The following is a 144,179-nucleotide window of genomic DNA, read 5'->3' as shown; positions in this document are numbered from 1 at the left end:
TCTACAGTGTCTGGTCCAAGAATTCGCAGGCATTCTAAGGGGAAAAAAGCAACACGCGAGTAGTTGGGCTTACTCAGGTGAGTTTCCCTTCTTCCTGGGATCTCACCTCTGGAGTCCTAGCTCTCTGATGCCTTCAAAAAAGAAAATTCTTGTACATATTTTACCTGATTTTTCCAGTTGTTCTCAGAATGGCATTGGTCTGCTACAAGTGACTCTATCTTTTTTTTTTAAATTATCTCTACACCCAACATGGGACTTGAACTTACAACCCCAAGATCAAGAGTCACATGCTCTGCTGACGGATCCCTCCAGTGGCCCCCACATTATCCCAGCTCGAAACAGAAGTCTCTTGGGCACTACAGTATATTTTACAGAAGTATAGGTGACATACAATATATTAGTTTCAGGTGCACAACATAGACACTACTATACATTATGAATTCCCACCACAGTAAGTGTAGTTACCAACTGTCACCCTACACAGTCATTACGGTATTATTGACTATATTCCCTAGGCTGTACTTCTCATACCTGTGATTTATTTATTTTAGAACTGGAAGTTAATCCCCCTTCACCTATTTTGCTCATCCCTCACCCCGCTCCGCTCTGGCAACCACCAATTTGTTCTCCGCATTTCTGAGTCTATTCCTGGTTTGTTTGTTTGTTTGTTCATTTGTTTTGTTTTTTAGATTCCACATATAAGTGAAATCATGGTATTTGTTTTTTTTCTGTCTGACTTATTTCACTTAGCATGATAGCCTCTAGATCTATCCACGTTGTTGTGATGGCAAGATGTCATTCTTTTTGTGGTTCATATTCCATTGCAGACATACAATATTTTAATAAGTATTGGGCCTCCCCAAATTTTCTTGTTTATTTATCTCACTTATGTGGTCCATGACTGGATAGGAAACCAGATGTTTGCAATGTCATATATATATATATATATAATGTTAATAATATTATAGTTTCGAGTTTTTATTTAAATTCCAGTTAGTTAACATACAATATAATACTAGTTTCAGGAGTAGAATTTAGCCATTCATCAATTACACATAATACCCAGTGTTCATCACAAGTGCCCTCTTTTTTTTAAAAAAAAGAATTTATTCATTTATTTGAGAGAGAGAGAGAGCACGAGTGGGAGGGGGCAGAGGCAGAGGGAGAAGGAGAAGTAGACTCCTCGCTGAGCAGGAAGCCTGATCGGGGGCTCGATCCTGGGGCCCCGAGATCATGACTTGATCTGAAGGCAGGCCCCGAGATCATGACTTGAGCTGAAGGCAGACGCTTAACTGACTGAACCACTCAGGCGTCCCAACAAGCGCCCTCCTTAATACCCATCACCCATTTGGTCCATCCCCCTGCCCACCTCCTCTCTGATAACCATCAGTTTGTTCTTTATACTTAAGAGTCTGTTTCTTGGTTTGCCCCTCTCTCTTTCTTCCCCCACGTTCATTTGTTTTGTTTCTTAAATTTCACATATGAGAGAAATCATATGGTATTTGCCTTTCTTTGACTGACTTATTTTGCTTAGCATAATACTCTCTAGCTCCATCCATGTTGTTGCAAGTGGCAAGATTTCATTCTTTTTGATGGCGGAATATTATTCCATTGTGTATATATATTGTATATATGCCATATCTATCTATCATCTATCTATCTATCTATCTATCTATCTATCTATCTATCTATCTATCATCTATCTCTATCTACCTATATCTATATCTAATCTATTTATCTATCTATATATATATACCACATCTTCTTTATCCATTCATCTGTTGATGGACGTTTGGGCTCTTTCTATAATTTGGCTATTGTTCATAATGCTGCTATAAACATTGGGGTGCATGTGTCCCTTCAAATCAGTATTTATGTATCCTTTGGGTAAATACTTAGTAGTGTAATTGCCAGATAGTAGGGGAGTTCTATTTTTAACTTTTTGAGGACACTTCATATTGTCAAAAACAAAATTTAAAATTCTCTTCAAAATTCTAGCAAAAGATATATTTAATATAGGATATGTGTATGTGTTGAAGTATATATGGTAAGGTGTGGGGTGGCGCCTTCAAAAGCAGGAGTGCTCAGGATTTAGCATGGTCTAAAAATATTCTGCATATGTTTCAAGCACCTACTATGTGCCAGACAATATGCACCATCTTCTTTATTTTTCTTTAAGTAATCTCTACACCCAGCTTGGGTCTCAAACTCACAACCCCAAGATTGAGAGTCTCATGCTCCCACCGACGGAGAGAGCCAGGCGCCCCTGCACCATCTTCTTTAATCCCCGCAACAGCTGGGAAAGGTAGAGCTGGAGTTTGAAGACAGGTGACTTTGACTCCAAATCCTGAGCCTTTAATGAGAACTGATATATGTTATATCATCAAACTTTTTTTTAAAAAAAGAGCTTACAAAATTGTTTACATGGTTTAATTATAATTTTAGAAACCATACAGTATTCATTGAAAATAAAATATTAAAATAAAATAAAATACTTTTTCTTACTTACTGTTCTGCATTCTCTAAAATACTTTTACAACAGTCATGTAGCCCATAATTTTTAAAACTTGGAGTTGGAGAATTCTTGTATAATAGTGACATCGCGTGGCTACAGGGGATCATTACAAAAGTACTCGTGAAATTCCTTTAATTTCAGTTCCGAACCTGGCTACAAGAGGGCAGCACTGAGCTTTATTCTGGTCAAGTTTTTCGGGGTTGAGGGTGGCAGAAAGTTGGGTCAAGATTCCACCTCTCCCCTCAAAACTGCCATAAATAAGTCAATAGATCAATAGATCGATAGATAAACTAAATGCCCCCAGTTAGCCTCTTTGCATCCGGTAGCAATATATATAGCAAAGTAATTTAGCTCTGAGACTTGGAACCATGCTGCCTAAATTTGATTCCTGACTCCACCACTTACTGGCTGCATGAACTTGGCCAAATCACATAACCTCTCTGGACTTTATCTTTTTCTCCACCTCTGACGTGAGAATAAGAATTGTTCTTACCTAGGGTGCCTGTCTGGCTCAGTCGATAGAGCATTCGACTCTTGATCTCAGAGTCAGGAGTTTAAACCCCAAGTTGGGTGTAGAGCTTACTTAAAAAAATGAAATAGGGGCGCCTGGGTGGCTCAGTTGGTTAAGCATCTGCCTTGAGCTCAGGTCATGATCTCAGGGTCCTGGGATGGAGCCCACATCGTCAGGCTTTCTGCTCAGCAGGGAGCCTGCTTCTCCCTCTCCCTCTGCCTATTGCTCCACCTGTTTGTGCTCTCTCTTTCTCTGTCAAATGAATAAATAGAATCTTTTTAAATTTTAATTCAATTAGGCAAACATCATTAGTTTTTGGTGTGTGTTCAATGATTCATTAGTTGTGTATAACACCCAGCGCTCATCACATCCCATGCCCTCCTTGATGCCCATCACCCAGTTACCCCATCCCCCCACCCCCTTCCTTTCCGCAACCTTCAGTTTGCTTCCCGGAGTCAAGAGTCTCTTGTGGTTTGTCTCCCTCTCTGATTTCTTCCCATTCAGTTTTCCCTCCCTGTCCCTATGACCCTCTGCACTATTCCTTATATTCCATGTACAACAGACGAATGGATAAAGAAGATGTGGTCCATATACACGATGGAATATTACTCAGCCACCAGAAAGGATGAACACCTACCATTTACACCGACGTGGCTGGAACTGGAGGGGATTATGCTAAGTGAAATAAGTCAAGCAGAGAAAGAAATTATCATGTGGTTTCACTCATGTGGAATAAATAAACTCTTTATCACTCTTGAAAGACATTGAAGAAGACACAAAAAGATGGGAAAACATTCCATGCTCATGGATCGGAAGAATTAACATAGTTAAAATGTCTATGCTACCCAGAGCAATCTACACGTTCAATGCCATCCCGATCAAAATACCAATGACATTTTTCAAAGAGCTGGAACAAACAGCCCTAAAATGCGTGTGGAACCAGAAAAGTCCCCAAATAGCCAAGGAATTGTTGAAAAGGAAAAACAAAGCTGGGGGCATCACGTTGCCTGATTCCAAGCTATACTACAAAGCTGTGATCACCAAGACAGCATGGTACTGGCACAAAAACAGACACATAGACCAATGGAACAGAATAGAGAACCCAGAAATGGACCCTCGGCTCTATGGACAACTAATCTTTGACAAAGTAGGAAAAAACATCCAGTGGATAAAAGACAGTCTCTTCAATAAATGGTGCTGGGAAAATTGGACAGCCTCATGCAAAAGAATGAAACTTGACCACTCTCTCACACCATACACAAAGATAAACTCCAAATGGATGAAAGACCTCAATGCGAGACAAGAATCCATCAAAATCCTAGAGGAGAACATAGGCTGTAACCTCTTTGACATTGGCCACAGCAGCCTTGTTCATAACATGTCTCATAAAGGCAAGGAAACAAAAGCAAAAATGAACTTGTGGGACTTCATCAATATAAAAAGCTTCTGCACAGCCAAGGAAACAGTCAAAAAAACTAAGAGGCAGCCCACGGAATGGGAGAAGATATTTGCAAATAACACTACAGATAAAAGACTGGTATCCAAGATCTACAAAGAACTTCTCAAACTCAATACACGAGAAACAAATAATCAAATAAAAAAATGGGCAGAAGATATAAACAGACACTTTTCCAATGAAGACATACAAATGGCTAACAGACACATGAAAAAATGTTCAACATCATTAGCCATCAGGGAAATTCAAATCAAAACCACTTTGAGATACCACCTTAGGCCAGTTAGAATGGCAAAAATTGACCAGACAAGAGACAACAAATGTTGGAGAGGATGTGGAGAAAGGGGATCTCTCTTACACTGTTGGTGGGAATGCAAGTTGGTACAGCCACTTTGGAAAACAGTGTGGAGGTTCCTTAAAAAGTTAAAAATTGAGCTACCCTATGATCCAGCAATTGCACTACTGGGTATTTACCCCAAAGATACAGATGTAGTGAAGAGAAGGGCCATATGCACCCCAACGTTCATAGCAGCATTGTCCACAATAGCCAAATTGTGGAAGGAACCGAGATGCCCTTCAACAGATGACTGGATTAAGAAGATGTGGTCCATATATACACTGGAATATTACTCAGCCATCAGAAAGAACGATTACCCAACATTTGCAGCAACATGGACGGGACTGGTGGAGATTATGCTAAGTGAAATAAGTCAAGCAGAGAAAGACGATTATCATATGGTTTCACTCATTTATGGAACATAAGACATAGCAGTAAGTTCGGTAGGAGAAGGAAGGGAAGAATGAAGGGGGGATAAACAGAAGGGGGAATGAACCACGAGAGACTATGGACTCTGGGAAACAATCTGAGGATTTCAGAAGGGAGGGGGGAGGGGGATGGGGTAGACCAGTGATGGGTATTAAGGAGAACATGTGTTGTAATGAGCACTGGGTGTTATCCGCAAATAATGAATCATGGAACACTACATCAAAAACTAAGGATGTACTGTATGGTGACTAACATAACATAATAAAAAATTGTATTAAAAAATAAAAAATTAAAAAAATACATTTCTAAACAACAAAACAAAACAAGAATTGCCCCTACCTCTTAGAGTTGTTATGAGAAATAAATGAAAAACTATACCGAGAGTACCGATAAGGCCCATTGAGAAGATATAATTGGTAATTATTATATTGCCTCCTACCCCCAACTGTCCTTCTTTTAAGAACCAATATATATATGTAACTTGTTGAGTGCTGTAGTGGAGAGAAAACTTTGTTATTACTGCTGAATTCACTGAAGAACTTTCAGTGGGGTAGGGTTTATGTGAAACATTTAAGGAGAGGTTGAGAATTCCAGTTCGGAGCCTGCACTGGAATCAGGCAGATCGGGCTTTGAATCTGGCCTGGGCAGGTTACCCGCCCTGCCTCAGCCTCAGCCTCAGCCTCAGCCTCAGCCTCATTTACCTAAAATGGAGCAAATAATACGATATGCGTCCCAGAGCCTTTGTGACCACTGAAATGAGAGTGCCTTTCACACTCCTACACGGTGATCAGCACGTAGAGCTCACAGCTTCTGTTTCCCTCCTCATGCTCCGTGGGCTTAGACGTGACACAGCAGCCCTTGTGGCAAAATGTGGACATTTGTCTAACATCCTTTCTTATAGTTTTCTTCTCCTACTTTCATTCATCTTCCCCCACCTTCCTTGCTCTCCAGGTTCTCATGTGACTTCCTAACTGCAAGGAGCTACTTGTCCAAGCCTCGTTCTGGATGATTAACGAGGAACACATCATTCTGGACCTATTTTTATAGTCCTCGCCCCAGCCCCACAGAGGCAGCTATTCATTCTGTGTCTTGGTCTCAAAAAGGAATACATAGAGCCCAGGCTAATGCCATGGAAAGCCTTTGCCACTTTCCCATGAGGTAGATAATTGGGGGTTCCCTGTAGTGTCCAGCAGTACAAAAAAAAAATCATTAAATGTGAAGGGACTGTATTTTTGTCTCCGCAACGAAAGTTAAGAGGGAAGCTAGAGAGAGGTGTCTTCCCTCTCAATCAGTCTTGTGGGGCGAGAGGGTCATTTTGGATGCTTTCATTCCATGGCTTCTTAGGAACTAATGATCATTCAGAGATAACTGAATTCTGTAAATTGTTAGGCTTTGATATTGGGAATGTAGAACAGGAACTGATATGTTTCAATAAAATCCAGTAGGATCCCACTAACGTTCCGGTGGGACAATATTTAACCAGTTAGTGTGGCTGAGCTTTCTGACCCAGTGGTCCTAAAAAGTCTGTAGGCATGATCCCTGATTATACTCATGGATGTGGAGTTCTTGAATGTTGTTTGACTCACAAGGAATCCAAATAGTTGTTCTAAAATGATCATTAATTATATTGTCACTGAAGTCTGGAAGTCCAATGGGTATTTTTGAGTTTATGGATAAATCCAATGGGCCCACCCTGTGATTTCTTTTAAGGGGCAGTGGTTAAGAGCTTTGACTCTAAATCTAGACCACTTATTTTCTTCACAGTCTGGCTCTACCACCTACTAGCTGCGTGTCCTTGGATAAGTTACTTGAACTCTCTGTGCCTCAGTTTCCTCATCTATAAAATGTGGATGATAATAATACCAACACTGTAGGACTGTTGTAATGATTCAGTTATTTAGTATATGTAAAGCCCATACAACATTGTCTAGCACATAGTGAACCCTTAATAACTGTTAGATATTAATATTTATAGAGACGGGTGCCTGGATGGCTCAGTTGGTTAAGCATCTGACTCTTGGTTTCAGAGCAGGTCATGATCTCAGGGTCCAGGGATCAAGCCCCATATGGGGCTCCACACTCAGTGGGGAGCCTGCCTGAGGATACTCTCCCTCTTCTCCTGCCTCTGCCTCTCTAAAATAAATAAATAAAATCTTTAAAAAATATTTACAGAGACACACAAGAGCTTATGGAAATCTTAATTAAAAAACATCACTTTAGAAATTTTATTTACGTGCATGGAGTTTGTTGGAGCCCAATGGCCTTGGGTTTGAACTCTGACTGCACCAGAAACAGACTGTCTGGGTTTAAATTCTGGCTCCACTGATTAGTGGCTATGTGACTTTCACTAAGTTATTTTAACCTCTCTGCACATCTGGAATTCAAATAGCATCTACCTCACGGGATTGTTGTGCAGATTAAAGGAGACAGGGCTTCTCAGAATGCCTGTCACATCACAGCACTCGGTAAATAACATTGCCTTATTTATCTGTGTCTTGATGTCTTCATTTACAAAATGGGGAAAATAATATCTACCTTCATGGTTGTTGTGGATATAAAATGAGACGATGTACATGTGAAAATGCCTACCATACTAAAAAAAAGACAGATAATAATGAGTGTTGGCAAGGACACAGAGAAACAAAACCCCTCATATATTGCTAGTAGGAGGGTAAAATGGTACAGCGTCTTTGGAAAACAGTTTGGTAGTTCCTCAAAAAGTTCAACATAGAGTTATCCCATAACCCAGCAATTCCAGTTTTAGGCATATACCTAGGAGAACCGAAAACATATATCCACACAAAAATGTACACATAATGTTCATGGAGGCGTTATTCACAATAGCCAAAAAGTGGAAATCACCCAAATGTTTGTCCATTGATAAACGAATGAACAGAAGTGGTAAAGCCAATAAAATGGAATATTATTCAGCCATAAAGAAGGAACAAAGTACTGACACGTGCTACAACACACATGACCCTTGAAAACATGCTAAGTGAAAGAAGCCAGTGACAAATGACCACATACTGTGTTTACACTTATATAAAATGTCCATCATGGGTACAGGATTTCTTGGGGGGGGGGACAAGAATGTTCAGGAACTTGATAGTGGTAATGGTTGTACAACCTTGTGAATATATTTAAAAACACTGAATGGTACACTTTAGACGAGTGAATTTTGTGGTATGTGAATTATGCCTCAATAAAGCTGTTATTTTTTTAAAAATATCTGCCACATAGTAGCCCTAATTTAATACAAGTAATTTTCAGCCACCAACACCTCAGCTCTTACCTTAGGAATCGAGAACAGGGCCCTAAATGAATGGTGCCCATGACAGAAGGACCACTTGGGGAAAAAGGATAGATCTAGAGCCTAGGAGTTTAGCTGAGGTGTGGGTTAAGTTGGAGGGAAAGGCAGTGAAGACATTTAAGGGGACTAGAAAGAGAGACAAACTACACCTATTCTGAATTTTGCAGGGAGCCAGCCTGGACCATCTTTCATATCCTGGACTGAAATCACAGCTGATGAATGTTCTGGCATTTCAAGCTGTCCCGGAGAAGGGGCAATGTGTGGCTACTTGACAGAAAGGAGAAAGGAAGAAAACAGGAGAGGGAGTTAAGATGGCGGAGGAGTAGGGGACCCCTTTTCAGCCGGTCCCCTGAGTCGAGCTGGATAGGTACCAGACCAGCCTAAATAACCACGGAATCAGCCTGAGACGCAGGATGATGCATCTGGATCTCTACAAATGAACATCTCCAGCGCTGAGTATTGAGGTACGAAGAGGGGAGCTGTAAACCGTGCACAGATATCGGAAGATAAACGGAAGGGGGAGGGAGCCGCCGCGTTTGGGCGCCGGGAAGCGGCAGCCACCTGCACGGGGGAGTGGGCGGACTCACAGAGGGCACCTGCGAGAGAGTGGACTGAGACCAGTGAGCCGTGAACGCGCGCCACCAGGCATCTCCCGGAACACTGGAATCCTGGTGTGCTCACGGGATCCAGACTGAGACCGGGAGCTCCTGGAGCGTGCGCGGGGCGGCTGGCGGCTGGCGGGCCACCTGCACGGGGGAGCGGGCGGACTCGCGGTCGGCACCCGCGAAACAGCAGACTGAGACCCTGAACCGGGTGCGCGCGCCACCAGGCTTCTCCCGAAACTCCGGAATCGAGGTGTGCTCACCGGGCATAGACTGAGACTGGGAGACCGGGGAGCGTGCGGGGCGGCCGGTGGCTGGCGGCATTAGAAACACAAAGGACAGAGACGCGCCGGCCCTGGAAGTGAGGGCAGGGACGCCGAGTTGGTGCGCACATCCCGGGACGCTGCAGGGTTGAGCAGCACCAACAGTAATAGAGTTAAAGTGGCCAGAACATCAGTGGAGAACGGGCCGCAATCCCTCTGTTCTGTGACAATGCAGCCTCTGCTGCTCTGACCCTCAGAAGAGGCATAGCCGGCCGCCAGGGAAAGCCGCCAGAGAACAAAAGCCTGGAAATACCGGCTCAGAGAGTGCCCATCCCCATCCTCCCTCGCAGGGGACACGGAGACTCTACCCAAACAGGGTTGCCTGAGTATCGGCGTGGCAGGCCCCTCCCCCAGAAGGCAGGCTGAAAAATCAAGAAGCCCACAACCGGAGGCGCCTGGGTGGCGCAGTCATTGAGCGCCTGTCTCCGGCTTAGGGCGTGATCCCAGCGTTCCGGAAAGGAGTCCCTCATCGGGCTCCTCCACTGGGAGCCTGCTTCTTCCTCTCTCACTCCCCTGCTTCTGTTCCGTTCTTGCTGACTGTCTGTCTCCCTCTCTCAGATAAGTAAATAAATAAAATCTTTAAAGAAGAAGCCCACATCTCTAAGATCCCTATAAAACAAGGGGCACGGCCTGGGACCCAGTCAATAATTTTGGGCTCTGGACAACCCCGCAACCTCCCCTCATTAGAATGACAAGAAGGAGAAGCCCCCCCCCCAGCAAAGAAAAGACAGTGAGTCAGTGGCCTCTGCCACAGAAGTAACGGATATGGATGTAACCAAATTATCAGAAATGGAATTCAGAGTAACAATGGTCAAGATAATGAGTAGACTTGAAAAAAGTATTCAGGAAAATGTTACTGAGAATATAGAATCCCTAAGGGTGGAAATGAGAGCGAATTTGACAGAAATTAAAAATTCTATGAGCCAAATGCAGGCAAAACTAGAGGCTCTGACGGCCAGGGTCACCGAAGTGGAGGAAAGGGTTAGTGAATTGGAGGATGGGTTAATAGAGGAAAAAATAAAAATAGAAGATGGTCTTAAAAAAATCCACGCCCACGAATGTTGGCTACGGGAGATTACTGACTCAACGAAACGATCCAATGTTAGAATCATCGGCATCCCCGAGGGGGTGGAGAAAAACAGAGGTCTAGAAGAGATATTTGAACAAATTGTAGCTGAAAACTTCCCTAATCTAGCAAGGGAAACAAAAATTCGTGTCCAAGAGGCAGAGAGGACCCCTCCCAAGCTCAACCATGACAGACCTACACCACGTCACATCATAGTGCAACTCGCAAATATGAGATCTAAGGATACAGTATTGAAAGCGGCCAGGGCAAAGAAATTTCTCACGTGCCAAGGCAAAGGCATCAGAATTACGTCAGACCTGTCTACACAGACCTGGAATGAGAGAAAGGGTTAGGGGAGCATTTTTAAAGCTCTTTCAGAGAAAAACATGCAGCCAAGGATCCTTTATCCAGCAAGGCTGTCATTCAGAATTGATGGAGAAATAAAGACATTTCAGAATCGCCAGTCACTAGCCAATTTCGTAACCACGAAACCAGCCCTACAGGAGGTATTACGGGGGGTTCTATAAAAGTAAAAAGGCCCCAAGAGTGATACAAAACAGAAAGTCACAGCCAATACAAACAAAGACTTTACTGACAACATGGCAGAATTAAAATCATATCTCTCAGTACTCAGTCTTAACATTAATGGTTTAAATTCTTGCTTTAAACGCCACAGGGTTGCAGATTGGATAAAAAGAAATGACCCATCCATTTGCTGTCTACAAGAGACTCATTTCGAACCCAAAGATGCATTCAGACTGAGAGTAAGGGGATGGAGTACCATCTTTCACGCAAATGGACCTCAAAAGAAAGCTGGGGTAGCAATTCTCATATCAGATAAACTGGATTTTAAACTACAGACTATAGTTAGAGATGCAGAAGGGCACTATATTATTCTTAAAGAAAGTATTCAACAAGTGGATATGACCATTATAAATATATATGCCCCCAACAGGGGAGCAGCAAGATACACAAGCCAACTCTTAACCAGAATAAAGAGACATATAGATAAAAATACATTAATAGTAGGGGACCTCAACACTCCACTCTCAGAAATAGACAGAACACCCTGGCAAAAACTAAGCAAAGAATCAAAGGCTTTGAATGCCATACTCGACGAGTTGGACCTCTTAGATATATATAGAGCACTACACCCCAGAACCAAAGAATACTCATTCTATTCTAATGCCCATGGAACATTTTCAAGAATAGACCATGTTCTGGGACACAAAACAGGTCTCAACCGATACCAAAAGATTGAAATTATCCCCTGCATATTCTCAGACCACAACGCTCTGAAATTGGAACTCAACCACAAGGAAAAATTTGGAAGAAACTCAAACACTTGGAGACTAAGAACCATCCTGCTCAGGAATGACTCGATAAACCAGGAAATCAAAAATCAAATTAAACAATTTATGGAGACCAATGAGAATGAAAATACAACAGTCCAAAACCTATGGGATACTGCAAAGGCAGTCCTAAGGGGGAAATACATAGCCATCCAAGCCTCACTCAAAAGAATAGAAAAATCTAAAATGCAGTTTTTATATTCTCACCTCAAGAAGCTGGAACAGCAACAGAGGGACAGGCCTAATCCACACACAAGGAAGCAGTTGACCAAAATTAAAGCTGAAATCAATCAAGCAGAAACCAGAAGTACAGTAGAGCAGATCAACAGGACTAGAAGCTGGTTCTTGGAGAGAATCAATAAAATTGACAGACCACTGGCAAGACTTATCCAAAAGAAAAGAGAAAGGACCCAGATTATTAAAATTATGAATGAAAAAGGAGAGGTCACGACAAACACCATTGAAATTGGAAGGATTATTAGAAATTTTTATCAACAGCTATATGCCAATAAACTAAGCAATCTGGAAGAGATGGAATCCTTCCTGGAAACCTATAAACTACCAAGATTGAAACAGGAAGAAATTGATTTCCTAAACAGGCCAATTAATTATGAAGAAATTGAGTCAGTAATAAACAACCTTCCAAATAACAAAACTCCAGGCCCGGACGGTTTTCCTGGGGAATTCTACCAAACATTCAAAGAAGAAATAATACCTATTCTCCTAAAGCTATTTCAAAAAATAAAACAGAAGGAAAGCTACCAAACTCATTCTATGAGGCCAATATTACCTTGATCCCCAAATCAGGCAAAGACCCGCTCAAAAAGGAGAATTACAGACCGATTTCCCTAATGAATATGGATGCCAAAATTCTCAACAAGATACTTGCTAATAGAATCCAACAGTTCATTAAAAGGATTATCCACCACGATCAAGTGGGATTCATACCTGGGATGCAAGCGTGGTTCAATATTCACAAATCAATCAGCGTGATACATCATATCAACAAGAAAAGACTCAAGAACCATATGATCCTCTCAATCGATGCCGAAAAAGCATTTGACAAAATACAGCATCCTTTCCTGATTAAAACCCTTCAGAGTGTAGGAATAGAAGGTACATTTCTCAATCTCATAAAAGCCATCTATGAAAAGCCTACTGCAAATATTATTCTCAATGGGGAAAAGCTGGAAGCCTTTCCCTTAAGATCAGGAACACGACAAGGATGCCCACTCTCGCCACTATTATTCAACATAGTACTAGAAGTCCTTGCAACAGCAATCAGACAACAAAAAGGGATCAAAGGTATTCAAATCGGCAAAGAAGAAGTCAAAATGTCTCTCTTCGCAGATGACATGATACTCTATATGGAAAACCCAAAAGAAGCCACTCCCAAACTATTAGAAGTTATAGAGCAATTCAGTAACATGGCGGGATACAAAATCAATGCTCAGAAATCAGTTGCATTTCTGTACACGAATAACGAGAACGAAGAAAGAGAAATTAGGGAATCCATCCCATTTACAATAGCACCAAAAACCATACGTTACCTTGGAATTAACTTAACCAGAGACGTAAAGGACCTTTATTCTAGAAACTATAAATCACTCTTAAAAGACATTGAGGAAGACATAAAAAGATGGAAAGATATTCCATGCTCATGGATCGGAAGAATTAACATAGTTAAAATGTCCATGCTACCCAGAGCAATCTACACTTTCAATGCTATCCCGATCAAAATACCGAGAACGTTTTTCAAAGAACTGGAACAAATAGTCCTTAAATTTGTATGGAACCAGAAAAGACCCCGAATCTCCAAGGAACTGTTGAAAAGGAAAAACAAAGCTGGGGGCATCACAATGCCGGATTTCGAGCTGTACTACAAAGCTGTGATCACAAAGACAGCATGGTACTGGCACAAAAACAGACACATAGACCAATGGAACAGAATAGAGAGCCCAGAAATGGACCCTCAGCTCTTTGGGCAACTAATATTTGATAAAGCAGGAAAAAACATCCGGTGGGAAAAAGACAGTCTCTTCAATAAATGGTGCTGGGAAAATTGGACAGCTACATGCAAAAGAATGAAACTTGACCACTATCTCACACCATACACAAAAATAAACTCCAAATGGATGAAAGACCTCGATGTGAGACAGGAATCCATCAAAATTCTAGAGGAGAACATAGGCAGCAACCTCTACGACATCGGCCAAAGCAACCTTTTTCATGATACATCCCCAAAGGCAAGAGAAACAAAAGATAAAATGAATTTATGGGACTTCATCAAGATTAAAAGTTTCTGCACAGCCAAGGAAACAGTCAGAAAAACTAAGAGGCAGCCCACGGAATGGGAGAAGATATTTGCAAATGACACTACAGATAAAGGACTGGTATCCAAGATCTACAAAGAACTTCTCAAACTCAATACACGAGAAACAAATAAACAAATCAAAAAATGGGCAGAAGATATGAACAGACACTTTTCCAATGAAGACATACAAATGGCTAACAGACACATGAAAAAATGTTCAAAATCATTAGCCATCAAGGAAATTCAAATCAAAACCACACTAAGATACCACCTTACACCAGTTAGAATGGCAAAAATAGACAAGGCAAGAAACAACAATTGTTGGAGAGGATGTGGAGAAAGGGGATCCCTCCTACATTGTTGGTGGGAATGCAAGTTGGTACAGCCACTCTGGAAAACAGTGTGGAGGTCCCTTAAAAAGTTAAAAATTGAGCTACCCTATGATCCAGCCATTGCACTACTGGGTGTTTACCCCTAAGATACAGACGTAGTGAAGAGAAGGGCCATATGCACCCCAATGTTCATAGCAGCAATGTCCACAATAGCTAAATCGTGGAAGGAGCCGAGATGCCCTGCAACAGATGACTGGATTAAGAAGTTGTGGTCCATATATACAATGGAATATTACTCAGCAATCAGAAAGAATGAGTTCTCAACATTTGCTACAACATGGACGGCACTGGAGGAGATAATGCTTAGTGAAATAAGTCAAGCAGAGAAAGACAACTATCATATGATTTCTCTCATCTATGGAACATAAGAACTAGAATGATCAATAGGGGAAGAAAGGGATAAAGAAAGGGGGGGTAATCAGAAGGGGGAATGAAACATGAGAGACTATGGACTATGAGAAACAAACTGAGGGCTACAGAGGGGAGGGGCGTGGGGGAATGGGATAGACCGGTGATGGGTAGTAAGGAGGGCACATATTGCATGGTGCACTGGGTGTTATACACAACTAATGAATCATCAAGCCTTACATCGAAAACCGGGAATGTACTGTATGGTGACTAACATAATATAATTAAAAATCATTATTAAAAAAAAAAAAAGAAAGGAAGAAAACAGAGGGAAATCCTAGGGTGTGTAAGTCTGATTTTGAAAGGCAGAAGAATGCAGTAATCGGTGGAGGACGCGTTTATCCGGAGGACCCTAATTGTTTGTTAATCTCTGGGTCAATGCATTTAGGTCAGCACTAACTCTGCTACAGGTGGGATCAATTGGAAGGATTAGAAGTGTCTGTCTAAATCCTAATCCCGGTCTTGGTTTGGGGATGCTGAAGAGTGATTTACAAGAAGGTTTCCTATCCCTCTCAATTATTTACCCCATTAATGGAATTTATCAGCAGACTGGAGTCCTTGGCAGGATTATGAACGTACAGAGGATGCACTGAAATGAACACACTGGGTAACCATGCCAGAGATTTGCATGCACAGAAGGCAAATTGAAGACCTTTGAACAGTGAATTACATGGTGAGTAGTTGACAGCTCTTGTTTGTTAGAAAGATTGTAATGGGGAAGAAGGACAGCCCATGTGGGAGCTGAGACTTTTAACTGAGATATATCAGTTTTACTGCAATATGTAGTAAAAATAAATGAAGCCAAAGAAAGAACGAAAGAGAAAAAGAAGGGAAGGGGGGCGGAAGAACTTTCAACACATTAAATCAAGATTTGGGCTCACAGGTTCTCACCCCAGCTTTCATTTAGATTCACTCATGACTCTTTTTATTTCTTCCTGATGTTGTCTTACACAAGCTGTTAAGTTGATTCAGGCTGTAACGGCAAAGATCAATTATCCTTAGAAGTCCTCGGCTTGACAAGCTAGGATGAGGAACCATTTTCTTCAGAGCTATTTGTCATAGTCTTTCTTTGTACATGTTTAAAGAACAGTCGTTTTCCTTGTGAAATCAGCCTTCCCACCAGATTGTGAAAGCCACCTGAAATGAAACAGTGCATCCCTATGCTCTAGCTACCTTCCGTGGAAGCCTGATTCCATGCAGGTGTTAGAATCTGAGTTGCCTAGGCAACGGCCCCAGAAGAGCTGTGGGTCAGTAGTATTCTATTTCCAAAATTTCCTACCGTCAAGCTTTTAGTTATGTCCACATTTCCCATTAACCCCAGGGGAGGCTTCAGCCAGCTTGTTTTGAAAACAGTGTCTTTTACAAAGGGCTTTATAATGTTGTCTTTAAGTCCAAATCAGCAAGGGAAGGCGTGGGGCATCTCCCTCCCTCCTCCCTTCCTTCCTCCCACCCTTCTTTCTTTGTCTTCCTTCCTTGTCTTCCTTTCTTCTCTGTTTCCTACTTTATTTTTTTTTAAGAATGAGTTTCCTCCTGCAAAATCTTGGGATTAGGAACAAGACTAAATCCTAGAGTAATACAGAATTTTCTGGTTCTACAGGGAGTCCTAGCAGAGTTAGAAATACCACCCAATGCATGAAATAGAGCCCAGAAAAAAAATAGAGGGACAAACCATCGGCATGAGGGTTGTTTAACAAAGAGCAATAACAACCGAGAACAAATAGCAAGAGCTACTTTCTAACATGTGGGGTGAGGAAAAACCCATGCTGTACATGTGTAAACTTGGAAAATGCTATTTTAAAAAAGTAAAACTTTTTAAACTATTTTTTTGTTGTGATAAGAACACTCAACATGACGTCTATCCTTAACAAATTTTTAAGTGCACTGTAGAGTGTTGTTAACTATATGAACTATGTTGTGTGGCAGATCTCTAGAATCTATTCATCTTGCTTGACCGAAGCCCTATACCCATTAAACAACTTCCCATTTCCTTCTCTTCACAGCCCTCAGCAACCACTATTCTACTCTCTGCTTCTAAGAGTTTGGCTATTTTAGGTATGTCCTTTAAGTGGAATGTGCAGTATTTGTCCTTCTGTGACTGGCTTATTTCACTTAGCATAATATCTTCCAGGTTTATGCACATTATTGCATATGGCAGCATTTCCTTCTTTTTAAGGTTTAATAATATTCTATTTATTTGAGGGGGGGGCAGAGGGAGAGAGAGAATCTTAGGCAGGCTGCACGCCCAGTGCAGAGCAAGACCCTGAGATCATGACCTGAGCCAAAATCAAGAGTCAGATGCTTAACCGACTGAGCCACCCAGGCACCCTTTTTGAATGAATGAATGAATGAATGAATGAATGAATTTTTTGAGAGAGAGAGAGAGAGAGGCTTATTATTCTCTTTGACGTATATACCACATTTTCTTTATCCATTCATCCATTGATGGACATTTAGGTGGTTCCCTATCTTGGCTATTGTGAATAGTGCTGCAATAAACACAAATGTGCACACAAACAAGCAAAGGGAAAAAAATGAGAGAGAGAGATTGAGAGAGAGAGAGTGAGAAATCAAGAAAGAGACTCTTATTTATAGAGAACAAACTGATGGTTACCAGAGGGGAAGGGGATGAAATAGGTGATGGGGATTAAGGAGTGCACTTGTGATGAGCACAGGGTGTTGTATGGAAGTACTGAATCACTATATCGTACACTTGAAACTAATATTACACTGTATGTTAACTAATTGGAATTAAAATAAAACCTTAAAAAACATAAACATGCACATATCTCTTTGAGATCCTGATTCCAGTTCTTTTGGATATATATCCAGAAGCTGGATAACTAGATAAGATGGTAGTTATACTTCTAATACTTTGAGGAAAGTCCACACTATTTTCCACAGCTACTGTACCATTTCACATTCCCACCAGCAGTGTGCAAAAGTTTTCAGTTTCTTGACATCCTTGCCAACACTTGATTTCTTTTTGTTTTTTGGTAATAGCCGTCTTGAGAGGTGTGAGGTGATATCTCATTGTGGCTTTGAGTTGCATTTCCCTGATGATTACTGATGTTGGGCACCTTTTCTTTCCATTTTTTAAAAAGATTTTATTTATATATTTGACAGGCAGAAAGAGAGAGAGGGAGAGAGAGAGGAGAGCACAAGCAGGGTGAGTGGCAGAGGGAGAAGCTGGCTCCCTGCTGAGCAGGGAGCCGATGCCAGGCTCAATCCCAGGGTCCTGGGGTCCTGACCTGACCTGAAGGGGAAGGGAGACCCTTAACCGACTTAGCTGTCCAGGTGCCCCATTGAGCACCTTTTCTTATACTTACTGGCCATTTTTATAAGATTTATTTGAGAGAGACAGAGAGAACATGAGTAGGCAGAGGGGCAGAGGGAGAGGGAGAGAGAGAATTCTCAAGCAGACTGCCTGCTAAGCGCAGATCCTGACGTGGGGCTCAATCCCAGGACCCTGAGATCATGACCTGAACCAAAATCAAGAGTCAAATGCTCAACCGACTGAGCCACCCAGGCGCCCTTCCTACTGACCATTTGTGTCTTCTTCAGAGAAATATCTGTTTGAGTCCTTTGCTCATTTTTTAATTGGGTTATTTGTTTTATTGCTGTTGAGTTGTAGAAGTTCCATATATATTTTAGATATTAACCCCTTATGTCATATAGAGTTTGCAAATATTTTCTCCCATTCCGTAGGTTGCCTTTTCACTCTGTTGATTGTTTCCTTTGCCTCACAGAGCTTTTTGGTTTGATGTAGTCCCCTTTGTCTATTTTGCCTTGTGGATTGCACTTTTGGTGTCATATCCAAGAAATCATTGCCAAGACTAACACCAAGAAGATTTTCCCCTATTGCCTTCTACGAGTTTTATAGTCTTAGCTTTTACACATTTAGATCTTTGATCCATTTTGAATTAATTTTTGTGTGTAGTGTAAGATAAAGGTCCAATTTCATCCTTTTTCATGTTCATATCCAGTTTTCCCAACACGATTTATTGAAGAGACTGTCTTTTCCCCTTTGTGTATTCCTGACTCTGTTTTTGAAGACACTTGACTATAGGTGTGTGTGTTTATGTCTATGTTCTTTATTCTGTTCCATTGATCTATATGTCTGTTCTAATGCCAGTACCATAGTGTTTTTTATTACTGTAGTTTGGTAATATATTTTGATACCAGGAAGTATGATACCTCCAGCTTATTCTTCTTTCTCAGCATTGCTTTGTCTATTCAGGGTCCTTTATGGTTCCATATGAATTTTAGGAATTTTTTTTTTATTTCTGTAAAAAAAATGCCATTGGAATTTTGATGGGGATAATACCAAATATATAGATTGCTTTGAGTAGTATGGACAATTTGAAATATTAAGTCTTCAAATCCATGAGCTGGAAATGTCTTTCCATTTATTTGTGTCTTCTTATTTTCTTTCATCAACATTTTGTGGCTTCCAGTGTATAAGTCTTTCACCTCCTTGGTTGAATTTATTCCTAAGTATTTTATTTTTGATGCTTTTGTAAACAGGATTTTCTTAATTTCATTTTGGATATTCACTGTTAGTATATAGGAATACAACTGATTTTTGTATGCTGATTTTTTTCCTGCAGCTTTATCAAGTTCATTAATCAGTTCTAGTGTGTGTGTGTGTGTGTGTGTGTGTGTGTGTGTGTGTGTGTTGTCTTTGAGGTTTTCTACATATGAGATCAAGCAATCTAGGGCCCAAAATAATTAACTTCTTTTCCAATTTTGATGCCTTTTATTTCTTTTTCTTGCCTAATCACTCTGGTTATGAGTTCCAGTACTATGTTGGATAGGAATGGTGAGGGTGGGCATCACCGTCTTATTTCTGATCTTAGAGGAAAAGCTTTCAGTTTTTCACCATTGAGTCTGCTGTTAGCTGTGGGCTTTCATATATGGCCTTTATTATATTGAGGTACATTCCTTCTATACCTAGTTTGTTGAGAGTTTTTACTCATGAAAGGGTGTTGAATTTTGTCAAATGCTTTTTCTGTATCTATTGAGATAATCATGTGATTTTTATCCTTCATTCTGTTAATGTTGTGTGTCATATTTATTGATTTATGTATTTTTTTTCAGTTTTATACCTTTATTTGACCATCAGCGATTAGTTCTCGTCCACATTAACTGTCTGTAGATTTTTAAAAGTGGTGACAGGTACATAGGTAACCAGTGTGTAGAGCTTGTTTGGTGAATCTTCATCCTTTTTACATTTTCTGGACAACCGCACATGGATACAGTATGGAACATTCCTTATTCCTTTGGCCCAGATGGCTTTGTTGAGCCTGGTGTCAATGCACACATCTGGAGTTCCCATCTCCTTCATGGCAAACTTCCGGATCTCTTTGAGTGCCCGAGGCGCACGCTTCTTGAAACCCACTCAATGGATATGCTTGTGAATATTGATGGTGTATTCTCCGGTCACTACCTGTTGATGGCAGAACGGCCCTTCTTCTCCCCACCCTTCTTCGCGGGAGCCATTCTGCCGGGCCCTGGTTGGAAAGCTGATTTATGTATTTTAAACCATCCTTGCATCCCAGGGATAAATCTCCCTTGATCGTGTGTATGATCCTTTTCATGTGGTGTTGAAAGAAACGTTTCTAGAACTTGAGATGTGTAGGCATTGTGCTTAGAAGTAATGACCTGGATTATAACATAAAAATGCCAGCCTTACATCTGGAATTGACAGCTAATCACTTTGATCTGAGGAGCACCAAAAGTCTCTTCATTTTTCTACTCCAAAAGTTGTCTCTCCCCTTTGCCTACCTGCAACTGATGCTCAAAATTGAAATTATAATATTGGAGATTAATTCCTTTGGCTTAAACTTTTCTTGACCTCCTATTAAAAAAGAAACACCATTGGTTGGGGAGGAATATGGGAAATTTTCAAATATTATTAATCTTATACAAATCAGTGGAAATTGTGTAAAGAGCTTCTTTTTCTAGGGTTGTTTTTCTTTCCATTAGTAGAGAGTGTGGAGAGAGTCAGACTTGAAGTTTGAAGACAAACTTTACGTATTAATGATTTTGCTGAAGGTGGTTCCTGGACAAGGCCTAAAATAGAGCCTATTCAAGAACATAGTAATATAAAACATTTAATTTGTGCTCCATTTCTCTTCTTCACTATTTATTGGGCAAGAATTTGTCAAGTACCTACTATGTGTCAGGCACTGTGCAGGGCACTGGACATACAATGATGCAAAAAGCAAGCAGGGAATGTACAAACTACCTTACATGTGAGCCATGTTGGTGGACATTATTGTCCTCTTACTTCTGGTGTACCCAGTTGCATTTCTTGGTGAAATTTCAGGCCATATATTTCCCCACTTTTGTAGTTTCAGGCCTAGCACAAACCAGGATCTCAAAGTATACTTGTTAACAATGAAGATAAGATAATGAATGGTTTTAGGAACCTAGATTTTTTCATGTAAGTTAACTCCAACATTTGATCTGTGTGTGGGGGGGGATCACACTTCACATTGTAAGTATTTGATAGAGGATTCTAGAACAAAATTATAAAACAACCAGGAACTTGATCTGCCAGATAGAAGTAAGTACAAACCACGTGTGAGAATACAACACTAGTGAAAAACTAATTAGAAGAGCAAAGGCTAGAAAATGTTGAATGACTTCAGAAAGCAGTTTAATAGGTGCAGAGGTTTAATAAAGTCACTGCCTAGAAGAAGTAGAGAATCCCAGGATCAATGTATATCAGAGAAGAAAGGGAGCTGCAGATCCTCTGGTCCAGCTGAGGGGGAAAAAAAGAGAGATCTAGAGAGCAGGAATGGTAACTTCAATGTCACATGGCAAGTCAGTGGCAGAACTGGGTTCAGGATTCAGGTCTTCTGATTCCCAACACAGTCCTCTTTATAAACAGCAAGGAAGAACTAGTATTTATTGAAAGAAACTTGTGTTCTCAGCATTCTATCTTATTTAATCCCTCACTTCAAAAGCATTAAATTAAATTTACCTCCATTTTGCTGGTGAGGAAATTGAGAATCAGAACTAACATTCCAAAGTTGTACTCCCAAAACTTCCATTCTCAAAGACTAGGATTAGCTGTATATAGAATACAGTGTGACTGGTACCCCCCACCCCCAGTTGTGTAACACTGAACCCTGATTCAGAGAGCTGTCCCAAGACTGGGCTTGAAGAGTAGAGGCAAATTCCTTCTGGTTGGATAAAGAATGTGTATGCTCCTCCCAGTTTACTCTGCCCCCCCCTTATTATGTAATTTATTCTTTCGCGGGGGACTAAGGGAATTTTTAAAACCACAAATGAATTTTTCAAACTTGCTATGGGTAGCAAAGAAGGTATAATAATGGTGGTCTCAGTAACTTCACAGGTTTTGGGGCAGTCAACAGTCTGTCTATTTTAGTGCTTAATCAACTGGGGTGCAAATCCCCATTCTACCACAGTGTGCCCTCAGACAAGTTACTTACCCTTTCTGAGCCTCTGTTTCATCATCTGTAAATGTAGGTGATAACAGGACCTGCCTCAAAGGGCTATGGTGAATTTTTTCCTTTTGATTGAGTTTTTACAATATGATAACACATGAGTTTAGCCCAGTGTTTGATACATAGCAAGAACTCAGTAAATCTTAGCCTTTATTACCCAAATGCTAATTCCTGCCTTAAATGTACCACTTCTGGGAGAGAACTCACAAAACTGGATGTGTTTGGAAGAGAAGAGGCAGTTGGTTGGCCTCTTTGCCCTGTTGTTTGTGAACAGGACTCCCTTCCCCATATAGAGTTACCCTCTCTGTTGTCCACTCCTAGTGGTTGAAAGAGTAAGGTCCTCTAAGGACAGAGATATCATCTAGTTCAATAACATTGTCATAATGCAGACCAGAAATAGGAACCTCTCCTATGCTACTCAGAGAGTGCCCTGGCTCCCAAGTTTTGCCATGAGAGATAAAAGATCGGGGCAAGGGGAGAGTAGAAAGAGAAGCATGTGAGCTCTTGAGTAGAGCTTGGCTTGTAGTGCTGGGCTGGGAGCTCTTTGAAGGCTAAGTCTACATCTCATACCTTATCCACTGTGAATCTCACCTTCATGCCTTCAACACAGTCAGCACACAGAATAAATCTATTTGGGGGAATGGAGATTGGACTAGATTACTCTGAAGGTCTAGGAATAGAGTTGAGGTCCTTATGGATATAATCAGCCCAGAACACCTTTCCACTACCCCCAAAGCAAAGTTGGAAGTTTCCCTTCTCCATCATATACACCCTTCAGCCTCTGGCTCATGCTGTTTTGTGAGATATGTCTTCCCTAAGTCTTTCTTGACCCTCATTGTAACCCACTTCCACCTGTTTACAAATGTTGGGGTATACTGTTGTGGTAGGTCTTTAAGATCCTGCAGGTGTGCTCCTGACTCGTCTCTTGAGGAGCCAGACTTTCCCATAAAATTAGGAATGTGACTCAAGATAATAACCAACAGGCCTGGCACAGGCAGAATTGTTGCCGGTAATAAACAGCCAGTTGAGCTTGATTGGTACACACCAGCACTGATTATCAGCCCTGAAGAGAGCCATGCCATTATTTTGATCTTTGGTTGAAATAAAAAAATCGCTAAGGATTTTCCTCATTAACATCTCCCCTCCAAGCAATTTGTTCTTCTTCTTATGTCTGGTGAGCTTATTTCTGAACTTGGATAACCCTTAATGTTTTATTAATTCATTTCACAAACATTTATCTGATCCTACTATCTGATAGGACCTTGGCAAGGCATTAAGACCCTGAAGAAGACCTCTAGGAGCTCCCAATCCAGTGGGCTCTGTTCCCCATAGGGAGCTGCCCTCGTTATTGCTCATCCTTTCTGGTTGAAAGTATGAGGGCCCATAAATATAGAGATATCCACCAGTATCCATGTCACAATATAGACCAGAAATAGGGGCAATTTATAAATCAGAGTGACACCTTCCCTAATGGGTATAAGTATGAGGCATAGATGGAAAAAATAATGAACTCAATCTGAGGGTGTTAACTAAGGCTGCACAGAGGAGGGGACACTTCAGTTGGGTCTTGAAGGTAAAGTTCGTCAGAACCCAGGAGTGTAATGTGAGAGGAGGGAAGAGGGAATTCCAGGCAGAAGAAATGGCATTTTCCAAATCCTATGCCTGACAGGCTATGTGATATATATCTGTAGAACTGCAGGAAATTTACTGTAGCATCAGGTGAAAACAGTGGGAGATGGGAGTATAAAGGCAAGGGCTAGATGGAGAAAGGCTCTGCATGCATCACCTTGAAAGAATTCTCTACGTTTACTGCCTCCACTTCATTAATTCCCATTCATTTTTGACTCACTGTGGTCCCTTAACTCACAGCCTTACTCTGAATCCAAATCCAATGGACAGATCCTTTTCTATCTTTAGCTTACTTGACTTCTCAGTGGAGTGTGAGATGGGAGAAACACTTCTCATCCTCCAAGCTTCATCTCCCTTGGATTATAAGATACCACCCCGTCTTTTGGATTTTGCTGTTTCCCTGGACTTGTCATGTAAGTCTTCATTATGACATCCTTTCTCTCTGCCTGACCTTGAAGTGACATGGATTCTCAGGGTTTTGTCCTATCTTCTCTCTTTACCTCACAACTTTCTTTTGTCAATCTTCTACATGTCTTCAATTATCCTCTATCAATTGATTACACTCATATTTCTATCCCTAGCTCAGCTTTCTATGATGAGATCCAGTGTGTCAAATTGTCCCCTGGGTATTGCCACTCGTATACTCTATAGGCATTACCAGTTCATCATGTCTAACGGAAGGCATTAGATCTCCACCCCCTTCCTCCAGTGTTCCTTATCCCAGAGACTTGTATCATTTTCCATCCAGTTGCCTAGGTCTAAAAAGCTCAAAATCATCCTCAGTCCTTTTCTTCCTTACTTTCTCCATTCTTTCAGTCACGAAGTTGTTGTTGGTTCTACTTTCTTAATCTCCTTGATATTTTCTAATCTTGGTGGAATTCATCTCCATTCTTCTACACCTGCATGACCCCTCTCTTGGTCTGTCAACATTTCCCATATGGAATTACTACAACAGCTTCCAACCTGGAAGCCTCCAGTCTTTTTTTTTTTTTTAAAAGATTTATTTATTTATTTATTCGACAGAGAGAGACAGCCAGCGAGAGAGGGAACACAAGCAGGGGGAGTGGGAGAGGAAGAAGCAGGCTCATAGCGGAAGAGCCCGATGTGGGACTCGATCCCGTAACGCCGGGATCACGCCCTGAGCTGAAGGCAGATGATTAACCGCTGTGCCACCCAGGCGCCCCTGGAAGCCTCCAGTCTTACGCCCTTCCAACCTGTTCATCACACTGCTACTTGAGCAATCTTCTAAAAATGGAAATCTGATTATACCATTTCTCTGCCTAAAACTATTGTCTACAGGATTAAATCTAAAAACCTATGAGTGGCATGTAAGAATCTTGGTGACCTGGCCTTTGCCTTAGCTGACATCATAGATTTGAAAGGAAAAAAATGCCTTGGAATTCTAAGTATCTAACATATCCTCTTCTTTAAAAATATGTTTTAGGGGTGCCTGGGTGGCTTAGTTGGTTAAATGTCTGACTTTGGCTCAAGTCATGATCTCAGGGTCCTGGGATCAAGCCCTGAGTCGGGCTCCACGCTCAGTAGGGAATCTTCTTGTCCCTCTCCCTCTGCCCTTCCCCCCACTCATGCCCTCTCTGTTTCTCTCTCAAATAAATAAATAAAATCTTTTTAAAAATAAAAACATTAAAAAAAAACCCTCTGGGTCTTACTGTACGCTGTTCCTTCTGCCTGGAGGCGCTTAGCACCAACCTGCTCATAACCCCATTAACCTAGCTGACCTTTCTTCAGTACTCAAGTTGGAGAGACAGTCCCTTCTCCTCCCTCCTCACCTCCCATGAAATCAGAGCTTGGGTGATCCTCTATCTTCCTCTGCTGAGCCACTTAAATGATACTATTTTTTTACTCTGCATTGCCATTATTGGTTTATATCTGTGTCTCTCTCCAAGAGGCATTATGGTGGAGAAAAGTGAATGGATTTTAAACTATAATAATGGTAACGATAATAATATCACTAATATAATGCTAACAATACGCCAGACCCTGTCGTAAGCGCTCCCTGTGTGTTTATCTGTGTAATCCTCACAATGCTGTGAAGTGGGTAGTTATTGCTGAAGTTGAATTAGCAGGACTCGGTGATCGATTGAATGTGGGGGCAGAGGAGAAGGAAGAACGTCAGCTGACTACCAGGTTTCTGACTGGAGCAAGGGGGTGAACAGTGGTTTGAGGTGCCATCTATTGAGATGGGGGGTACAGAAAGTACAAGAAGAAGAGGCGTTTTGGTCAGGGTAGTGGAAAGAAACTTTCAGTTTGGGGACTGCCACTCCTTTGCCATTCTTTTATAATGAATCTTTTCAGAAGCTTCAGGAATAATGCAAGTAATGACTTTTTCCTTCTGATTGACAGGCATTTGGAAACACCACGGTCCAGCTCAGGGAAGCAGACTAACCTTCCAATAGTTCTTCACTAGCTTGCTAGAAGCAGGAGGGCTATGTTTTTGGGAGCCTGGCCTTTTTCTCACCTTATGCTCTGGTGTGTGGCTCCCAGAAGACAGCGAAGACACTATGGCCTTGCAGCCTTCAAGTTCCTGTGGTGTTTGTGCCTCCTGGCCCTCACATCGCTCCCTCAGCAGGTGTGGGCACCCCCTTTCAAGATAGGGGTAGTGGGCCCTTGGGCTTGTGATCCGTTGTTCTCAAAGGCTCTGCCTGAGGTTGCTGCTCGATTAGCCATTGAGCGGATCAACAGGGACCCGTCGTTTGAGCCAGGTTACTCTTTGGAGTATGTGATTCTCAATGAAGACTGCCAGACGGCCAGAGCCCTTTCCAGTTTCATTTCTCACCACCAGATGGCCTCAGGATTTATTGGCCCTGCCAATCCTGGCTACTGCGAGGCAGCCTCGCTCCTGGGAAACAGTTGGAACAAAGGAATTTTCTCTTGGGCTTGTGTGAATTACGAATTAGACAATAAAAACAGCTACCCGACCTTTTCTCGGACACTCCCTTCTCCCATCCGTGTGCTGGTAACTGTCATGAAATATTTCCAGTGGGCTCACGTGGGAGTCATTTCATCAGATGAAGACATTTGGGTGCACACCGCCAGTCGAGTCGCAAGTGCCCTTCAGAGCCGTGGCTTACCTGTAGGGGTCGTCCTGGCCACAGGACAAGACAGCCACAGCATTCAGAAAGCTCTCCAGCAGATTCGCCAGGCGGACAGAATTCGCAGTGAGTGCTTTCTCCCTGCTGAGGTTTAAACGTGGCTTGGGGGATGGGGTATTACAATCTCCAAAAGGTTTCCTACCGTTTCACCCTAGGAGAACACATGACTCCCCAGGTTTTCAGGTGTCCGCCTTCTTTCACTCACACTTGGGCTCCAAGACCGTCCAGCGTCAAGGGAGCCTCGTTTATGAACTAAATAAAGGTACAAAGAACTCGGTGGTTAAAATGCCCTTGGGGGTCAGTGCCCACTCTCAGCATCAAGAGCAAAGGGAGCCACCCCCCCCACATGCCTTTAGGACCCCAGTAGTTTCAGATCGGCCAAAGAGGGGTGCTCCTATGCTCCATTTTGGTCTGTTCTTGGCACGTGCTTCAACACATTTCTTGGAACCTGTCTTCTCTGGACTCCACAATATACATCTCCCTTTTGTCCTCGCCCCCCCCCCCTTAGCTCCCCAAACAGGGCTTATCTCTTTGTAGCACACAACTAGCTGATTTGGAGGAACCTAGCTGGTAAATAAAAGCATCTTAAAATGAGGAGACTGCCCAGATTTTAACCTTTCTCTTTCCAAGAGAAGGTTGATGTTCAAAGGTGATTTTTGCAGGACAACAGACAAAGCGTGAAGCAAAGGACTGACCCAGCAAAGGTACCATCACTAGAGCGAGCTGAACAGATTCAGGGGAAGAGGAGCCCTTCCTGGTCCTCTTGAATCCGATGTCTCTTACATATTCTTACTGCAAGCCCTCGTGGCACTTGGTTTCGATATTTTCTATGCAAGTTTTTTAAAGCTCGATTTTTTCCGGAAAGTGGTAGTGATTTGTGGGAACACTGCTCATCTCCCCATTAGAGGCCACTCCACCGCTTGAGAATGGACAGCTCAGAAACTACTTGTCCAATTGATTACTGCTAGGATTAGCCCTGGTCCGAGTCATTTCCTTAACATAACAATAGGTTTGCTAGAGAATGGTCTGGGTTAGCCTGGCCTATAAACAGAAGCCCATTTTAAGTTTCAAGTGTCACCGGTATTGGACCTTAATTATTATCATTATGGGAAGATGAGGGCAAGAAGATTTAGTTCCTGGAACTACAGTAGTCTGCTTCCAGCTCCAGTCTACAAGATTCTATAATGTTAAGCAATCAGTGTGGCTCTCATTACTTCATAATAGAGCTTGATACTTTCAAAGCAGAGCACAGAATTATTTTGAAAGATATAAAACCATTTCCAGGGAGGAGTCATGCCAGAAACAGGCTCACAGATTTCGTATCATAACCGTAGAATATGTTACAAATCTTCATGAAGCCCAGTGTCTCCTGCAAGCTTACATTCCATGAGTGTTTCACATCCCACCCATTCTAAATAGTATACTCTTCAAAATGACATTTTGGCCTCTACCATGAAATGTTAAATAAATCCAGGCCCTGAAACTCTTCGGGCTGTCAGACTGAAAGGAGTTAGGATTGAGTGCTCACCACCCACAAGTCCTTTGAGGCAGAGAGGTCGCAAATGTACATATTATTGTCCTACTCTTCGAGATTCATTCCTTTAGGTCGATGGATCTCACTCTGTGAGCTAGAATTACCTGGACATCTTTTCAAAATGACTGGTTCCAGAATGCCACCTCCAGAGATTCTGGTGGTCTGCAGTGGGGCCCCAGAAGAGGTATTTTAAATAGCCTCGCAGGTGCGTGTAAAATATAGCCAGGGTTAAGAATCCCTGCTTTAGGGGTGCCTGGGTGGCTCAGTCGGTATACCATCCGCCTTCTCCTCAAGTCATGATCTCAGGGTCCTGGGATTGAGTCCTGCATCAGGCTCTCTGCTCAGCCATGAGTCTGCCTCTCCTTCTGTGATCTCACTCGCGTTTGCTCTTTCTTGAATGAATAAATAAAATATTTTTTTAAAAAAAGAACCACTGTTTTAAGTTAATGAAAATGCAAATAAATGTTCCTTACTTTAGGTTGCCAGTCATTTTTGTCTTAATATAACTTTGTTTAATCTGATTGTTTTCCTCGTAACAGTATGCATCAGCCCATTAAAGGAATGGAAGTTTTAAGATGGCGTGGGGGAAGCCTAGAGAGGAAGGTCTGTGCTTATATGGAGCAGAGGCCGACCCTGGGTAGGGAGGACAGCAACGGGAAGTGAAGTAGGGACTCAAAAAGGGAGAGAAAAGGGAGCAAAGACAAAGCTCTGCACTGCAGGATTTTGCCTCTGGTTTCTGACAAAACATAGGCAGACTCAGATGGGGCATGCAGGGACCTCAGTGACAGGAGTCAGAATGTGGGGTGGGCGTGGGGAGCAGGGAAACTGAGCCATCCATCAGGCTGTGGCCTGAGTATGACCTCTGACAGTGTGGAGTGTCCAAAGGTGTGTGGTACTCACATTTGGTACAGCCAGTTGGTGGCATCCGAGGGCACGCCAAAGGGTGGGTGGGGTGTGACGCTAGGAGTTGCGGAAGGGGAGTGAGTCAAAGTAAGATAGGCTTGTTGTCGGGTGAGAGCAGTGTCTCAGCCAGTAGAAGCATGAGAAGCAGAGTCCAGACTATGAACGTAAGTAGACTATCAGGACTTGAGCCAAGCCTCCTGGAGTATAGGGCCCATTTCCGGTCCCATCGGAAAGTGGGAGATCTGGTGAGAAACTGAGCCAGAGGCCAGTGAGTATGGACTGGGACAACAGGGCAGTGAGGAAGGGTACAAGCACATGAAGCAGGGCATATACCAGATCAGATATCTGGCTGATTTTTCTAGCCCCTCTTGTGTGGTCGGACCGAGACTGCTGAAGTATTCTTCACTGTTCTTTATCTAGATTGAAAAGGCACTAAGCTTTTTGTGTGAGCTCGGCTGAGCCTCCTTCCCTATTCTGCCGGATATGAGGCTACTCCTTACACTGTGGGCCCTCCACCCGAACCTTCAGAGAAGGACCTTTTGTGATGTACAAAATATGGTGGAAATGGATCCTTTCCTTTGGAGAGGCCCAGCAATATCTGGCAGTAATAAAAATAGTCGAAAGATGGGTTTTGTCCAATCTGTTCACAATAACAGTGATCCCAGCCGCGTGTGGTGGTGGTAGTGAGGAATAGTGGTGGGGAGGAAGGGGAGAGAAAGCGAGTCTACTGTGGGCGGGTGTGTGGCTTCTCATTTCTGTAAATTTACGTTTCCAAGTAAGAAGTATCACTGGCACCTCACTGGCGTCAGAAGAACAGTCTTTCTCAGAAACGGGTTTAAATTCTGCTTACACAATACCGAGGCAGTGTTAACATTTAATAGTAAAGATGATAATAACAATAATAATGGCCGTGGGCTCTTTGGAGGGGAAACAGCAGGGGTGTTATTAGATGCTGCCCTAGAGACAATGAAAGCAACCATAATACCACTTTACATGTGAACAGCTCTCTACAGTTTACAAGGTATTTGCATATATTTAATCTCGTTTAATCCTCAGGATTACCCAGAAGATAGGTATTTCCTTTCAAGTTTCACAACACCTGTGAGTTTCACATCACAAGTAGGTAGGTGTAGGCCTTATTAACAGCAAACAATGGGGTAAATGAAGTCCCAGAGAAGGGGGGATTCAGCCTCTTCCAGATGCTCAGCTCATTTCCTCGAAGCTTCAGAAGCAATTACTGATAATCTTTGTTTCTGACAAAGTCAAATAGGAAAGATAGTAATCAAAGACAAAGGGCCTCAATTTACAGTCAGGGCTGCTGGATATACTTATGGAGGTTGTGCCTGGCAACAGGGAATCTAGCTAAGTGGGCAGGAGGGACAAAATCCAGTTCATTCTCTACTTCAACCATGATCCCATGGCATAAAAGAGCATCCACTCCCCAGGCCAGGCGGAGCACCTGTTGGACTGCAATTACCCAGAAGAGATTTTTTGTTCTTGTTTTGTTTTATTTTGTTTTGTTTTTGCTAGTTCTCACAAAGGCTAGCAGGAGCCCTCGCTGAAAAGCTCTTTGGAGAACTTTTCAAATGGCTATTTCAAACCTTCCTCTCCTCTCCTCACCTTTTTCCTATCAATGCTTGGCTGATTGTGAAATCCTTTCCATCTGGGTTTACCAGATTGTTGAACCATTGGGGATACCTTTAAATCCTTTCAAATTGGGAATGCTTCATTACAATATGATATCTAGAAAAAAGGACACAGAATGGTCTTCTCTTGTTTGTCTGAAATTGAAAACCTTATTACTATGTTATTGCTAGGGATCTGGCTAGCCTCTTCCCATCTATTGAAGATTATTGTACATTGAAAAAAAAGACAAAGAAATAATAGCAACATTGGTAAGAGCTAATATTTCCTGAGAGTTTATTGTGTCCTAGTCATTTTGCAAAGGTTTTGTACAGACCATCTCATTCAGTTCTTGCAACATCCCTATATAATAAGGTTAATTATTGTTTAACACACTTTATGGATGAGATTTCAGAGGCCAAAAGAGGTTAAATAACTTACCAAATGTCACACAGCTAGTGAATGGAAAAGCCAGGCTATGTACTCAGGTTGGTCTAAAGCAGTGCCTCTCAAAGCTTGCTGTTGACCAGAATCCCCTGGAGGGCTTGTTAAAACACAATTGTGGGGTTCCTTCTCCAGAGTTTCTGGTTCAGGAAGAAAGGCTGGGGAAGGACCCTAGAATTTGCATTTTTAACCAGTTCACAGTGATGCCCATGCTGCTGGTCCAGGGATCACTCTTTGAGAACCACTGGTCTAATGAAAGACTTATATTCTACTGCCCCTGTCTACCTGAGGTATGGCCTTAAAGCATACTCACTTGAGATCGTGTGTGCCATGCAGGGTGTATAATTCAGCTCTTCCATTTTTCTTTCTTAATTGTTGGGCCCACTGATGAAATTCTTTTAAGCGCTCCCAAGGTAGTGGGTGTTGGCCTTATTTTCCTACAACAATAATGACAACGACACTGCTAATACTATGGATAAGAGGCTTTGTGTTGATAGGGCATTTGGTATAGGATTTGGTATGGAAAAGCGTAAATAAATGTAAAGCGTAAATAAATGTAAAGGGTGGAAGACAACCTGCTCTCACGAACGGGTCCGATATCTGTAATGATAAAATTATTGAAGACCTAGCACAAGAGGAAGTCTCTAAAGAGGCATCCAGCATCTAAGCTTTCAGCATTTAAGAGGCCTTATCTGTATAGCAGTTTTTAAAAAGTTGAAGAAAACATATGTTGCAAGGTGTGGAGAAATATTAAAAACTGATCTCAAGCTGGACAGTGATGTGAAGGCAATAAATGCACTTGCAGTACCAATTTTATTGGGTATGAGAAAACACGATCTGGTGTAGGTGGAATGGCCATTAAATGTAATGTGCGTCTGACATCGTGCTGAGCTTGCACCGGTCCAACACTGGTGGCAGGTAAGTAAGGGGTTGTCTCTGGACTTAAAGCCAAAAATGTGTGTGCTGGGGTGGGGGTGGGGGGTGTCCTTAGCTGATAGAAAAAGTCACACATTGCCCAGTGCCGTGTTCTTAAATAGTGCTCTGAAGGCCTTCTGTGCCCAATCACACTGGGGGGGGGGGGGGGGCGGAGCTGGGAAACAGAAAGATTCCAGGGCCTCCCACCTTCTTCTTATGCATCCATTTTATAGACTGCGTAGAAGAAAGCTGACAGGAAGAGGGTCTAGATGTACTTCTTTCACAGTATGGCCAGGTGGCTGAACCCTGGGGACTTGGGATGTGAGACTTGGGATAAATCACAGAACAAGCCCCCACTTTCCTCTGGCCTGTGTACTTTCCCACCCTCAACATTTGTTAAAATGAAATAGCTTAAAATAAATGTCAGTGATAAGAGATGTCACAAAAGTGTTGAAATGAAGATAAAGAACAGTAGAATGGAGGGGTTGTTTCTGTGGATTGGGAGCAATACTGTGGGCTCACAGTATGATACGACTCAACTCCTAAATACTAAGGACTTAGGTGTGAGGCTGGGCCCGTTTTCCTCCACTAAGGCTCTATAGCCAGTAATCTGTGAGAAATAAAAAAGTGAACTTTGCCTTCTGAGGAACACAGTTCCTCTATCTCAAGGAACTATCAGACACAGTATTTCAATATAAGAACAAAAGTAGGAGTTGAGCAACTTAGTAATAGACTTCTCCTGGAGTTTCATGATGTTTCTTACTCCTGGTGTTGAGGGTGAAAGAGAAGGTCCTAGACAGCCTGCCCTAGTGGGAACTACCATATGAAGACATAGCTGCTGGATGTCTCGAGTGGGGCTCAGGAAGCTCAGTGAAAGTGCTAGTATCATATCGTGGTGAGCTGGGATCTCAGCAGGATGTATCTCCTGATCCTTGTTTTGGCTATAGAGTGGCTGACTATTAACAATCAGGATGGAAACTTACAAATTAGTATTATTCAAAGATCACCCATTGACCCTGGCCTTGTCTAGGGTTTAAGGTTTCTGTCTACTAATCCTTTCCTGACAACAACTTACAGGTAAAATCCCATTTTAATGAATGTAATTTTGAGATAATAAAGCTATTTAGGAAAATCATCATGTAGAACAGATGCATCCACAAATCCCTGTTCACAAAGCACTCAATCTATTAAATTAAGATGTTGTTTGAATTCAGTATTTATGCTTTCTACTTTAGTCGTGTTCAATGGCAAGGTCTTGCCATGCAAAAACTGGAGGACACTGTGATCATACCCTCTCAAGGCTTCCATTTTCTCATCTGTAAAATAATGGGGGAATGAAAGGACCTAGTAGGTCTCAAAGAGTCTTTCCAGTTATAAGAATTCTGACTCTTTGTCCAAGATACCCTTAGTGTGGGCCAATGAAAGAAAAATTACAAGGAGAAATTAAGGTTGAGGGTAAGGTCTTGAGCATAATTAATGCCACTAAGCATTAAAGGACAAGTATGGTAGAATTTATCTGCTCAGTAAATATCACTCAACTTGTCCCTCCACACTAACAATCCAAATATGCCCATGCCTCACCTCTCAAGGAACCTACAAGAGATACCCAAGTGTACAACCTCTCTGAATTTTTTGGACATTCATTTAAACAATGTTCATTGGGTCCATAAGATGTACCAGAATACAGAGATAAATAAGACACAGTCCTTGACCAGTCACTGGGTACAGGCTGATGCCGAGAAAGGGGTACAATGTGATAATGACTGTTTAATAGCCGGCTCGTCATCATGGCAAAATAGCCCTGATTTGTAAGATTTGCTGATTTTCATGGAGTGATTTCCACAGTCACTCCCATCATGCCCAATTTCAAACTACCAGTCTGACACTGACTAGCGCACAAAATCCCTGAAAATTTAACCACAGGCTCTTGTGAACTAGCACCAGCCAGCTCTTGAGGGGGTGTGACCCTGTGAGAGGTGGCTCTCCTCAGCTGAGGGCAATTCTCAGAGAGTGTTAGCTATCATCTCCTAATACTGCCCCACCCCCAGCAGCTAGGAGAAGGAGTGCTTCAGTCCTGAGGGGTGCAGCTGGGTGGTACACCACGGCACCCACTACACATACTGTATGTTAAAGTATTTGCTGTGTTTTAACCAACACAAAGCACATAATTCCATTTAAGTTTCCATCTAGTGAAGTAATTTTAATATTCCTTGAAATATAGTAAATAAAATTTTATCTCTATTGGGTAATCTTGATCAAGTCACCTAATCTCTGTTTTTTGTTGAAGAAAGATGCCAATACTGGCTTGCTTGCTAAGGATCCTGGTGGATGAACTGGCCAATTAACTGAAACACCTGACTTAACTCATTTCTCCCCCTCAGTGGACCTGTTACTGGACTAATTTGACCAAACCGATTCACGTTTAATGGTGTAACCACACTTAGGGAGTTAGATGTCTTTGGTTCTAGTTTTTCCTTCTAAATCCAGCTCTTGCCTTGTCAAACGTCTCTGGCACTCCATTTTCCCATTGTGCATTGTGTAATTATGAACGAAGGAGGCTGGATTCCTTGTGTGGCTCATGAACTAGCTCCAAAGATATCCCAGAGTATTTGAAGGAAGATTTAAGGATCAGAATACATGTAAAACCTCTTAGGGCAATTATATTGAAGGAACTAATGGTCATTTGAAAACTCAAAGTTACACTGTGTATGTGTGTGTGTGTGTGTGTGTGTGTGTGTGTGTGTGTGTGTGATTTAAATCATCTTCATAACTTGCTAGTTACACCTTAAAAAACTGAAAGGTATCAATTCTAGGTCAAAGGGGAAAGTTTCTGGGGGTATTTAACCAGTGTAAAAAAGGTTTTGGAAATAGATGAAGAAATATGTAAATGCCAAAGACCAGTCATTGACCATAGTTAAGCGTACTCAGTTCCTGAGATTAAAGATTCCGTGTTAAGCACGTATAATTAATATTTACCAATAGCAATAGGACCTTTGCCTGTTTTCAAGGAGCTGAGAATACTTGTCAGGCATTATCTAATTAAACTACTCAATGTACCTGTGAAATACTTTGGAATCTACATTTTAAAGATGTGGGCACTGAAGCACAAGTGGGCTTAAACTAAACTCATTTGGCATGCCAAGGGCGAAATTGGATAGAAGACTTTCAGTCTCATGATCTTGCTGCCATTCTTCAACCGTGGCCTCCTCTAATCCACTCTATTCTAGCATAGCCTTGCCAAACAACATAGTTTCATAAGTCTAGGAAGAATTAAATAGAGTGCAAAGTAATTCCAATTATAGGGAAGTTAGATTTTTAAAAGTTGAACATATCACCCATAATATTATTAGCGTTTAGAGGTGAGCGTGAGCTAGTGCCATTCATTGTCTATAATGGCCATGGCGAGGGTGGGAACAGTTGTGCAAAATCTATTGGAATGTATGTTTGCAGGAGCTGGGCAATACATAGTGGTGGTCGCTCTAAGAATGTTCCCCATCCTCTCCCTCTAGCCTTCTTATTCTGAGGTATTAATAATAGCTACTAGTTTTTGAGTGCTATGCGTTAAGCCCACTATACGAATTGCTCCTTCAAACACCACTACCACCCCATGAAGTACATATTTATGATCTCCATTTTATAAACGAGGCAGAGAAAGGTAAAGCAATTTACCTAAGGATATACAGCTAACAATAACTAGTGATGTTAAGATATAAACCTGACTATTCCAATCCCAAAGCCTCTTCCTTATGCTACCTTCCGTTTGCTAAATTTGTTCTTGTTCCTTTCTAGTAGTAGGCTCTGCAGGCTGTAGACATACCTGTGTCATCCCTATGCCTAACCCAGTGTCCCTGAACATACCTCAGCCTGAGCTCAGGGCTTCAACATCTTGATCATCTTAGAGGCATAAGATAAAAATCATTTACCAGTTGGTTATAACGCATTTATTTCTTTCTCCTGATCTGTGGTTTTTGGAATTCTATTTTGCTAACATATTACTGCCATAACCTCCCCGCTTTGTTGGTTTCAGTAATCATCATATGTATGCATTCGGCCTTGATTGGGGGAGAGACTCAGACGCATCTCTTGGAATGGGCTCATGATCTGAAAATGACTGATGGAACCTATGTCTTTGTTCCCTATGATGCCCTGCTCTACAGTTTACCTTATAAACATACCCCCCACCAGGTCATGAGGAACAATCCAAAACTCCGGGAAGCCTATGATGCTGTGTTGACTATTACAGTGGAGTCCCAAGAAAAGACCTTCTATCAAGCCTATACTGAAGCAGCAGCTAGACATGAAATTCCTGAGAAGCTGGAGTCAGATCAAGTAAGTGCAGATTTACAAGTTATCATAAGCAGAGACCCTCAAACATCAGGAAGGTCAATATTATTCCTATGAAAACCTCTATTCCATAGGCAAGTAATCAAGAGCAGGCAACCACGCACAAATTAAAAACACCTTTTGTTTCCAGAAAACATTTATTAAACAAAGACGCATTGTTGAACCATTTTTTTAAATTGTCAAGCCACCCACAATGACAGCATGCAGCCGTGAAGAATAAATAAAATATATTTAAGAACAGGGAAACAAAGCTTTTATATACACCAGTGCTGTTCAAGGGGGCTAGAGAAGTCTTATTTCTGACCCAAAGTTCAGCTGGCTTGAATAGTTCTAAAGCTAGTCAAAGTAAGAGAGCTTGTGTATAAGACCATATTAACTTTATTATTGATAAGGCTGGTATTAGAGACTGCGGCTTCTGTTTGAGGGCATTCGAGCTTCCCAATACTGAATCTGAGGATTACCCAGATTTCTCCACCCAGTCAACAGCTTTGCAAGACCACCATATTCTGGCACCAAAAGGGCAATGCCTTTTGTAAAATGTAGAGCCCGGAGGAGCATAGTGGAGTGTGTGCTTCCTATAGGTAGCTGGCTCCCAAGAGAAAGAAGTCAGGAGGGGCTAGGCTACACATCCTTAGTTCTTCCAAATTAACCAGTTAGGTTAAGTCACTGCTCCTTTGTGGGAAGGAATGAGTAAGGGCATGAAGAGAGGTCAGATGTTTTTTTGCTAGTAGAGCTATTTCTGTATGAAAGGAATTATTTGGAATGGGGAAGGATTCCTTCCTTATAATATGCAAGACATGATATTTACATGTGTATAAATGAATATATGTATAAACATATTTCAGACTCAAATCACAGACACTTACGGGCTGGAGGAAGGTAAAGGAGTAGCGAGGGGAAGAAAATAGAGAAAGGAATGGAGAGCAAAGACAAAAACAAAGAGGAAACATCCAAAAAAGACAAGGACTATGGGAAGAAGGTGGGGAGGCCAAAGATATCAGATTCAAAAAAATACAGAGGCAATTTTTATAGGTTGGAAGCTAGATGTAAAAGAGAGCAGTCATTTTTAGAAGTATTTAGAATAACACATAAGAAGAATTAAAAGTTCTAGCATTTGCTAGCATAGTGTATCAGTTATAATACTTCTGGCTGGAAGTAACAGACTGTTCAACACAAAATGACCCAAGTGATTTTTCTTTTCAAAATTTGAAGGTATGGGAGCACGAGGATCAGTTAATTCATCAGCTCGATGATGTTATCAATGAACCAGGTTTGACTCAACTTTCCATTTACAAGCCATAGCATGCTATCTTGCCATCGTGATTTGGTTGGTCTTATGGTCCCATGATGGCTGCCACAGTTCCAGACATCACATGTTATAGGTGGAACTGTCTCCAGATAAAAAAAGGGAATGACATTTTCTTGCGCCTCTTTTTAAGAGTGAGGAAATCTTTCCCAGAAGCTCCTCAAGCAGACTTCTCTCCATACTTTCCTGATCACATTCATGTCTCATATGCATACCCAAATCAATAATTTAGAAAGAGGAACAAGACCACCATGATTGACTCTAGGGCTGCTGGAAAAAAGTGAACAGAATTGAGATTCTGTTAGCAGGGAACAAGGTAGGCAGGTAGGCAGCTGATTGTGTCCAACACTCGCATTCTCCATGATATTCTCCTTTATATCCACCCTTTATTTCTTTATCCTGTGGACTGCTTCTGCCTCTGAACAAATGATTCAGATAAAACTTAGGTTTAGTTTGATACCAAAGATTTTGCTGACTTTTGTTCTAACAAAAAAGTGACGAACAGAGATATTAACAGTGCCGATTTTGAACTTTATTGCTACTGAGATGTTTACAATAAACCTTTCTTTTAGGAGACACACACATGTTTAAAAACAAATGGCCAGTTTGGTCGAGAATTGCAAGAATCCCTCAAATTGCTAAGAATGGTTGCTCAAACCAGTTGTTTGGTGCATTTACAGGGAAGCAAAGAGATGGTGAATTTTTGTACTTTTAGCCAATGATACGGCACCACATAAATACAGACTAAGTCTTTTTACTTTAATCACGAAATTGAGAGAAGGAGAAAGGTTTGTGTGTGTGTGTGTGTATTGTACATACATATATATGAACAGATATTTTGATACAAAAAAACTCAGACCTTCTGCTCTTAATATTTGATCCAATCTCTTTGTGCTTGTGGAAAACATAAGGTAATTAAGGCAAGAAAAAAAAGACACCATTATTTTCGTTGCTAGGCAGCCTGTACTCTGCTTTAGACAAGAAAATAGAGAAAGCTAAAACAAAGAATCTAGATCTTATAAAACAGCTTGTTTGGATGCATTTCCACCCCCACTTTGCAGGTGCCTAGGGTATACCCTCATAACCAAAGATTGAGAGAAGGATAAGACAATTATCTGGAGATTTCTGATAAGCAAAACTTCCCTTTACCTAAATTATTTTGCTAAATTCTTAAAGGCAGCTGGTATAGCAGAAAAAGCATATGATAAAGAGTTAGGCACACTTGGATTTGAGTCCCAGGATCTCACTCTTATTAGCTGTGTGTCCGTGGGCAAATTACTTACACTTTTTTGAGTCTCAGTTTTCCCATCTGTAAAATGGGTTAGTGATCTACATCTTCTAGGATTATTGCAAAGATTAAACAAAGTCACATGTGTAAGGTAACTAGCAGAATGTCTGGCTCACAGCTACCTTCCTTTCCACTTTTTTTTCCCATGGGGCCAGAATGACTTTATACGTACCATCTAAGTTACAATCTGATTTCAGCTCCCTCCTCTTGAAGTTTTCTGATTCCTGGCAGAAAATCTCTCAATAGTTTCAGCTTTCAAGATTATTTTCCTTTCAGAATTCCAAATGGTATTTTCTTAGATCAAATGATGTAGTGCATTGTTTGCTTGTCCCTGGGCTCCTGTTGTTTTTGCCCTGTTCAATCAACAGATCAACAATTATTTGCTGAGCACCTGCCATGCGTCATGCATTATGTTGAACTCCAGATAGAACAGTAAACAAGGCAAGATTTTTGTCAGTGGTGTGTTGGAGACAGTTTACAAAAGCTGATGGTGTGCACCTTTTCCCATTTCTGTGTTTAGTGGCATCATGTTGGTAGCGAGAAACCAGCCATCGGGAGTATTTACACCACAGAGATTGGTAAATGACACAAGTAAAAGCTATTTTCCTTCTCATGCAGTTGAACATTTACTAGCACATCTCTTGTTCCTGGTCTTATGGGGTGTAAATTCCAGTGAGAGAGACAGTTAGTAAATGAATAAACAAATGTATGAAAAACATGGTGGTATTTCTCTCTCGCCCAATAACTTCCAGTGGAGTTGAAATTTCTATGGAGTTGAAATTTCTATAGATAGGCTATATTGCCTATAGCAGAGGTTTGCAATCTCTTAATTTATGCCCTTACTTCTTTAAAAAGTAAAACCAAAGACTGTCAAAACGATATGTGCACATAGTTTTAAAGGATAAGAAACGCTAAAAAGTTTGTGTCAACAGCAAAGCAGTTCTGAGGCCTCCCTCCCACCTTTCATCAGATGCATCCACTTTCTTGTCTTTTAGCTCTTTATTTGGTATTTACCTCTGGGTTTGTAAATACCATACTGCTTCTAGTGTGTGTGTGTCTCTCTCTTTTGGTATCTCTTGATTAATTAATTAATTAATTATTGAAAGAGAGTGAGTGGGGAGGGGCAGAGAGAGAAGGAGAATCTCTCTTTTTTTTTTATTATGCTATGTTAGTCACCATACAGTACATCTTTAGTCTTTGATGTAGTGTTCCATGATTCATTATTTGCATATAACACCCAGTGCTCATTACAACACATGCCCTCCCTAATACCTATCACTGGTCTACCCCTTCCGCTGCCCTCGAAACCCTCAGATTGCTTCCCAGAGTCCATAGTCTCTTATGGTTCATCTCCCCCTCTGATTTCTCCCCCTTCAGTTTTCCCTTCCCTCTCCTAATGTTCTCCGTGCTACTCCTTGCATTCCACATATGAATGAAACCATATGATAATTGTCTTTCTCTGCTTGACTTATTTCACTTAGCATAATCCCCACCAGTTCCATCCATGTCAATGCAAATGGTGGGTATTCACCCTTTCTGTTGGCTGAGTAATATTCCATTGTATATATGAACCACGTAGTCTTTATCCATCCATCTGTTGAAGAGCATCTTGGCTCTTTCCACTGTTTGGCTATTGTGAACACTGCTGCTATGAACATTAGGGTGCATGTGCCCCTTCTTTTCACTACATCTGTATCTTTGAGATAAATACCCAGTAGTGCAATTGCTGGGTCATAAGGTAGCTCTATAACTTTTTGAGGAACCTCCATACTGTTTTCCAAAGTGGCTGTACTAACTTGCATTCCCACCAACAGTGTAAGAGGGTTCGCCTTTCTCCACAGACTCTCCAACATTTGTTGTTTCCTGCCTTGTTAATTTTTGCCATTCTAACTGGTATAAGGTTGTATCTCAATGTGGCTTTGATTTGAATTTCCCTGATGGCTAATGATGTTGAACATTTTTTCATGTGTCTGTTAGCCATTCATATGTCTTCTTTGGAAAAGTGTCTGTTCATGTCTTCTGCTCATTTTTTGACTTATTTGTTTTTTGGGTGTTGAGTTTGAGAAGTTCTTTATAGATCTTGGATAACAGCCCTTTATCTGTAATGTCATTTGCAAATATCTTCTCCCATTCCGTGGGTTGCCTCATAGTTTTGATGACTGTTTCCTTTGCTGTGCAAAGGATTTTTATCCTGATGAAGTCCCAAAGGTTCATTTTTGCTTTTGTTTCCCTTGCCTTTGGAAACGTGTCATGAAAGAAGTTTCTGTGGCTGGTGTTGAAGAGGTTACTGCCTATGTTGTCCTCTAGGATTTTGATGGATTCCTGTCTCACATTGAGGTTTTTCATCGATTTAATCTTTGTGTATGGTGTAAGAGAATGGTCGAGTTTCATTCTTCTGTATATAGCTGTCCAATTTTCCCAGCACCATTTATTGAAGAGACTGTCTTTTTTCCATTGGATATTTTTTCCTGATTTGTCGAAGATTAATTGACTGCAGAGTTGAGGGTCCATTTCTGGAGACTCTATTCTGTTCCACTGATCAATGTGTCTGTTTCTGTGCCAATACCATGCTGTCTTGGTGATCACAGCTTTGTAATATATCATGAAATCAGGCAACGTGATGCCCCCAGCTTTGTTTTTTTTTTCTTTTGAAGATTTGTTTTTTTTAAAGATTATTTATTTGAAAGAGAGAGAGAGAGCAACAGTGTGGGGGGGAGGGACACAGGGAGAGGGAGAGAGTCTTAAGCAGACTCTGTGCTGAGCACCGAGCCTGATGAAGGGCTTAACCTCATGAGTTTGAGATCAGGGCCTGAGCCGAAGCCAGGATTTGGATGGTTAACCAGCTGAGCCACCCAGGTGCCCCATAGAGAGAATCTTCAGCAGACTCTACACTGAGCATGGAGCCTGACACAGGACTTGACCTCACGACCCTGAGATCATGCATGACCTGAGCCAAATTCAACAGTCAGATGCTTAGCAGACTGAGCCACCCAGGCACCTCTTGACTAATCTATTTTAGATGTTTTTTGTTGACTTTCTATTATGGTTGAGGATTTTTAGTTCTTATATACTCCCTTATGCTCCTTCAAACCTTCAATATAGATATGCCACAATTTTTAGTTAAATTCATATTTGGTATTTTTAATATTATACCTATCTAAATATCATTGATTGCTGATCCATGTGGTATATTATGGTAACAATCCATTCTCTGTGTAACTTTTGATTTTTTACTGGGGTTAATAATTGCATTATTTTTGAATTTGTTTACCTTAATTTGAATTTTGAAGTCTTTCTACACTGTCTGATAAAGCTGTAGAATTCTCACAAAACAATTTTATACATGGTAAAAATCCCTTATCAATTTCATTTGTTTTTCCTGAGGCTCTCTGTCCTCTTGTTCCAATCTAAACTTAATGCTCTCTAAATCTTCTGCACGACTGTTATGCTAAGTTCTCCTTTTTCATCACCCTGGAAGGTCCCTTTCTCTTTTTTTTCTGTGCTGAATCCACTATTCCATGAACCTTGTGACTCCCATTCCCCCCCCTAACCCCAGTTTACTCTTGTTTTGGTGGAGCACATTCTCTAGTGAAAAAGGTCCATGGAAGGTAAACTTTTGAAATTCTGCATGTCTGAGAGTCATTCTTCTATCTTCATTATTGGTTGATAGTTTGAGTATAAAAATCTAGGTTAAAAAATCATTTTCCCTAGGGCATCTGGCTGGCTGTTGGAGGAGCATGTGACTCTTGAACTCGGGGTTGTGAGTTCGAGCCCCGAGTTGGGTGTAAAGATTACTTAAAACCAATCAATCAAATAAAATAAAATCATTTTCCCTTAGCACTTTGAGGACATGGCACATTGTCTTCTTATTTCCATTGTTGGTATTGACAACTCTAATGCCATTGTTATTCCTGGAGTCTTTGAGGCACTCTTTTCACTCCTCCCCATTTCCCCCGGAAGCTTTTAAGATTATCTCATTATTCTTGATGTTAGGAAATTTCATGATGTTGTCTGGGTCCTTGACATATATTATGCAGTATCTATTGTGAGGCCTTTTAATCTCATTCCACCTGGGAAATGTTTGTATATTATTTATTTGATAATTTTCTCAACAACATTGTCTTTGTTCTCTCTGGAAATGCTATTAGTTGTTTATAAGGTTGTCTGGGTTGATTTTTTAATTGTCTAATTATTTCTCTTGTATCATCCGTATTTTTGTTATAAATTACTCTTCTTAAAAGAGCTTCTCAATTTTGCATTCTCTCTCACTGATTTAAAAAATTTTTTCCTATCATATTGTTAATTTCCAAGAATTGGTGCTTGTTGTTTGATTATTCTATTTTAATGGCATCTTGCTTTTGTTTTGTAAATATGGTATTTTCTCTTATTTCTCAGAAAATATTCATTGCACTTTCTTTAAAGTTTTTTTTTTCTGCTGTCTGTGTTTTTCTCCATTTCTAATTTTTCATGCTTCTTTGTTTTGGTCTTTCTTTTTCATGTTGGAAGCTTTCCCTAACTCTCTGGTGATCCTGGTTGTCCATATTTAAGAATGAAGCTCTAAGAGATAGATTTGAAGGTATATGTACATCATGTGTTTGTTGACCAGTGGGCTTCAGCATAGAGAAATTGGTTAAAGACTGCTGGAGTTTTTTGTCAATATCTGTAGATCTTCCCTCTTGGGCTACACTTTCTTCAGGGAAGAATACTTCCATCTTCTTGGGAGTCATAATCCTGGTTGTCACTATTCTAGGAGTCATGTCGGAGGAGGGGGGAAGGAGACTGGGACTCTCATTATTAAGTATAAAGATTTTAACTTCATCACTCTTTTTTGTGGCCCATCTAATTTTTACCTTCCTTTGGATTAAGTGTCCCAGCTCCAGAGCTGCTCTGAATCGATTTAACCTATTTCCAGCAGTGTCTGGTTCTCCTCAATGGAGGTGGGGATGGCAAATGTCTGATCACTCCTTACAGGGACATTCAAAGGGCCTCCTTTAAAATTCTGCCTCATTCCCACTTCCATAGTACTTGGTACCTCTAATTCCTCAGCCTTTCTGCGATTCTTAGGGGGAAAATCTGCTTGTTGCTTACCAACATTCCCCTCTTCAGATACTTAAGTTTAATTGCCCCCCACTCTGCTAAATCAGTTACCACTTTCCATCTTCATATTCTGTCAGCCAGAGTTACAGACATCCCCTATTACTAACAAATATGGAGGGTTGGTGTTTCAGTTCCTTGTTCTCCTTGTTTGGGAGTGATATTTGAGAGGAGGAGGAGAGTGAGGAAAAAAATCTTGATCTCACTGTCCTCAATCAGGAAGTCATGAAGGAAAAAAAGAAGTTACAGAAAAGTTATTGGTGGACCTAGTACAGTCAGTTAATTGATTTAGCACGTATTTATTAAGCTTAGGTGTAACATGGTGGTTAAGAGAATGGGCTTTGAAGGCAGAGTGCTGTACATTTACTCAAGCTCTCTGTATCTTCTTTTCATTATTTTAAGTTGGGAGTAATAACAGTGCTTACCTCATGGAGTTGTTGTAAGGATTAAATGGGTTAATACACATAAAGAGCTTGCCTGGCACCTAATAACCCCTCAATAAATGTTTATTATTAGTGGTATTAATGTTGTTGTTCTTTTTATTATTACTATGGGCTAGGTACTCTGCAGGTGATATCATGGAGAACAAAACAGAAATAAGGTCTTTCCCCAATGAAGGGGAACAATTTTACCATTTCAGGGTGCTAAGAACACTGGGTCTAAAGTTGGGACTTTTAGGGGCACCTGGTGGGCTTAGTTGGTGGAGTGTGCAATTCTTGATCTCAGGGTTGTGAGTTCAGGCCTCACGTTGGGTGTAGAGATTACTTACAAATAAAAAATCTTAAAATAAAGTAAAATAAAATTGGGATTTTTTACTAATTGGTCACAAATTCAAGACTGGGATAAAATATTTGACAGCTATGCTTCCAGGATGATATTACTAGAGCTCTGTGTTCCTCTTCTGAAATGCAAATAATAGCAGTTCTCATGTATCAGTGCTTACTCTGTGCCAGGTAATTAACATAAATGGTCTCATCAGATCCGTAGATCAAACCTACAAATTAGGTATTATTATCTCTACTTTACGGATGATGAAACAGGCTCACGGTAACTTTTCCAAGGTCATACAACTGTTGGCAAGTGGCAGAGCTGGGATTCCAATACTAATCTGCTATTAGAACCTGACCATTTAACCACACATTAACCTTAAAAAAATTATACCATGTCCCATGTCCAATGCTTTATTCAAAGTAGTATTACTAAGTGACTAATACTTTGATTTGAACGGGTTTTTCAGATGACTTTCCTCTAACATAGAAGGTGCTAGGGCTTTTTGAGGACCCGTGAAAAGAGAACAATAAATCAAGGGTACCTGAGTGGCTCAGTCAGTTGGGTGTCTGCCTTTGGCTCAGGTCATGGTCTTGGGGTCCTGGGATAGAGCTCTGCATTGGGCTCCCTGCTCTGCAGGGAGTCTGCTCCTCCCTCTCCTTCTGCCTCTCTCCCACCCTCATGCTCTCTCTCTGTCTCAAATAGGTAAATAAAATCTTTTTAAAAAAGAGAGAACAATTAATCAGAATGGAGAGATTGGGGGTGGGGAGCAGGTGACAAACTTCCTAATTTAGTCTCAGGATGATTGGGCAAGGATTATCACTTTGTACCTTTAAATTTTGACTTCTGAAATAATGTTTTAGTGCCTGCATCCTTTACTTTTGCTGTCTTCCCAATGCTTATTTTCAGGAAAATGCTACTGGCTACAAATGCATATTGCTGGAACACACATTTGGGATAATTTTTCCAAATGTGGCCTTATTTGCCTAAGCAAAGGAAATCCTCTGGATTTCTCAGCAAGCCCAGAGGGGACCTGAAGCACCTGGCACCCATTGCTTTCTATTACCTTAAATATAGGTGCCTGGCAGGGGGATAGCAGGCTGCAGGGGATGTGGTTAGGGCTGAAGCATTCTAGGATGGGACCCAACAGACACTTGTCAGGAAAGGTTACCTGCAGCTTACAGTGGCTACAATTGTCTTTGTACATCATTCTATAAAAAATAAAAGGATCAATCTATAAAAAATAAGGGTGTTGTGTTCATGAGTATCATATCAAACAGATTGGGTTATTAGCCATCTCTTGGCTAAGTCCAAGGGTTGAGATCATGCATTGTTGGAGGTACCACCTTGAATAACAGGAATTTGATTACCATCTGGTTTCTTGATCTCTGCACGTGCCTGGCTTTTTGTTCAAAAGTGATATTGCCATTTTGTCCTTCAAATGATGCTTTCTGACCCAGGTATGTTTCAATGTATGCTTCTAAGGACAAAATGCTTTGGAAGCCAGTTTTGTGTCTTGCAAGCACAGTAAATCTGAACTGATGATAGTCAACTTAACAACAGCATGAACCATTAAATTGAACAAATTCGAAAATCACTGCTCCTGACCCAGACCTTGTTTTCTTGGATACCAAGCTCCAAGAAGCCTAGGGTAGAGCTAGCTAAATTTGCTGAATAACAAACAATCAATTGTCATTCATTTATTCATAATTCATTCAATCAGGTTCAGGTCTATGAAGCAGGCAAAACTAATAGACTGAGTCATGAGTCGGTTCACCATTCTGGGCTGTGATGTCAACAAGGTCATCCACCTGACAGAAACTCCTGCCAATCCCATCGTGCTTCTTCGGAGTTGTAGTCAGAAGTGGGGACAGAGGTTGTGGAGAGGGCCTTTTCTTCCCTCGCCCTACCTTCTACCTCTTCTTTCTCTCGTTATTTGCAGCAGCTGCAGCTGGAGACCTTTTGTGACCAATGCTCACACAGTGTGCTTTTGACTTATGGGAAGGGGCAATTTCTACTGCTGAAGGGCACAGTGGGTGAAACAGCAACAAAACCCAGCTGGAACACAAATCCAAGCCCTCACAGCGAGAGAGGGCCACTATGACAGTTCTTTTGCAACCTAATGCTATTGCTACAGCTATGCTCTTTCCTTTAGCTTCGGGTCCCTCTACCATATTTTTGTAGCTCTGTGTGTGTGTGTATGTGTGTGTGTATGTGTGTGTGTGCATGCGTTTGTGCACATGCACACGTGTAGTGTGTGTGTGTGTGTGTGCACGTGCACATGTGTGTGCTATGTGGGGAAGGCTGGAGAATCCTGAAAAACAGGCTTCAGGTTTGGAGAGTGGCTGTCAGTCAGCTCTAACAGGGGTCACTCCAAGAACACAAAGGGCAGCATAGCCTGGCTAGCTGGAAACCCTGCAAGATGGGTCAACTCAGAGTTGAGAGTATTGTTTTTTAATAGTTTCAATCTTTGCTTTTGGCTGTAGGTAGATACAGTCTCTTTCCCAGAAGGCTCTGTGCCTTTCAAAACAGAATACTAGCATTTTCTCTGCTTTCAGGGGCTTGCTGCCCTGTAGTTTTTTTTTTTTTTTACTCATTTGTTTTACTAGTATTGATTTTATATTCCACCTTCCAGCCTTAACTTATTGTCATAACCTACCAAAGCCCCAGAAAACAGGCAGGCTCTCACAGAAATCCTGAAAACAATTAAGTGGAGCATCTGAGACAGTCAAATGGGAGAGTTAGTGAAAGCCTTTTAAGGGACCTCAGTGTGTCCTTGGCAACTAAGAATGGATGCACATGCCATCCGTTCACCATGCCTCTTTCTACAGTGCGTGTTAAGGCAGGGCGGTGGATAGAGATCATTGGACAAATACTCAGGGGACTGAAGTGTTGATTTCTGCCCTGCTCTTAGTTAGTTCTGTTATCTGGGGCAAGGTTTTTGGCCCGAACCATTGCAAAAATGGAGCCGGTCTTAACAAAAATGGGGAAGACTCATTATAGATGAAGCAGGAAGATTTGAGGTGAAAATCAGGAGCTCGATTTTGGGTACATTGAAATCCAACATCCATGTAGAGATATCAGAGTAGGTAGTTGACTTATGAGTCTGGAATTTAGGAAACAGGTCTGAGCTCGAAGTATAAATCTGAGATTTATGGCATAGATGTGATATTTAAAGCCATGAGGCCAGGAGATATCCAACGGAGTGAGTGTTGCTAGAGAAGAGGACTAAGGATTGAGATGTTTAACTGTCTCATGTTAAAAGATCAGAGAGGTGAAGGGGAAAAAAAACATATACAGTCCAAATGGAAATGTCTGTGAGCTAAATTTGGTCCCTGTAGTAGACCAAGTGTTGAGAAATTTCACAGGAGTTCATGCCTAAAGAAAGACCACAGGTAACACCTATCTCAATAAAAAATGCTAAACTAAGAAACAGAAAACCTGGGTTCTAGTCCTGATTTTATGCCCAGGTGAGTGACTTTGACAAGTTGCTGAACTACTCTGCGCCTCCCTTACATGTCTAAAGAGAGAGAGAGCTAGACCAGATGATCTCCAAGGTTTAGACATTCATGGTTCTAGACATTTTAGAGGAGAAGAAACTGAAGCCCAGGGAGAGGGGAAGAGACGATAGGTCAGTGTGTCTTCTTCTTCTTTACTGTTGTTTTAAATCCTGTATGTGTATTAGAATACCTGGGGCGCTTTTAGTGATAGTGATTACTAGGTCACGAACCTAAAAGATCTCATTTTGTTGGTCTGTGTTGGGTTTGGCATTGGTATTTTTGACACTCCTTGGGTAATTGACAACCCACTGCTCTGTATACAGGGCATGGCAGTGTCTTGCTAGCTGCTACTACACCTCTCTGCATCTTGACTCGTTTTTCCAACACAAAAATGATGTACTTAATTTTAAACTCTTTTATTCAGATGAGGGTTGTTACAGGAAGATAGCTTTCTAGACCTGGTAAAACCAAAGTAGCAAGTATCAGCTTTCTCTGAAGCTCAGTAAAATGGCATGACCATAGCTTTCTTGAACTCCATCCTAGAGGTGAAATGTTATGGAAAACCATGAAGCCACGGCCTGGGGGTGGGGGGAGGGGGGAGGAGGGAAGGATTGTTCTCTCTTCCTCCCTACCTTTTTGGAATAGATACAAGTTTGTTCCAAAACCAAATTTACTAGGTTAATAAGCAGTACATCAGGCATAGTACACCAATGTTTTTGCTTTTACTGTATTTATATAGCAGGCAGAGTCATGCTATCCACCGTAGAAGACTTACTGCTTTATGGTGGCTTCTCACCAAAGCTTTGCCGCTTTGGACACCAACAGGATATAGGATTTCTTGATCAAAATCCACATCCTCCATATATTACAACATTTGGCTCTGTCTTTGGGGGTATGTATGTGTCAGTATGCATGTTTGCATGTGTATGTGTGGGGTTGTGTGTTTCAAACTGTATTTTAGTGTTCCACTTTCTCCAGGGAGCACGTGTTTAGGAGAAGAGCCATTTTGGACGAAGACAGGACACAGGCATGGACTGGAGACACATTATTTACAGCCTTACCACACTCACCTGCCATTCTAGTAGTGCCAGCAAAATGATTTTACCATGCATAATGCACCGGTAATTAACCTGGTAAATTTCCTTTGAGTGCCTCTTGTCTATTCCATGCTTGTTTTTTTAATGCCCTTTATAACTCTAAATGACTTTCTTAGTTTAGGAGCATAAAAATATATTGTGTATGACTTGGTTTGCTCATAAAATTGTCATATTTGATATATTTAAAGATGTGAAGGCCTGGGGGAGAAAAACAAAAAAATTCAGGGGACAAACCAAGCAAGTCCTCAGAAACAATTGTTTTTTTCCTCTGGGTCTTCATAGCTCTCCTCCACTCATACGTGCAGCCCATAATAATGAACACGGGCTTGGAATACACTCTGAGATTGCTCTAGGGCGACCAGGGCTCAAGATAATTGTAATTTTTAAAAATAGGTTTCACCGTTGTTTGGAACCATCTACAATTCAATTTACTTTATCGCACAAGCCATGAATAATGCTATGAAAGAAAATGGACGGACTAGTGCTGCCAGCCTGGTTCAGCATTCCAGAAACATGCAATTCTATGGATTCAACCAGTTGATAAGGACAGATTCAAATGGAAATGGAATTGCAGAATATGTAATCCTGGACACCAACTGGAAAGAATGGGAACTCCACAGTACTTATACCGTGGACATGGAAACAGAGCTGCTGCGGTTCGGAGGGACCCCCATTCACTTCCCTGGTGGCAGGCCCCCTCGAGCAGATGCAAAATGCTGGTTTGCAGAAGGGAAGATCTGTCAAGGAGGTAAGGAATGGAAAATCACTGGTAGTCAATTTGGCTTAGCGTGGGTTACAAGGGAACCTCTTTAAGGGAAAGCGTATTTTCACATTGGAACACTCATAGAATCAGGCATTTGCATTCAGGGGAGATAAACATCTTGGCATTCCAGGTAGTTAATTTAAAATAATGAGGACAATGAGAGGTACTTTGCAGCCTTGGATAATCATCCACAATTTAAAAGCCACCCCCACTGATTTTCAAAATGATCCCACTCCCAAAGAGGTTACTCTAAGAAGAGGAAGGCATGAGTCTTCTCCTTGGTCTATTGTCGACTATGACCTGTGATCATTTTCCCTGCTAGAAAGATCACCTGTCTTTCCCTTGATGTATCCAAATCCTGTCAGGTCGACCCACAGAGATACCATTTCTATACACTCTTTTCTCTGAACTCCCGTTGAGCTAAAAGTCTGTACCTCACAGCTTAGCACAAAATTGCTTTTCAATTGTTTCTTGCGTATTGATTGCGCCTCCCCCTCCAAAACACAGTACTCCTTTAGGGCAGGGACCGTAGTTAATAATTCTTATGCACTCCCCCAACCAACACAGTTGGCGTCCAATAAATACGGGGAGTTTGATTGACTGATGGAACTCCTCTAGCTTGAGGAAGAGTGGAAACTCCATCAAATCTCTGAGAGCCAGAGAGGAACTTTGGAAGGATCCATATTATTCCTCTGTGAGTGTACAACACACCCTTCTAAAACCAAATGCATCTCTTTGAAATGGACTTTAATTTCTAGTTTGCTTGAGCGTGACATACCCAACTACCTTGACATTAGCATCATCATATATTTCCTTCTGAAATCTTAGTAATCCGTCAAGATGTTAAGGTTTTCTAGAGGCTAATTTACATCTCGATGAAACCCTAATTATCAAAACCAGACTCACCCTTGAAGGACAAGGTAACTCACAAAGTCTCTGGGCTCCGGTGAATTTAAAAGGTCTTTTATTTTATGAAGGTGACATAACACTCTTCACAGGTGAGATAACATATTTATTCTCAAGAACTCTATTGCCATCCAACTTAAATTAAGGTACTCAAAGTTTTCCATTCGTGGACTTTTTCCTCCAAAGCAACATCCGGGTCAGCCTTAATTCATGTGATTTGTTATTGTCAGAGTGGTGAGTGGTTTTGCTTCAGAACGGTGAAATTGCTTTCTGTGTCCATAAAGTCAACAAGACATACTGTGCTGTAGAAAAATGGAATTAAGTTAGGTAGATGTGGCTTGATTTTAGACTCACCAGAAAGCATGAGGAGCCGCTCCGTGGTGCCCTTTATTTACAGCCTCTCTCTGATAATGCCATTCTTCCTCTTGCTCTCTACAGGCATTGACCCTGCCTTTGCTGTGACGGTCTGCCTTGCTTTGCTTATGGCCCTGCTGTCTATTAATGGATTTGCTTACTTTATAAGGTACATTTTTGTTCTCTTTGGATATAAAAATACAAGCCCATAATAGCCTTGTTAATATTTATTTCCAGGAAGTCATGTTTCAGTACAATTTCCTCATTACATGACCCACTGATTTTCTGTTTTCCATAGCAGTTTACTGTCCCTACTGGCCCCATTTAGAGTGAAGTGTTTTCCTGATGCCAAGAATAACTTCCTCAGCTGTGTTGTCAGTGTTGTTGCCTGTGAGTAGATTTGGCTTGCCACATTATCATGAAATAAGAGAACTAGTACTTTAGAGCCTGTGTACTCCCTATCTGTGCTCCCTTTTTCACTGGCAGAGTCTCTGCTACCCACCTCTTTCCCCAAATGGCATGGACTAGTAGAAAATAGAATTGGGATATTTTAACCAGTTCCAAGAGTTAGTCAGACTTTGGCAAGAATCCAGGACATGAGAATAATGGTACTAGTTCACAGGATTGTAGCACGGATTATTAAATAAACTGAAGTAAGTAAAACACCTAAAATAATACCTGACTCATAGTAAGTGCTCAACAAGTGGTAAAGTCTCACCTCCTTCCCAGGCACATGGGATTCTCTTGCCGATTATTGGGAGCCCAGAATCCTCACTTTGACACTCATACTTTTTGCCTTGGGTATTATACTTCAGATTCACACTGTCCTTCTTCCTTGCACAAAAGCTATCCTAGCTAATCATCAACATCATCATTATCATCATGTCCTTGTCTTTCTCCCTGAGATCCCATAAGAGGTGACCAACTACTCTGATGAACAAATTCAGGATCAGGGATAAATGGCTGAAGATGGCTTTATAAGATGCTTCTTTTTCATAATCTTTGCATTTTAACGGTTGAAACTTCCCCATATTAAGATGATTTGGGGAAAGTAAAAAATGAAATCAACCACGACCCTCCCACTTTACCCTTTCCATCTTGCTAACCACACCTTTATTATTTCTTTGTAAGAGTGGTCCTGACAAAAATATGACATGAACTTGGTGGGGAATGGAGTGGAGCTCCTTTGGCAAGTTCTGAGAAAAAATGTCCAGAGTGTATTAAGCAGCTGTGTAAATTTGGAAAAGACACTAAACCTCTCTCGGCCAGAATTTTCTCATTTGTAAAATGAAGGGATTGGATTAAGTGGTCTTTAAGAGCCCTTCCAGCTCTGATGTTCTAACGAGTCTGTGAAATCTTGGCTTGAAACTCTAACAGGTGGTACTCTTAGCGTTTAGTATGTTGGTATCTCCGGGAAAAACCACTACTATTCAATCTTCTCATATTAGAAACCTGATAAAGCCATACAGAGTGGTGGGTAGCTTGTGAATTGTTAAAATACACTTGACAAAGATGTTAGTTCAAAGGAGGTTTTTCTTTTTAATTTCTGCGACTGTGACATACTCCTGCTCAGAACAGAAATTTAATGTATTGAGTTTAGCTGCTGCTAAAGGCCGAAGTATTGAGTTAACATTAGATGTTTAGTGAAAATAAATATCATCCAATCAGAAAGCTCCCCTCTCTAGGGAGATTTGAAGAGTAATAGGCTCTGGCTGCCTAATGCCAAAACATCCCATGGCAAGGTTAAAAATGGAGTCACTCAGCTGCTTAGGTTACTTGTCAACCTCCCGCTTCGCCCTCCACCCCACCCATGACTGTCCTCAGTGGTCTATCCCATGGAAAGGACTGGTTCTTTTGGCTTAGGCTGAGCTCAATCTGCAATTCCTGGGAAGGCAAGGAAAAAAGTCTGTAAAATGGTGAAGGGGGGTTTGTTTGGACTTTGTGGGCTTAAGGGCCAAGAAGGCTGGAGAGGGACATGATTGGAGAGGGACATGATTGGAGAGGAAAATGAGTTTGAGACAATTGGTACTTCAAGTGGTCACTGAAAACGCAGAGGTGGGAGAGAGGCACATTATTTCCCAGAGTCACTTGGTCCTTGGGTCTTCAGCTAACAAAGCACAAAAGATACCCCCTCTTTGCTGCTTGCCTCCCTCTCTCTGCCCACCACGGCTGCAATCAGAAGAACTGAGTGTCTGATGAGTTTCTGTAATAGATGGTGATTACTTGCAGGAGAGTGACTCTCTGTTCCTTCCTTTTCTCTGTGTTTTGATTGTTTAAGTTTCTTTTTTTCCCAGAAAGAAAGACGTGCAAAGAACCCAACCACCCCAAAACAAAGGATTCTTTGAACTCCTCCTTTCTCTCGACTCTGAACCAGATTGCCTTGCCTTTCTATAAAGCTCTCCAGTGCTTTGTAAAACTAATGATGATAATGATAATAATGAGCTCTTATACTTTCATGGTGCTTCATGCTTTTCAGAGCACTTTCACATATATTATCTCATTTGATTTTCAAAACAACTCTAAAAAGCGGGTAACGCAGGAACCATTATCCTGCTAGACAGATGAGGACACGGGGGCAGGAAGAGGTTAAATTATTTATCTAAGGTCATCTGGCTAATTAATGACAGAATCTGCACTACACCCCAGGTCTCTGGACTGAGAGTCCAGTTCTCTTTCTACTAGAGTGTGTAGCATGGTTATTTTTACAGGTGTGCCTGCTTTAAGACAATTCACCACACATATGAAACGGATAAGTTAGGGAGTGATGCTTTACTTTGCCAAAAGATTCATGTGCTCTACCCAAGAATTCACTACAGGGCTCTTTTAATTTTCTCTGCAGGGCAGCAGCTCCCACAGTGATAAGGGACATATTTGTTGGCAGACAATTAGAAACACATTAATTGTTTGTTTACAAACCAGTGGAATCACTGAGACAAACGGACTGTGTTGCTGGTGCTTAAAGCTACAGTGACATCGCAGACTTGCTTACAGCAACTTGACAAAGCATTTTGATTCAGTGGTTGTTTTCCCCACTCTGGCACGGCTTTAATACATTCCGCAGGGTGACCATTAAGGCGTTGTGGAAAAAGCGAAGCCAAACTGTAGCTGTCAGTGTCCCCAAGACAAAACGGAACAAAACAACCACGCAGACTAAATCCAAGGTATCCTTCAGGTCCTCGAGTTGCCTGGTCGGCTCAGCTGAGATGGCCTACCTGGCTGTGCGGGTAGACATCAAAAACTTCTGTGTGTCTAGTAATTGATTCGTAGGAAATAATTACATTTGCTGCAAATTAATGGGCATGTTTGAAGAGAATCGGGTTTAAACTGTGTCTGTGTAATGCTCAGACAAGAGACCAATTCAGTAAAAGAAAAAAAAAAACTCAGTCAGCCCACTTGTTTGGAATCATGTAGACAAAGCAACCAACTGATTGAATTTTTCCACTTTTCAACCTGTTGCTTTGGCAACGCATAGATGCTACTTCGCAAGACAAGTGGTCTTGTGGGCAGAAATCTGGGCCTGCCGCCAGGGTCCAAGGATTGGAGCCCCAGCTCTGCCTCGGGCTAGGGGAATCTCACAATTTGCTTAATTTTGTTTTGTTTCTTTAATGTGTTTTTGTGTCTATAAAATGGAGATACATGCTTCTTGGCATGGGTATTATTAGAATATATACTGTGGCATATGAGAAAGGGTGGTAAGTTCTTTACAAGTATTACAAGGTGCTGTTTTGAATGTTCTCTTGATAAGGGATCACCATTTTATTAGTCTGCCTTACTGTCCCCGTGCAGCACCCTCACCCTTCCCCTTTGGTGCCTCTTCAATAGTATCTTCATTTTTCTCTTTTGGTCTCTGTAACTCTGCAAGTCGTGAGAACTGGGGTTGCTATTTCTCTTTGCTGTGGGTACTAAGGTAAAGATCTATGTGTGGTTAGTCCCCCCACATTATCTTGTATATTTTAAAACTTCTATCATGGGGCAAATTTATCCTGGGTTTGCAAAATACCCAGCCCCCATGTGACCCTCTGATTTTACACTTGTTTCAGGCATCGTATAAATAAAATCCAGTTGATTAAAGGACCCAACAGAATTCTACTGACTTTGGAGGATGTGACGTTTATCAATCCCCACTTTGGCAGTAAGGTAAGGAGCACCCCCTTCTCTTGCTTCACTGTCTAATATGGTATCCACAAGCCACAAATGACTACTGAGCACTTAACATGTAGCAAGTCTGGGGGCACCTGGGTGGCTCAGTCAGTTAAGCGTCTGACTCTTGATGTCGGCTCAGGTCATGATCTCAGTGTGGTGAGGTTGAGCCCCGTGTTGGGCTCTGCACTCAGTGTGGAGTCTGCTTGAGGTTCTCTCTCTCCCTCCCTCTCTGCCCCTCCCCCTACTCACACTCTCTCGGTCCCTGTCTCTCTCTCTCACATAAATAAATAAGTAAATAAATAAATCTTTTTAAAGAAAAACGTGGTGAGTCTGAATTGAGATGTGCTGTAAGAGTAAAATACACCCTGGATTTAGAATACTTAGTACAAAAACATGTAAAATGTCTCATTAAACTAAAAAAACATATTAATTACATGTCAAAATGATAATGCTTTGGATGTAGTGGGTTAAATAAAGCATATCATTAAAATTAATCTCACCTGCTTTTTACATTTTTGAACGTGACTACTAGAAAGCTTAAAATATATGTGTGGCTCAGGTTACAGTTCTAGTGGATAGTGCTGTCTTAGAACAGTTTTGTGAAAGTGATACAGTGCCCTTTGACCAATAAGGTAGCTTTGACTTCGTATAGCCCTTCTTTAGTATATCTGAACTCCACATTTGATTGCTGATTCCTCAAGGGCAGAGGTACAGTTTCTCTTAATGTTAGCCCATAGCCCCTGACCTCGTGCAGATAGTGTAATAGGTGCTCATAAAAGTTTGGTGAATGAATCAATCTGTGAAAAATCGGTTGAATGTCCCTGGGTGTTCTGTTCTGATGATGATTATGTTACAACTGGTGCTCTTCACTGAATGCCTGTCCTGGCCCTGGGCTAGGCTTTGTGAGAGATGGCACAGAGTCCCTGCCTTCAAAGAGATTATAGGTAAAGTCAGACAGGCTAATTATACCACACAAGAGAGCTGATAGCTGCCATATTGCATAAAAGACACTAGAAATATGGTAAATGTCAGAGGAGACTTATCAGTGGAAGAAACTTTTTTTAGAGACCCAGCACTAAAGCTGGGTCTTAAACAAGGATGGATAGGATTTGTCTAGGTCACAGGTCACAAACTGGTAACCACTTTTGTTTGACATTTATAGTTATAAAAAATAGTAGCCAGAATTTTGAAATCGGGACATTGCACATAAAAACTTGGATATCTAGGCATTTTTAATTTTTTTTATTTCCTTATTTTTTAAAAAAGATTTTATTTATTTATTTGACACACACACGCAGAGAGAGAGAGAGAGAGAGAGAGAGAAAGCACACAAGCAGGGGGAGCAGCAGGAAGAGGAAGAGGGAGAGGGAGAAGCAGGCTCCCCACCGAGCAGGGAGCCTGATGTGGGGCTTGATCCCCAGGACCCTCAGATCATGACCTGAGCCAAAGGCAGACACTTAACCTACTGAGCCACCCAGACGCCCCTCTGGGTGTTTTTTTAAAGGTTGGAATATCTGTCAGCCTTGGGTATCATCGTGGCAACTGGTCGGGACTTAGTAGTAGTTGCCCTTTTCAGAAGAAGCATGCACTCTGCAGTTTGACTCAGTTCCTATTACTCTCTACTGTTTTATATTCAGCCTATGTCACCAATTTATATTTACCTTCCTGACCCCTATAGGCAGAGAAAACAGCATAAACAAAAGCTTGGAAAAAAGAAAGTGTGGGGAAGAGTTTTGTCAACTGTAGCAGTAATGGGAGAGGATGCCCCTTTGTGCCCAGTTTATGTGGCCAACATAAAGACATTCATTTTTGCAAGTTCTAATACAGTGGTAGCAGGATGTAAGGAGAGAATGCAAGCACATCATATTTGTCCTCCATAAGCTACTTGTAGCTACTTTTGCTAAACCAGTGTACCAGATCTGAGAATTAACGATCTTTGTGACCAAACTGATCATTTGCCTAAATGTGGTACTGAAAGGTACACTTGAACTAGTTGGCTGGGTGGCGATGGGTTTACATGGCAATACTCTGTGCAGCTGGAATCAGATGAAATGTTCAGCTGTTTAGTTTAATTCTCAATGACAACCCTGACTCTTATTTGTTTAAATCATCAATTTTTTTTGTAAGGTTGATATCATATTCCTGGAAATGTACTGCTGAATGCCAAAATTATCACTGTGGCTGAAAGCTACATTCCACCCTCATGCCATAAAAACGTATTGATGTTAGTCTCTAGTTGTGAAACCACCAGAGGACCCTGGGACTCACTCTGGGTGGTAGAATTTGTCTGGATTTGCCATACCCCATATGCCTTGTATGAAATTTCCCATCTTAATCAAAAGGGGCAGATACTGATCTGAAGCAACCCCAAGAGATAACCCGATACTAAGAAAACAAGTATTTAATTCTATGGCAACGTATTTTATCCAGAAATGGGTAATCAGTAATAAAAGCAGATGATTAGAAGTCGTTGTTCAAATGTAGTAATGTTTACTAAAATTTTGGTCAAGAGCAATAAACCTGTTTTTTAAAATCCTACTTCTGTGGTGGTATCCATGTCAAAATGACAGTTCATGACGATTGTCTCGATATTTTGGCTCTCAAGTGTCAAAACAACAAACACAGATCAATTTCGGGCTGAATTAACCCTCTCTTGCACAGGCTTTGCAATAGTGCGGTCAAGTGTGCCTAAGCCCCACCTGTGCCTGCTCTCTCTCCTACTGAGACACAAAATGTGTTTGGGTTTCATACAGGATCTCAGAAAATCACCAAAAATAACAGAATAGTGCTACCTTCAGATGAACAAAGTACCTAAGTTTTTAAAATCTTGTTCATGATAATAGATCCTTTCTTTCACTTGTGCATACATTTTGACATAATGAGAGTTAAAAAAAAACCCCAATAATCACTTTTCACTGCATGAGTGAGAAAAATGAAGAGCAACAGGGATTGATAGCCTCATAGGGAATGTTTCTTTTATTTTTTACTATTTTGGCCCTGGTGGAAAAGGATGGCATTATTCTAGAACATAGCTCTTGGCCTCCAGATCCCTTTTGGCATTTGGCTTGTATCAGAGTTTCTGATGGGAAAAGGTAGGGGAAGCATACATTTTCCTTAATTGTTATGTAGTCACAAACTTGCAGCTGGCTGTGTCTAATCAGTCAAGAAGCCAAGCCAAGAATTCCATCCAAATGGAATGTCTGAAAGTGTAAACTCTTGGTGAATATAAAATTAATTCAGTCTAGAAAAATTGGCAGGTCAGTAGAAGCCAGGTCAGGAAAGGAAGTTTTTAGAAGAAAGTAAAGCTGAAGCCCAAATGTATGTGGATTTTGGCAGATTCTCTTGCTCTCTCCTGTGCCCCTTCCCGGAGAGGTCTATGTCTCAACATACAGATCTAGGTGCTCCTGCTGAGATACGAAAATAAAGAATGAAAGAGAAGTAGATTCCTCCCTGGCCTCGCTCTGTTGAGGAGAGTTCAGGTTTATGCAAGGGTTATGTGAGGAGTCAAGTTTTACATCGTGTCTGAATCGCGAGCTGTTGGGATTTCAACACATTAAGAGCTGGGTATAGTTTACTAGTGCCTTGGAACTTCATGATAGTCTTGTCTTGGTAGAATGAACTTAACTCGGGGCTAAATCAACTAGAGGTCTTCAGTTTATCAAGGACCGTTAAGAGCAGAGTATGTGAAAGTACTTAAGATTCATTTTTACTGGCAAGCAAGAGTGAAACAGAGTATGGTGTGTTCGAAAAAACACAAGACCGGGAATTATAACATCCACATTCCTCTTCCAGTCCCTATATCCCTCACTAGGTTTCTATTTGCTCTTTATAAAATGGGGGTGTTAGAGTTGAGGAGGGTGGGGCCTAGCCTAGACAATACCAAATGTAATTGCTGGCTCTGAATTGCTGTTAATTCCAAGAAAGGCACATTTGGAGACGTGGAGAAGAATATGAGGAACCTGTTGATTTATGATTTCTTCACATGAAATAAGTCTGCTGGTTTAGTTGAAGATAAAGCTGGTCGATTTTAAAGGTTACCACAGATAACTCTTCCTCTTGTCATTTAATGGTGCACTTCCTGGTCCTCTCCTACCAGACTTATGTGTACAAGTTAACCAATCAAGGAACAAGGAACTTGACCCATTCAAGCATCATACTCATAAGTCATGGGCAGACGATCTACTCACTCTTTACTGTCTTATTGCTTTCTGGGATACCTTCTGCCATTAATCTTGCCTGCACAAAGAAGGCTGCCATTCAAGATAGTATAACAAAAGGAGCCAGGCCTGAGAGCCAGAAGGGTGGGATTATGTGCTAGTTCTGCTACTGATTTTTTTCCAAATTTTAGATGTTTATGTTCTTATTTTTGTCTATAGAGTGAGGATCCTGGATTAAATTATGACTGGTGTTCTTTTCTGCCCCCCCCCAATTTCTGATTCTTTTTTCCCCAAAGATTTTTTGTTTATTCATTTGAGAGAGAGAGAGAGTGTGTGCCTGTGAGAGAGAGCACAAGTGTGGGGAGGGGGGCAGGGGCAGAGGGAGAAGGAGAAGCAGAATCACCACTGAGCAGAGAGCCTGAGGTGGGGCTTGATCCCAGGACCCTGGTATCATGACCTGAGCCAAAGGCAGATGCTTCACTGACTGAGACACCTAGGCATCCCCCAAATCCGAGATCTAATCCTTTCTAGGAGATGGAGGGACCTGTGAACATTTACCTTTCTTTTGCGGTATATGGTGGTGAAGCATGATAGCAACCCTAGCCTAAAAAAAGTTGTGCGGGGGGATAGGCAAAATTAATCTCATGTTTAAAGTTCAACTCATATAGTTACTCTCTGAGGAAAAAAAAAGAAAAAGAAAAGCCAAATAAGCATAGTATCTATACCATAGTTCAATGCTTTGTCTTAAATCATGAGAGTTTTGTTTATAACCTTTTTTCCCTAATCCTTTCACAGAGAGGAAGTCGTGCCAGTGTAAGCTTCCAGATCACCTCAGAAGTCCAAAGTGGGAGGTCCCCAAGGCTCTCCTTTTCCTCAGGGAGTCTAACTCCAGCTACCTATGAAAACTCCAACATAGCAATTTATGAGGTAGGCTATCCAACAGCTATCTCATCTGCTGCCTTCTTGGGTTTTAAAATGAGACAGTGATTTAGGACTTAGTCTTGGGTTTTTTTGGAAACCTTTTGGAAAGCCTTTCCAGTTTTTTGTTTGTTATCCACTCTTAGACTTGTTTGGCTGACCTTTTGGACCATGATTTTCCTCAGCAACTAATCTCCTTCCTTATAATTTCATTGATCTTTCAAATCCATCTATTTGTTGTGCTTGTGGAAAAAAAAGTTGGTGGATCCATACACTTAACCATGTCACTCATTCTAGAAGAGATGGGTATAATAACAGAAGAAATGACTTCTTGAGCCACCTGTTTGTGATGGAATGTCTAGAAACATGTTTGTGTAGAGTTTTGGACAAACCCTTCCCTTCAAATCCTAGTTGTTCTTCTTATACCTGTTATCCTCTGATATTACTGAAATCTTTTAAAAAGTATTTCTTTTTTTTTCCTCAGCCTGTTGCCTTTTGGAGTAACAGGTGACCTTCGCTGTGTAAAATAGATTTTTTTAAAAAAAAATTTCAGTTAAGTTTCTGTCTTACAAGCTTTAAGAGGCCACCCCTGACCCCTTGCTCTAAGATACTGGAATTTGGCAACCAGAATAAAACTTGCAACAGTTGGAGAGATGAACTGTTTTTTCTCAGCAGGAAAGAGTTAAGCAGGGGGTAAGAGGGAAACTAGTCCCTCCTAAGTGACGCCTTCCCAGTGTGGTTTCCTTGTTTTGTTTGAAGATACTCCCAAAAGCAGCAAACACTCTCAACTTCAATAATAACTACAAAGAAAGTCCAAAACAGGACAGAATGAGGTTTTAGATTGTCCAACGTATTGAATTTTCCAAGTGAGTGCTCTCCTCCATTGGCCAAATAATTGACAGACGCCTAAAATGCCAAGATTGGCATGGTATATATTTGCTTAGTGTACCTGAGTGTCTGACTTAAATTTGTAGCAGGAAACCTCTGTATCTCTCTTTGAAGCTCATTTAATCAAAGAGGAGATTTGCTTCAAATGTAAACTTGTGGTATTGGGGAATTGACCGCTCTACTCTCTCAAAGACCAAAACCAAGATAATTACATAGCTTTTAAATGTCAAATGCAGTGGGCAGATGGCTTTAGGAATGCACTGACACCTCTAAGATTCTGAAATAAATCTCAGGCACCTAAGGCGGTCTCTTGGTTTTTCATCTGTAAAATGAGGGGTTGAACTAAGTTCTTAATCTTGGCTACTCATTGGAATCTCCATGGGAAACTGAAAGTCATACCTGCGCCTAGCCTCCACTGCTAATAACTCTGATTCGGTTGGTGTAGGGTGGGCTCAGGCATTGGAATTTTTTTCAAGTTTCCCTATGTGTGTAGCTAGGGCTGGGGGTGGCTGGACTAAGAGATTTCGAAGGCCTCTTCTGGCTCAGATATGCTATGACTCTCTGATTCTGTGGAAGAATTTATGTGTCGAATTGTGGTATGTTTTATTTGGTGGAGACGAGGTTATAGTGTAGAATTGAGGAGGGGAAAAAATAAACATCTCTATGTAACTGGCCTTTAAGAATCTGTCAGATATTTTCTCATCTTGGAAGGAGGCAGAAAGTTGAATTAGTTCCCATAATGACCATTGTTCAGTCAGATCATGAGTATTTTTGAACTGTGTAGGCCAAAGGGGGCCTTTATCTGCACAAAAGGAGGGTGTTAGTGAGAATAATACCACACCATGAAGTCAAGATTAGGCTGATGGCAGGGTGCAAAGGAAGATAGCTAAAGCTGGAAAACTGCCTGGCTGGGGCTGAAGAGGACTCTGGGAAGGAGCGTAAGTTAACTGTATCAACAGATCAAACAAAGAGGTTCAGTGTGCCTTCTGAAACGGTCCTCTATTGGAGAGCGTTTTAAAGAAGATTCGTTATCTAGTTCCTGTTTAAAATAAATCAGACTTTCGTAAGAATTGTTATTGGAAGATCTGCAAGTTCCATGTGCCTGGAGTAGCAGACGGCTAAGAGCAAACAACAGGCTTCCCTAGGATGTGCCATAACATTGGCCGACACTGATACAGATACACAGAGATGCCTCACCTTATGCCCTTATTTCATAGATCCTCTTTGAGAGAGGAGAGAAAAGCCAGATGAGCAGACCGCTGGGGAGAGAGAACTGGGAATAGCAGATGTGGTGGGAACATGTCACCATCTGCTCTAATAGCCACAGTCTGGGGGAGAAGGGTGAGGTGGGAAGTAATGCAACCCTGATACGCTCAGCGAGAACCCACTGAACTTACCCTCCCTCTTCATCTCTGACTCCTTCTGCCTCTCAACCTTTCCCTACGTTTTCCTCCTTGTCTCCTTTCTCTTCCCCCCTCCCTGCACACCTTCCCCATTCATCTTCCTTTCCCAGAGCGTTTTTTCTTCTATTTTCCCACCTTCTTCTATATCTCACATAGCTCTGTCTCTACCCTCCTTCTCCTTTCCACCAACCACCTCTCTCATCACAGAATTGCCCAGCTCTGTCCTTTAGAAAACTGGGGCTCAGGCCAACGAAGTGGTTGCTCTAAGGCTATCCCTGAATTTGAGGCACAGCCAGGTCCAGGACCTAGTTCTCTTGACTCTTAGTTAATGCTCCATGGCCTTAGTGCAAAACTGATGGACTTTAAATTACTTCTAAAAACTTTGGCAGATAGAGTTTGATGTTTCTTCCTCTTAATTAAAAAGTGAATGATGAATGAAGTATTTTTATCATTCTCTCTTAAAAGAAAAAACAAAACAAATAATGCATGTGTGGTGAAGATAAAACCTGCCCGTTTCCTTCCTTTTTCTCATTATTCATGAAGTAGGACACACACAGACTCAGTAAAAATTTGCTTATAAAGTTTGGGAGAATTATTTAAATCTTTAAATAAATACACACAAATCCCCCAAACCAAAGAAAGCCATGAGAGAAAAGAACAATAAAGTGGAAAGTGGAAGACATTGGTTCGGTTACTACCTAGCCTTCTGACCTTGGGCAAGTCACTTCATCTCTTCAGACTTCAGTTTCCTTATCAAAATATGAAGGGATTAGAACAGGGATACCCAAGACCCTTTCCAGCTCTCAAATTTGGTGATCTGGCTGGAAAAAAAAATCGGCTTAATTACCTCTAAAAGTTAATAAACCAGAGAGAAGGCTAACCCCTGTCTGTAATAAGGCTGACTCCAGGAAGAAAGTATCATGTACTGGCAAAAGGCAGAGTCAGCGCTGCCAGTACTGATGTTCAGGTTGTGCACTGCACAAGGGTGCCGTATTTAAGAGGGTGCTATTCACATTATAGACATATACTAACTTATATGAGAGTGGTGCAGGAGTAGGCAAGGAGGTCCTGACCTCCCAGCCTAGTTCGGGAATGAGGCAGTGGGGGGCTACTTCTCATATCTGCATTTATACTAGCACACTCGACTATGAACATACATAGTCACTGGTAGAAATATGTGCACCTGATTATATGCTACCTTGACTATTCCCCAGAAGTTTTTTGAGGTTACTCCTTTCTCCTGCCCAATATTCTTGGAGGTCCAATTTTAGCTTCTCTCCTCCATCTCTATAGCCTGACTCCAAACCTGACAAAGAGGCTCCACCTGGCAGGCAGGGCTCGATGGTATACAGAGCAGCCATGCTGCCAGTGGGATGTGTTCCCTGGTATCTGGAGGATGTATGAGGAAATGAGAGTGTGGCACGCGGATGTAGGTATACAGCCAGGGCTGTTGCCCAACATCGCATGGCTGCCACCAGCTGTAAAATAATATTCTCACATGTATATTTATTTATTTATTTTTCCTTGAGGGAAAGCACCCTTTCTAAATTAGCACAAACGTGCCATAACAGCTAGTAGTGACCACGGGCCGGGTAATATGGTTGCGAAGGTGCTGGAAAGACTTTATTGCCCACCAGTATACCCCACACATTTGCTGATTTTGTGAATTCCTAGCTGGAATTTTTTTTTCTTTTGGCTTCAACCTTGGCTTTGATTCCTCTAAAGGACCATGTCGCCTGCAGGCTAAAACTTCCGAGCTCCTGCCTGGCCCTCATGACTTCTAGCATTAAGGAAGTAAGTGTGGGGTGGAGCCAGAGACTCAGCCTTTCTAACCGGTTTCCAGGTGACCGTGAGGCTGCTAGCTTCTCTGGGGGCACGCTCAGACAATTTCTGAGCAAGAGACCTGGAAGGCTGCCTTTCGTGCTTGACCATTCTGCTGCAGGCAGGCAGATCCTGGACTAACCTTGCTGGACTCTGTGGGCACTGAGCCTGGCTGGCACAGTTCTGTTCAACTGCCGAAAGCCTCTGAGAGCCATTCCCTAGTTAAAGGGTTTCAAGCTCCTTGGCTCGAAGAGGCCCTCTAACCCAAAGTGCGGGCATGTAGCTCAGATGCCCGCAGCTCCCGTTATTAGCCTTTGCCTCTGGCAGGTCTCCAGATGCAGGGCCACAGCTGGATATATTCCTTAATAAGAGAGTGGTTACACTCTCTTATTCTTGGAATTTGACTGCACGGAGCTCTCTGCTTTATTATCTCTACTTGATGACAAATTGGTGCAGCCTGAAATGGGATCTCCAGGCTATAGGTAATAGATGTGAAAGCACTTTGAAGGGTAAAGAGTGCTGTGCAAATTCAAGGCATTATTATTAGCAGGGAGAAAAAGGAGTCTATATTTGTATTGCTTTTTTTAAAAAAATTCAGGTCGAACAGAAACTAAATAAGGCTTGTTGACTGATGAATCCTTGAGGCTATGCATGGAGAAGAAAATTATCAGGCGCTGATGTTAAAGTGAAGACAATAAAATAATTGTTGTTTTTGACTTGACAGCAGCCTTAGAAATAGCTGCTTTGTACTTAAAAAGTCAGAAACAGACTTCTGAAAGAGTCTAGATTACTCGTATTACTACAGTAGTACATTTGTGCATCCAAATAAGAAATGTTTAATCTACATTGAAGCCAATTGGTTTATGATTGAAGCATAAGAGGCCCCCAAAATGGCCTGTCCCACAAGAGAAAAATGGAACAAGGTAAATGCAGAAAACATTGGCTGCATTACATCTCCTGCCTTATATCTCCCACCACGGATGCCTCAAGGCAGTAAGAATTGCAACCACCAACCATCGTCATTAATTGCGAGGAACCTGGTGCTACATCACTTAGCTACGAATAAGTGAAATGACCTAGCACTTTCTGCAGTTAGTGAAGGGAGTCATTGCAGAGAGTGGTATTATTCCTTTTCTGGGGTCTTCATACCTGCAATGGTTTCCCTGTCTTTAGTTAATTGGAATTTATACCTTTTACTTCTCTTCATGACCTCATTTTTAAAGATTTGATCTATCTATCTATCTATCTATCTATCTATCTATCTATCTATCTATCATTTATTGGGACAGAGAGAGAGAAAGTGAGGGGGGGGGAGGATCAGAGGGAGAGAGAGTATCTCAAGCAGACTCCCCGCTGAGCATGGAGCCTGATGCAGGGCTCAATCTCACTACCTGAGATCACGACCTGAAGCAAAATTAAGAGTCTGATGCTTAGCCGACTGAGCCACCCTGGCATCCCTGCATGACTTCATTTTTAGCTCAAATACAGAATGTCCATGTGGTGGAGGGTGATGGAGGAAGAACAAAGCCTGTTTGAGTTCATGGTCTGATTATAAACCCTTCCTGTGGAAGGGACATTGCTCTAAAGCTGTTGGCAACTAAGTTTCATCACTCCTCTCTGCCTTTTCTTTCTAGGGTGATTGGGTGTGGCTGAAAAAGTTCCCCTCTGGAGGTTTTGGAGACATTAAGTCCATCAAATCGAGTGCAAGTGATATGTTTGAAATAGTATGAGAAACCCTCCTTTATGTACATTCCCACTAAAACCAATCCTTTCTCCAAAGTAACTAATACCAGCTGTTATGAAGACCCCTTAACAAGTCAGTGTGGGGAAACTGCAGGGTTGCTACTGGCTTCATATGACCATGTGACACTATGGCAGAAGTATGGGCTCTGAAGTCAAAGAGACATGAAGGATTCAATTTCTAGCTCTACCCACTTAAGAGCTATTTTAACTTGGGCAAGTCACCTAAACCCCCTGAGCCTTACTTTCCTTATTTGTAAAGGAAGTATATTATAGTCTACTTCCCAGGGTTGGCATGAGGATTAAAAGAGATAATACACATAAAGCATCTTGCACATTTCCTGATATACAGCTGCTTTGTAAAATGGTAGCTATTAGGATTATTATTAAGTATATGTCCCATAATCATTCAAAATCTCCAGTTGCCACACCTAGAAAAGTCATCTTGTAATTACTACTTGCAAAAACAAATTGGTGATTGCCCGAGTCCCACCAATTATGTTGAAAGAGTCCTTGGATGGTTTGTTTAAAGAAGTAGTGTGTAGATGAGGCAGGGATAAGGATGATTCCTCCCAAACCATTTAAAATCTTGGCTCCTCCTTGAGCTTTGAGTCCATAAAAAATTCACAGAGACTGTCTCTGGTTCCTCCAGACTCATGAGAGTGGGAGTTTTAGAAAGTAATAATAGATTCCTTCACATCTGTGAAGCAAGCAAGTTCAAATCAATCCAACAGGTATGAATCAGACACCTGCTACATCCCGAGCACTGTACAAGTGAGAAAACAAAGGAAAGGAGGAAATGGGAGATATGTGGCTCGCTGTGGACAGGATGTATCCCTGGGATCCGATGAGATGCTATGATTTGGTATTTCTCTTACATGTGGTTTTGATGCTTGGAGTGGACAGTAAAATAATGAGAGATGAATCCAGAAGGGGGACCAACGTCAGAGCTAGAATAGGCAATCCCACACTGGTTTGATGATCCAGGATGCTAAACAGAGAGAGATAACTTCAAAGTCGGGAGCCAAACAGGGTCAAACTTAGGGGAGCTGATTAACTAGAAGTATGGAAATAAGAAGATAGGTATTGACCTAAGGTAGAATGTGTCCATGATTTTGGCGTTATTTTTGATTTTGATATGATCTAAAACTTACAGAGATGCTGCAAGAATAATTCAAGGAATTTCTGTATACCCTACCCAGATTAAGCAATTGTTCACATTTTGCCTAAATACTTTTCATTCTCTATAAGCTTATGTATATTGTTTTTTCTGAACCATTTCAGAATAAGGTGTAGACATCCCACCCTTTTACCTCTAAATACATCAGTGTGTATTTCCTAAAAAAGGCATTCTTATATAGAACTACAGTATAATTATCAAAATTAGAAAATTGAACATTGATACAATGCTGTATAACTATGGTCCATATTTTAATTTTATCAATGGTCAAAATACAGGGTAGCTAATTTTCCCCAGGCCAGTTCCCAATCCACGATCATGTACTATGGTTAGTTGTCATGTCTCCTTAGTGCCTTTCATCTGGAACAGTTTCTCAGCCTTTCTTTGTTTTTTCTTCACTTAGATATTTTTTTGAAGAATTCAGGTCAGTGATTTGGTAGATGGTGCCTCAATTTGGGTTTATTCCACGGTCCTCATGGTTAGATTTAGGTTATGCATCTTTAGCCAGAACACTGCAGAAACAATGTGTTGTCCTTTTCAGTGCTTTTTATCAGGAGGCCCACAATATCAGTTGTCCCAATTGTGATGTTAATTTTGATTACTTGGTTTAGGTAGTTTCAAAATCTACTAAATTTCTCCAGTATTGTTGCTGTCTTTTTCCCGTTGTAATTAGCACATAATCTGTAAACAGATACTTCAAGTCTGGGTAAGTATCTTTTTCATCAAACTTTTGCTCACTAATTCTAGCACCCATTGATTTTCTTTTTTTCTTCTTTTAAACGTTTTTAAAATTTTAATTCAATTAATTAACATATAATGTCTTATATTGGTTTCAGAGGTACCCATTGATTTTCTAACTCCAGTGTTCTGTGCTTATTGGTTGGCATTGTATTGTAAGAAAGAGTCTTACCTTTTCTACCATTTATTTATTTATTCATATATTTATATTAGTGTACATGTATGGATTTTAATCTTATTCAAATCTCTCTCTCTCTATCATCTATCTAAAACCATGAATTCATATTAATAGTTCCAATTATAATTGAATGCCACAGAGTTCATTTTGTTTTTTCCCCTTTTCATATTGTGACTCTGTTCTTTAACAGTGAGAAAACTGGTTCCCATTATTCTCACGATATCTTTTTACGTGTCCCCTTATTGACTCATGTGGCCATGTCAGGTGCAGATGGCAACTCAACTCTAGGGAGAAGGCCAGAGTTTTCCAGAATTTACCATGTGAAAGGCCCCAATTCCTTTCTAGTGCTTTTATGAAGCATGAGATGGAACTGACTGTGCCATCACTGTGTGTCCAACACTGTCTTGACCACTTATGTGCCTTCAAGGTCTTAAAATGTTGGGACGGGATACCAGGAGCCAGACTGGAAAAGAGATCTTGGTGAGCCAGCTATAGAAAAGAGCCCTGCACAATGAGATGGATGTTCTTGGAGGCAAACAGCTGGAGTCAGAAGGCCAAAGGACTGATGACTTTCAATATCCCTTTAGGACCTTAATTTCTGCAAAAGTGTGTGTAGAAAAATCAGGCTGTATCTCCCAGGCTCATGTTCTTCACCACCATCAACAACTGATTGGCATATCCCCTGTGCCACCTAATACCTTGGCTACTTAGTTCTTTGCCATATAATCTTTAATCATCTTTTCTTCCATCCCACTTTGGCCATTCACTGCTATCATTATACCTTGGGCTTTGTCATCATCTATAATTGCTGCTGAAAATACTTTACCTCTAAAATCGTAGATTCAGACATCGTACTCTTTGACTGTATCCTCCTTTTCTTTACCTGTGCCTGTATTTTACATCAGGTCTTCCTGTCTACTGACCTCTGCTTTCTTCCAACCCACAAACCCTTCTTTTGTCTTCTTTTGTGTCCATCTTAGATTCCATAATCCATTATATGAACACATTCTTATTTCTGACTTTTTGGTCAAACACATCTACAGAATCCAAATTCTGGGTGATCCTAACTCTTGACTTTCTCTGTGCCTGTGGTTGCCAGGGATTAGGGAGAGGGAGGTATGAATAAGTGGAGCACAGAGGATTTTTTAGGGCATTGAAACTATTCTTCATGTTACTATTATGGTAGATACATGTCATTATACATTTGTCAAAACCCATAGAACATACAACACCAAGAATGAGCCCTAATGTAAACTATAGACTGTGGTTGATAATGATGTATCAGTGTGTCTGTCAGTTATGACAAATGTACCACTCTGGTTCAGGATGTTGATACTAGGGGAGGCCATATGTGTAGTTTGGGCAGTGGGCCAATACTCAAATAGCAAATTATTGTAACAGAAACTCATGCAACAAGGTATATTATTTTCACTATAAATTCATGTTTCTCTTCTTAAAATGTCCTTTACCACTGTCCTTTAAGTCCATTATATTTTATTGGTTAGTTCACTTTCTACAACTCATACTTCAAAGATTCTCCATGCTCCTTCAATCTCCAGTGTTCTTCTTTTCCTCTATTTTGACTATTACCATCCTGCTCCAAACCACCATCAACTTCCACCAGAGCTATTGCAATTGTCTGTCTGTCTATCTATCTATCTATCTATCTATCTATCTATCATCTATCTATCTATCATCGACAAGTAATTTAAAAAAAAACCATTTTAGGTTCACAACGAAACTGAATAGGAAGTGCAGAGTTCCCATATGTCCACTGCCCAAACTGCACGCATGGTTTCCCCCACTATCAGCATCCTGAACCAGATTGGTGCATGTGTCATAACTTATGGATATGCATTGATACATCATTATCGCCCAAAGTCCATAGTTTACATTAGGGCTCATTCTTGGTGTTGTAAATTCTATGGGTTTTGACAAATGTATAATGACATGTATCTACCATAATAGTAACATGAGGAATAGTTTTAATGCCCTAAAAATCCTCTGTGCTCCTCTTATTCATATCTCCCTCTCCCTAATCCCTGGAAACCACTGGTAATTGTCCTTTAACTACTCTTTCCACATCTACTTTTATCACTCTCAAATCTTTTCTCCACTTTGCAAAGTGGAATCTGATCTTGTCAGTTTTCTACTTAAATCTCTTTTCAAAATAGAATCTGATCTTGTCAATTTTCTACTTAAATCTCTTTAAATAGATTCTTATTGCTCTTTTCTTTGTGTGGAGATTTTAAATTACAGGTTCGATTTTGGGAATAGATAGTGGACTATTCAAACTGTTTATTTCCTTTTTACCACTTTTGGTAAGTTATGGCTTAAAAGAAAATTGTCCATTTCATATATGCTGTGAAACTGTCACAAAGATGTACCTCATATGCTCATGCAATCTTCTAAGTAGCCTTAGGATCTATAGTGATGCCCCCTTTTCATTCTTGATATTGATAATTTGTGTTTTTTCTTTCTTGATCAGTTTTGCTAGAGGACTATCAATTTTTAAAATATTTTCCAAAGATCAACTTTTGGTTTTTTTATTTTTCTCTAGTGTAAGTGTGCTTTCTATTTCATTGATTTATATTCTTATTATTTCCTTCATTCTACTTTCTGTAGTTTTTTAAAAGATTTTTTTATTTATTCACTTGAGAAAGAGAGAGCAAGCGAGAGCATTAGCAGGGGGGAGAGGGAGAGGCAGACTCCCCACTGAGCAGGGTGCCCCACACATCGGACTCCATCCCAGGGCCCTGGGATCATGACCTGAGCTGAAGGCAGCCACTTAACTTATTGAGCCACCAGGCACCCCCACTTTCTATGTTTTTAATTTGTTGCTCTTTCTAATTTTGTAAACTGGAAACCTTCCTTATTTTCTAATATAGTCACTTAAAGCTAAAAATTTTCTTCTAAATACTGCTTCAGCTACATCTTGGAAGTCTTTCTTTTCTTTTCTTTTTAAAAACTTACTTTGGAAAATCGCAAAAGTATACAAAAGAAGCAGAATAATATAACCAAACTCCATATGCCCGTCACCCAGCTTCAAAAATTATCAACATTCTACCATTATTATTTCATCTCTAACTGGGTTATTATTGCTATTGTTATTATTTTGCAGTTCTCTATTTTTGAGGTACAATTATACACACTGAAATGCCCATATTATAGATCTATAATTTTGATAAAGGCATATGCCCATACAGTGTACACGGTTATCATGATATGGAATAGGGATCAGCAAACTATGGCCTGTTTTTCACAGCGTGGGAGCTAAAAATGTTTTTTCATTTTTAAATGACTGTAAAAACAACAACAAAAAAGGAAAACAAAGATTATGGAACAGAAACAGTATATGATCTTCAAAGCCTAAAATATTTATTGTATGTACCTTTACAGGAAAAGATTGCTGACCCCTGATATGAAACATTTCATTCTCTCCAGAAAGTTCCTTTGTGTTCTTCAGTAAATTTGTGCCCCTCCCACAAAGAGGGAACCACTGTTCTAGGGTTTTTCCTATCTTACATTAATTTTGCTTCTTCTATAACCTAATAGAAGTGGTATCATACAGCATCCCAACTGATATTAATCCATGTTATTGTGTGTGTATAAATAGCTTTTTCTTTTCATTGACGAGTGGTATTCAATCGTATGAATACAGCACAATCTAATTATGTATTTTCCCATTGGTGGGCATTTGGGCTGATTCCAATTTTGTCTAATATGAATAAAGCTGCTAGGAATACACTTTTTATAAGTCTTTCTCTTTTTTTTTACAAGTCTTTTTATGGACACATATTTTAATTTCTCTTGGTTAAACAACTAGGAGTGGAATTTCTATGTTAAAGTACAGTGTACGTTTAAGTTTATAAGACTCTATCAAACCTTTCCCATTTTAATTTCCTGCACGCAAGTTATGAGAGTTCCCTTTGCTCTACATCATCAGCAATATTTGATACTGTCAGTCTTTATAGTTTTAGCGAATGTAGTGGGTTTATAGGGCTATCTTATTGGTTTTAAAAATAATTTTTTTAAAAGATTTTATTTATTTATTTGACAGAGAGACAGCCAACGAGAGAGGGAACACAAGCAGGGGGAGTGGGAGAGGAAGAAGCAGGCCTCCAGTGGAGGAGCCTGATGCAGGGCTCGATCCCAGAACACTGGGATCACGCCCTGAGCCGAAGGCAGACCCTTAATGACTGAGCCACCCAGGCGCCCCTAAAAATATTTTTTTTTATTAAGTAATCTCTATGCTCAAGGTGGGGCTTGAACTCATGACGACCCTGAGATCAAGAGTTACATGCTCTACCAACTGAGCCAGCCAGGTACCCCCTCGTTGGTTTTAAAAAATTTTTATTTTTTATTTTTTTTATTTTTAGAGAGAGAGCGCACCAGCAGGGGTGGTGATGGAGGGGCAGAGGAAGAAGGAGAGAGAGAATCCCAAGCAGGGTCCACACTCAGGGCAGAACCCAACATAGGGCTGGATCTCCTGACCCTGAGATCATGATCTGAACTGAAATCAAGAGTTGGACACTTACTTAACCAACTGAGCCACCCAGGCACCCCTTTTATCTTTATTTTTAATTATGATAAAAACATAACAAAATTTACCATTTCTAAGTATACAATTCACTAGTGTTAAGTATATTTACATTATTTTGCAACACATTGTCACAACTCTTTCATATTGCAAAACTGAAATTCTGTAACCATTAAATACCTCCCCTTACCCATGCCCCTCCAACTCCTTGTAACCACCATTCTGTTTTCTGTTTCTGTGAATTTGACTACTTTAGCTATCTCATATGAGTGGAATCATACAGCCTTTGTCTTTTTTGTGACTGGCTTATTTCACGTAGTATCATTGTGTTTTTAAAATAGATTTTTTATTCAGGATTAATTAGATGTTCTAGTCAATGAATTTTGACAATTGCCTACATCTCTGTAACCACTCCCCAAAACAAAATATAGAATGTGTCCATCATCCTAGAAATTCCCTATTTCCCTTCTAAGTCATTGCCCCTAGCCCAGAGGCAACTTGCTGTTCTGATTTCTATCATCATAAATTAGTCTTTTTCTGTTCTTAGATTTCATATAAACAAAATAATGCAATATATACTCCTATGTGCCTGGCTTTTCTCTTTCAACATAGTACTTTTTAAGATCAATTCATGTTTTTGAATGTAACAGAAGTTCCTTTTTTTAAATTGCTGAGTATTATTTCATTTTATGAATATATCACAATTTGTTTATCATTCTGCTGATGAACATTTGGCTAGTTTCTACTTTTTTGGTGTAATGAATAAGGCAACTATAACCTTTTTTAGTTGTGAAAAAACACAAAATTAGCATTTTAACTTTTTTTTTTAAACAAAGAATCAACCTTAATTTCAGGTGTAGAATTTAGTGATTCATCACTTACATACAACACCCAGTGCTCATCACAAGTGCCCTCCTTAACTATTTTAAAATATACAGTTCAGTCCTGTTAAGTATAATCACATTGTTGTAAACAGATCTCCAGAACTTTTTTTATCTTGCAAATCTGAAACTCTGTATCCATTAAGCAATAACTCTCTTTTCTCCCTCCCTTCAAGTCCTCCTAACACCATTCTACTTTCTGTTTCTATGAATGGGACTACTCTAGGCACCTCATATAACTGGAGTAATACAGCATTGGTGTTTTTGGCTTATTTTTGGCTTATTGACTGCTTATTTCATGTAGCATAATGTCTTCAAGGTTCATCCTTGTGGTAATGTGTAACTGGATTTCCTTCCTTCTTAGGGCTGATTAATATTCCATTGTATGCTATTCACTCATTTCTTGAAGGACATTTTGATTACTTTCTCTTCTTGGCTATTGTGAATAGTGCCCCTATGAATATGAGTTTGCAAATATCTCTCTGAGACTCTGTTTTCAGTTCATTTGTATATACCCAGAAGTGGGATTACTGTATCATATGGTAGCTCTATTGTTAATTTTTTGAGGAATCTCCATACAATTTTCCACAGTGGTTGTACCATTTAATTACAATCCTAACAAAGTATGCAAGACTTTTAATTTCTCCATATCTTTGCTAGCACCTGTTATTTTCAGGTTTTTCAAAAAGATGTTTATAGTAGCCACCCTAGTGGGTATGACATGATATCTCACTGTGGTTTTGATTTGTACTTCTCTGATGATTAGTGATGTTGAGTATCTTTTAATAGGCAACTATAAATTTTTTATGTATTTTTGTGAACATATATTTGCATTCCTCTTGGGTAAATACTTAAAGAGTGGTCTAGCTGAAGGCTGGCTCAGTCAGTAGAACGTGCAACTCTTGATCTCAGGGTTGTGAGCTCGAGCCCCATGTTGGGTGTAGAGATCAGTTAAGAAAATAAAATCTTAAGGGGATGGGAAGATGGTGGAGGAGTAGGGGACCCCTTTTACAGCCGGTCCCCTGAGTCGAGTTGGATAGGTACCAGACCAGTCTGAACATCCACGGAATCAGCCTGAGACGCAGAAAGATACATCTGGATCTCTACAAATGAACATCTCCAGTGCTGAGTATTGAGGTACGAAGCGGGGAGACGTGAAACCGCGCACAGATATTGGAAGATAAACGGAAGGGGGAGGGAGCCCCCGCGTTTGGGCGGGCACTGGGAAGCGGTAGCCACCTGCACGGGGGAGAGGGCGGATTCACGGACCGGCACCCGCGAGAGAGCAGACTGAGACCGTGAGCGGGGAGCGCGCACCACCAGACTGAAACGGAGCTCCGGTGCGCTCACTAGAACGAGACTGAGACCGGGAGCTCCGGGAGCGCGCGGGAGCGGCTGGCGGCTGGCGGTGTTAGAAACACAAAGGACAGAGACATGTCGGCCCTGGAAGTGAGGGCTGGGACGCCAGGTGTGGGGCGCACATCCCGGGACGCTGCAGGGTTGAGCAGCACCAACAGAAACAGAGTTAAAGTGGCCAGAACATCAGTGGAGAACGGTCCGCGATCCCTCTGTTCTGAGACAGAGGCTGAGATTCGGCTACTGCTGCTCTGACTCTCAGAAGAGGCACAGCAGACCGCCAGGGAAAGCCGCCAGAGAACGAAAGCCTGGAAATACCGGCTCACAGTGTGCCCATCCCTATCCCCCCTCTCAGGGGACACGGAGACTCTACCCAAACAGGGTTGCCTGAGTATTGGCGTGGCAGGCCCCTCCCCCAGAAGGCAGGCTAAAAAATCAAGAAGCCCACATCCCTAAGATCCCTATAAAACAAGGGTGCACGGCCTGGGTCCCAGTCAATAATTTGGGCTCTGGACAACCCTGCAACCTATCCTCATCAGAATGACGAGAAGGAGAAATCCCCCCCAGCAAAGAAAAGACAATGAGTCTGTGGCCTCTGCCACAGAACTAATGGATATGGATATAACCAAATTATCAGAAATGGAATTCAGAGTAACAATAGTCAAGATCATGTGTAGATTTGAAAAAAGTATTAATGAAAATGCTAATGAGAATATAAAATCTCTAAGGGCGGAAATGAGAGTGAATCTGGCAGAAATTAAAAATTCTATGAGCCAACTGCAGTCAAAACTAGAGTCTCTGACGGCCAGGGTGAATGAGGCAGAAGAACGTATCAGTGAATTGGAGGATGGGTTAGTAGAAGAGAAAGCTAAAATAGAATCTGGACTCAAAAAAATCCAACTCAAGAATGTAGGTTATGGGAGATTACTGACTCAATGAAACATTCCAAATCAGAATCATCGGCATCCCTGAGGGGGTGGAGAAAAACAGAGGTCTACAAGAGATATTTGAACAAATTGTAGCTGAAAACTTCCCTAATATAGCAAGGGAAACAAACATTCATGTTGAAGAGGCAGAAAGGACCCCTCCCAAGCTCAACCATGACAAACCTATGCCACGTCACGTCACAGTGCAATTTGCAAATATTAGATCCAAGGATACAGTATTGAAAGTGGCCAGGGCAAAGAAATCTCTCACGTACCAAGGCAAAGGCATCAGAATTACATCAGAACTGTCTACACAGACCTGGAATGAAAGAAAGGGTTGGGAGGGGGCATTGTTAAAGCTCTTTCAGAGACAAACATGCAGCCAAGGATCCTTTATCCAGCAAGGCTGTAATTCAGAATTGATGGAGAAATAAAGACCTTCCAGAATCACCAGTCATTGACCAATTTCGTAACCACAAAACCAGCCCTACAGGAGATATTAAGGGGGGTTCTATAAAAGTAAAAAGGCCCCAAGAGTGATACAGAACAGAAAGTCACAAACTATAGAAACAAAGACTTTACTGGCAACATGGCATCATTAAAATTCTATCTCTCAATAATCAGTCTCAATGTAAATGGCCTAAATGCTCCCATAAAGTGCCACAGGGTTGCAGATTGGATAAAAAGACATGACCCATCCATTTGCTGTCTACAAGAGACTCATTTTGAACCTAAAGATACATTCAGACTGAAAGTACAGGTATGGAATACCATCATTCACGCCAATGGACCTCAAAAGAAAGCTGGGGTACCAATTCTCATATCAGATAAATTGGATTTTAAACTAAAGACTATAGTTAGAGACACAGAAGGGCACTATATTATTCTTTTTTTTTTATTAATAATGATTTTTTATTATATTATGTTAGTCACCATACAGTACATCCCCGAGAAGGGCACTATATTATTCTTAAAGGATGTATCCATCAAGTGGATATGACAATTATAAATAGATATGCCCCCAACAAGGGAGCAGCAAGATACACAAACCAACTCTTAACCACAATAAACAGACATATAGATAAAAATACACTAATAGTAGGAGACCTCAACACTCCACTATCAGCAATAGACAGAACACCTAAGCAAGAAATCAGCAAAGAAACAAGAGCTTTGAATGCCATACTCGACGAGTTGGACCTCATAGATATATATAGAACACTACACCCCAGAACCAAAGAATACTCATTTTATTCTAATGCCCATGGAACATTCTCAAGAATAGACCATGTTCTGGGTCACAAAACAGGTCTCAACCAATACCAAAAGACTGAAATTATCCCCTGCATATTCTCAGACCACAACGCTATGAAACTGGAACTCAACCACAAAGAAAAATTTGGAAGAAACTCAAACACTTGGAGACTAAGAACCATCCTGCTCAGGAATGACTCGATAAACCAGGAAATCAAAAGTCAATTTAAACAATTTATGGAGACCAACGAGAATGAAAACACAACGGTCCAAAACTGCAAAGGCAGTCCTAAAGGGGAAATACATAGCCATCCAAGCCTCACTCAAAAGAATAGAAAAATCTAAAATGCAGTTTTTATATTCTCACCTCAAGAAGCTGGAACAGCAACAGAGGGACAGGCCTAATCCACGCGCGAGGAAGCAGTTGACCAAAATTAGAGCAGAAATCAATGACTTAGAAACCAGTACAGTAGAGCACATCAACAGAACTAGAAGCTGGTTCTTTGAGAGAATTAATAAAATTGGCAGACCACTGGCAAGACTTATCCAAAAGAATAGAGAAAGGACCCAAATTAATAAAATTATGAATGAAAAAGGAGAGGTCACAACCAACACCAATGAAATTGGAAGGATTATTAGAAATTTTTATCAACAGCTATATGCCAATAAACTAAGCAATCTGGAAGAGATGGAGGCCTTCCTGGAAACCTATAAACTACCAACACTGAAACAGGAAGAAATTGATTTTTTTAAACAGGTCAATTAATTATGAAGAGATTGAGTCAGTGATAAACAAACTTCCAAAAAACAAAACTCCAGGCCCGGACGGTTTTCCTGGGGAATTCTACCAAACATTCAAAGAAGAAATAATACCTATTCTCCTAAAGCTATTTCAAAAAATAGAAACAGAAGGAAAGCTACCAAACTCATTCTATGATTCCAATATTACCTTGATCCCTAAACCAGGCAAAGACCCCATCAAAAAGGAGAATTACAGACCAATTTCCCTAATGAATATGGACGCCAAAATCCTCAACAAGATACTTGCTAATAGAATCCAACAGTACATTAAAAGGATTATCCATCATGACCAAGTGGGATTCATCCCTGGGATGCAAGGGTGGTTCAACATTCGCAAATCTGTCAGTGTGTTAGATTTTATCCAGAGAGAAAAATTCAAAAATCATATGATTCTCTCAATAGATGCAGAAAAAGCATTTGACAAAATACAGCATCCTTTCTTGATTAAAACCCTTCAGTGTATGGGGATAGAGGGTACATTCCTCAATCTCATAAAAACCATCTATGAATAGCCTACAGCAAATATCATTGTCAATGGGGAAAAGCTGGAAGCCTTTCCCTTAAGATCAGGAACACGACAAGGATGCCCACTCTCGTCACTATTATTCTACGTAGTACTAGAAGTCCTTGCAACAGCAATCAGACAACAAAAAGGGGTAAAAGGTATCCAAATCAGCAAAGAAGAAGTCAAAATGTCTTTCTTCACAGATGACATGATACTCTATATGGAAAACCCAAAAGAATCCACGCCCAAACTATTAGAAGTTATAGAGCAATTCAGTAATGTGGTGGGATACAAAATCAATGCTCAGAAATCAGTTGCATTTCTATACACGAACAATGAGACTGAAGAAAGAGAAATTGGGAATCCATCCCATTTACAATAGCACCAAAAACCATACGTTACCTTGGAATTAACCAGAGACGTAAAGGACCTATATTCTAGAAACTATAAATCACTCTTGAAAGACATTGAGGAAGGCACAAAAAGATGGAAAAATATTCCACGCTCATGGATCGGAAGAATTAACATAGTTAAAATGTCCACGCTACCCAGAGCAATCTACACTTTCAATGCTATCCCGATCAAAACACCAAGGACATTTTTCAAAGAACTGGAACAAATAGTCCTCAAATTTGTATGGAACCATAAAGGCCCCGAATCTCCAAGGAACTGTTGAAAAGGAAAAACAAAGCTGGGGGCATCACAATGCCGGATTTCGAGCTGTACTACAAAGCTGTGATCACAAAGACAGCATGGTACTGGCACAAAAACAGACACATAGAGCAATGGAAAGAATAGAGAACCCAGAAATGGACCCTCGGCTCTCTGGGCAACTAATATTTGATAAAGCAGGAAAAAACATCCGGTGGGAAAAAGACAGTCTCTTCAATAAATGGTGCTGGGAAAATTGGACAGCTACATGCAAAAGAATGAAACTTGACCACTCTCTCACACCATACAGAAAGAGAAACTCCAAACGGATGAAAGACCTCAATGTGAGACAGGAATCCATCAAAATCCTAGAGGAGAACATAGGCAGCAACCTCTACGACATTGGCCAAAGCAACCTTTTTCATGACACATCTCCAAAGGCAAGAGAAACAAAAGATAAAATGAACTTGTGGGACTACCTCAAGATAAAAAGCTTCTGCACAGCCAAGGAAACAGTCAAAAAAAACTAAGAGGCAGCCCACGGAATGGGAGAAGATATTTGCAAATGATGCTATAGATAAAAGACTGATATCCAAGATCTACAAAGAACTTCTCAAACTCAATATGTGAGAAACAAATAAACAAATCATAAAATGGGCAGAAGATATGAACAGACACTTTTCCAATGATGACATACAAATGGCTAACAGACACATGAAAAAAGGTTCAAAATCATTAGCCATCAGGGAAATTCAAATCAAAACCACAGTAAGATACCACCTTATGCCAGTTAGAATGACAAAAATTGACAAGGCAAGAAACAACAATTGCTGGAGAGGATGTGGAGAGAGGAGATCCCTCCTACATTGTTGGTGGGAATGCAAGTTGGTACAGCCACTCTGGAAAACAGTGTGGAGGTCCCTTAAAAAGTTAAAAATTGAGCTACCCTATGACCCAGCCATTGCACTACTGGGTATTTACCCCAAAGATACAGACGTAGTGAAGAGAAGGGCCATATGCACCTCAATGTTCATAGCAGCACTGTCCGCAATAGCTAAATCATGGAAGGAACCGAGATGCCCTTCAACAGATGACTGGATTAAGAAGTTGTGGTCCATATATACAATGGAATATTACTCAGCTATCAGAAAGAATGATTTTCAGCATTAGCTGCAACATGGACGGCACTGGAGGAGATAATGCTAAGCGAAATAAGTCAAGCAGAGAAAGACAATTATCATACGATTTCTCTCATCTATGGAACATAGGAACTAGGAAGATCGGTAGGGGAATAAAGGGATAAAGAAAGGGGGGTAATCAGAAGGGGGAATGAAACATGAGAGACTATAGACTCTGAGAAACAAACTGAGGGCTTCAGACGGGAGGGGGGTGGGGGAATGGGATAGGCTGGTGATGGGTAGTAAGGAGGGCACATATTGCATGGTGCACTGGGTGTTATACGCAACTAATGAATCATCGAACTTTACATCAGAAACCAGGGATGTACTGTATGGTGACTAACATAATATAATAAAAAAAAAAACATTAAAATAAAAAAAAAGAAAAGAAAATCTTAAAAAGAAAGGATAGAGTAAATGAGTCATAAAACAGATACAAGTGTAACTTTATATAAAACATCCAAACAGCTAATCTAATTGGTTATAACATTTTGCACTGCTATCAGAAATGTATGGATGTTCCATTTGTTCTAAATTCTCAGCAGCATCTATCTTTTGATATTTGCCTTTCTGGTGTGTGTGAAATGGTATCTTACTGTGGTTTTAATTTGCATTTTCTTCATGGCTTTCATATGTTTATCATTTATTTGTGTATCTTCTTTTGTGAATTGCCCATTCAAATTTTTGCCATTTACTAAAAAATTGGGGTTTTTTTTGTCTTTTAATTTTTGAATTGTAGACATTCTTCATGTATCCTGGATATAAACCTTTGGTCAGATACATGTTTTATAATATTTTTCCTCAGACTGTGGCTTGTTTATTTTCTTAGTGCTATCTCTTGATGATCAAAATTTTTAATTTTGTGGCAGTTCAATCTATTATTTTATTTTATTTTAATTTCCCAGAAATCCTTGCCTATTCCAAGATTCTAGATGTAGGACCAAGACCCATCTTGAATTAGTTTTTGTGTATGGACTGAGATAATGAGTCCTCAAATATATTTGGTATATCTGCTTTAAAGTTCTTTTCTATTGGTTGCAACACCTATATCATCTCAGGGTTGATTTCTACTGACTGCTTTTATTTTTTTTGAGTATAGCTCTCATTTACCTATTTCTTTGCATATCTAAGGCTTTTTGGTTGATTGCTGAACGTTATGAATGCTACATTTCAGAAATTCTGGGTTCTGTTAGATTGCTCTGAAGAATGATATTTTGTTTTTGCAGGCAATTATCTTGCCTAGACTCAATTTTCAGCTTCTTCCATGTGGTATGTAGTAACTAAAATCTCTGGTCTGTACTTTCAGGTTTAGTTGTTGCCTTTTTATGAGGTCCCTGGGATCTTCCCCATGCATGCAAAGATTAACGTTCAGCCAGGGATTTGGGGAGATTAAAATTTTTTTTTTAATTGAAATATAGTTGACCTACAATATTATATTAATTTCAGGTGCACCACATAGCGATTCATAATTACATATTTTATGAGATGCTCACCATGATAAGTGCAGTTTTGAGCAAGTTTCTTATGTATATTTTGGGATTGAACTTGCTTTATAGCATATTACCTTCCAGGAATTCTTCCCTAAATTTCTAGTAGTCTGTTGCCTCCAGACTTTGCCTTCTGATGCCTCAAACCTGCCAGGATGCAGTTTCTGTCTTCAAGTCATGTGCAGTTTGGGGAATACAGTCTCACAAAGCAAAAAAACAAGAAACACAAATTTTACCTATTTTAGTGTGTTTTTCAGGTTTATCTTTACCTCCATTTGTGTGTTTGGTCACTCTCCACTACCTTCATGGTTTAAAAAATATTGGTCCATATTTTATGGGGGTTTTGGTCTATGGATTATTTAGACATGTTCCATTGTCTTCTGTCTCCTTTGTTTCTGCCTCTTCAAACACCTGGTAATTTTTTTTATTATATGGTAGAAATTTTATATAAAGACACTGTAGAGGGTCCAGGTAATATGTTCTACCAATGAAAGTTTTCTCTTTTCATCTGTTAGGTAGGTAGGGTGAAGGAATAAACACATTAATCTAATCAGAGACTGAGCTGAATTGAACCTATGTTGTAGTTTTAATTAGGCTCAGTTCACCTCTAGTTCTGTTATGTTTCCTATGCATATCCCTCCAAAAGCCTGCAGGATTCTGTATTCTCCACTTTGAAAGATTGGTATGTCCAGACTGTGATTCAGAGCCTTTGATCTCTATTCTTCGGCCTCTCCCCTTACCCCATGAAGCTTCCAAGTTTGGCAAATATTTTGAGGAATAGTCCAGACGTGTATTTGTGGCAGGCCTTATTCTTATAGTGAGACTTAGTGTTCTAAATATTGGGAAGACTAAAGGAGATTTCAGCTCACTTTATAGAAGCTTCCTAGTCTTCTCTTAGTTTCCAAACTCAGAATATATACTGGGCCGGGGGGACCAGCTCACATGTAGGTCTCCTGAAGTTTATTAATTGTCATGCCGGTACTCCACAATTGCTGAAATTTTGCTGATTTTCTCTTTTTCCCAGCAAAGTCCTTCTGCTAGGCTGCACCTGGTCTCCAGCTTGTACCAAGAATTAGCAAATGTCCCCAGGGAAGAAAATGGCTGACAACAATCTGCTTATCTCAGAAGGGTTCCTGCCCCTCTTAATTTCAGGTCCTTTTTTATTGCTTATACATATCCTTGTCCTTTAAAATATGATATTTTTGCAATTTATCTGGCTTTTTAATGTTGTGGTATCAGGAATGGTAGTCTGCCATGACTTACTACATCCTACATGGTATAAAAGTGCCTCTAATTGCCATTAATATCAAGAAAAAGCTACTTAAAATGGTCTATTAGATCTTCCATGGTCTGGCTCTGCCCTTCCTCTTCAGCCTTATCTCATACCACAATATTTCCCTTGCCCTCTCTGCATCAGCCACACTGGCTTTTTTTCAGTCCCTGGATTGTGATGTGCTCCTAGCACAGAGCCTTTTCATGTGCTATTCCAATCTCTGGAATACTTTTCTCTCCCTTCTTTGCTTTGTTAATTCTACTTATCTTTTAGCTCCCAGCTCAATTGTCACTTCCCAGGAACCCTCCCTCAACCTCTCTGATTGGTCAAAGCCCTAATTATACATAATTACATTATGTATCTCTCCTTTATAGGACTTGTCAGAGTTGCAAGATTACATTTCTTTTTTTTAAAGATTTTATTTATTTATTTGACAGAGAGAGAGCACAAGCAGGGGGAGCAGCAGGCAGAGGGAGAGAGAGAAGCAGGCTTCCCGCTAAGCAAGGAGTCCGATGCAGGGCTCCATTCCAGGACCCTGAGATCATGACCTGAGCTGAAGGCAAATGCTTAACCAACTGAGCCACCTACCCAGGTGCCCCTCAAGTTTTCAATTCTTCATGTAATGATTTAATTAAGAAGTCAGGGACCGTATAATATTTTGTTCACCATTTGTCTTGCCAGCCCTTACCTCAGGGCCTAACACATAGTAAGGTGCTCAATACATGTTTGTTAAATTAATGAATTGTTACTGGCAGGAAACAGCTTCAGAAATCTTCCACTAGTACCTGGTTAATATGTTCTATATGATCATTGACCTCTCGGTGGTGAAGAGTGAATAGATTGATATAAGGGTAGGAGGTCTTGAACAATAGCTCTTTACAACAAAACAAAACAAAATGAAAAAGAGGAAGAAGACATAGCAGCCATTTAGTCCATGGAAGTAGAAAATCTTATTGCCAAAATAGGTTGCAATGGTTGATATAGAAATGGCAGGCACTGATGTGGAGAATTAAATTTTCACTAAGTGTCCATACCTACCACTAGGATGGTATTGCAGCTGCAGTGCAAGTAGGAATTATTCTGATGTTACAATGTCCCAAAAACATTGTCAAACAGTTAAAGGCATCTGTAAGATCACGTAAGCTAATGTTTGACTCAGGAGCAGTGATTGTATGCTTAAGGGTTTCGTGTCAGATGCAGTACTAACAAACATCTTGGGAGACAGGACAATTTAACTCTTGAACATTTGATGATAACCACTTAGGAGCATATTATTGAAAGGGTGAAGTACATGCCTACCCAGTAAATGTTCAGATGACCATCTTGCTAAAAAAGTGTTCCAAACATTCTCTGCTTCCTGGGGTTGTCCAAAATATCAGTAGAACACGACTGCATGTAGGTATCTACCTGGTTCCTATATGGGCTCTTCTCTATTGGTTGCAGCTGAGGACATAAGACTGCAAAGATCTAAGGAAAACCTGGACCTGAACTTTTTCCATGGTAGGGCTACCAGTGTAAAGTTAGATTCTGTAACAAATAGACCCCCAAATATTTAATGTCTTAAACACAGCAGAAGTTTAATTCTCACCCAAATAACAGTACAAGGTAGGTGTTCTTTGTTGGCAGGTGACTTCCTTTCAATGTAGGGATTTAGTGATCCAGAATATAACCATTTTATAGCTCTCCCATTTCCTAGGACACTGTCATCATCTGCATTCATCTATACAAGTGAAAAATAACATGAAAGGCATATATTTATTTCTTAAAAGCCTTACCCTAGAAATGGAATGTATTACTTCCTCTTACATTTCAGTTTAAAATTCAGTCATATGGCTACACTTAGCTCCAAGGGAGGCTGTAAAATGTGGGCTAGTTGTTTTCCCAATAAGAAGGGAAATAGATTTGTGTTGAATAGCTAACAGACATAACCATTTTATATTCTGTATTCCAAAAGAGGCTTAGAACCCAATAGTTTTGGCTGCTTGTTTCGTAAGAGATGGCACAATAAAACCTTAATAGTAAGTGCCCACTTTGCTATGTGTGGGCTGAATTTCCATGTTCGCCTTAGCTGGTTTAAGCTGCATTGGACTAAGTGACTTGTAATGGGTGCCAGGCTTTTATGCTTAAAAGGTCAATAGCTGCCATTCACACCAGGGATAATTCAACCTCAACTTGGATCACCCTGTTGGAGAAGTAGGTTCATATTCTACGCCGGTGTATTCCATCTCAATAAATGTCCCACCATACTCTCAATGTTCAAAACAGAATAATTTGTGATTTAATCCTTTCCCTTATTTCTCACATGAAATACATATATATATATATATATATTATATATATAAAATTTGCCTATATACTTGTCTACATATATCTTTGTATATCTGTGTAAACATATTTATAGGTTAAGTTTCTATAATTAATAATTTAGTACTGGTCAAATTCATCAGGTAGTTTCTGTTTTCATCTTCAACTGACTTATCTGGTATTTATAACATTTTCCTGAAATTCTTTCTGGCATTTACCTCAATTTCCTGAAACTCTTCCTGTGGTATTCATAATATTGTTGTAAATAGTCTTTTTTCCACTTACCTGGCCTCGTTTCTAAGTCTATGCAGGATGTCCTTCCTTTTCCATTTTTTAATGTTGATATTTCCCTCTTTTCTTTTTATTCTGTATGCTTTCCTTGGGCTATCTCATCCATTCTCATTAATGTCATGTACCGTGCTTTGCATACTTACAGTTCCCAAGTTTGTTTATCCAGATCATACTTCTTTCCTGAGCCCCAAACCCTAAATACCCAACTGTATTTGGAATAGTTCCACCTTCATGTCCCACAGGCACCTCATTCTTAATATGTCCCAAACTGAATTAATCAGCCTTCCCCACCACCAGAATCTTGTTTTCCCATCTGTCTTGGGTCAGATTCTCTAAAAACTGAACCTGAGATGGAGTTTCTTATTCAAATTACTCATTGAGAGAATGCTCCAAGAGAGAGGGAGTGAGGGAAGCAGGATAGGGCCTAAGTAAAAGCTCAACAAGTATGTGATCTCTCCTGGAGACTAGCTTCATTATGATCTCGTGGGAGAAATGCTGGAGTGCAAGTTATACCATGAGTCCCACCTTGAGGCTAGGGAGTTGGACTTTTGCACCAACCCCAGGCAGTCAGTCATTGGCTAAGTTCTGTGGGTGGGACCTAACAGTTAAGGTAAGTTGGCTTCCATTTGGTTTGGGCTCTAGGACAATTTCCCCAAGAATGGAACAGCTGTGAGTTATCAGCCAACATTCACAGCAGCTGGGGAATGCACAGTAAAGGTAATATGGATGGGACACCAACATATCCATGACTACATCATTCCTAATTCCTTTTATCGATGTGTGGCACTGCTAATCTACCCAGGAATACCGGTAGAAATCTGGAAGTGATCACGGAGCCCTTTTCCCTCTCATTCCCTATTAAATAGTAAGAATAATAGATAGCAGTTATTGAGTGTACATGATATAAATTTCAAATACCATAGCAAGGTTCGCAAAGACCCTTGGGATGTGCTTCCTGTCTGTCTCTCCAGCCTTGTGTCTCATCTTCTTTTCCTGCACTCTGTTCTGGCCACCCTAAACCTGTTGCAATTTCCTTAACATAACATGCTCTTCCTCTCAGCAACTCCTGCCCTGTCACCTTCACCTGGTTGCCTCTTACTTGTCCTTCATGACAGCACATTACCTCTTCAGGGAAGCCTTCTCTAATCCTTCAGGCTGAATAAATATCTGAGCTCCCCCAGCATGCCGTTATCCCTTCCCTAAGAATACATTTCACAGTAAAATACAGCTGTTAGCCTACTTGTTTATCACCCCCCTTTGAATAAGAGCTCTTTTAGGACAGTGATTTCATTTTGTTTAACTCAGCATCTCTGGCATGCAGTCCAGTTCCTTGCACATTGTCAGCACACACTAAATGCTTCTTGCATTAGTGAAAAAAATAATGATGCAAAGGGAAAATGTAGTCAAAATGCCAGATGTTTCTTCTGAAACAAATTTGGCCTGATTTTTATGTAGGCTATTTATTTTAATAGATAAACATTCACAAGTAGACAATCTATTCCACCTTTCATTGTATTAAACTTCTTTAGTCCTCTTGGCTCACTGAGCTCTATTCTAGAGTCCTCAAAGAATCGGGAAGAAGGCCACAGTCTGAGCATTCACTTATTATGCCAAGAGAGATCTCTCTTTAAAATCTCCCTCTTTGGGGCACCTGGGTGGCACAGCGGTTAAGCGTCTGCCTTTGGCTCAGGGCGTGATCCCGGCGTTATGGGATCGAGCCCCACATCAGGCTCCTCCACTATGAGCCTGCTTCTTCCTCTCCCACTCCCCCTGCTTGTGTTCCATCTCTCGCTGGCTGTCTCTATCTCTGTCGAATAAATAAATAAAATCTTTAAAAATAAAATAAAATAAAATAAAATCTCCCTCTTTGACCATTGCATTAATTTTTTATCACTGCCTATGATAATTGTGATTTATAGTAAAAAATACATATTTGGTCTTCATCCGTGTTTCTAGCACAGAGCTCCTAAAACCCTTGGAATTTCCTAAGTGAGGAGAGTGGCAAAGGTGTCTTTTGTTATGTTAATGAGACTTTTGGCCCATACCTAAAGATGGCTGCTGATTGCCTGAGAACCAACCACTTGATGAGAAGGTTGGAGATTTCAGCCCCCGCCCCACTACTGGGGAGGGGAGAGGGGCCGAAGGTTGAATCAATCATGGATGACCACTGATTTAATCAATCATGTCTATGTAATGAAGCCTTCATAAAAACTTTGAGGGACAGAGTTTGGATAATTTCCAGGTTGGTGAACATGTAGAGATTTGGGCAGAGTGGCATGCATTTAGAGAGGGCGTGGAAGCTCCACACCTTTCCTCCATACCTTGTCCTATGCATCTCTTCCATCTGGCTGTTCCTGAGTTATATCCTTTTATAATAAACTGGTAATCTCGTAAGTAAAATGTTTCTACAAGTATTGTGAGCCACTCTAGCAAATTAATTGAACCCAAGGTGAGGGTCATTAGAACCTCCAATCTATAGCTGGTTCATAAAAGCCCAGGTGACTTGGACATGTGACTGGTGTCTGAAGTACTGGGGGGCGCAATCTTGTAGGACTGAGCCCTTAACCTGTGGAATCTGATGCTGTCTCCAGGTAGATAGTGTCAGAATTAAGTTGAATTGAAGGCACCCAGCTGGTGTTGGAAAATTGCTTGGTTGTGTGGGGGAATCCCTTCCCCCAACAGACACAGTGGAATTGGTGAGTAGAACCGTTATTGCCATACCAAAATAGCACAAACATAGTGGCTTAAAACAACACCTATTTATTATCTCACTGTTCTGTAAATCAGAAGTCTAAGTGGGATCAGCTGGGTGCTCCACTTAGTATCAACGTAAGGATGAAGTCAAGGTGTTAGTCACTCTGGGATCTTATTTGGAGTCTCTGGGGGAAAATCACTTCTAGGTTCAGTCAGGGTGTCAGCAGAATTTAGTTCTGTACAGCTGTAGGACTGAAGTACCCATTTCCTTGCTGGCTGTTAGCTGAGAGATTTTCCCAGCTTCTGGAGGCTGACCACAGTCCTTGGCTTGTAGCCTCCTTCCTCCATCTTCAAAGCCAACAAAGGAGTGTTGAGTCCTCACACTTTGAATCTCTCCGACTTCCTCTCCTCCCTCCTCTTCTGATTTGAAGGGCTCATATAATCAGATTAGGCCTACCTGAATAATCTCCCTTTTGCCATGTAACATAACAATCACAGGACTAACGTTAGGGATTGGAAATCATGGGGGACAAAATTCAGCTTTTCATGGCAAGCAGTCATAGGAAGGATGAAGAGAAGGGTATGTGCCCTAAACTCTGGTCCCCAATTGTGACACAACAGTTGTAACTTTCCTCTCTCCCTCTGTTTCCAGATGAAGGACCTGCGTCATGAGAATATTAACCCCTTATTGGGCTTCTTCTATGATTCAGGGATGTTTGCCATTGTGACAGAATTCTGTTCCAGAAGGAGCCTAGAAGACATATTGACAAATCAGGATGTGAAACTTGACTGGATGTTTAAATCATCACTTCTGCTGGATCTCATCAAGGTTAATGGAAAGACTGAGGAAATCTTAGATTTTCCCTATAGATTAGAATTCAAATGTTTTGGAATGTTTTATTTTCCTTGGATCATTGTGATGATCTCATTCTTCCACTTTCCTTCCCAGGGTCTGCCCCTACCCCTTCTCATAGTCCCTTTGTCCACATCTGTTATAAGGTACTGATACAGAAGGGACTTGCCCCACCTATACTACTTGTCCCACCCCTTTCCCCCAATTTGAGGGCCAGATTTGTCCTTACTTTCTGTTGCCATTGAGCACTCTTCACCTTAAGCAACCTTTTCTTCCATCCCATTTCTCTGCTATCTGGATGTGGAAAGTATTCATTCCCAGGGCTTCTGGTGTTACTTAGGCTCATCTGCTGGTTTCCACCTTCTAAAAGTTGGTTCAGTCTAGAACTAGGTGATAGGTCTTTGCACACCATAGGTGTAGATATGGAACTCAGCATGACCAGAAAGCCAAAAGACCATACGGTCTATCAGGCAGCATTTCCATTCTCCGAGGCAAGGACTATTGGGAGTCAAGAGGGTTCATGGATGGGCTTTAGTGGAGTCCATGAACTCCTGGGAATAATATGCAATTTGTGTCTATGTGCATTTTTATGGGCCTGAACTGGTTAATCAATGATTTGTTGAGCTTCTTGCATATTGACCACACAGTCTTGACCTTTATACTGTGGTCTAACCCTTTTCAAGGTAGCTTTATAGACATTATCTCATGCCAATTCTTCATAAAATAAGTATGATTAGCCTCCTTTTACAGAGGCTTAGAGAAGCTAAATGAGGTACACTTTGTTATATAATGTCTGCCATACATAGTAAGTGCTCAATAAATATTTATCAGCCAACTATTAAGTGGCAGAGCTGATAATAGAATCCAAATCTCCTGATTTCAATTCTAGTACTCTTTCCACTCATCCTATAAGCAAGGTCCCATGAGTTAAGGGAGAAGCTTCTAAATGACGGTCCTCTCAGGCCCATGATGAATGATACTGAAGCATTAGACACCCCCCGGGGGAAATCTCACCCACTGCAGAGTGGGCTTGGAAGTCCTGGAGACTGCAGACTTTCTGAGGGCACAAGATGTAAAGCATACAAATACAAAGGGGTGCCAGGCCGCAAAATAGAGCCAGATACTTAAAAGGGCTCAGCATAAACAGTTCCGAGATGATTGCACTAGAACATGAATTGTATTTACATGTGAATGAGTAAACCCATTTGATAGAGTCCTCATAGATCACATTTGAATGTCATATAAAGTTGCCAAGCAAGCTGCAGAGATCAGTGGTATTCCGCTTTCTTCTTTTTAATTGCCTATTTTAATTACAAAAATAATGTATTAAATTAAATTTAAAAATCAAATGATATAAATATATACAGGAAAAATATTGACATTTACTCAACCTTCTTTCATATCCTCCCCCAGAGTTAATCACTGCTGACAATTTGGTGATTAACCTTGCAATTCATTTCATGTGTACTTACATACGTTATAGATTTTGTTTTTAAAAATACATACCGTTACATCGTTTTGTACATTTCTATTTTTCACTTACTTTATGGCTTAGGTATGATTCCCTGTTAGTACATACAGATCTATTTTATTATTTTTAACTGCTGCAGAATATTCCATAGCTTGGATGCACCACAATTTGGACAGTCCCTTCTTTTTTTTTGGACAGTCCCTCCCTTCTTGACAAATATTTATTGTATTTTTAACTATATAACATTATAAAGCAGAGCTGCATTGAGCATTCTTGTGTATATCTCCTTGTGCAGATGTACAAGCATTTCTTTAGAGGAGAAGCAGACTCCCTAGGTCACAGGGTATGCATGCTTTCAATTTTGATATCCACTGCCAAATTGCCCAGCAAAAAGGATGTACCAATTTCCATTCCTGCCAACAGTGGGTGAAAGTTAGGCTAGATCTTTTTGGGAGAAAATCAGAATCTTCCAATTCTTGGAAATTATATATGTATGGATCCATCCTATGTTTGAAATGTTAATAAATCTCCCAATAGCATAGAATTCTCTCTATACACACAAGATACGATTCTTCATCAAAAGCATAAATTTTAGAGCTGGAAGGGACCTGGAAATAATTCTTGTTGTCAACGTTTTGCTTTGCTTGCATATAAGAAAAAAAGGGGCTGAATTCTGGACCGCAGTAGCTCATGCCATTAACAAGCTCAGAAATTGGCTCTGAAAGCACAAAATAGTTAAATACGTTACTAAATAAATCCTGTTTGTATCATCTGCAGGGCATGAAGTACTTACATCACAGAGAGTTTGCTCATGGGAGGTTGAAATCTCGGAACTGTGTTGTAGATGGGCGTTTTGTACTAAAAGTGACAGATTACGGCTTTAATGACATCTTGGAAACGCTAAGACTCTCCCAAGAGGAACCTTCTGCGGAAGGTAAGCAATGTATTATACCCTTCTGATGCACACAAGGTAACTCCAAAATTCAAACTCCAAAATATGCACTGAATTAAAGCCTCAGGCTGATTCAACTCCCCACTTTTGTTGAAAATTCAGCCTCATTTCCAAGCCAAAGGAGTTGAATGAAGTCTGCAGGCTGTAATCTCAGCACAGCCTAGCCTTCAGAACAAAGCCAGTGCAATAATGTTGAGTTCCTGCTGCGGCAGGATTAGGCTGTATTGTTTGGAGACCCTAGGAGTCTCTGGAGGAACTTGCTGAGCGATAGGCACACAGTAGGTGCTCAATAAATACTTGTCAAATTGAATGGAAGGTAATTTGGTAGCTGGACCCCCACAAAGCGCATTCTGGAATGGGGTGTCACTAGAGCTTACCCTCACTATCTCTGTCAGAGAGAAAGAAGCAAGGAGGGGCTCCCCACAAGTAAATACTCTACGGGTTGAGTGGGATGGCTTCAGACAGAACTGTGTGGCCTTCTTAGTAAATAAGTAGGCAGGCCTATAATGCACATTTGGTGTTTTTGTCTTCTATTTAGTGCCCTAGTGGCAGCACAAAACAATGCCTGTAGGGGTCATAACAGATCAAAGAAATGGGAGAAATCTGAGATGGGGAAATGCAAGTGGGTGAGTGAGAAATAGGAGGGAATGAGCTGAAGGAAGAGAGGAAGGAAGAAAGAGAAAGAGTAAGAAGGAGACAGAATGAATAGAGCTAAATACATAGAGGAAATTTGGGCATTAAAAATTTTAACCAGTATTGCAAGGGTGAAGAAGAGAGAGTGACACAAAAACACAGAGAAACAGACAACCCAAAAAAGACAGACAGGTACAGATAAAAATTACAACGTATATTTTTAAAAGAATCTTTGGCAGTGTAAGTTTTAAAACTGCTGATGTAAGAAACAAAGACTGAAAGACACAGAGAGACACATGCATAGACGCAGACAAGACAGCCTAGCCATCAGTGGCAGCATCTTCGTGCTTTATAAAACCTGCAGAATATTGAACGTCCAACTCTCTCATTTTACAGATGAGATAAGAGAGGCTCAAGACTTGCCCAAGTCCTACAGCTACTTAGCAGTAGTTCTAGGAATTCAATTCAGGTCTTTTGAAGACTGGCCTCTACCTGCAGCTAAATTACAACTTATAATAACATTTTGTTTCTCTGCCCATCCAAGCTTTGGAGGATTTGAAGCTCCTGGTAATCACAACAAAAACCATGTGATAGTCTCTCTTTCTCTCTCTCCCTGTCCCTTTTCCTGTCCCTCTCCCTCTCTCTCTTTCTGTGGACCTGTTCTTGTTGCTAACTTAGTCTTATGGTTATTGTTTGGCTAATTCCAATTTGAAAGCTTGGAGTAGTTGCCTGGTATTAATGCTAGGATGTTGGGGACAGCAGCTTCAGATCAGCCAGTACTTAGCTTCCTGTCAAGATGAGTCATCTATAAAAGATAAAACACAATGCCCAGCTTCCCAGAGTTCCACTTAATTCACAGGATAGCAACTTGCAAACTTAAGAAACTCTGGTCTTAGAGTGCAGCGCGGAAAGGATGGGGTGTGCGTGCGTGTGTGTGTGTGTACCCTGTCTGTCTCTTGCTCTGTCTCTCCTTCTTACTGTTTCATTTTACTCTCCGAATTGCGATGGCAGTTTGGATGCTCAATCCATTTTTCACACACTGCAGCTGGAGCCAGTTTTCTCAACTGCAAATCTGATCATTTTAGACCTGCGCCCAAATTCACTGAATGGCTTCCCATTGCTCTTAGGATAAAGTTCAAATTCCTTTACATGGCTTGTGAGCCCTGTGTAGTTTGGGCCTTGGGGACCTCTCGTGCTTAATCACTTCCCCTCCATCTCTGGGCTCTAGCAGTGCTGAACTCCTTCCAGTTGTTTATTTACCCCAGGCTCTCTCTTACCCCCAGACCTTCACGCATGCTGTGCCCATTCCTTGGGACACTCTTCCTCTCCCACTCTGTTATAAACTCCTCTGAGTTTGGCTAGATTCTACTCCTTCTTCAGGGCTCAACTTAAATACCACTGATTCAACAAGAGACTTTCCATGACACTTGCCTCCCTCAGTGTCTTTCCCAGTACCTGGCAGAATAAATGTTTGGTGAATTGGTGAACTGATGAAATAAAATGAAATAAAGAAACTTGCTGCTTCCTCCTTAGATGAGAGGGCTAATAGAGCCTTATAATTAGGAGGCTCTTGCAAATCATCTGGCTCAACTTCCACTTTACAGATGGGGAAGCTGAAGTTCAGTAAGGTGAGTGACTTAGTGACCAAGCTAAGATTTTGAACCTCTGTCTCTTGACTTTCAGATCTCCGTTCTTTTGCACTTCACCACACTGGCTCTCCACATTTGATTTTTATCACCACAGCAAGGCTTAGAGTTAGTACTGGCATCAGCAGATGCAAAGCAAGCCAAAGTAATTTTTCTAGTTTTCCTGAGAGTTCAAGTCTAATGGTAGGTAGTGGCTCTTACTTGGCTCTAGAGTGGGAATGCGGAAATGGGCGTGGGTTGTAAGTGTATTCATTACTGTCCGCTTTCAATTACGTAAGTATGGCGCAGATAAAGCCTCATTTTAGCCATTAACAACATACATGTAAGTGCTCTTTGAAAATACTGTTTGGTAATGATTGTATTTAATCACCCAGCTTTTTACCGGAGAGTTTTGTCCTTTTTTCCCTTCTTGTGCTTTTAAATGTGTAGGAGAGAGGCTAGCAGAAGAAACAGCTGCATTTTTCTTGCTCCGAGATAACCCTCCTGCCCTCCCCTCCAAACCATATCAGAAATGTATTCCTGAAATCCTACATTCAGAAATGCATTCCTTTGACCAAAGTAACAGTCAATCTCTTTGGGTCTTCTTTGCAAATATAAGTCCTCCTAGGCAAGAACACATAAAGGAAAAACCACTATAGTGAGTGTATCAGAGACTTTCATGGGGGCGGGAGGTGGTGTGTGACAAAGGCTGGGGACAGCTGGAAGACAAAGAGAGAAGATGAGTACATGATTGGGGGTGAGGCTAGAATTCACTGTTCCACCATTTTGATCAGGATTGGCTCAAAATAGGAATTTCCAGGGTGAGTTTCTCTTTCCTGGGTTTCACTAACACACCAAATTAATCGCTGACCTTTCCATCCTCCTTCCTGCTTCACAGGAACTTGTCCCCTGGGCTCCCTTCTCAATACCCCAAAGTTAACAAGATGAAAAGTTAGCCAGCACCCCATCCCCACCCCACCCTCAGCAGACACCCTTGTCCAGCCTTCCTTTCTGGACTTCAACCCTTTGTTTACTCCAAACCTTTCCCCTCCAAGGAGCACGTTGAGTCCATCCCCAGCCCTGTCACTACCTTCTCCATTATAGCCTTCCTGTGTATCTTGTTTCCTGTCCTGCTGCTGCCGCCCCCACCCCCATTCAGGCCCCTTTCACCTTGCCTCCGGCTCTTACTGTAATAACTTCCTAGCTGGTCTCCCTGACTCCAGTCTCTCTCCTTCAATCCAGTTTGTGCAGGTTACCAGATTAATCTTCCAAACACAGCTTTCATCAAATCCCTCTCCAGCTCCCGCACCCCTACTGCCTTTTGTATTCACTCCAAATGCCTTCATTTGGCTCTCAGGGCCTCTCACCTTCTGCCCTCATTCTTCTAGCCACCCTCCCTCCCCCACTTCATCAACCCCATTTCTCATTTCTCATTATTCCTTAACAGAGCCCTTCTCTTCAGCCAAGCTAATCTGCTTACCACCACCCCCATCTGCAATTTGCTCCTTTCTACTTCTTGTTCTTTTGCACGTACTGTTCTTTCTCCCTGCAAAGCCCTTACCCTCTCAGCTCTAGGAAACTGCATCCTTGACCTTTTTAACAAGTGCCTTTAAGATCTAACTTTTCCAGGAAGCCTTCCTGGATTAATTTGATCACCTCAGTTCTCTCTCTCTCTCCCCTCTCTCTCTCTTTTTTTTTGTTTGGGCCTCATGGGATTGTCAATATTCAACTATTTATAACACACAGAAATGGCAATTTCATATGATTCTGTGTAAAATGCTCCCTCCAACTTTTGACTACTCCATTTCTATTACTAATGTGTATTTTATTTATTTATTTATTTATTTATTTATTTATTTATTTATTTATGACAGAGATGGGGGGCACATGAGTGGGGAGAATGGTAGAGGAAGAGGGAGAGAATCTCAAGCAGACTCCATGCTGAGCAAGGAGTCTGATGGGGGTGGGTGGTGGGGGGCTTGATCTCATGACCCCAAGATCACAACCTGGGCTGAAACCAAGAGTCAGGCACTCAACTGACTGCACCACCTAGGTGCCCCAATGTGTATTTCTTTATATATTTCTTAAGTGGCTCTGCCATGTATTGCAGTTAGAGGGTTCACATGTCTGTGTTGCCATTGCTCTGTGAACTCTACAAGAGCAGAGGCAAGGTCTAATTCATCTCTGGTGCCATCCCTGCACCTAGTGTAATGCCCACTACATAGTAGACCCTCAATAAATATTTGTAGAACCAACCTGAAGGAATTGTTGCATCTTTTTGCTCTGTGAGGGATAGAGGAGGCCTGGAGATCCTCTAATCCTCTTAGAGAAGACCTGGAGAAAGCAACTTGTGAATCCCTGAGCCCCAGCACAATCAAATTACCAGACACATATAGATCTCAGCAAATAGCAAATCCATGGCAACCAGAGTGGCTGTGCACTTGCCTTTCCCTGGAAGCCTGCCAATTGCTACTTGCAGGCTCAAGAGAGCAAGAAAGCAAGTGCCAGATAGTTTTCCTACTTTGAGCTTCTCTGCCCTGCCCCACACCTCCACTGTGTGTGCCTGCATGGTCCTGGAGTGAGGAGAGTAGTGTGCTTTCTCTGTGCGCAATTTCTTAGATTCATAGATTTGGACCCCCGGGCGGGGGCACTAGCTTGCCAGTCTGTCTAATAAAAATATAAAGCAGTCAATGAAACAGCACCCTTGGAACCCTTGAGGGCATTGCAAATGCTGTCAGTTAATCCTCCCTGCATTCATTACACAATGCTTTCTTTTCAGAGTTGCTATGGATGGCCCCTGAACTGTTGAGAACCCCAAAGGGCAGCAGGTTAGGTTCTTTTGCAGGAGATGTCTATAGCTTTGCCATCATCATGCAAGAAGTGATGGTCCGGGGCACCCCATTCTGCATGATAGATCTGCCTGCCAAAGGTAAGCAGAAGGTGAGAAAAGGCCACCAGGGGTCCACCATGACCCAGATCATCAGCCTAACCCAGGCTGTTGTAATTTGCCAGAAGAGTGAACACAGTTATGTGTTTGTGCTAACTGCCTGCTAGCCTGCAAAGAGCCCGTGTTATGTGAAGGTGGGACTTAGAGCCAAACAGATTTAGGCATTTGGAAGAAGTTTCCCAACCCAAGAAGCTGGCCCTTTCCAAATTGTGACATAAACCAAAGACCTACAGGACCTATGTTGGATTTTTTTTTAGCAGCCTCCTCTACTTTGAGACACTCCTTGCCAGGTATTTCTTTGCCCCTCATGATGCTCCTGGATGGCAAAGTCCTTCCATACTTTCCCTGTGACATGCTGTTATCCTTATCTTTCAACAGAATGATTGCCTATCAGGCACAATCCATCAAGGAATGGTAAAACCAGTGGGCAAATGTATGAGGAGAAGCAGGATATTTGCATATTCTAAGAGTACGAACCCACTAGATACTTAGTAATTACAAGTGGAAAAATAATAAGTTTACTAGCAGAGGATGATGATCTTGCAGACACCACCTTAACCAAGTGATCAAGGTATATTGATATCATGTACTCCCTGACATGATGCACTGAGAAGGGCACAATGGCACCTTTGTGGAATTTTTGCAAAAAACGCATAACAGTCTGCCAAGGAGAAAACATCAGACACACCCCAAATGAGAGACATTTTGTAAAATAATTGGCCAATACTCATCAAAAGTATCAAAGTCATGAAAGACAGGGACAGAACGAGGAACCATCACAGATTGAAGGAGACAGAGACATGATAACTAAATGCAATATGGGATCTTGAATTGGATTGTGGGACAGAAAAGTGATATTAGGAATAAAATTGATGAAATTCAAATAAAGACTAGAACAGTAGTAATAGTAATGTATCCATATTAATTTCCTTTGTATTATGGTTATATAAGTTATTAACATTAGAGGAAGCTGAGTGAAGAGTATACAGGCAACTATTATACTAGTTTTATAACTTTTCCGGAAGTCTAAATTTATTTCAAAATAAAAAATGCAAACAACACAAAACAAAGAAACCCAAAATACTTATCTATCTTTTGCCCCACTCAGAGTCCCATATCACTCCTCTACTCAAAACTCCCTAACTGTTCCCCATCACTTGTCAAATGAAGTCCAGATTCCTCACATGACATACAAGGCTCTTTGCAATCTGGCCCCCAGCCACCTCTCTAAGCTTATCTCCTGTCACTCCCTACACTCCAGCTAAACCGCATGACTGAAAGTACCACAGTCTCTCTTACCTCTGTGCCTTCAAGAGAGCTGTTCATAGTCCCTGGAATGCCCTCACCTTTTCCCCACTTTGCCTCATCCAATTTTTGTCACTTCTCTGGGAAGCCTTCTCTGACCTCTTCAGTGTGGGCCAGATGGCCCCTCTGTCCTTACCTGTGTGGAATATCTGCTAGAATGCTTATATTGTTGGTCCTTATTTAGCTCCTCCATTGGACTATAAGCTCCTTGAGGGCATGAATTATGCTGGGCCTAAGTGGAGAGGTAACCCATTCAACTCAATGGTGTTCTGGTAAAAGGATAAGTACTCCCTTTACCAGAGAGTGGATGAGGGCAGTCACACTCCAAGGGATTAGTTCACATGGAATCTATTCCACCGAGAGCAGGGCACTGGAATGTATAGGCCAACCTGGGTTAAAGGAGCAGAGGTGTGACGTAACAAGGAGCTGACAAGTCAGAGGCAACAACCTCTCCTTCTTTCATGGAGGCAAGGGGACACTAATTATTGTATGAAGCAGCACTGTTGGAGTGTTACAGCCAGTGTAGGCGTGGGAAGGGCACACTGGTGGGGCAAGCAAGGTTTGGCGCCTGCTGGAGTTGGGGCTGTGGGGAGGGGGATGGGGATAAGAAATGAGCTGAAGAGATAGGGCTTAGATTTTACGCTGTGTGTTATGAGAAGTCATGAAAAGGTTTTAAGCAAGAAAGTGACATGGCCAAATTCATGTTTTAAGAATGTTTTGCAGAAGGCTAGGCTGGAAGCAGAGAGAACAGTTTGAGGTCCAGTGTGGGTTGCTGAGGACATTGAAGGCTAACTATTTTCTCCCACTTCCAGGGGTTTTTCACTCTTTGTCAGTCTGCCTGATCTGGACTTCTCAGTCACTAATGGCTTTTGGGACTGAATAGGGAGTTTTGGAACTCCCATTTGAAGTCTGAGGCATTTGGAAGTGGGACAATGTAGTAGATTGAGACTGCCTGGGGTCAAATTCAAATTCTGTCACTTGCTAGCCATGTGACTTTGAGCAATTTACTTTCTCTCTGTTCCTCATTTTCACCTTCTGTAAAATAAAAATAAGGGTTTCTACCTCATCTGTTTGTAGTGAGAATCTAATGAAAGAATGCATTCAAAGTTGTTAGCCCATAGTCTGATGCATAGTAAATGTTCCACTGAAAGTGGAGTTCAAGGACAAGCAGTTAGGAGGATCTGGATAAGGTCTTGAACTATTTATTGTAGTTCTTAATCCTCTTTCCTAGGGGCCAGGCAGGGCTCACAGCATGGCTCTGGACTGGGCCTGGGCCTTCAGGGAGGGCTAAGTGGGTCTACTGTGGGGATTGGGAAGTTTAGATGATTTGGCGGTTGGTGAAGGGAGCCAGATCATTGAAGGTGTAGTGTTAGAATTGACATCAGATAGTTCACATTTAAAACCTCAAACCTAAATGCAGGATAAAGCTGTCCCTAAATGATACTACTAGCCCAATTGATTAATTTCTTGTCCCCTCCTCAATTGACTAATACTTCCTTTGCTCAGAGACAACTTATATTCAAGCCACTTAAGGAGAAAGCAAAGGAGATGGACTTTCTATGATGTTTTTTTTTTTCTGGTTAACCTCTTTCTTTGCTAAAACTCCATGATCTTTGTCAAATCTTAGTGCTTTTTCTATGATTTATAAAACTTTCTCTTCTTACTTCTGGACAGAAATCATAGACAGACTTAAGAAGCCTCCTCCTGTGTACAGACCAGTGGTTCCTCCTGAGTATGCCCCTCCAGAATGTCTCCAGCTGATGAAGCAGTGCTGGGCTGAAGCTGCAGAACAGTGACCAACTTTTGATGAAATATTTAATCAGGTCAGGAATCTGTGAATCTTAGCACTGCCCAGAAGTCATCCTAAAGCCAGCCTACCCAAAACTAACTCCTTGGGTTCTCATCATATTGTGAAAGGAAACTCTTGCAAGAGAAAAAAAAATCGCTCTTCTTGGGGAGGAAGCTGTCGGGTGGCTACCTGGGGCCTTTGATACTGTAGCATCCCCAGCACATCCTCTAAGAGCGCAATGGTTGATTTTAATGTGCTTCTGTATATGAACCTCTGTTTCAGACCATCTACAATCTGACCTTACCAACCTTTCAGAACTAGAATTGAACGACTGGGCACTTGCAAGGCAATGGCATTTAGACTGTTAAAAGATGGGTGTCATAGAATAGATGCAGGTCCTCATACAGCCATGTTTGCTTTGGAGATCCCAGAGAACTCTGCTGAGTATACCACTGAAGTAATGCCAGGTGGTTTTGAGGGGTTAGGAAAGACATAGTGTCTTTCAAAGGATGCTCATGACAGAAGAAAGTGCAAATGGGGAGTACAAAAGCAGGAGATTTTTTGGGTTCCTAGGGAACCACTTGAGGCAATGAGTGCAAAAAAATGGTAAACTCTCTCCTGAAGATACTGAATTTCTAAAGAGGCTGACTCTTACCCTGGAGTTGGGGATAGGAAGGGGGAAATGAGGAAAGGACAGAGAGAGCCCCGCTAAGGGGAGCTAGGGCGCAGTTCTTATGTTGGAATATACAGCTTAGGGCTTTGTTAAAACTACAGGATACTGAAACTGAGGGTTCTCTCTGTGAGTGCTGTGTCAGCTCTGGTGGAGAGGCTTTTGAGCCTGGCTGGAGTACAGCACTGAGATGCTTTGTGAGTAACAGGTATCTGAGGCAGAAAAAAGAAAGAGTTGGATTGAAAGCCTGAGGGGCCCTGCATATGAAGTCATCCATGTCCCCAACTAACAATGCCTCCATTAGCCTGGCTGGGTTTCTTGAGGACACTCAAACAGGTATTCAATAGTATGGAAAAGGCAAAGGACCATGAAGGTCACATTTCTGAAAACTTACCATGAGGCAAGAGAAAAAACATTTGCCCTTGTGTTGATGCTAGAGATGTTATTTCAGAAGGCAGCAGAGAAGCTGGTGATAGGAGTGCACATCATACAGCCTTCAAACAGACATTGGTGGGGCTGCCTTCACTGAAATGCTTTGGTGGAAGTTTAGATTGTCTGAGAGACCAGGATAGCTTGCCAACTTCCCTGCAGCTTAAGAAAGCTTAAATGGAAGGAGGAGGAGAGGGAGGCTCCCTGGGTTAGGCAATAGGGGAGCCTTAAACATCTGAGCAGGCTACTGAGATTACTTGCAGGACCTTGGAAGACGTGTAGATGTGGACCAGGCTCAGTTACTCCTGGTCTCAGCCTTGGGGCATTGAGTGCTAAGGGGAGCATGTGTGGCCCAGCTGCATAAGAAGGTTCATTGGGGCAGATTCCTAGATGTCTGTTCAGTGAAACTACCACCAGTCTTTTTATTGTTGTAAACACAGCCTTGTGCACACTGAACACATCAACAAGGAGGGGCAACCCCCTCGTGATTCCAATGCTACGCCAAACTCCCTGTCTCTGTAGATGGACAGGGCCTCAGGAGGGCACATTAAAAATCAGTGGCATGCAGCTACCGCTAAAGGATCAGGGCATAGAATGGGGCAAGACCAGTTAAATTTCTACATGACCCTGACTGGCATGAAGGGTAGGTGATAGGGGCACATCGTTATTCCTGGCCCCCCATGGTAAGATAGTAAGAAATAGGGGTAGATCTTACCATGTAGATCTTGGGTCGTATTTAAGAGATCAAGGAACCATCCACTGTCCAAGAACTGGTAACACACTGGCATTAGAAGTCAGGATGACTTAGTAGGTTGATTATCCAGAAAGGCAGAACAATACTCCCTGCCCTCTCTCCCCTTATCCCACTCACAAATGGCCTGGGCTCAAGACCAGATCCTATTGCTTTTGAAGTGACTTCTACTCATGTGACAGTATCTGAGAGCTGGAGAATCCTTCCCAGAACACTTTTGTTCAGACTTCAAAGAGCCAGAAGTGTAGAGGAAGAGCTACTAAGGGAAAAAGAGCCCTGTGAATGGGCCAGGGTAACAATGAGGTTGAATGGTGACTTTTCCTATCTATACCTAGGTTTACTTCTTTTTAGAGGAAGGGATTTGTGATAAGGGGTCCTACACCATCATCTCTGAGTTTGGAGAGTAAAAATTCTCCTGGCTCCTTTTTCTGTTTTACTTCCAGTTTAAAACCTTCAATAAAGGGAAGAAGACCAATATCATTGATTCCATGCTTCGGATGTTGGAGCAATATTCTAGCAACTTGGAAGATTTGATCCGAGAACGGACTGAAGAGCTGGAAATTGAAAAACAGAAAACGGAAAAGCTTCTAACACAGATGCTACCACAGTATGTGTGAACACCTGAGGAGTGTGAATCCTTGTATCAGTGTGTTCTATTAAAAATAGAAAAAAAAATTACCCATCAACTAACTGCTCCCGCCCCCCCCACCGTCCTGCACCCTCTCTACCCCCAGTAGGCTTGAGTCACACCTTCAAATCAGAGATGAATTGGAAACCAAGGGAGTAGAGCACACCTTCCTAATTTCCCACTACCTGTGGAGCATGCTGGTCATTTAAGTTTTTGGTGCTTCAGTTTTTCTATGTGTCACTTCATGACTTTGCCTGGAAGCTGACCAATTAAAAGGAGTCGGTTCTTTGAGCTCCTAGAAGAGAGTAGCAGAGTTGTTTTTCTAGGGTTTTCCTTCCTTAGTTCAAAGCCTTACCTGTTGATACTGTTTCCAAAGTTTCCAAGGCACCTGATCCTGGTGTAACATGATCTTCTACGAGATAATTGGAGAAACTGATCTCATGCAAAACAACCACCTGGGATCATTCCCTGAGTGAAGGGACAGCTGAGGAAGAAGGATAGCTGAAAAATCTCCACAAAAACAAAGACCAGGGCTGTCTGTTCAGTGCTGTATTCCAGCGTCTGGCACAGTGCCTGGCACACCATAAGCACTCAAAATGTATTTATAGACTAAATTAAAGAATTAATGTTTTCATCCAGATGACATCCTATTCCTCATCATTTACTTGGCAGTGATTTTTGGAGAAATTGTGTTCTAGCAGATGTGTATGTGGCATGCAGGGAGGCCTGTGTCCTCTGAGGAATAGCTGTGTCTGCTTTTCAGATCAGTTGCCGAATCCCTCAAAAAGGGCTGCACGGTTGAACCTGAGGGCTTTGACTTAGTCACCTTGTACTTCAGTGACATCGTGGGCTTCACCACCATCTCAGCCATGAGTGAGCCCATTGAGGTGGTAGATCTTCTCAATGACCTGTACACACTCTTTGATGCCATTATTGGCAGTCATGATGTCTGCAAGGTAAGTTATTGAACAGAGAAATATATTCTAGAGAGAAATTTTTATATGAGGTTTGTAATTCCAAAATTAAAAGGTGGAATTTTAGTAAATGTTGTTATGTAGGAAGTAAAATTTCTTTCTTTCTTTCTTTCTTTCTTTCTTTCTTTCTTTCTTTCTTTCTTTCTTTCTTCTTTCTTTCTTTCTTTCCTTCTTTCTTTCCTTCTTTCTTTCTTTCTTTCTTTCTTTCTTTCTTTCTTTCTTTCTTTCTTTCTTTCTTTCTTTCTTTCTTTCTCTTTCTTTCCTATTTCGGTTTCAGATGTAGCATCCAATACTTCATCAGTTGCGTATAACACCCAGCGCTCATCACATCACATACCCTCCTTAATGCCCACCACCCAGTTACCCCATCCCCCCCCACCTCCCCTCCAACAACACTCAGTTTGCTTCCCAGAGTTAAGAGTCTCTCATGGTTTGCCTCCCTCGCTGATTAAGGAAGTAAAATTTAAATAGTATACCACTCCAATGGTATCTTATTAGAAATGAAAGCCAGACAGAATGCATACAATTTCACACTTTACAGTATGAACCGGGCAAGAGATTGCCAATCAGATTTCTCTTGAGCCGTTTTTAGAACTGAGACTAAGAAGAGTTTGAAGCCAAAAGGGTTATTGTACTTCAGTGGCTAAGTAACCACAGGGTTGGCAGTCTCATACTAGGTACTGAAGGGGAGACAGAAGAAGCATTGGTGCTTTGCCTGTAGTTGGTGACTGCTACAGAGTTCATCTTCATGAAGCTTGTGTAGCTCTAACACCTGCTGTTAAAACTTGCTTTGTTCTTTTAAGTACCATTTTCATACAAGAGGGAACTCTGGCATCACAGAGGTCGAAGAACTATTAGACCTGAGGGTCTTTGGGATTGATACAGGGTAACCAAGAGCCCACCTAGTGGTCTGAGGTCTAGGGAAGTCATTTACCATGAGGTTGCAACCCCCTGCTCCCACCTTCCCGCCACACCTCCAGCTGTCAATTTCCACTCTTCCTATCCAAGGTTGCAGAAGATGAGCAGAGAACAGATGACTATGTTCACTCATTTGGGTGCCATGCTTCCTGACCCTTGATTTTTATGTGTTGTCTTATCTCTAGACAGAAAATGACTAAAAATCTTATAGCTCGGCAAGGCCATTTCCATGTTCTCTGCAGCATGGATACTTGTCTTATTGTTGGAGAAATATGCCCCAGGCATCCCGAACTTTTGACAGCTCCTCTGTCCCAGGAACCAAGGTAGAGCTGAGGAATGAGTACCTCCATTCATTGGATCCTTCACAGTAGTCGGAAATGTTCCAACTCTCAAATCACACACAGGGCAGTGTGTTTATCTCAGATTAGACAGGGCCCTTTCAGGTCAGGTAGAGCGCCTCAGGGCTAGGCCGCCCACCTAAATAGGGCTCAGAAATAGACATCATACCTGTCAATCAGCCAGAGCTGCAAACTAATCAAGAAGCACACATGGAAAACACAGTGGAGGAAAAATCCATGGAATCAGACTACCTGTCTTAACTTGTTGAACTCAAGCAGCCTGAAGAGAAAAACAAATCACTGAAAGCTAATTCAGTTGAAACTCAAATCAAAGATGATTCAGCTTGGGCAGTAACACAGCCACTGGTTTAATCAATGCAGCTGATACTGTTCAGACAATTGTTGGAAGTCTTAGGGGTGAGACCATAGATATTTTGGTACTCCATGGCTACAGTAGGGAGTTAGTGGGCTGTTTCCAGGTTAGAGCAGGACTATCCAAATCCAAAAATGAAATCTAATTTTTTCAGTCCTGTTTATTAAAAACAACAGTACAAAGGAAATAAAATTGAACCAGCAGTGAGTCACCAAACCCGTTTGTGTTTTCATTTTCTTTACCTGTAAAATTGGAATCACCTCCCCTGGCACTTGATAATCTGAAATGGAAGTGAGAAGGTTACTGCAGAATTACAAAGCTGGTGATTTGTTTTCAGTTTCCGTTCTCCTGACACCACCCAATCTCAACCAGCTCCCTTTCTATACCTCCTCTGCCCTTTCTGTGTCCTTCTGCTGGCTCACGCCAACCACAGTCCTCCATAGCAGTTTCTCACCAAGGCTAGGCAGTGCCAATGCCCCCTGCCCTTCTAATCTCCTTATCCATATCTGTGGGGACTCCTGAGTGACTGACTCGTTTCGAGGAAGCGTCGACCACTATTCTTTGATAATGGCCAGCCAGTGAGTCTCTGCCTTCCATATAACATTTGCATTGTACCTGTTGCCTTCCACTGTGCAGGTAGGCATGCTTATTTGAGGGCAGAGATCCTTTTCTCCAATTGCACCAGGAAAGGGAGGCCCTGGATGGAAGCATGGTGAGGTACAAAGTCCCGTGGGTTCACCGCATTATTGTTACTGGCTATATAGAAAGTCATGATGAGAGGCCTATTGCTGATTACTAAACTTTCTCTGGAGCTGAGTCATGGCCATCATTCCATGGCTTGTGTCAAGACGTATCAGTTTGGTGATGATAATGATGATGATGATCACTTGCACTTATCCATCAGGCAGGCTTTAAGTGCTTTGGCGTATAATAAGTTATTTAAGTCTTTAGAAAACTCTATAAGGTAGGTACTGTCATTATCCCTATTTTACAAATAAGGATATTAAAGCACAGAGAAGTTAAGTGACTTGGCAAGGCCACACAGTTTGTAAACGGTGCATCTGGGATTCTAACCAAGGCAGTATGACATCAGAGTTTCATGGTCTTAACTATTGCATTCCGTGAGTGCAGTTCTCTAAAAGAGCATGGATTTTAACTGGATCCAAACTTGTACTAGCAGAGATGACTGGCACATTTCATGGAAGTCCTTCCAACTTACTTATCTTTTGGATTTACTTGAAAAGCTTCAACTTACTAGTCACCTAAAAGAGTGAGCACACTTCTTTTGGGAAGATGAGGAATACAGATTTGCCTTTCTTTACTGGTGTCCAGCTCAAAGCAGCTGAGGGAGGGTTCTGCTGCCCCTTTGAGAGGTGGCACTAGGAGAGGAGGAGGTAGCTGGGGGAAAAAAGACTCAGTTCTCATACCCAAGGGACTACAAAACTGACTTCATCATATTAGCAATGCAAAGCAGAAGGAAGAATCTCTTCCACCTCCTTCTTTTTCCTTTCTCTATACTTGCCTTAAGGCTGCCCTGGCTCATTTACCAGAAATCTTCTAGAGAAACGCTTGCTAGAGGAGTGCCATATTCACCTTCTCCTAGGGGGTTCTTCCATGGACATCCATGGATACTCCTAGAAATCTCCCCTTTTCCTTCTCCCAGGAATTACTTGGGGCCTGATAATTCTCTAGGGCCAGCCAGAAACCTGCAAAGTAGCTTATTTCAGAATCTATGGGTGTGGGACCTAGACATCAATTTTTTTTCATGAAGTTCCTTAAGTGATTCTAATATGTAGCCAGACCTTGAACCTCTGACAGTTTCTCCCCATCTTCCTCACTTGACAAGAAATAAGCCTCCCTCATACCCCTTAAACTCTGTGAAACACACACACACACACACACACACACACACACACACACACACACGTGTTATTTGCCTGCTAATTCTATTTCCCCTGATTCCCAGGTAGAGACCATTGGAGATGCTTACATGGTGGCCTCAGGCCTCCCAAAGAGGAATGGCAGCCGTCATGCAGCTGAGATTGCAAACATGTCCCTAGATATCCTGAGCTCCGTGGGTACCTTTAAGATGAGACACATGCCAGAGGTGCCAGTCCGGATTTGAATAGGCCTGCATTCAGGTAACAACAGCCAGCTAAAATAAGAAAAGATGTTGCCATGTGCCTCAAGAGAATATTAGAAAAGGTCGGGGAAAGTAGTGCTTCCCTGATAACTGGCAGCTGGATTATCCAGGTGTCTAGTGCTGCCTAATTTCTTTATGCCTATCCAAGTTTTACTTTCTTCCCAGCACCTGCACTACCCCATTGGGCAGCAGCCCTTGTTCTAGGTACCAAACGCTTTCAATCTACCTTTCTTGTTAGAGCCAACATTTCCTATGTGCCTCAAGGGAAGACTAGAGAAAGGGTAGTGCACCCCTGATTACTTTATGCCTAAAACTTCCCTCAACTGGCTTTTATGACGTGCTCCTCACCCTCTGAATGCTTTTTCTCCATTTCATTCACTGGCTGTCCTGGCAACTCCTGCTTTCTAACTGTGGCTCCTCACCCATGTTCTGCAAAGCTCTGAGTTGTGGTCTCCTTGCTCTCCGCGTGTCTTGATATGTTTCTCAACCAATCCAACCTGGCTTTCATTTTGTACCATTGTCTGATAATCTCTTCTGTCTCTACCTGTCCCTTAAATATTGATATTCCCCAAGGTTTTGTCTTTCATCTACTGTTTTTCTCCCCTTACATACTCTTCTCTCAATCATGTCTATGGTTTAACTGATGACTTCCAGCCCCACTCTGTACATGTCTTCTCCCTTAAGCTTCAGCTTTGTATATCAAACTTGCCACTGAAATTTCCACCTGAATGCTCTACATGGACCTCAGACTCAAATCCAAAACAGAATTATTTTCTTCCCACATAAGCTTCCTCCTCTTCCTGTATTTATTCTCTATTTTAGTTGGTGGTACTACCGTCCACCTAGTTATTCCAGTTAGTTTTGGGAGTCATCCTCCTTGACTCATCCCTCACCCTGCCTTTCACCATTCAACCATTTACCAAGTCTTGAGCATTTTACCTTTTAAATATTTCTTGAATCTGTCTTGTCTCTACTTGACTCTCATGACTCAAGTCTAGCCACCAGCATCTTTTGCTTGGATCACTGCAATAACATCTCCTCGCTTCCACTCTTGCTTCTTTCTATCCATCCTTCTCATAGTCATTAGCATAATCTGTGTTTACTTGTTTCTCCTTCCATTAGACCATAAGCTTCTTAAAACATTTTTTGGGGGGAGGGTGCCTGGGTGACTCAGTTGGTTGAGCATTCCACTCTTGGTTTTGGCTTAAGTCATGATCTCAGGGTCGTGGGATTGAGCCCCACATCAGGCTCCACACTCAGTAGGGAGTCTGCTTGAGAACCTCTCTCCCTCTTCCCCTGCCCTGCCCCCCTTGTTTGCTCATGTATGAGTGCTCTCTTTCTCTAAACTGAATAGATAAAATTTTTTTAAAAAGTTAAAAAATTTTAAGTAGACTCCATGCCCAATGTGGGGCTTGAACTCATGACCCCGAGATCAAGAAACACATGCTTTTCCAACTGAGCCAGTCAGGTGCCCCTAGACTCTATAAGCTTCTTGATGGCAGGAACCATATCTGACTCATGTTTGCATCCTGAATGCTTAGCACACAGCAAGTGTTCAGTATTTTTCTTTTAAAGAAAAGCCCTCATCTCTCCTTTGTGTTTCAGTTCCATATCACCAACACTCCTCAGCACATTTCTTCTTAGATGATTCACCATTATTTTGAATTCAATGTATCTAAAAGTTCAAGTCACCTTTTCCCACAAACCATAAGCCAATGCCAATTTTCTCATGGTTGTCAGACAGCCAACAAGTCTGTTGATTCTCCTTTCATATGTCTCTCTTTCACCTCCCCCTTCTGCCCACCCCCTTCCCATCATCTCCTCCTTCCCAGTATTCATAACCTTGTGCTTGCATTATAGCTACCTAACAGGTTTCCCTCATTTTACTTTCTCCCCTTTCAATGCATTCTATACACTGATCTGAGAAGAAAAAAGGAAAAATCATTTTTGTCATGGAATTCCCTGCTCAAAATTCTCTAGTGGTTCAAGGTCTTCCATCTTGTACAGCCCAATATCCAATCTTGTCTCCAGTTTTTCCTTAGCCCCTGAACTAAGCAGACTGCTTTCTCTAAAAGCTTCCCAAAATTCCATGCTCAATCCAAACCACAAATCTTTGATTCTTGTCCCTTTTCTCCTACTTAAATCTTACCCACCCATCACAATTCAAACAAAATCCTGTCTTCTCCTTTGGACCCTTCTTGACTGAACCAGGTCCTAATAAGCACCCCCTCCCACTTATCTTACTTTCAACCATACATTGTCTTGGGTTGTTGCTTAATTGCTTCCTGTTTAGTAGTCTCTTTAATTAGACTATAAACTCCTAAAGAACTGAGATCGTGTGTTACATTTCTTTTTTATTTCCCTTGGAGCCTAGCTCAGTGCTCAATGAATGCATATGAAAGGGTGAGAAATGAATTAAAATGAAAAACATAAGTTTTGTAGTTATTATTTATTTTTATCCTTATAAATTAAAGAAAGAACTTTTTGAAGGAAAAATGTTTAATTACTTTCTTTAACTCAGGAAATAGCAAGAAGATAATGCTGAACAATTTTAAATAGGAAGGGAGCAGAGGCCAGAAACGTAAGGGTAGAGAACTTTTTAGATACTCCTGAATTAGGTTTTCAGTATGGTTGCTGAAGTTTTTTTCAGGTAATGTTCACTATCTGAACACCTAACATGGCCATATTGAAATGCAAGAACAAAACACATTCTAAGAGTAAATAGAATATATTCTTGGATTATCTATATATGCTGCTTGTCCATGCCCCTAACACAAATGATTGAAAGTCAGCTCTACTTCTTTTCAGATTTTCCAATTGTCTTAGCAATAATTCTCCTGGGAAATAAATAGCCCCATGAGATCCCTCCTTCTGACCCTAAGACATAAGAAAGGGTCACATTTTTTTTTATTGCAACAAACATGCTTGGATCCTGAGTCCCTGCCCAGGCCTTTCTGGTTTGACTTTTATGCTTATTTGTCCCTGTTGACAGATGTAAGTATCTTGGGTGTAACTGTGACTTGGAAAAAGAATATAAATCAGAAGGGTAGTTATGTCTGCGTCATTATAAACTTGCTTTCTTGGAGGGCAAAGAGTTTATTATTTATTGTAGGACTTTCTTCAGATTCCCAGAGCTATTTGGTGGCAACTTTGTTCTTTTATGCAGCTACATTCCTTCCTTTGGCAGTGTTCATCTATTAGCATTTGATGTATACCTGTTGACTGTAATCCCAACTGACTGCTACTCTACAGGGCCGGTTGTTGCTGGAGTGGTGGGCCTCACCATGCCCAGATACTGTCTGTTTGGAGACACTGTGAACACAGCTTCTTGGATGGAATCAACAGGGTTACGTGAGTACCTAAGTGATGGGATGGGATGGTAACCTCCTACTGTTGGAAAAGTGATTATTTTTCAAGAGGGGGAAAGGGAGCAGGATACCTGATGTTTTAATGTTTTTTAAAGAAATAAAAGCTAATTTGAGAAGATTAAGATTTTACACACATATTTCCTGGTCTCTAATGGCAAGCCAGTAGGGGGTGATGTTGGATTAAACATATACCTTTCTTGTCCTAGAAATGAAGCTGCAGCTAAGTGATACTGAAACAGTCAGTCAATTTGATCGAAACAGCTAAAAATGTTCTTTGGGTAAAGAAAAAAATTGGCCAGCCTGGTGGATTCGGGGAAGTCATGTTGAAAAAAGAAAAAGTAAGGGACTGGCATTTTTAGTTTTTCAACTAGTTTGTGGAGACACACCCAGAACCAGCTGCCTCCCACCCGACTACCGTTTGCTGCTCTAGTTCTCTTTTCGAACTAGTTAGGATCCTAGAAGTTCTGGTTTTATCAAATAGTCCCCTTGACTTTAGCTAGCAATAATCCCTCCACTTAAGGAGCTTGGAAATCTGAAATAATTCATTCTAATTTGCCTGTATATAAAATCTTTAGTTTTTATCAAAACAGGCATGGTGTCAAAGATACCATCTCCCCCCCTCTTCATTGAGAATAAAACTGTACAAATCTTTATGCCAGCTGTCTGTTGCCGGCACCTCTTTATCGGTTATTTACTGCCACTACTAAGGCAACGTCAGAATCACAACATGCCTTTACCTTTACCATGGTTGAGCAAAGCAATTTGTTTACGCTAATACAGGAAAGCATAGAAAACAATAATAGGTTCTATATACAGTTTTCATGGGTTTTCTATTAAAAAACACTGAAGCTCTTAACAACCCTGGCTTTGGCAGCTACTAGGCAAGACAAGCTCTTCCCAAACTCCGGAAGTATATGCAAACTAGTCACTGATGATATGGTGGCCTATATCACAGTGGGTGGTGCCCTGTCTGACCCCACTCCTCATCACTCATGTGCAGAAACAGGCTTGCACAATGGGTCCAGTCTTAGTCAATCTAGCCTGTGCGGCCATGATTAAGGAGGCAGCACGGAACTTAGAAGCTGTTGTCAGAATAAATTTTCTGACATCTGGGAAAGTCTTCGAACTCCACAGACATGGCAGAAGCCATGGAAGTAGTCATCCAGGAACTGCTGCATGCATATGACTTTGCTCTTGAAGTGTAACCCAAGATGAAGCGAAATTGATCATGGAACAACAATGCGAATTTGGCACAGCACTCTAGACTGATGTAAGCTTGTAGAAGACTGAAGTCATATTCTGGTCTGCACCAGGGAAACTCCAGTTATTTCACATTGGAAATACAGAGCTGAGAGCAGAAATTGAATTTTCAGATTTAGGCAGCACCTTGTCCAGTGATCAGCTAGGAAGAAGAAAATGGAGTGAATCATGCACAGCAGGTGTTTATTAAGCACTGACTATGCAATGGAAGGCATTGTGAGGGACACAAAGAAGCAGGCACATGTGGTCTCAGCACTAAAGGAGCTGGTTAGTGTGCTTTTCTGGAAACTAATGACTGTGACCAAAATAGGGCATTAAGCTTCACACCTGACTGAAGTTTTGCAAAGAGGTAGCCTCATGTTGGATATGAGACCAGGACATGTTAGAGTTCTATTAAAAAATTAATTTCATCAATATCTCCATTATGGCCAGTTGAATTCATTGATTCTGGAATGCAAGTAACTGGTGACCCAGTCCTGGAGTGAGTCTCCTTGCCACACACCTGGATGCTCGTTAGAATGAGCTATCTCTCTCTTTTGACCTGTGTGTTCCCCACTAGTAGAATTATGACTGACGACCAGATGCTAATGGAATGGCATACATGGGGCTGGCTAAGGACACCTAGATGAGCATGTGGCTTTTAGCAACCCTTTTTGAGCAGAGGTTTTGGGTGACCATGAGTTAGTGAGGAAGACACAAACAACAGTACTGAGCTGGAAGGAAAGTTATTATGTTATTATGTGAAAGTTATTATGTGAACACATAGCAGAAATTTCTTGCCGTTCTTTCCAGCCATGCCTTCCTACTTAGATTGTTCTCAGCTTCTAAAAGAATTAAATTTTCTCAAGTGTGTGTAGGAATAAGTTTTGGATTTTTATTTAGGACTCAACTTGAACAGGTCTTACTTTATAGGATAAGAGTTTTCAAGAAAGTCAAGGATTCTACCTGAGTTAATAATAAATGATTGTTCTTCACCGAGGAATTACACTTAGTTTCTACATAAAATTTTTCATCGTAGTTCTCCATGTAACACTCTTATCCCAGGTGGGGCTCATTAGTTGGAAAATAATACATTGGTGTGTGTATACATCTAGAAGCATCTACCCAAAGGAAAGCTATAAATGTACAATTGTCACAGAATGTTGACTGAGGTCTTGGGACAATTTTATTGATGTTCTATTTTAAGTGCAGCAATGTTGGAAGATAGCTGTATGGATGTGTATGTAAAAAGACACCCTGTTGTCTCTTAAGTAGGATATGTAGACCTTGGGAGCTCTGCTTTAGCAGCAGCCTGTGGAAGAAGCTGCTGAAACCTAACTTCCCTCTGAGGAGGTTACATTTCAGCTGAGAGCACAGTAGTAGTAGCTGGTTTCTCAATCACAACCCTCGAGTTAAATTAACACCTTTATATTGCATGGCCTTTCATCTGAGATAGTGTCTAGGAGGCTGATAGGTGCTATAGCTAACACCTTATTTGGGCCTGGTGAGGAAGGCCACCATTCCCCGTTCCTCCTCCTGTGAAACCCTACCTGAAGCTCTCTCTCGGGGACTTTTCCTAGGGTCTCATTCATTTAGGAGTGGGGGTATTTATTACATTAATATTTTCTCATTGATTCTACCTGGAAGCATCCAAAGTCATGTCTGTCTTTGTTTTACAGCTTACCGCATTCGTGTCAGTCACAGCACCGTGACAATTCTTCGAGCTCTGAGTGAGGGCTATGAAGAGGAGCTTCGAGGAAGGAGAGAGCTCAGGGTATAATGTCTTTTTTTTTTTTAATCAAACCACTTGGACCACCTGCTTCTGGAGAGGTTATGGTCTGCTGAAAGAGTTTACCTGGATGTCTGAGACTTAGAGCTATAATTTGGGCAGAATTTCCACCCCTATTTGCAGTTGCCGAGAGATTGTTCCTTTTTGCTTCAGTTTTCTTCCCTTTAAAATATGGCCACCGTGAGGAGGATTGTTAGAACTTCTTCTGAAGTTTTCAGACTATGAGCTGCATCTTTCTCTCTTAAAGGATAGCCCAGAATTTGGCTTTTCAGTGAGCTGCACTATTATTTACATCATCTAACTTCCATTTTATTTACTCTTTGGCAGTTCCAGACATGATTCAATAAGCTAAAGTATTAGTGAGTTTGGGTTTTCTATTTGCCTGCTCAGTGGCCACCTTTCTAATTTTTCATCCACACTATTAACAATCCCTCCCCCCCATTTACAGAGAGGTTTTATGTCTTCCCCCAAGGACCAGGAGGAATAAAGTCAGTTCCTGTGAAAAACATTTTGCAGCATCTTTTCTCTCTGTTAGGACTATCCCTTGATCTGGGATTCAGGATTAGAATAATTTTACCTTTTCTTTTTTTCTTTTTTGCTATCTCCACTGGATTCTTTTCATTTTCCTCTGGATAACCCCAGAGCCCCTGACTTCCCCATTTGTAAGAGGCTCTAGAGAGCTGATCATCTAACTTCTTCATTTTTAGACGAGGAACCAAGGCCCAGAGAGGTGAAGTAACTTGATCAGGGTCACACAGTCAGCTGGCAGAATCAGGACAAAACCCAGGAAGTCTGACTTCCCATTCAGTACCCTTTCTATGGTACCATTGTGCATGAAAATTATTTTCTCAGTCATTATACTTGGGCAAACCAAAACCCAGGTACTGAGGGATCCACAATTTGTTTCTGTCATTGGCAAGCCTTCCTCAGATGGTGGCAATTTACGTATAAAAGGATTTCAGAAGTTAGAGATTGGAAGACTTGATTCTGGTTGATCAGTTCCTTTTCTGGCTAGTTCTGGTTTGTCTCTTCCAATAGATCTTAATATCTTCTAGCAGATGTGATGAGTCATTTATGAGGGGACAGAGGTTCCTATCCCACCTCTGCAGAGAACTCAGTGAGATGATAGGAGTGGTAAAATTACTTAAATAGTGAATCACCTCACTCAAGCCACCTAGGCGATCCCTCTATATATTGACATTTCTTAGCAGAGGAGGACAAAGATGGCTTTATTTCCTGAGGCACTTACCTCTCTGTATTGCTGGGTACATATTCTATCATCTAAAAGCTGAAGAGCTGAAGAGGTGACACTTTTGAAACTGAAAAGGAAAAATATGGCCCCACCCCCATGGCTTTTATTGCCCCCCAAATTCCAGTTAGGAAGAATCATATCTTTGGGTGTTTTGAGTACAAAAACAGGACTACTTCAAAAGGGCCCTTTGCAGCTTCACAGTTTCCCTTACCCCAGGGAATTTGGGAACCTGCTACAGCAAGTTGGAGGAAGAGGTAGGGAGAAGCTTCCCCTGAGGCCATGTCAAGCCTTGCTTATTGAGGGGGTAGAGGCTTCCTGATCAAAAGGGAGATACTGAGAGAGAAGAGAGGGGGGCCCCAGGGGAAAGGAAGGGGCAATGTGAAGAAGAGAATAGGAAGTCTCAAAGAAGAAAGAAGATGGGAGATCCTGTCTGCCTCTGTATCCCTGCCCCTGACCAGAGGCAGGTGTTGGACGTTACATAGTAGGGACTGGGGGACAGGAGATTCCTTGTCACTCGGGGGCATGCAGTATATCCCCAATAAGACCACATCACCAGTACACTTCAGAAATTCTGATTCAACATTTCCATCCCTCATTCACTCTGTGTTGCTGGAAAGCAATAATTGCTTTAGTACATGGGTCAGAAGGACCACATTTGATAGCCTGCCAGGTGTGGTGGCAAAGGCGATAGTTGAAAACATCCTCTCTTTTCCAGCTGGCTGATATTTGAAATTCCTCCATCAGAGTCTCTTCTCTTGGGCTCAAGGATTGGATCCAGTAACAACACTCTTTTCCCACTCCATCTCCTTCATTGGAGTGATGACACTTTGTTGCTTCCCCTAGTGGAATCAAAAGTGTGGATTTGGTTGGGTGAGAGAAGAGAACATAGTGCAGTTGAGTAATTAGGTGGGTGGGGTTTACAAAGAAAGATATCAAACTGAGGAAGTTGAGGTAGGTTGGGGGAAGACTCATTTAGAGGTGACAAGCTCAGCCTCTCTGGGGAGTTGTCCTACTGCACACCTCAACCCCCTCTTGTACTGTACTGACAACAAATCATCAGTGCTTAACTGGCCAATTCTGCTTTTTCCAGTATTTCTCTCCTAACAGCCCAGTGATAAGTCATCTTATTACCTCTTCTCTTACATGAGTCCTATTTCAGTTACTGTTTTTCTGACAAGTTTGAAGCTTCTTGCTGAGACTTTGTATATATCTAGGCTTATCAGTTGTATTTACTAAGGCCTCTTAGGTAAATTTACATTCTGAGAAGACTTTCCCAAATGGTTGTTCTGAGCCAGTTTACATCCTTGCCAGAGGTGGGCACTTGTGTCTTGTCTCTGAATTCTGGGGCTAAATAGTATTTGATTCTAAGGCCCCTAAGCAATAGTCCTATTTTATTTGTGATTTCTCTTTATTCCCCAACCTCTTCCACTGCTATCTTCAACCTCTAAACTCACATGCACAAGTTTGCACATGTGTAAGCATGTGCAGCCACACATATGCACACGCAAACACATACCAGCAATTGAGCTAAGAAGTAATGAGCTTGGGGGAGCCTAGGTGGCTTAGTCGGTTAAGTATCTGACTCCTGATTTTGGCTCAGGTCATGATCTCAGGGTTGGGAGATCGAGCCCTGTTTTGGGCTTTGTGCTGAGTGTGGAGCTTGATTAAGATTTTCTCTCTCTCTCTCTCTCTCTCCCTTTCCTTCTGCCCCTCCCCACCTCCCTCTCCCTAAAAAAGAAGAAAAGAAGAAGAAGAAGAAGAAGAAGAAGAAGAAGAAGAAGAAGAAGAAGAAGAAGAAGAAGAAGAAGAAGTAGTAGTAGTAGTAGTGGGATTGTATTGGCAGAGTCATGAAGGTCAGAGGTCTGGTCTGTAATTCTTGTCCCATCAGTGACTTGTGTGTGACATTGGACAAGTAACTTTATCCTCGCTGTGCTTCCATTTCTTCACATAGAGTCCTCTTCTGACCCGTGATTATCAAAAAGCTCATTAATCACAAGCTTTAAAATTCCCAACAGTTGCTTTTTGGCCTCTGGACCTGTCCCTTGACTCCAGTGTGTTGGAAAGCTATGTGATATAGAAGGAAGAGCATTTAAAATCTGGAGTCTAAGATGTTAACTAGACATTGTGATGAGCATTTTATAATATATATACATATCAAATCATTATATTGTACAGCTGAAACTAATATAATGTTGTATGTCAGTTATACCTCAATAAAAAAATAGCTAAGTCGTAGTAAAAAGAAAATAAATAAAACTTGGAGTTTAGTAAAATTGGGTTCAAGTTCCAGCTATGCCTGCTTATTGACAAGTCATTTAATTTCCATGAAACTCAGTGTCCCAGTTTGCAGAATGAGGTTGATAATAAACCCCCCTTACAGAGTTTTTGTGAGAATTAAGAAGACAGGAGATGCCAAAATATCTTAAAAGTGTCAGGCCAAAGTAAGATGCGATTATTGGGGGGGTGGGTTTCTCTGGGACTGCCTAGGGATTGATACCAAGTCAAAGGGTTTGCTTTAGGTTTTAGTTGTTGCATACTTGTTCCCCCCTTTCTCTCTCTTCAGCAGAATTTTGGAAATAGGGTGGGTAAACAGAGAGCTAGGATTCTAAGAATTCTCCTGGATGGGCTCCAAAACCTCAGAGAGCCCCTGGGGCTCCCCTGCATACTCTTTGATTTGGAAGCTTGCCTGAGTCCATAACACTCCCATTCTCTTTTGCAACCATTAGTTTTGGCATCCCAGTGTGTGTCCCAGGACTCACCCAACTATCTGGACAATCCTGGCATCCACAAAGCTCCCTTGGGAATTGGCACACTGTCCCAATAGCCTCTAGATCTCAAGACAAACAGCCAAATATGCCTGGGGGTTGAGTTTTAAGAGTATGTTTTAGCAGGGGCGCCTGGGTGGCTCAGTCGTTAAGTGTCTGCCTTTGGCTCAGGGCGTGATCCTGGTGTTCTGGGATCGAGCCCCACGTCAGGCTCCTCCACTGGGAGCCTGCTTCTTCCTCTCCTGTTTCCCCTGCTTGTGTTCCCTCTCTCGCTGGCTCTCTCTCTCTCTTTGTTGAATGAATAAATAAAATCTTTAAAAAAAGAAAAAAAAAGAGTATGTTTTAGCAAAGTGAGGTCCAATGACAACTTGAGTATTCCAAGTGCTCAAGGGTTGAGTTTTCCAGTGAATGGAACAATCTATCTGCTGAACAACTGTTCTGTATGAGACACTGCACTAGGTACTGTGAGGAAAAGAGCTTAAGAGGCAGAAGATTTGGGCTTGTATTTAGAGCCCAAAACATGGCCCGACAGTGTTTTTATTTAACTGCACTGTGAGCTCCTGAAGGACAGAGCCATTTCTGTATTTCCACACCTGGTAAAGTGAGGGTAGAATAAATGTAAGAATGAGTGATATGAGTATATTTTAAAGTTGTTCACTTCTTTTGAAAACAGAGTGGCTCCAAACAGTCCAATTATTTGAGGCTTAGGATGAGTTGGTTGCCAGCTAGTGAAGATTGGGCTGTTGTGGTATTCTCTTCCTACTTGCCTATAGTGGGCTTGTTCAGAGAACCAAATATCTGCAAAATGCTTTGAGATTCTTCCATTAAATGTGCTTATTATTATAATGGTTGTTGTCATTATTGTTAAGGGATGAATATATGTGATATAAAATAGAGAATAATGAATCTGATATTTAAAGGGGGGGCAGCCTAATTGGAATTTCTAAGTTAAACAATTTAGAACTGTTCCAAATGAGATCAGCCAAGAGTGAGACCATATTTCAGATTAATGAGTTGGAAACACATCCCATTACTTTTCTCAGTCTTAGTAAACACATTTTTTTTCCTTATGGATTGGAGGAAATGAAAGAACAGATGAAAGACAATTGAAAGGAGGAGAGCGAAACACATTGATTGAGAGGAGGGTTTATTAGAAAAAAGGGGAGGGCAAAGCAGAAGCAGAAAACTTGGCTCCTCCGAGGTCGTCACTTAGGCTCTGGGGGGACCAGCTGGAGTTTACACTCCCTTGGTTCTTGACAACCAAGGAACTCTTCTCAGGCCCATGGTTCTTGACAACCAAGAAACTGGGCTGTAGTTGGAGGCCTCCCTGGGGTCTCTCTCTACCTGTGAGAATCCTTTGGCAGGAAGAAAAGAATACTGCAGAAATGTACACCTCTCTAAGCAGCCAGGATGCCTTAGTCTTTAAAGTTGCACAGCCTGCTTTCCATTTGTATTCCAATTATTAGGTTTTGTGAGAGCCCTTGGGTGGCGAGTTTTCAGGAGAGGCAGACTCTGAATATATGTACTCTAGACAGGAAAGACAATGGGATACCTAAGGCCAAAAGATTAGGGCAGAAATGACAAACAAAATCTTGATGTTTGGTTACTATGAAGCCAGACAGCTGTACATCCCCAACGATGGAACTGTGTGGCAGTGGGTAGAAAAAACATCTGGATGACAGCTTCAAATGGTGTTCGCTTTTCTTTTTTTTTCTTTTTTTTTAGGGGGGGAGAGGTGGTGTGAGAAGGGAAGAGAGAGAATCTTAAGCAGGCTCCATGCTCAGCGTGGAGCCCAAGGCAGGGCTCCATCTCATGACCCTGAGATCATGACCTAAGCTGAAATCAAGAGTTGGATGCTTAACTGACTGAGCCACCCAGGTTCCCCCAAATGGTGTTCACTTTTCATCTGCCTACTGTGTCAGCTTATGGAGAATTCCTGAGGCTCAGGTATATATGGCAAGGAAGCTGTGCAGGAAGGAAGACTCCAGGGAGTGGTGACAAGGGGAAAGCAGAGATAATTTCTGAGCCAAACTGAATGCTTATACCCCATTGATCAGAAGCACGTCTTTGGGAAAATTGGTTATAGCACGTTTAAGATTTTCTGTATTTTCTATAATAAGGGCAAAGGCACAGAAGAGACCTTCTGGCTGGTTGGAAAAAAAGGCTTCACGAAGCCCCTTCCTGTGCCCCCACCAGTGAGCAAAGATGGGTAAGTAAAGTTCACACTTAATTAGAGTCTTCCTATGCCCCATTCTTTTCCACTGTCTTCACCATTTTTGTGTCTCTTCTGACCCACAGGCAAGTGGGCCATGGCTTACAACCAGTGGAGATTGCAGCCTTCCAAAGAAGAAAAGCAGAAAGGCAGCTGGTGAGAAACAAGCCATAAGGTAATGGCCAGCAGGAAAACAGAGCATGGGAGTTTGCCAAATTTTCAGAGCTGGGGCTCCCTTTGGCATGGGTGCCAGTCTCGGCCTACATTCTGTTGGCAGAGTGTGATGAAGTTGGTGAATTTCCAAGCTCCATTGAGTTGAGCAAAAACCTTGTGGGGAGGCCTGTTGCAGAGCAAGCTTCATCTGAGAGAGGTCGGCTGCCTTGGCCTGAGAGACCCTTGCTTCCTGTGCTGATAACACATTTGAATGTTTACAAAGCTGGCCTCGTCATCCAGTTATCAGACAGGTGCACCTGTCTGTTTCATTGTCAAGTACCTGGACCACACGATGAGACACCTCACATCTCTGGAGTTTCACATCTATCTAAGCAATACAGCAATATTATGATGACCCCCTTTTCCAGGATCCATTGGCAAGACCATCTTTGAGGGGATGTTATGTCATTTCCTCTGGAGGCACTGCTTGATCCCTTCTGAGGTCAGCATTGCCAACCAAAATAAGATTGGTTATTCCTTGACTGCCTGGCTTAAATTCAGGACAATTTCCCCCATTGCTCCTCCTCCTACTAGAATGGTATGATTCCGAAGGAGCAACAACAACCTAATTATCAAGAATTCTCCCCATGTATTTATCTCTGAGGAATCCATTGCTCTCTGGGGCTCCTGTCAGTATCTCTTCTCTACCTTGCTGTCTGGTTTTTTCTTTTATGGGGACTTTGACCCTAAGACCCATTGCTCCCTCCACATATCCTTAGAAATCACAATATTATAAAGTAAACATTAGGGCATCTCCACACACTCCTGCTCCCTCGTTTCTTAGCATGATTCAGAATAATCACAATTCTAGCAGCAACTGCCAAATGCATCCACATACTTCCTGTTTTCCCATTAGCCTCTGATGACTTTGTCAGCTCTCTATGACTAGTTCTTTCCTAAGGAAACCCAGTGTATCTTCATTTCTGCAGCTATCACACGTACCCTCTGTAGGTCATAATATTTATGCTTCAAAAAGGCTTCAGTACTAAGCATGCATCTCCCCTGCAGCCCCCTGTACCACCCTCTGCCATCCTGCCACCTAGGGCCTAGCTCTGTTTTTTTCCTATTGGTCAATACAAGCAGATAGAGCAGCTGGGACACACATTCATCTAATTTCCAGGAACTTTCTTTCCCGTGGGGAAGGAAACACACAGATACACGTAGACACACAGTCAGTCTTTTTCTCTATCTTTCTCTCACAGCAAGAAAGGTCTTGGAAGCTCTTGAAGGGTTTTTCTTTTGGTGGGGTGGCATAGGCAATGTAGGCACTGTGCAAGAACCTGTCCATTCCTAAGAATGTGTTGGAGCTTGTAGAAGACACTGCAGCTGACTCACCATCATTGACTGTGTGCTTCGTAATGCTTTCCCAGCACTACAGATGGATGTGGCTTAGGCCATTTATACTCACTCATCTGTACCCCCTTGACAGAGGGCATGCTTCTGTGGGCTGTGAGTATATGAGACAGATCGAAGCCAATTGGCCCCAAAGTGGATTTGACCTCTGATCTTAGCACTTATGCTTTAATCAACATGTTAATTGACTACAGTGGCCTTGGCAGGCTGTGCAACTCACAAAAATCCTTAAGAAGAGCACTCTTGACAAATATCAGAAGGCTTGACCTAAATCCAAGGGCTCTCAGACATTTCACTTCTCTCATTAAATGTCCTATGTTGATGTCATCCAGTAACACCACCTATTCCATAATGTTTCCAACTTTATGAATTTTCAGGCTAACTCCCAGTGAGATAGACCAACGTACAGAAGACCCACAATACCAGTGAATGCCTCTCACTTGCTGTTGTTGTCATGGGAGCTGTTAGGGGAAAATTTGAAACCTTTAGAGAGCCCTCTGGGGTCAGACAGGGAGGAGAAAAGGATGATGTGAAAGGGACACAGCTTTGGTGAACTAACTGCTGTGGCTGCTTCTCAGGCCAGGCCCTCCTGTCTCCCTAGTAGCTCCTTCTTCATATCCCCAAATATGTACCGCTTTCCAAACCTTCGTAAAGGTTATCATTTCATCTAGTCACTTTCCCTAGAATTTCACCAACTGGGCTGTCTGGGATTGATGAGCCTTTCAAACATAGATGGACCTTGTGGAGGGTAAGCAGTAATTAATCCCTCATATCAGAGTGAAGGTGAACTGAGCTAGATGTTCAGGAGCACTTGGAAGTTTCATTTTGATTGGGACCAGGAGAAATGAAGAAGTTTGGCAGTTACGAAAAATGGAAGGTCATAGTGGAGGTCTTCGGACAACACAAGAGCAGTGGATCCCTGGGAGATGGGAGAAGGGTGAAAACAAGTATGGGAGTGGAAAAGTCAGTTTAGATTTCCCCACTTTTAAACCTTTGCTATGGGTTTTCTTTGGACACAAAGAATGGGAAGAAAGCATGCTTTTCCTTCTGCTCTCAGGACCTAGGACCTCTGCCAGAGCTCTAATATAACTGCTCCATGTGGGTTAAATCAGCCTTTGTGAAATGGCCTAGAAACCTGACCACTACATATATATATAACACAGTTTCTATGGAACAAGGCATTCCGAATTCCAAATCATTGACTTATAAATGTTTAGGACACATCTCATTAGTAAGTTGAGGATTACTTATATATTAACATGCCCTCCTTTTTTGTTAAATTTGTAAAAACCCTTATAAATAGCAACATCTAGTTATGCAAACCTGACAAATATAATAATGTTTATTTGTTCAGCAACCCAGGAAAGTTTAGCAAATTGCAAGCTCTTTCTTGTAGAGTGGCGTTGTGTGGCTTGGAATCATTCATATTGAAATCCTGTGAATGGCCTAGGATGGAGAAAGTATACTTACTGTGTTCTCTTTCTCCCACCCAGGAGTGAAGGGCTGTGAGATTGGAATCTTCTCTTGGTGAGGCAATGGAAAAGCTCACTCCAGTTCAACAAATTGTTCTGCCTGGGCAAGAAATTAGTGAATGACTATACCTCTGAGGATGACCAGTCTACAGGGTTATTCAAGCCTAATTCCAGTGTAAGGGGGCCCCTGGGAAGTAACTTTAATAAGTTTTGTTCATTACACAGCTATCACTAAAATGGCCATTTGAATGTAAACTGCAATGGATGTGAACCCTAAGGAAGGGTAGAGAACCACCTCCAAGTTTAGTCATTCTAAAATAGCAGGCCCAACTTGGCCTAAGATAAGAAGGTCTCTATTTTCACAGAAAAAAAAAGTAGGAGGCACTTTGTTTTCTTTTTCATTTCGTTTGAATCTCTAGAAAGTATTTAATGAGCATAAATTTATAACTCAGATACTATGAGATTAGTGCCAGGAAAAAAAAAAACTTCTAGCAAACATACACCTGAATCCCAGTCCACTGTGACCTCAGTTGACTGGAATGCATAGGGAATAGGGGGGAGGAGAAGAGTCTGGTTAATTGTGTTGTTTGGATAATTGAAGGCTAAGAAGAAATTCCTTTGTTTTCTTATTGCTTATTATTAAAAATCTTTCCACAACTGTCACGGTCTCTTTTCCTGTCTAAGTAAGGAGAATCTAAGCAACATAATTGAATTGTCCTTGCTAGATAGGTGAGTAGCTCACTGGGCCTCAGGGTTATATTCTGAACATGACAGAAGAGATGTAAGAGAGATTGTCAGGGTAAAAGATATAGAATTAGTGGATTGAATTGAGCAATTCCCTTCAAGTTTTGTTCTTTTTCTCCTTTCTCCTGCCCACTCTGCCTTTCAAGCCCCTACCCTGGACCCTAAAATAAATCCCTTTGAACATTTGTTTTTACTTTGTGCTTTTAGTTTTCCAGATTCTAGATTTCCAGGGGTTATTGGCAGTGGCTTGCCACAGTCACATGGACTGAAGCAATAAGACTTAAGTCACAGGCATGTTTAAAATAGTTAAGTAAGATTTTCCTCCCTTTTATTATAAAAAATAATCCCTTTATTAAAACAGCTGAACTCAAACATATCAGCCAGTAAAGCAGTTAATTCTTTTAGAACAAGCCTTTTTTAAAAAAGAAATGCCTAGTGTATAATTTGATACCTTTCTCACTCATATTTATTTTTTCCATTATCAACTCACCCTGAATCTAAGCTTAAAGTCAAAAGCTCTTCCCGGCAGTTTCCCCTCCACTTTCAGTCAAAACACCCGTGGACTCTTCACAGAAGCTTAACCTCTCTCAGCCTCAGGTAGTCTATTTACTACGTTAAAACTGTTCAAGAGGATGCAGAAAAGGCTGAAGTTGCCTTTCAGCTTCCTTGATCAGAGTTTCTAATTCCATTTTCTAGAGATGGCAGAGGAGAAGGAGACATGAGATATCACCCTCTACTTGTGGCTAGGTCCCAGTCAAAAGCTGAGCTTTTAAGAATTCTAGAGAGGCAAAAAAAAAAAAAAAAAAAAAAAAAGAAAGAAAGAAAGAAAGAAAGAAAGAAAGAAAAAAGAAAAAAAAAAGAAAAGAATTCTAGAGAAGCAAGGCCTAAGGGAAGTTTCCAAGAAAGATACCAACTCAAAACAAAGGACTTCACTTCTAGAGGAGATGGCACCGCCCTCTAGTATGAATTGGAAGGATCACTGAGGGCAAGGGAGGGGGTTGGGACTGTAGCTATAGGCTCCATGGATTGGGATTCTCGCAAACCTAGTCCAGTCCTTTAGCACAGGAGCTGTAGACCCAGGGCTAGGCCTGCAAAATATTGAGCAACAAGACCCACTGAGGGTGATCCATTAGCTCTGTGTCTGATCCTATCCCGTATTTCCCTCTTTGGTATTTCTCAAGTCCAGCATGTCAACCAAACCCAACTTTCATAGCCTCCTAATCCTGTCTTATGCATGATCACGTCTTCCTTTGTTTGATTCTGTCATGAACCCCTATCTAAAACCAGTCTATCCTTTCTTGGATTCTTTTTCATTAAGGCCTTCTGCATTGACCAAAACTAAGCTCTCTTTAATTTGCCTTAGCATTTTACTTATCTGTGGAGAAGAAAAACACTCTCTACTCCCGTGTACCATTTGACTTACATAGTAGAGTAAAGCCTACTTCTTATATACACCTGATTATTTCTCTCTTCACCTGTTGCTAGTGCACATGGCTTGATAAAAATGATTTTTATCACAGCTCTTTTCTAGCTTATATTCCTTGTACAAAACAAAATATTTAGAAAACAATCTGAACAATGTTTTCAAACAGATTTGAATTTGTTTAATCACCTCTCATATCTGCTTGTTTTCCTGTGATCTGTCTCTTCTCAAAATAGATTATCAGATAAAGAAAGCAAAATGCTAATGAATTGCAAGTTAGGCTCTACTTATTTGAGGTTTTACCATACTTTACAATGTAACTTAACAAAATGGTCATCCCATGGAGCATCATTTAAGTCCCTTTAGATTTTTTCTTACTGATCTCAATGGCAATGGAGGTTCATTATAGAAAATTTAGAAAACACAGAAAGGTTTATAGGAAATTTAAATTACTCAGATTCCCTTTAGATCCTTTATTCTATTTATCCTTGTTTGGGCTCACTTCATACATTATTGCATGTTATTATAACACCCACTCTGCCAAATAATACCTTAAGTCAGCTGACTCACAAATTAGCCCATTTTACTTTTACTGTATTGCTGGCCACGTTATTCATACTTTTGGTGGTAGGAGGTGAATCTGCTTAGAATGTGATCAGCTTTCAGTGAGCCACTCATTCCTTATTTCTCTTGGCATAGCTAAGCAGGAGGAGATAGCAGATGGCTATACCTCATCAGAGAGCTCTAACTTGGTTTACTACATAAAGCTACTCTACCAAAAACTGTTGTTCCAAGGACTTCCATTCTGTCAACCTTGTCTGAGACTTAGTATAAACAGCTTTATTACCAAGCTACTCATCTCATCACATTCTTGTCCTTAATCCAAGTGGAATCAACTTGCAAGGAGTGGGAGGTGGCAAACAGCCAAATAGTAATACTTCATGCACTGGGTGGTCACATCTATGTGACATCAAACAATTGGATATAACTTAAAAAGTTAGTTGAATCAAGTAAGCATTAATTAGATGAAAGGCCACGATGGCTTGACCTGTTCTCCAGTTAAAGCTGGTTGACCTAATCAAGCACATTTCCCATCTGGTTGGTTGTTTCTAGCCCATTAAAATAGTGGAAACTCTGTAATAGAATTCTCTCTTACCCCTTTTCTGGTCCATGCCATCTTTTCAGGTCAAGATAATTGATAGGTAGACCACAGACACAAACACAAGTTACCTTAAAAAAAATACATGATATATTTATTGTTTGTTTGTTGCTTGGGTTTCTCTGGAGTGGTTTGTAAAAACCCTGCTATCTCATCTCTTTTCCACTTTGGATTTGCTGTAGGCAAGCAATAGTGGATCTTTTTCAAAGAGGTGCTGAAAATAGAGGTGCCCATTAATCTATATTCTCACTTTGGCTCACTGAAAATTAGATTGGCTCCAGGAGCCATTAAGAATTTTTCAAAGGTGACCTAATTCTAACCAAATAAATATGCACATAGAATCATAGAGTTGGAAGGACCTTGGAGATCATCACCTTGCTGAAATGTGAAAAAGGATATTGGGGTCCAGAGAAGAGAAGTCATCTTTTTATGATCACCATCTAGTTAGTAGAAGAACTGCTCTTACCAAAGTCAAAAAGAGATCTCAATTATTAAGAACAACACTTGACCTTAGGAACAGTTCTTCTAGAGGACCTGGGCTAAGACCTCTAACCATGTATATGGGCAAAAGCTTGGCAGAAATACTTCGGTTTACAATGTTTTGAGCTAGGTGACTATATTGACATAACAGTCCAGGGAGAGAGAGAGAGAGAGAGAGAAAAGATTGCAGATTCTGAAATCACCTCTACCATGCAGACAGAACCTCATCCATAGCCATAAATATTCCTAAGTTGATTTGGCCCGTGTATAGAAAACAAAACCTCCAATTCTTCCCAATCCTATGGATTCATTTGTAGTTTATAGCACATGGCCTTACTCCCATTTACAGAATTAGTCTCAAAAATATCTGAGGAGAGGCTTGACTTCAGAGGACATCTTAGGAATATTTTCGCTGTGCCCATCATCCAAATAATAGCTCTAGTATATAGTGAGGGATGTCAGAGGAGAACCAAGCCCACAGACTTCAAAGCAAGATAAGGACTAATTCAGATTACTGTTATTGACAACACCCTTATCCTCCAGAACCATGAAATCTGAGTTGTGGGCCCAGTGTGTATAGACTAGCCAAAGAGAGACTTTGCTCCTGTGCTCACTGACTTCAGCTGCTTCAGGGGTGATTGAACCCATCATGCAGAATAGTCCCAGGTGAACCTCTCACGACCATGCCTTCCCGGAATGAGAGATCAAAGGAAAAGCAATGCAATTGCTGGGAGCCCTCTAGGGGGCTAGCTGATGGAGCTAGGTTCTTTACAAGTGGCAGTGTGGTTAAGAAGCAAGACATGCTTATTTTTTTTGGTATTACTTGGTCCACGAGCAACCAGAGTAAATTCATTGGGATGGTTGTGATTCTGTAGAATCTGTCCCATTGGTCAGATTTGGGTTGACTTAGTTACTGTCCTACAGGACAAACATTAACATGGAATATCCTCATTTATGCCTATAATTTGAAAATGCAACATTACTTTAATGGTTTATAGTGATAGTATTCCAAAAGAGTGTCATAAGGTGGTTATGTTACTCCAGAGAAGTAATTTTTTCCCTCTGTGTGTATCTCTGTCTGTATTTCAGTGTACTTTTCTGGGATTAAAGTTCAGGTCTTGTTCCAAAAATTTTAATGTTTGTAGATTTTTATAAATTCCTTAGTGAAGTTCTAACTCAACTTTCTCTATCCTTCTTACAGTTTATGCTCTAGCCCAAAACTATTACTTGCTCTTTCCCCTGACCTTTTCTGATTCCATGCCTTTATTCATGCTTTTCCCTCTATCTAAAATTTCTCCCCTGCCTCCCACCACCACAGGCCCAAATTCTACCCATCCTTGAAAATCCAGTCAAATATTACTTTCTCCATAAAGCTTTCCTTGTTCTCTCTAGTGATATGTCCCTATTTCTGAATTTCTATAATAATTTTACCTATACTTCTTTAATGTTTATAGAATACTTACTTGTTTTATATAGCTGTTTGTGTACTTGTCTCTCTCATATTTTGATCTAGAGAAAATAATAAATGTTACAGCCTCTTGAGGGCAAGAATCATGTTTGAGTCATCTTTGTACTACTCTGCACAGTGCCAGACACATATAAAAGGCACTCAATAAATATTTGTTAAATAAATGAATGTTTCTATGTCTCTCTGTGTACTTCTTTCTGTACATTTTTATCTTTTCCCTTTTTACTTTAATGTTTTTCTTCCCATACAGCTGTCTATCTCCTATCACCCTTTTCTATCTCTATTTATAGATATGTAAAATGATATATTTATATAATTCAGTTAACCATTATTTAAAAAATATATTTTATATATGTCATGTTTATTAAATTGAAGTTAAATATATTACTTCTAATCTGAAAAGCAGTAGTGTTTTCATATTCTCATAAAATTCCAAGGAGATAAATTAAGTCACATTTTTATTTTTTAAATTATTTATTTTTTTTTTAAAAAGATTTTATTTATTTATTTGACAGAGAGACAGCCAGAGAGAGAGGGAACACAAGCAGGGGGAGTGGGAGAGGAAGAAGCAGGCTCACAGTGGAAGAGCCTGATGCGGGGCTCAATCCCATAACGTTGGGATCACGCCCTGAGCCGAAGGCAGACGCTTAACAACTGAGCCACCCAGGCGCCCCTAAGTCACATTTTTATTATACCATTATTGGTTAACTATTTTTTCTTGATGGTTACTTACCTTTGATAGCATAAATATTCCCCATTCATGCATTGAATTCTATTTTTTAATTTTTTGAGGAACCTCTGTACTATTTTCCACAGTGACTGGATTAATTTGCATCCTCACCAGCAGTGCATGAGGGTTCCTTTTTCTTCACATCTTCACCAACACTTGTTATTTCTTGTATTTTTGATGATTCATGCAATGAAAATTATCCAGTTATTGTTTACTATGGTTTTCCCTTGGAGCATTGAGGGGAACCAATTTTAGGAATTATAATATTTAGCCAAGAGAAGTAGAGACAAAAGGAGCACTGGGTGTTATATGCAAACAATGAATCATGGACCACTACATCAAAAACTAATGATGCACTGTATCATGACTAACATAATGTAATAAAAAAATAAAGGACTAACAGGGGCCATGATAGCTCTCTTCGTATATGTGAAAGGATACCATGGGGAGCAGGGTTTTGCTTTGTTTTATGGGACCTCAAGAGATAGAACTGAATCAAGTGATGAAAGTTGGAGATAAAAGGTCAACATAAGGAAGAACTTTCTAGTAATCAGAAATGTCCCAAAATGAATGTTTGGTTCTCAAAGATAGTGAACTCTCTGTTATTGTGGGTATTCAGACAAAGGCTGAATGGTCATGTTGTGAGGAAGAGTAGATGATATTTCTAGCATTGCATGGGGGATTGGGATAAATGATCTTTTGATATTCCTTCCCACTTGAGTCTTTCGTTCCATGGTTTTCTAACATGCCTCCTTAAAATAGACTTAAACAGTATTCAAATGTTAAGAACACATGAAAACAGATCAATTCAAATTAAAAGCAGACAAGAAGTAATGAGAAGCAGAATTAGAAGCTTTAGATAGCCTCATGACAAATCATTGTATTTGACCACTAAATTTTACTCTTGAGTTTCTTGGCAGTTAAGGTAGAAAGGGAGGAAAACAATAAAATTGAGTCACGTGGTTCTCTGTCAAGTAAAAAAGTAAAGTGACTATGAGTTCATCTGCCTAGACAGATTTTTTTCCCTGCCACTGAATTCTAGGAGGCATTTATCATGTAATTCCTTATATAATAGAAAGTGTTTATTATAATGGACAATGTGGTTTTATAAAAGATATAGACATAGTCTTTAAATGGAAATGTCTTTGCTTCCCCTTCAAAAAAAAAAAAGGCTGTAAAATGTCCCATCTTAAGCCAGTAGGAGTCTTTTCCTCTTAGAAAGCTAAGGTATTATGGCTAAAGTAAATTGCTTTCTGTTAATCTGGCTTAATACAGAGACCTGGCACAGAGAACCTAGAAGAATGGACAGTTAACATGATCCTTATCTGCTCTCAATTATCTCCTGTATCAAGTTATCCTTTGGATCACAGACAATTTATTGTTGAATTCTCTGAGGAACATATAAAAAAATAGAGATGGGAGTCTAAGGATTTGTGGTCTCTGCCAGTTACTTGCTGGCAAAGGACAGTAGAAATATGCATTCGGGTCCTACCTACCTCATAGGGATGCCATGAAGATGGAAGAAGAGAAAATTGATGTCAAAGCACTGGAGAAAGTTACAATTTCTAGCCAAATGTCAGGGATGAGGGATAGTGCTATTGCCACCAGACTGCATCTCACCAAGGCCTAAGCCTCAGGGAGGGCTTTGATGGTTAGCTACTGGGAAAAGCCAATTTGTCAGATCTGCTATGAAGTGTCATTGCATATCTACAGGGGTAAGGCATTCAATCTCAGAGAAAGATGATTTTATGAAATTAATGAACTTTTAATGGAGTAACGACCCTTGTTGACCAGTATCAGAGTAGTGTCTTGGTCAAAGACTTACTCTAGCCACCAAAAGAAATTTCAAAATAATTCATATCCTTGCACTAACCAAAAACCATGAAGGGGATTCAGAAAAACTCATTGAAATCCCACTTTGTCTCCTGTTTTTTTTTTTTTTCCATCATATTCCATAGGTCTCTAGTGTCTGTCTCTTCAACTCATCACCCTCTCCAACTTTTCCTGGACCTCCAGGCAGAACGATTCTCTCTTCTCAATATTGCCTTTGCTCCAAGCACTTTATTATGTATATTGACTTAGAATTCAGCTTAAATCCTTTCCCTCTGCCTCTCATGTATTCCTGCTCTTTCTCTTCTTGATTCTTCATCATAAAAGGCTGAAAATCAATTTGCCAAACACAGGAGGAAGAGGTTGGAGTGGTAAAAATCTGAGAAAACAAAAGCCAATCTCTGATAGAGGAGAAAGTTGTTAACATATACACATTAATAATTTTCACCCCATCACACCATGATATGGAAGTTTAGTCAGTTCTTCATTATGGACAGTTGGATTACAAGAATCACTCAATTTTACTCCCATTTGCTATTAACCCAATTTCTCTTCTACTCCAATTTATAGAATAGGCTTTCCCACAAGAGTTGGAAGCAAAAATATTTGGAAACAGTAGATATAGCAAAAACCTGCTGATGGATGTGGTCAGAAAAGGAGCAAGCTTGGTGGAAGGGCTGAAGCCCCTCTTGAACTAGTTCTATACATCAGTCTGAGAGATGCCATCTTCAACATACAGAGAGGGCAGAGGGGCTGGCTTAACTTTCCAATGCTTTCCATACCTGCACTTTGCAATGCAGCTTCGATATTTGGCTTGTGGTGTGAAGTCCCTAAGCATTAGGAATGCCTCTTGAAACAAAAATCCAACCCAGGGGGTGCCTGGGTGGCGCAGTCATTGAGTGTCTGCCTTCGGCTCAGGGCGTGATCCCGGCGTTATGGGATCGAGCCCCACATCAGGCTCCTCCGCTATGAGCCTGCTTCTTCCTCTCCCACTCCCCCTGCTTGTGTTCCCTCTCTCGCTGGCTGTATCTGTCAAATAAATAAATAAAATCTTTAAAAAATAAAAAAAAAAAAAAAAAAAAAAAAAATCCAACCCAAAATTCTAAAGCCAAATGTAAATATTTCAGTAACCCATCATCCATTCTTTTCTATTAACAAAAAATTTGGCTAAGAGATTGAAAATTCTTTAAAGTCATGAAGAAAACATTTTTATCCTTTCATTTATGGCCCTAATACTAGCTGTAGAAGTAAAGAAATGCCAGCCTTTATGTATTATAGAAAAGGTAAAGTCTAAATTTAGTATGCTAAATTTCTAGATCTCTTCAAGATTATTCCCAGATTAACAAAGTAAATCACTTCAGTATTCATTCTAACCTTACTAAATTTCTAGATCTCTTCAAGATTATTCCCAGATTAACAAAGTAAATCACTTCAGTATTCATTCTAACCTTACTATCTCGTATAAATCATGGGATTTTGACACCAGATGAGATTTGCACTCTGATTGTAGATACGGCGAGTAGTAGATGGCATAAATATAGCAATGAGAATAACTCAGTGATTCATAGCAATGTTGGCATACTGTTTCAAGAATTTAGCAAAGGCTCTTGCATGTATTGATAAAAATGCAGGTCATGCTTAATGGTTGATGACTATGATATATATTCTTTATCATCTACCCATATATCCCACCTACAGGACCCCAAATAAACAGCTTTTGTACCTTCATCCTTTTTCTGTCCCCAATAAATAGATTTATAGAATTTTAAAGCTGGAAGGGACCTCAACTATCATTTAGTTCAACTTTCTTATTTCACAGACTGGGAAACTAATCCCAGAGAAGAAATTATCCTCTCCAACTTTGCACGGCTGGTTAGTGGCAGAGCTGGGACAAGAACTTCTTTTCTATTTCAGGTGCATAGTTATTATTAAATTTAAACATTGGCTATCGGCAGAGTATCTGCTACTAAAAAGGTACCAAGTGTCCATAATAACTCTTGTTCTTCAGTTCAATATATTCTGACCCCTTTTTATTATGAAGCCAATGAATCATTAGTGATTAATTGGGTCTTCATGTGGCAATATAATTTTTAGCCTGTTGCATGATTTTGCATTTTCTCCCTTCCTCTTTGGCACTGACTGAAAAAGCTACACAAACTATTTTTTGGACGAGCTCAGTTGGTTAGTTATATCACCTCAGTAGAAAGGAAAGGCCTCAATTTTTGATTATTTAGTCTATACTCTTAAGAATTTCCTGACTTATACTTTCTAAATGGACTTAGTCTTTAGACTTTACAAGGAAGTAAATCATGCTTATGTGAATAATATATTTATTCAGCTTTCTTCTTCCCCATGGGAGAAGGATCTGAAATTACCAATCTATGGATCAGTTTAGGATCACATATTGACTGGTTAGTTTCCAAATCCTCTGACCTAAATCTTCTGACCGTGAAAAGTTACAACTAGATTGAGAATCTGCTAAGAGTTGCCATATCTTCTAGGTAATAGTTTTTCAGTTTAACTTCTTAAAATAATGCTTTCATGATATCGGGGTGCCTGGGTGGCTCAGTCGTTAAGTGTCTGCCTTCGGCTCAGGGCATGATCCTGGCGTTCTGGGATCGAGCCCCACATCAGGCTCCTCTGCTGGGAGTCTGCTTCTTCCTCTCCCACTCCTCCTGCCTGTGTTCCCTCTCTCGCTGGCTGTCTCTCTCTCTCTGTCAAATAAATAAACAAAATCTTTTAAAAAAATGCTTTCATGATATTAAGTTAATGATTTCAAAATTCTATCTTGTACTTTTGTCAGTGAGTGCTAACTCATTTATGACCCTCACTAGAGTGGTATTCTCTATCTTGGGAAAAAGAGAATTGAATTTATTCAAAGTCAGTTATAGGCAGCGGTGACATTAAGTTCAGTGGAACTGCAAATCTGACCTGTGCTCCCTGTCCCTCTCTCTGGTCAGTGGCATAGAGATAAGCTTAGCTTCCAAAGGACTCTTTAATATATTGACTGTTAACCGATGTAACAGACTATTACCCAGAGGTCTGATATACCATCCACCTATCTGACTACAATAGAACAATTTGGAATAAGCTATCTTCTAGAGTCTGTCCAAAGTCTTTCTCATTAAAGTAACTCATTGGTTAATCTATATCCTGTGACATCAGCTGGGTATTCATACAGCCTGGCAATCCTGGGCATGTGCTTGGAAGTTTCTCCAGTCATTTTTTATTACAGTGTCAAAGAGGTAGTGCCAGATGGGTAATAGTTGGCATTTCTTTTCTGCTTCTCTTCCAATCCATTTCTGAGCCAAGGAATCAAGGTAAGGTTGACAAATATGGCAAAGAAATCTGGCAAATACCCTTTTAATCAGATCCACAGAAGCAGCCAAACCAGATAAATGGTCTCCAAAGTGGATTTTTATTTGTGGTAGGGGTGCTGAAATTATCTTGGCTGTCTACTTATGAGAAATCAAGTCACTGTGGAATTTTCAAGACTTACTTCCTCTTTAGCTGATCATCCTTGGAGTAAACATCAACTGTGGCTATTAATTCCAGGCATCATTAGTTTTCTGAAGAGACAGTTAACAACATTTTCAAATCCAGAAATTTTTAATCTATTCCTTTCAGCAGAAAATCTCATATTGTCATCAGCACTATCACTGTATACCTACTATGTGCTAGAAACTGTACACACATGATCTCTTCTGGTCCTCACGACAGTCTTGGGAGGCAGGTACTATTATTAACCCCAATTCACAAATGAACAAAGTGAGGCTCAGAGGGATTAAGCATATTACCCAGGGCCAAAACATGATAAGTGGCAAGCAGAATCAGAACCCAAGGCCACAAACATGATAAGTGGCATGCAAAACCAAAAGTTCATCTTGATTCCAAAGCCCATTCACATTCTACTATACTCATGTGATGTGAAATTATCCAAGAAGACCAAAATAACATTTTCACTACAGGCTTTCCAAGACATTGGGCTATTTGGAATTCTGAATTCTGGGAATATTTTTCCCACTTAAGGGAATAGTTTCCTAGCTTTGAGGCTTGGTTCAACAGACACTTGATGGACGAAGCAGATACTGAAGAACACAGAAGGGTGGGGGGCAAGCATAGTCAGCAACCAGAGTCAAAGTGTGTGCTCCCTAGGTTTTGTCTGGCCAGGTAAGTGGAAATAAGTTTCCTCAAAATGTGAAAGAAATACGCAAACAGAAACCATTAAATCACATTGCTGTTAACCAAAGTTCCAGCCTTTTAGAGGTTTTGTTTCAAAACATTCGACATAGGAAAAACTATTTACTGAACCATTAAAAAAAAACCACCTTTCATATAGGGGTTCCTGGCTGGCTCAGTCAGTGCAGCATGTGACTCCTGATCTTGGGGTTGTGAGTTCAAGCCTCATTTTGGGTATAGAGATTACTTAAAAATAAAATCTTAAAAAACAAACAAACAAAAAAACCACTTTCATATCACCGACACCATGAATGCTTCAAGAAGCTCTGCCTCTGCTTACAGAAGGGGTCTCTGATGAATATTGAATACTGGAATTTGGATGGAACCAAATGAAAAACCAAATGCTAGGACTAACCACGCCCATTTGTTAAGCCACACTTTACCAACTGAAGCCAAATATTCTCACTGAACTGTAATCTGAACCAAAGTGTGTTGTTCATGCAAAACAATGAAACTGGGCCACTTTCTTACACCAAACACAAAAATAAATTCAAAATGGATGAAAGACCTAAATGTGAGACCCGAAACCATCAAAATCCTAGAGGAGAACACAAGCAGGAACCTCTTTGACATCAACCATAGCAACTTCTTAGGAGATATGTCTGCAAGAAAAACAAAAGCAAAAATAAACTACTGGGACTTCATCAAAATAAAAAGCTTCTGCACAGCAAAGGAAACAATCAACAAAACTAAAAGGCAGCCTACAGAATGGGAGAAGATGTTTGCAAATGCCATATCTGCTAAAAGGTTAGTATCCAAAACATATAAAGTATTTTTTTAACACAACACCCCCCCAAATGAATAATCCAATTGAAAAATGGGCAGAAGCCATCAATGACATTTTCCCAAAGAAGATGTACAGATGGCCGATAGACACATGAAAAATGCTCAATATCACTGATCATCAGGAAAATACAAATCCAAACTACAGTGACATATGGTGATATGTCCATGGTGATATCACCATCATGTGATATTCTCACACCTGTGAGAATGGTTAAAATCAACAACACAAGAAACAACAGGTGTTATTGAGGATGTGGAGAAAAGGGAACCCTCTTGTACTGTTTGTGGGAGTGCAAACTGGTGCAGCCACTCCAGAAAACGGTATGGAGTTTCCTCAAGAAGTTAAAAATAGAACTACCCTATAATTCAGCAATTGCATTACTAGGTATTTACCCAAACAATACAAAAACACTAATTTAAAGGGATACATGCATCCAAGTGTTTATAACAGCATGACCTACAATATCCAAACTATGGAAACAGCCCAGCGTCCATCAACTGACGAATGGATAAGGAAGATGTGGTGTACAGATAAATACAATGGAATATTATTCAGCCATCAAAAGGAGTGAAATCTTGCCAATTGCAACAATGTGGATGAAGCTAGAGAGTATTATGCTAAGTGAAATAAGTCAGTCAGAGAAAGACAAATACCATATGATTTTACTCATATGTGGAATTTAAGAAACAAATGAACAAAGGGGAAAAAAGAGAGAGAGAGAGGCAAACCAAGAAACAGATTCTTAACTATGGAGAATGAACTGATGGTTACCAGAGGGGAGGTGGGTGGAGGGAGTGGGTTAAATAGGTGATGGGGATTAAGGAGTGCACTTGTGATGAGCAGTGGGTGATGAGTAAAAGGGTAAATTAATATATTGTACATCTGAAACTAATATAACACTGTATGTTAAGTAACTGGAATTTAAATAAAAACTTTAAAAAAGCGTGTTGTTGTTTTCTTAACATATAGTGAATTGATTCAAACTGGAACTGATGTTTTGCATTTTCTAAAGTGATTTAGCCAAAACTAACACAGACCTTCAAAATAATTTTAATATTAAATTTGAATTGAATTGATACAGATGTAGTACAGTTAGTTTCAGTTCTTGATTGATTATGTCACTGAGCTCCCAGAATTAGAGCCCTACTCTGTTTGGAGAGCTCAGCTCTGCCTTGACTGAATTGCTCCCTGAGTCATATTACCCATGAACCCACCCAAATTCTGAGAGCATGAGTAACAGACTGGGGTGGAAGAGTGTTGCCTGCTTTCATACACAGTAGGATGTCCGTGGATGTCAATATAAAATATGTACTGACCTCCTTACTGTTCCTTAAATACACTATGTATACTCTTGCCTTTGTCTTTGCCATGGCACATACCTGGAATACTTTGCCTTCACATAATCTGCCCTTACCCTTTTTTCAGGTGTCTGCTCAAGTATCATCTTAATGGAGAATGTTTTCTATGATTATCTTATCAAAAATAGCACCTATCACACTTTTCATCTTCCTTTAAAAAATTTTTTGTAGCATCCAACACCACTTGACAAATGATACCTTTATGTTTAGTTGTTTACAGATTGTTTCCCTCCATGGGAATGTAAGTTCCATGAGAGCAAAGACTGTTTTGTTTGCTGCCCTATCCCCAGTTCTTAAAATAGTGCCTGGCATGTGGTAGGTATTCAATAAATATTTGGAAAAAAAGGAAACATGACATAAGATAATATGGCACAGAACAAAGAATATAACTCTGGGAGTTAGAAAACTTCAGACTTAGTCTAAACTCTGTTATTAGCTTGCTGCAGTCTGGGACAAATCATGTCACCTCTCTGGATTTTGGTTTCCTCACTAGTCAAATAAGACTATTTGTTTCTTCTTGATCTCATTCATGGAGATGTTGCTAGATTCAAAAGAAATAATATATGTAGAAGTCCTTGGAAAAATAGAAGTTACTATATATGCATATGTTTCTTTCCAGACTATTGAGGTCAGGTGTTCTGCAAGAAACCATTTTCACTGGTTTAACCTTGTGCAAACATCATGTTGTCTTCTCATATTCCTAAACTAAGATAAGCCCCTGGGGACAAAAAGCAAATAAGCTACTAGTTAATGGGGCTGGCGAGCCTTATTCCTTGGAAAACTGTGCCCAAAGGCCAAAAGGCCAGTCTAATTTGAAGCCATAATCCAAACTGATTCTCTTTGCCAAAACTTACACTGGCCCTGGAAATGATAAGCTGCACATTTGAAACAGAGAGACTCAAAGCAGTGACCTAGTTGGTTCAGTTACCTCAAGAACCAGGCTAGAGACCTCTTAATCCTTCAGGATCATCAGTCTCTTAGATTGGCCTAAAATCACTAGGCCTGAGGAAGTAAGCAGTTCACCTCTTTCCTGGCATCTTGTTCCACCCTCCTGTGGCTTGCCATGGACATACACTGAACAAGTCATCAGAAGTCACTAGATATCTCAGCATCCTGCTGGGTGTCTACCTACCCCAAATCCAAATCCAATACAGGTAAACAACAAGCTGGTGATGAAGTCCCTGAATTAAATTTATGTGAAAGGTCTGTACATACAAAGATTCTTATTCATCTTCAATCCATCACTTGGGCATGCCTTTAGGGATCACAGGCTGGCATGGTTACTTTGATGAAATATGAAAACAAATCTGCTTTCCCCAAGGTTTTAAATGAATTGATTGCATAGCCATTGGCTACTGTTTCAAATGAGACTGACTACTCCATGCTGCTAGAAGGATCCTGAGCTTCTAAAGACAGTAAGGGGTGGGGTGGCAGAGGGGGTGGATGGTGGGTAGAAGCTGAGGCTGCCTGTGAATAAAGAAGAGAGCAAAAGGAACATTTAAAGAGTCCTCTGTCCCCTAAGTCCTCTGAGTATAAAATAACTTTAAGAGTAGGTTTTGAGCTAGAGGAAAAGGGACAGGAAATAGACTTCTTCATTCTCTCTGCTCACAATTCACCCCATTGCAACTCTACGTTAACTACTCACCACTTTGATTTTTTATTTCTGGGGGTGGTAGGAGTAGGTTGGTGATGGTGAAACAAGTCCGTCAGTGCCCCCTAGGAGTCAGGTGCAACTCCTAGCCCCAGACCAACCTGGGAGGAGTCTTCATTGCTTTGCTTCAGGCTAACCAATCCAATACCTGGCTCAGAAATTTAAGTGCTCTTGGCACTTCTCACTCTCAGGTGTCTTATGGCTTAAGCCTGCCTTCCTTCTTCAACCAGTTTAAACTGGCACCAAATCTACCTTCACAGGTTAAGTTATTTTCAATTACAAAAGACATGCATACGTGTTGTCAAATTTTCAACAATACAAACATGTATAAACTGAAATGGAAAATATCCCTTTTAATCCCCCAATCTCTACCCCATGAGTTAATGCTATCCGTTTGGTATGTATTGCTCTAGAAAATTTTCTCTGTACTGTAAATTCAGACGACTGAACCAGAGAAATTCAATTTTGAATTCTGGTAATGCCAGGTGCTACAGACCACAAGACAACTAGGAAAGCTAAAAAAACCTGTGGCTGGCATGGCATGCTCTTTGAGACCCCTGCTGTTTGTTGGCAACAGATGCGATGGATAACTGGTTGGCTGCCTATTAATAAAATGCCTTGTTGAGACACATGTGGGATCCCTATACTTAAGCAGGTTGTTACTGAAGCAGCCTAGAACATAGGCTGAACATTTTTAGCTTACATGGGTTGTGACTGAAGCTGAACATCCATGCCAGCCTGAAAGATAAGATGTCTTGGTGAAGGTAAAAGCCCAATATTTTTGGTAACATGACTTTTTGTAGGTGACTTTTCATGTTCCTGCTTGCTCTGCTCCCTCTTCCTAAAACAAAAAGCCTTAGTCAAGTTAGTTAATGTAGTCAGTTAAAAGTTCTTAGAGAAGACCAAATAAATACAATCAGAAATAAAAGAGGAGAAATAACAAATGACAACACAGAAATACAAAGGATTTTGAAACTACAATGAAAAATTACATTCCGGGGTGCCTGGGTGGCTCAGCTGTTAAGCCTCTGCCTTCGGCTCAGGTCATGATCCCAGGGTACTGGGATCGAGCCCTGAATCAGGCTCCCTGCTCGGCGGGAAGCCTGCTTCTCCCTCTAACACTCCCCTTGCTTGTGTTCCCTCTCTCGCTGTCTCTCTTTGTCAAATAAATAAATAAAAATATTTAAAAAAAAAAGAAAAATTACATTCCAACAAATTGGACAACCTAGAAGAAATGGATAAATTTCTAGAAACATAGAATCTTCTAAAACTTAATCAGGAAGAAGTAGAAAATTTGAACAGACTGATTACTAATAACAACATTGAATTGGTAATAAAAACTCAGAACAAACAGAAGTCCAGGACCAGAAGGATTTGTGGGTAAATTCTATGAAACGTTTAAGGAAGAGTTAATACCTATTCTCCTCAAACTATTCCAAAAAAATAGAAGAGGAAGGAAAACTTCCAATATATTCTATAAGGCCAGCATTACCCTGATATCAAAACCAGACGAAGACACTACAAAAATAGAAAACTACAGGCCAATATCCCTGATGAACATCGATGCAAAAATCCTCAACAAAATATTAGTGAATTGCATTGAACAATACATTAAGAGTATCATTCACCACAATCAATGGAATTTATTCTGGAAATGTAAGGATGGTTCAAGATCCACAAAACAACCACTGTGATACACCACATAAACAAAATGAAGAATAAAAATCAAATGATCATCTCCATAGGTACAGAAAAAGCATTGTACAAAATTCAGCATGCATTTATAATAAAAATTCTCAACAGAGTGGGTTTAGAGGGAACATACCTCAACATAATAAAGGGCTTATATGAAAAACCCGCAGCTAACATCATACTTAATGGTGAGAAACAGAGCTTTTCCTCTAAGATCAGGAACAAGACAAAGGTGCCCACTCTCACCATTTTCATAATTCATAATACTGGAAGTCTTAGTTGCAGCAATCAGACAAGGAAAAGAAAAAAAGGCATTCAAATTGGTAAGGAAGATTTAAAACTGTCGCTATTTGCAGATGACATGATACTATACATAGAAAACCCTAAAGACTCCAACAACAACAAAAAACTATTGAAAGTAATAAATTCAGTAAAGTTGCAGAATACAAAATTAATATAAAGAAATCTCTTGCATTTCTATACACAAATAATGAAGTAGCAGAAAGAGAAAAGAAGAAAACAATCCCATTTACAATTGCACCAAAAAGAATAAAATACCTAGGAATAAACTTAACCAAGAAGTTGATAGACCTATCTATGAAACATTAATGAAAGAAAATAAAGATAATAAAAACAAATGAAGATAGTCCATGCTCGTGGATTCGGAAGAATTGATATTGTTAAAATGTCCATATAACCCAAAGCAATCTGTAGATTCAATACAATCCTTATCAAATACCAATAACATTTTCACAGAACTAGAACAAATAATACTAAAATTTATATGATACCACCAAAGATCCTGAATTGTCAAAGCAATCTTGTGAAAGAAAAACAAAGCAGGAGGTATCACAATCCCAGATTTCAAGATATACCATGAAGCGGAGTTAAGATGGCGGAGGAGTAGGAGACACCGTTTTCAGCCGGTCCCCCGAGTCGAGCTGGATAGGTACCAGACCAGGCTAAACAACCACGGAACCAGCCTGAGTCGCAGGAAGATGCATCTGGATCTCTACAAATGAACATCTCCAGCGCTGAGTATTGAGGTACGAAGCGGGGAGCCATGAAACCATGCACAGATATCGGAAGATAAACGGAAGGGGGAGGGAGCCGCCGCGTTCGGGCGCCGGGAAGCGGTAGCCACTTGCACGGGAGAGCGGGCGGGGCTCGCGGACGGCACCCACGAAACAGCAGACTGAGACCGTTAGCCAGGTGCGCGCACCACCAGGCATCTCGTGGAACACCGGAATCCCGGTGCGCTCACTGGATCCAGACTGAGACCGGGAGCTTCTGGAGCACGCGCACTTGGGGCAGCTGGCGGCGTTAGAAACACAAAGGACAGAGACGTGCCGGCCCTGGAAGTGAGGGCTGGGACGACGGGTGTGGGGCGCACATCCCGGGACGCTGCAGGGTTGAGCAGCACCAACAGAAACAGAGTTAAAGCGGCCAGAACATCAGTGGAGAACGGGCTACAATCCCTCTGTTCTGTGACAGAGGCTGAAATTTGGCCGCTGCTGCTCTGACTCTCAGAAGAGGCACAGCAGACTGCCAGGGAAAGCCGCCAGAGAACAAAAGCCTGGAAATACCGGCTCACAGTGTGCCCATCCCCATCCCCCCTCGCAGGGGACACGGAGACTCTACCCAAACAGGGTTGCCTGAGTATCAGCGCGGCAGGCCCCTCCCCCAGAAGGCAGGATGAAAAATCAAGAAACCCACAACCTGGGCGACTGGGTGGCGCAGTCATTGAGCGCCTGCCTTCGGCTTAGGGCGTGATCCCGGCATTCCGGAAAGGAGTCCCTCATCGGGCTCCTCCGCTGGGAGCCTGCTTCTTCCTCTCCCACTCCCCTGTTTCCGTTCCCTCTCTCGCTGGTTGGCTGCTACATAAATGAATAAATAAAATCTTTAAAAAAGAAGCCCACATCCCTAAGATACCTACAAAACAGGGGCACGGCCTGGGATCCAGTCAATAATTTGGGCTCTGGACAACCCCGCAACCTCTCCTCATCAGAATGACAAGAAGGAGAAGCCTCCCCCCAGCAAAGAAAAGACAGTGAGTCTGTGGCCTCTGCCACAGAAATAATGGATAGGGATGTAACCAAAGTATCAGAAATAGAATTCAGAGTAACGATGGTCAAAATGATGAGTAGAATTGAAAAAACTATGAACGAAAACGTTACTGAGAATATAGAATCCCTAAGGACAGAAATGAGAGCGAATCTGACAGAAATTAAAAATTCTATGAGCCAAATGCAGGCAAAACTAGAGGCTCTGATGGCCAGGGTCACCGAAGCAGAGGAACGTATTAGTGAATAGAAGGATGGGTTAATAGAGGAAAAAACGAAAATAGAAGCTGGTCTTAAAAAATTCCACACCCACGAATGTAGGTTACGGGAGATTACTGACTCAATGAAACGATCCAATGTTAGAATCATCGGCATCCCCGAGGGGGTGGAGAAAAACAGAGGTCTAGAAGAGATATTTGAACAAATTGTAGCTGAAAACTTCCCTAATCTAGCGAGGGAAACAAACATTAGTGTCCAAGAGGCAGAGAGGACCCCTCCCAAGCTCAACCACGACAAACCTACGCCATGTCACGTCATAGTGCATTTCGCAAATATTAGATCCAAGGATACAGTATTGAAAGCGGCCAGGGCAAAGAAATCTCTCACGTACCAAGGCAAAGGCATCAGAATAACGTCAGACCTGTCTACACAGACCTGGAATGAGAGAAAGGGTTGGGGGAGCATATTTAAAGCTCTTTCAGAGACAAACATGCAG

General features: G+C 41.0%; 1 protein-coding gene and 1 pseudogene across 1 annotated transcript; one reads left to right on the top strand and one right to left on the bottom strand.

The window, feature by feature from the left end:
- Positions 1-20,110: 20,110 nt before the first annotated feature.
- Positions 20,111-20,514, bottom strand: LOC113241197 (60S ribosomal protein L31-like; annotated as a pseudogene).
- Positions 20,515-26,568: 6,054 nt separating this feature from the next.
- On the top strand, positions 26,569-120,976 carry GUCY2F (guanylate cyclase 2F, retinal). Its single transcript, XM_026478767.2, is given in 18 exon segments — positions 26,569-27,298; positions 36,679-36,980; positions 50,442-50,796; positions 52,156-52,240; positions 56,112-56,208; positions 61,167-61,298; positions 67,036-67,125; positions 90,031-90,207; positions 92,480-92,636; positions 97,692-97,841; positions 100,839-100,987; positions 103,247-103,410; positions 104,195-104,387; positions 108,001-108,175; positions 111,430-111,528; positions 114,464-114,558; positions 120,711-120,799; positions 120,889-120,976. Coding segments are annotated over 18 exon segments (3,327 nt in total).
- The last annotated feature ends 23,203 nt before the right edge of the window (positions 120,977-144,179 follow it).

Source organism: Ursus arctos, chromosome X, assembly GCF_023065955.2.
Source record: "Ursus arctos isolate Adak ecotype North America chromosome X, UrsArc2.0, whole genome shotgun sequence".
Lineage (NCBI taxonomy): Eukaryota > Metazoa > Chordata > Mammalia > Carnivora > Ursidae > Ursus > Ursus arctos.
This window is presented reverse-complemented; position numbering and strand designations above follow the sequence as displayed.